At 35.5% G+C, this 144,179-nt stretch overlaps 2 protein-coding genes across 8 annotated transcripts in view; one reads left to right on the top strand and one right to left on the bottom strand.

Moving 5' to 3' along the window:
• Positions 1-10,671, bottom strand: part of LOC145675879 (uncharacterized) — a 143,822-nt gene extending 133,151 nt beyond the window's left edge. For 2 of the 7 annotated variants that reach the window (XR_014129236.1, XM_081746672.1), the window contains exons 1-2: positions 10,294-10,530; positions 1,599-1,725 (exon numbers count right to left, since the gene is read on the bottom strand). Coding sequence is in view for 6 of the 7 variants with exons in the window: in XM_081746672.1 (XP_081602798.1) it covers positions 1,599-1,712 (114 nt within the window). In the remaining variant the exon portion in view is untranslated. The other 5 variants (XM_081746669.1, XM_081746670.1, XM_081746673.1 and 2 more) reach the window with 5 other exon arrangements.
• A 47,681-nt stretch (positions 10,672-58,352) lies between these two features.
• Positions 58,353-139,122, top strand: LOC145675083 (sodium-coupled monocarboxylate transporter 2-like). The gene is made up of 12 exons (XM_081745452.1): positions 58,353-58,367; positions 59,793-59,844; positions 61,131-61,198; positions 66,101-66,255; positions 71,682-71,822; positions 100,608-100,716; positions 102,321-102,430; positions 110,027-110,210; positions 124,030-124,116; positions 128,028-128,191; positions 136,131-136,350; positions 138,488-139,122. Exons 1-12 carry the CDS (start codon positions 58,353-58,355, stop codon positions 138,602-138,604), a joined length of 1,422 nt encoding a protein of 473 aa, XP_081601578.1. The 3' UTR covers positions 138,605-139,122.
• The last annotated feature ends 5,057 nt before the right edge of the window (positions 139,123-144,179 follow it).

The following is a 144,179-nucleotide window of genomic DNA, read 5'->3' as shown; positions in this document are numbered from 1 at the left end:
GAGAACCAAGTTTGATAAAGCTGGGTAACGACTCACGCAACATTTTATGTTTTTGTAAGTAAATGATGTTGGCTTATTTTAAAATTGAGCATGATTAGGGATGCGCACGAGACAAGATTTGTGGTTGTCTCGTCTCGAAAATTTGCTGTAAAAGTGATGTCTCGACTCGAAAAATGTATATTTCTCTATTGGAAGAGCCGTGTCTCGACTCGTCTCGTGCGCATCCCTAAGCATGATTTAGTAGTAAATTTATTTTGCATTATACAAATTTGTTTAAATTATGTAATACCTGTAAAAACCTTATTGACCAGGCTCGCAATCAGCCACTGAAGTTTGGGGGGCATTAATATGCTAGGGGGCAATCGTAACAATTCTGGGTCTCCGTATCAATGTCATACGGATGCATTGTGGTTTGAGGGGCTAAAAAATTTAGGAAGGGAGCAGGCCCCCTAACCCCCGCCGTAGTTGCACAACTATGTAAGTATATTCCTCAGTACTTTATTTCACAAAATAAACATCACTACTTTATTTCGCAAAAAAAAATTCTTCACTACGTTATATAAAAATTGGATAACTGGACGGGTCAGTGTGCGAATTGAATATTTTTCCCAGGGCGGATGAATTTCACTCATACGCACCCAGCTATCACACACGTAAGATTGGGGAAAAGTTTTTCCTGTCTGGAATGAAAATTTTCTCTTGCAGGAGGATAAAGATTTCTCCGAGGAGAAATCCTTGGCATCCCCTCGTCAATTAGCACACTAGGACGGGCCTCTCTCAAGTTATAAGGAAATCGACGCAAAAGGCTGTAAGATGACATTTTTCATACCTTTTCTTTTCACATGACATATTTTCGACTCCAGACGACACAGGGACGGATCCAGGATGGATTCCTGAGGGATGGGGTAGCGGTGAGTTGTAACACTGCTACTTAGGGTTACTTTAGTTTTGTTATGTACAGACTTGAACTTTTGCAGCACTGGTGCTTGTGCCATTGGAGGTGGCGAACGACCCTTCCCTCAGGATCCGCCTACAAGTCTCTATACCATCCCTACAGGATAAAATAAGATAGGCAAGAATGCTTTCCACCTATGTTTGAAGGCATACGCGTAGCCAGAAATATTCTGCTTCTTTGGTCTATTTTAATTTTATCTTATGCCTCTGATTTATTTAAATCTTTTAATCCGACATAGGGTTAAGAACTGCTAGTTTTCCGCGTCAGTTTTTTTTCATAGAACAAGAAAAAATAGACAGACGCATTGTAGGTCACAAGTGGTTTAAAAGTGAGTTCTCTATGTTTTTAAACACCATCTATAATATGTTCGAAATGCCTCACGAGTGCCATGTTGGGATTACTACTCTCGTGTACCATTTTTGCACCAGAACTGAAAGATTTCACTAGGTGTTCTTAACTGTATTTCTAGTAGTATATATATCATCCATCTTTAAAGGAGAGAGAGAAAAAATAGTATTTCTATTACACACACATAGGATTCACGAGTACATTTGACGATTATCTAATTTTGTGTACATTTTCCCATTACAAAATATTTGTGAAGGTGAAGAGGAACTTAATAGATATAAATCAAAACACATACCTGATCTTTCCACATTTTTGTAAGATCATCTACATGTCGTGTGTAGAAAACATATAAAGAGCGATTTAATTTATGTTCATACAAAGAATCATCATTTAACGAAACAAGCCTCATTCTGAGCAGTATCCTAAAAAGAAGAAAAAAAAATGAATAATTATTATTTACTTTGGTAACAGCAAATTGCTTTGTATTATACTCAATATACATGCACATGCATTCAAACCAAACTGCACTTTGGTGTAGGAAATATCAAAGATATTATACATGCGTAGCTATACTTAGTAACATATAGCTGATCAGTTTAATAATTTAAAATACTATTTATATGACTAGTAGTTAGTAGTAGATCATAATAGTTATAAAGGTTCCATATTATATGTCATTTCCACTTAAGTTTCAAAATGGCGGCTTAGTTTCCATTCGTATGGAACTGCACAAAGAGCGGTGGACACATTAACAAGAAACGACTCTATTGGTTTGTGGTGTTAAGTCATATATTGATGTATTTACACAGTAACTACCAGAGTACTGTGAAAGTTTGTGAAATAGTTCTCTCTTTTATGGGACATCTAAATTGATTGAAGAGCTACATCATTGACAAAATAAAATGCGCCAGTTAATAACTACCGTCATTTTATCTTGAAATCTCTTACCATTTTGAATTGGTTTAATGGTTTGTGGCAAGTGATGAAACAGTTTGTAGATGGCCAGGAAAGAAAAATGTAGAAAACCAAATTCATATTATGTGAATGGGGGAGGAATAAGGCCCACAATTTCTAATGTACTGAACTCGTATAAAAAATGTACACTCGTAGAAAATTACTGCTCGCGTTTTATAAATGTAATTGCTTCATTCATTTTACACTATAGAATCAGTTGTTCCAAAACCCTATAGCTCATTCATAATTTTGGACTAGCGGTTACCACGAAAATTCTGGGAGGGTAGGAAGTTCCTAAACAGAAATTATTTCTAACGTATAAATGAAGGATACCTCAAGAAATTAAGGGGTAGGCAGGGAGATTAAATCAATGACGCGACCAATTGAATACCTACAATCCACACTACAATCATTAGAAGAAAGTACTTAAATATAAATTCCATAAATACGAATCTGAATTGGAGGCAATGGAGTACCTTGTAATACCTTTGGTAAGTATTACAGCCTTGAGTAATTAACGCACCTTATAATCCTGTGCGGAATGAAATAAGTTCAATTTTCTTTGTTTCCTGTTTCACTGTAGACCTATGTCTCATATCATTTGTCACTGGAAACAAACAAATTAGCTTAGATGTGAAAGACTTCATGCATTTCGTTTTATGCATTACTAAATCTCACTCAAGCTTCAATTTAAGAACTATGTTATTTAACAAGCTGTCCTTTAGGACTATGCATACTTTAGTTATCATCTACCTTCGCTCACTGATTCACTCTTATGATCAGCAGGGTTGGCTGGTTTAAGCCAGCTGGGTCCTCCCCCCCCCCCCCAAAAAAAAAAGGGTTTAAAACGAAAAAAAATGCTTTAAATCGTGTGAACTTCATGGTTACGTTTCCACATATCAAACCATCTGCATTAGTTACATCTCCTTTTCCCCTTTTAATAAAGACGTTTAATGTTCAATTCTCGGTCGAACGACAACCCTTCTTTCAAATGTAAACCAAGTAGCGGTTCGGATGTTACTTTAAGCGAAAGTCTTCTCCTTAATAACCTCGGTATTACATAAGGATGTTAAGCCTAAACATACGAAACGACACCAACTTGTATATTTCTGCTTGCCTGAATGCCTGTTGTTTTATAAAGAAGGCAAGGTTGCTTAAATATATTGACAGAAATTGGCAAACTTTATCGACTGCCTATGTAGCTTCCAATATTAGCTTGGATTGGATTTTGTTCTTATTTTATTCAATGATATTTACATACTAAATTTGTAATTTAATACCTCAGTTTTAGCGTACTGATTATGATACGTTGACCTCAATATTTTACATGCAAAGTAATAACGACATTTTCCCGTTATTACTTTGCATTTAAAATAATAACAGGATTTTCCCGATGCTAAGGCGGGAGTTTCCCGATTTATATGTATAATGGTTTTACTTGTACAACTGTTTATCTTTTTCTCCTTCTGAAATGACTCTTGACGATTATATTACAAGTATGTAAAGATCAGAACAACATATTTTTTATCAGGAGTGCTTCGTGAGTGAGTCGGCAAACTCATCGTATTTGTGGCCAATTAGTCCTGGTTTTATATCCGAATGGAGGACAATTTCTCTTGGATGTAAGCCGAGAAGCGGTTTGGATTCCGCTTTAAGCTTATGTGACCCCTTCCAGCATAACCCTGTTGTTGCATAATGACACCAAGGCGAAACAGACTTATTTCTGTCCATATGTAATATAAGTATACAGAAGAAATTATTTAAACCATAAAAACCTGGTTTAACTCCCCCCACCCCATTGTTTTTACGAAGAAAGAAAGAAGAAAAAAAAAAAAAAAACATTATTGCCAGCCTTGATGATGAGTTCGTCTAAAATGTCATGAATGTAAAGTGGTAAGGCATAGAATACGAAATACAACGAAGTTTGAACTATGGAATTGCATTAAATTGACAGAACATTCCATAATGAAATACTAACCTTGGACTTCACATTTATTGATTTAATCGTCTATGTTCCCATTACTCCTCCTCATAATCGAAATGTGACTATTAAAGAATTCTACGCTGGCTTAAATTACATTTAAAAAAAAAAAAAAAAAAAAAAAAAAAACCAACGGAAAAGCATTATTATACTTTAAGGTACCTAGCAAGATAACAAACTGTAAACGTATTAATCTAATAACACTGGAAGGACTTCCGCGTCAATTCGTGATCTCTTGCTCACGACTTTGATAAAATAATTGATGGATGAAAAATCACAATTTAAACAAATAACTCAAACTCTAAGAATATACATTTTCGTAGCCAAGTGAAAACGGGCATGCTTTCTGTGCACATGTTTTTGCGTTTGATTTCAGGTAGGGTTGATTGTCTCCTAGTATCGGCTCGAATTTCACTCTTAAGCAGTCACTTTTACCTCATATAGTCTCCGAAAGCCAATCCAACCAAGCAAGTGTGCTCGTAAGAATGATCAAAATGCATATTAAAAAGTATTTTCGAGAAATTCTGGTGAGCGGCATCTATGAGTCTGTGAAATGCCTATAGTGAAATTTAGAGCTGAGGCATAAGGTTGCAACGAGACTCGAAGTGCCTATTGTTGCCAGAGTGGGGAAAAAATCACGACTTTTTTCATTAAAAATAATAATTTTTGTTAAGTTTTTTTTATTTTTATTTAAATGGGTTTAATTTTAATTAAGTCATCTGCTCCCTCATTCATAATACGAACTGTAAACTGATATAAAATAACTAATCAACATAAATGATCCTCTTTAAGGGGTGAACTTTCAAATTGAGATTGAATATCTTTCATCTTTGTTCGACTTAAATTTTAATTAGTTATTTATGGGTATTTATTTATGTATTCGTGACTTCTACCATCTCGTTCAAGTCAGAATGGAAGTAAAAGGACTTATTTGAAGATACTATCTTGTATTCTTAGTACTTAGCCAGTGAGAATAAATAAATAAATAAATAAAAACTTTCGTTAGAACGGCCGGCCGCGGAAATCGAATCCATGGTTATTCAATTTTGAAGCCAATGCTCTACCAATCAGAAATCTACCAACGCCACTAATCAGGGTCCCTAAGTAGTGCTGTAAAAACGGCTAAGAGATCTAAAAATGCAGTTAAATAGTGCCGAAATACGGCTAAATAAAGGCCAAATACCGCTAAAGGTTAATTCGATGCTTAACGGGTAAATTATAAACCCGATAATAATAATAATAATAATAATAATAATAATAATAATAATAATAATAATAATAATAATAATAATAATAATAATAATAATAATAATAATAATAATGTGCTTGCGCGTAATTCTGTAATAAGAGAGTTTGTAGCTTTGTTGCTGAAAAGGAAAACTAAACATCCAATAAATTTTCGAAGCATTTTACATAGCGATTTCATAATACAGTCAGAAACGCCTGCAGGGATTTTTCGAGGAGGTCAAAGACTGACACATACGTTAAGTCATGAATATATATACTTTGATAAATATAATACTTCACCTAAAAGATTTATTATTGATGGACATTGCATAACTTTATTACCTACAGTAAATATCTTAAGTACTGTAGAGGAAAAAATGAAATGAAATCTTTGAGCTTTACGTCCCGCGGTTATGCCGGTTAGGCTAAAGGAGACGGTGATGATGAGTAATGAATGAAATGGTTGAATGATAAAAGTGGGAGGAAACGGGAGAACTCCAGAAAACCCACGCACACGGTGTTTGTCCACCACAAAGTTCACTTTGCGGGGGCTGGCATCGAACCCGGGGCCCCAAGCACCAGAGGTGAACGCTCTACCACTGAGCCACCGCGGCCCCTAAAGTACTGTAGAGGGTGAGTAAGGAAATCTAATATGTTTTGGCATGTACTTCGAATAAATGAACCCCTTTTCGAAAATCCAGAAGCAACTGCCCCTGCCACGGGCGCCTATGAATACAGTGTAATGTAAACTTACGCACACTGAAAAGAAAAATACCCTAATCACCTCACATTACTTATCACTCTCGTAAAATACACAAGAGAGAGAGAGTTGCCAAATAAAAATCATTCTTCAAAGGCACGTTTTAACATTATATAGAGCGAGCTCGGAACCTGATTTGAAATAAATACTAAGAAGAAAGTAGTGGGTGTTTCTGGCACTTCCAAATCTAGCTTAAAATAAACTAGATTAGCAACCCAGTAATAAAGATTCCGGAAGGTATTTTAAGGAGTTTTACACAGCAAGTGTTTGACCCGTCATATCACGCACAGCTACGCTTCTACAGGTTGGTGCCAAAAATATGGATCTAACACAGGGATACTGTTCAAGGATATCAGGAACGCTGGGATATCTGGCTACTTACATGGAAGCAGGTTCTACAAAAGTATTTACTTTCAACGCGGGGGAAAAGATGCTGAAAAGAAACTATAGGAAATTTTATGTTAAGAAAATACCTAAACTTAGTACATACAAAATTCTCAGGAGTAGACCCTGTCTCCCCTCAAGCTTCGACATTGCTTGCAATGAAACATGAGAAAAAAAAAAGTACTAACCTATTCTACTTTACAATCCGTAACGATAAAGTTGTCCGACATATAAGGCATCTACTGACACCAGAAAAAACAGTATGCTTTCCTATCCTTTATTAGTGCAATCTCACCGTTGCTGACGCCCCTGTTCCCTATGGAAACACCCCGTGAACGTCCACCAGTTTAGCTCTGTCCTAATTCGATTAGATAGAATTCGTGTTTATCAACAATCGTGAAAGAATTCTAATTTATCAACAAATTTCTAATGCTCCCCTTGAATTTTAGGTATCGATTAAGAATAATATACCATAAAAATGGTAATTGTATGGAATGTGGACTTTCATTATTCTGTGCAGATTAATTTTAGAATGGCTTCAGTATATGTACACGATAAGAAATATTTTGCAATTAATACACAAACTACCTTGTAATAGGTGACCACTAAAAAGCATGAATACTATCGAACCGAGGCAGTGCTGGAGTGTAGTAGTTCAACCGTAGCTCGTCAGCGACGACGGATATACACACAAACGATGGTAGACAAAACACTATATATGGCATGAAAACACTTGCCTTTCAATGTTGGATTACACATTTGTAGGATATTAGGAACTCTATAGGTAATACTCAATTGCTTTTATTGCTCGCACATTTATGTTCCAAAAATATATAAACACATTACAGGTTCAATTTCGAATCTGATCGTCCGTTTCTAGAAATCTTGAAAATTTACCTGGAAAAAATGGACAATTTGAACGTCTGTGTGTTTGATAATATGTATGGAGAGCAAAACTTATGTTAATTCATTTCTAAGGTGTTATGGACATGGAACTGCTTAGCGCAAATTTACTGTATAGTAAATACTCAATGAAAGTCGAACCTATTATGCATGGATTCGCCAAAAAGTTACTACGAACTACAGTATACTAGAGTATCTGAAGGCAATGTGCTAAACGCCATGACACACGCCAATTATAGAAATGTCTGAAAGTTAAGGGACCACATAATTACGAAATTTACGTTTGTAATGTGTTGTGTTACTTAGAAATTCTTTAGTAACGTACAAATAAATTCAACACGCAAGGTAAGTATTTTTATGCTGTACACAATGTTTTGCTCTATCCTCATTTATGTGTATACTCGTCTTCGCTGACGCGCCTGCTCCTTACTGACGCCCCCTCGCTAAAACTAGAGGCTCTCTGCTAACCTGACTCGGTTAAAAATTATTCTTTTTTGTAGCCACCTAGCACAAGTTGGTTAGTGTCCTTTGCAAAATACTTCTTATCGTGTACATACACTGAAGTTTCCCTAATGTGAATTTGTACATTACATAGCATAATACTATGCGAAATTGCAACATGTTGTCGAAAGAAAACGGACTTTTGGTTGAAAACCAGACGGATAACCAACTCCGGAATAAATGTCCACATTACTAACGTACATTTCAAAAGTATTCGGACTACTTAATTCTAACACAGTTCAATGCTTAGCATCATGGACACTCTGACTTGGAACTGTGATTAATGGGTACATTATTGGCGAATCATTCCTCCTTAACAGGTTAGAACAATAATACATTGCTACCTAGATAAGTATCAAGCCTCTCACAGGTAAGAACGCAACACAAATCTTTTTTTTTTTTTTTTTCATTAAACCTGCACCTCAAAAAATATTATCAGAAAATTATCCTGCAAATTTTAAAAACATGTGGTTCCGTACAGTACATCCCCACGACAGGGTATAGGAGAAAAATACGATAAAGTAGAGTTGGATTAGCTTAGTGGGTGCAGGTGTAGTTTTGGCACATCACATTTTGGAAGATATATAGGTAAAATTCAATACTATAGCCCACATGAAAAAACATGTTTAAAAGGAACAAATTTCTGCAGGCGACATAATTAAATACAACGTAATACAGCTAAATTTTAGGTTTAAAAATGTAGGTTTACTAGTGTAAAGTCATCACATTTGCTTTAGGACGGATAAAATAAAGGCATTTTCCGAAGTTGGTTGTCCGCCTAGTTTTTGGCTAAAAGCGTAATACTTGGTTACTTTGTGTAAGAAAGTTTAATATTTAATTCAAATAGTATTGCCGAGCTAGCATTAGCGAGTGAAGGCAGGTTACAGCCCCGCAGGGCACATTGCTTTCTGTTTATTACAGCTTCGCGCCATGTTGGTTATGTTATCGTTACAATGACAATAATAACTTTCTCCACGTTTTGTTATACAGTTATTTGCTTACCGCATTTTCTACAATTTAGGTTTAGATTTATTAGGCTATTACTGTAACTTACTTTTAATACGTTCTCCTGATTATCAGCAGCCATGCTTACAAAACAAATGCTCATTACATTCCCATAATCCTACCATGAAGTAACCTTGCGCCAAGTAGTTCCCTCTGTTTGTCAAGTTGTTTCATGGTTATAACCGTTTATATAAAAAAAATAAATACAACTTTCGCTCTCCTTATACATTATCAAGCACACAAACAAGCAAATTATTCATTTCTTCCCTGTCAATTTTCAATATTTTGCTAGAAACCGAACACCAACTTTGGAATTCAAATAAATGAGTACATATGAAAGATGGCTCTATTAGGTGTTATTTTCCATGGGCGGCATACTTATGCAGTGTACAGAATCTGTATTTCATATTTACAAGTGGAACGTTATAGTATGAAACCATGACAAGGGCCATTGAAACTCGTATTATTGCCAAAACCTATTTATTTCCACTACCATCGAATCGGTGCACACTCACCATCGCTGACGCGCCTACTTACTTCGGACGCAGCTCCGTGCTAATTCGCAGGATGAACAACTTTGCCCTACCCTGACTCAGTTAGAATGAATGCATTTTAGTGTTCACCTAGCACAAGTTGGTGTTTTGTGCACAAATTTTTATGGTATACATTCGAAAGCCGTATGTATACGCAAATCGTAATAGAATTGTAATTTTTTAAAGAATCACGTCTGGTGGCTAATTTGAATTTTGTTTATGCTAAGTGAGATATTCTCATGTGGAAACCTTTCAGGGGACCATGAGAAGGAAATCAGTGAAAGGATTACAATTTTCAACAATTCTTGGAGTATGTTTAGTACAAGGGGTCCAGAAGCACGTAAAAAACACAAAATTTACAGAAGAAATGAATGATGCAAGTACTTAGACGTAACATAACGTAACCAAATCTAACCTAAACTAAACTAATATTAGTAGATATAAGCGAAATTCTATCACCTTTTGCAAAATTATGCGGGGCCCCTACACTAATATAACATAACCTAACCTAAACTAACCGAATGTGAACAGAAATTACCAAAATTGTAACATTTTTTTTATAGAAAAGAGCTGGACCCCTTCCGCTAAACATAGGCAAAATTCTTTCTAGTGGTGCACCAAACGGAAACCTGTACGGCACGCCAGCTGGAGCGGGTATTGTACAGTTTACCCATAATTTTCAACGGCTGTTTCGAATGGTGTTCTTAAACTTAACGTTCATGATAAATCCCACTGCCCGTACTCTTAGCTTGCACCAAATTGTGATACAGCATCCACTGGTGTTCACACAGTATGTGTATATCCATTAGTACTACGCTGCCACATTTTTTTTTTTTTTTTTTTTTTTTTTTTTTTTTTTTTTTTTTTTTTTTTACACGTGGGCTGTCATGCAATAGAAATAAGTTGCACTACTTTAATACTGAGTTTAAAAGTGTACTCATATAGGAACATTTTCAAAACTACTATTACTTGTTAAACTGTATTTACAATACCTTCACCTTTTGACAGGAGAAAGTCGGTTATATAAAGAAAATTGACACCCTTCACTGTCCGTAAATTCGTAAAATTCCCGTCAATGGTGCTACCTTACAAAAGGATTATAATTCTACTTTCGATTAAGGAACTCAGAGACCGGATAATTCGGTGCGAGAAATAAAACTCAATTCATTTAATTAATTAAATGCTAATATCCAAATATCAATCAATCAATCAATAGCCACTAAAGTTTAACGATGAACAAGCTTTTTATTTTACTTATTGATCTAATTATTTATTTATTTTAAGAAGTCGAGAATAGGGTGGATCGAAAAAAAAAAAAACCTATTTTTTGAAATCGATAACGGCTCACACGGGAAAAATTGCCCACTCATAACAGTAGTTCACTGTTTTGTTTTCTTTCTTGACATTTTTCGGACTATCTTCTGGTGCCGCAATTGGTCTAAACATTTGGAAAAGTCAACATTACACAGTATGTAGACAGTCTGTTTTATCTTCCAATACGGTTCGGAAGTAGTATATTTCTCTATGTGATCGTTTTTCAACTTTATGTGCTGCACTGATATCACCAATATATGCAATTCTTTCCTTATTTTAACTATAAAATGACTTAACCCAGAGCTCACTACGAGAAAGTGACTGCATATCGAGCTCCGCCCACCCTGTAGATAATAGACATGTTGTTAAGGCCTAAGGTTTAGATGACGAAGTCTTTTTTTCGACTCAAAAGTTTGGATATTTTTCCTGGACAGCAGTCTTGCTCGAATGAAGCCGTCTCTTTCTCCATTTCTTCTCGGACGCTGCAGTAACTTGTCGTAGGCTACTATGCTTTCTACGGCCTGGGTATGACGTGGAAATTCCGTTACCTTATCGACTTAGGTGCGACTCCTGCACTTTTGATGTTTTCTTCTACTTCTTGCGATGTAAGTGCTTCAGTCAAGAGCGGTTCGGTGACCAGCTTATCATATCATAATAGCTTTTAGTTTCAAAGTTAATGTCAGGTACGACGACAAAGTGTTGGATGGATTTCTTGGGTGTCATCTCGCGGGCCTTTTTTATTCGTCTCCATCCAAGAGTCCGAATAACTGGAGAAGAGACGGTGATCATCGCCAGCAATTTATTTTCATGATGTGCGAAAAAGCCATTTGTTTGGAGCAACGGAAATACTATTTCCTTTAGGTTATTCGGTAAAATTGCTGACGAAAGCTGGCCCATCTTTCACAGGTGTCGCACCCCGTCACTGCAAGAAGGATGCCGCCGAATCGCGAACCACATCGGTGCGTAGACCTTCAGAATGAATTTGAAAAGCCAAACTAAAGAAGGATTAGGCGACTCTTCGCTTCCGTGAAGGTGCAGGATGCAGCATGCCGTCGTCAGTGGTCAGTCACCGGGAATGATTCAGGGGGTCGGGCTTCAGGTCACGTACACTTGGTGAGCTAATTCCCATCGACACAGCTCTGCACAGTTTCATCAAGTAATTTTGATCAGTGCTAAGATCATCTTTTACTTTGTCATAATCGTCCTGCCAATCAAGCGGCACTGCCTGGTAAGATCTTATTGGCTTGCTCTCGCACGAATTGAGTTTCTGCCCTATTGGACCTGAGTATGCCCTTGGATCAGTGGTGTCTCCATCCAAATGTTGAAATAAGTGACGCAGTGGAAGCTCGTTACAATGGAGAAGACATACTAGCCACTCAAATTTTCTTCGAAATTGTTTTCCGATACTGACAAGACTACCAATGTGTTTAATGGTTTTGCTTGCAGTTTCATCGCAGCCCGCTGCAACTGTTGTTGAAATGTCCACTTGTTTCATATGCAGAAAGTTGATTATAGCTGTCGCGGTGTCAAGTCCGGTACCTGATGGTGGTGTGACAAACAGAATACTAACTGCGCACACGCGAATCACAAACTTTTAACATTAAAGAACGTCAGCTCCGTCAACACTCGACAGTCAACACGTTAATCGTATCGCAGGCGACACTGCACTAGTGTTGCCAACACCCAACGAGAAAAAGTGGCTAAAACCAATAGGTAAAAATGTCTAGGAAAAATGCAAGTGTTCATGATGAGACAAGAATAAACAAACTCGAATTCTATAATAACATAAAACTACAGCAAAACTCCCCTCACAGAGATAAATATAATCATCGTCTTCAGGCTGAGGCGAATTTTCTTTTATCTCGGTTGTTTGTACTGGGCTGATTTTGTTTCAACTAGTTGCAAAATTGTGGATGAAATTTCGTATAGAAAATAACACTATCCAACGGCACAACCGAAATCTTACCATTAAAACGGAAGAAAGTGTTTTTGTTTTCAACTTGTTCCTAAGACTGTTTTTGACTTTATTCACTTGATTGAATACACACTTCATTTCCTGTGGTCCCGCATAGCCTAGTCGCTATCGCTCTCGCCTTCGGTGCGGGTGGTCCCAGGTTCGATTCCTCGTGGGGGCATTTCTGCAGGCTGGTCATCCTACATGAGGTTTTCCTGGATTTCCTCATTCACACCAGTCAAATGCTGGGATGATACCTAACTTATAGGTCCCAGGCCGGTTCCTTCCTTCCCGTTCCCCGGATAGTGCTCGCCGAGGGACGTCATTTCTCAAACGTGACGAGCTAATGGCCATAGATGCCGAAAGCCCAGAAATCTAAATCTCAAAACCTAAAAGCTTCACTTCCGCGTTCGAATGTGGAAGCATTAGTACTTTCAAAAAAAAAAGAAAGAAAGAAAAAAGAAACTAAATCTGAAAATAGATTCTCTCCTCCGGTATCTGTGTAGTGATTTACTTCTTGCAAAAGTTCTTCAATTGAAGATTTATATTCGCCAGATTTTCAATTTTGTCGATATTTTCAAATTTCAGAGTGAAAGCTGAAGCTAAGTCAGTAAAAGATGTTCCTACGGTTTCAAGTCTTTATTGTCACTGAAAAGCGAAATTTTCTGAAGGATGTCTATATTATCAAGAAATATATTCTAAATTTCTTTAAAGAGTTTTTACTAAAACTTACACGTCTTCCCCGAAGATTTTATTCAACGTCTACTGGCAAGGGCGCCGATCCCGAGGGGGACTATTGTATTTATGAATACGCATACAATATTTGGCATAATTTAAGTTCAATTTGTCTTAAAATCCTCATATATATACCTTCTGCATCTGAATGCCCCCCCCTCAAATTTACAGAGAAATCGGCGCCCTTGTCTACTGGTAAGTTACAGGTTTTGAGTTCATTCTCTGCTGGGTAACCACAATATAACCATCAATGCTACATTTTATGGGGACAATTCTAGCAGTAGAGCTTAGAATGTTACAACTTAGAAAACGCATCAAACTTCAGAAAATAGCAAAATGACATACAGAATATATCAAAAAGTAGCTAAACTCAGAAAATGGCTAAAAGTGAAAAGCATTTGACTAGAAAAGCCACTAAAGGCTTTTTGAAAAACTTGTGGCTAGCCAGGTTCTCAAAGTGGCCAGATCTAGCCACAAAGTGGCTAAATTGGCAACCTTACACTGCACTAAAGCAAAACACATCCCCTCCCAGAAACCCAGCCCCCTTCGGCCATGTCATTCATTTAAGATGAACTCGCCCACTACCAATGGCGGCGATACTGATGCCCCCCCCCTGCAAACAAAAGGCCATGTGTTACTCGAACTTCATTTACAATTTCTATATGCGTACTATTGTACCATTTTACATTGATAACAGTATTACCACTATGATTACAACTACTACGAATAATAATAATAATAATAATAATAATAATAATAATAATAATAATAATAATAATAATAATAATAATAATAATAATAATAATACAGTATAACCAAGGTTAACCGAACTAAAGTACGGGGCTTATTTCGGATATATTTATTTATTTGTTTGTTAAGTCATGGACATCTATTACCGGGCCTGTACTACAGTATTTTTTTTATTTATCTGAAATGTTTTGAAGATCAAATAACTTGAAAACTCTCTTTGTAGGCTACACTTAAGTTGTTTACTAAATTTAAGGAGCTGCATAGTCTAGTGGTTAGAGCGTTGAATTCATATCCACGTAACCCCGGGTTCAATCCTCCACTGGAGTACTCCAAATTTTTGGCATCTGCCCAGTACCGTGAGGAAAACTGGGGAGTGATACGCCTGTTAGGAAAGGGTGACGTAATGGGCTGACCACCTGTTAGTCACTCAGGTGATCGTAGGTCCATCAGTCGTTAACATATGGTTATGAGGCCGGCTCAGGTCGTAAGGTCTGTTACGCCAGTGGTTTCAATTTTTAGTTTTTGTAAATTAAATGAACATTTTTGGGACTACAGTACATCTATATGTAGTTAGTACTGTAATAGTTTATCTTTATAGCATATGGATTAGGCATAGCCTAGCGCGCCTCCGTCCTCTAGATTATTCTCGTGCAGTACAGTACATGTTTTCTGGATTTACGGTTTTGGATAATTCGAGTTTCGGTTATCCGGGATTATATTGTAACTACATTCCACACAGAGGAAAAATTAATGTAGAATATTTTTGTGTACTAGCGTAAAATATAGTACTTTCATTGCCTACAATAAAACGGAATGGAAACTCTTCTTGTATCGTCACACCGGAACACGCTACACACAAACACACATAATAAAACTAAGGAGAGGTATTGTAAGCATCATTATCACTATATTTGACTTGACTTGGAATCGAATAGAATACTACATTTTTAAGAACTGTTTACACGATAACCTTCGGTTCTTCAGGAGCAAGAATTTGTCTTTTTTTTTTTTTTTTTTCATGTTCGATTCTGAAAATGGCAATCTACCTTCTGTTACGGTGCTCCGTAAATAATTCTTGATAATGTTTAATTTTGAAAAACTTCTGTCTGCTGCAGCAGTTGTGACAGGAAGTGTGAGGTACAGCTGTAAGTCAGTAGTAAAGTCCGGCAAACTACTCAAGAAGAAACTGTCTTCTTCAATTAACAAGTTGTAATGTCTCGAATTGTTTTCTTGGTAGATATTTCCAGCGACCACAATAATTTATTGAAATACGCGATAATTTATTGTAATAGACGGTAATTGTAGTCTAAGATACACGAAAACGAAAATATGGCATAATAATCATCATCATAGGTATTCTATCCTTACTGGCAGGTCACTTCCAGCAGCTGAGAAGCTTCCATGCTCCACGGTCCTCCGCTAACCCCTTCGTCTTCACGTATGATCTTTCTGTTTTTATATCATACATTAATTGTAGTCTCCTTCGCCATCTGCCTCTCTTTCCCGCCACCACACCCTCTATGGCGTCCCTCACGATACAATTTCTTCTTAGGCAATGTCCCAACCAGTTTCTCTTCCTCTTCTTAACAATATCTAAAAGTGTTCTTTTCTCCCCCACTATTTCTAACACCCACCCATTCGTTTTTCGCTCGACCCAACTAATTCTTTCCATCCTTCTCCACACTCACATTTCGAATGGTTCCAATCATTTTTCATCACTTTTACGTAATGTCCACATTTCCGCCCCATACAATACAACACTCCACACGAAGCATAACCTAGCAAGTGTTCTGAATGCTGCCATGAGCTGAAGGGGCACCCGCAAAACACCAATCTCCTTCATCTGGTCAATTAGGAGAAAACACACTATTAATTACTCTCTGAAAACTAAATACATTATGCTTAGAAATTTTATAATAAAATTGGTGAAATGGAAAAGACACACCCGGACCGCTATTTGTCTCTACCTACAAAACATTTCAATACACAAATGTTACACTGGAAAATAAAATCTTTGGAAAATCGCAAAGATCAACCTGACATTCATGTTCACACTCATACCTTATTATTTAATTTTAATGATTACTTCATTATTTAATTTATGAAACTGTTAGAATTAGTTATAGGCTGTGGAGAAACACTTTCAAAATGCATTAAAATTATAGGCTAAATGACGTGTAAAAGGTGCCTTGGTGAGCGTACTCTCTAGGCCCCCCCCCCCGCGCCGCGGGGTCTGCGGGGCCCTTATCGCCGCCACTGCCTACTACCAGGAACAAACACTAGCTTATCGCTTTGCACTGATGAGCGCCACAATAGAATTGGGCTTCCACTCATCGTTTCTATTCTTTTCGCAGGTTTGACGTTAATAAATGCAATTTTATTGTAAAATAAGTAAAAGAATTTCAAGTATTGGTGATATCAGTACAGCACATAAAGTTGAAGAACGATCACGTAGAGAAATATGCTACTTCCGAACCGTATTGGAAGATAAAACAAGTCTACATACTGTGTAATGCGTGTTGCCTATGTTGACTTTTCCAAAACTTTAGGCCGATTGCGGCACCGGAAGACATCGTCCGAAAAATATGAAAAAAATTCAGTGAACTACTGTTATGGGTGAGCAATTTTTCTAGTGTGAGCCGTTATCGATTTCGAAAAAAAGTTTGTTCCATCCACCCTAGTCGAGAAGGTTGTATGATTCAATCAGCCACAAAAGTATCTCCCCCTGACTGGTATAACTCCATTATATCCGGTCCAGTACTTTTGCTGTTATCGGAAACGCCCGGACAGAACGAAGCCAATTTATACGTAACATTTCTACCACCAGACGACAATTGATAAGCCTATAGAGCACTGAAACAAACTTCTACTGTGGATTTGATGCACAATGAAATTTCTCCATTTTGAGATGAATCTCTATTGTTTGGAGCCTTATATCCAATAATTGTCTTACATCAATGATATTATAATTCGTTTTGTGTATAATGTATTATTTCACTAGGCTATAGGCCTATTCTATATGTGAGAAGAGAGGAAATACATGGCATACATGAGTTAGACAATAGTTGAAATTAACTGAAAATATCAAATCTGGAACGATTGAAGAAAATTGAAACTTTTGAACCTGTGGAAATTCGACTATGGGTCGCCTAAGTAGAAAACTGGTATAAATATGATCTCAGGGGGGCATCGTTCTTCTTTCTTTTCATACCTGACAAGCAACATTATTATAATACGTTCTGATTTAAAGAGGACATCAACACATGAAATTCAGTAAGATCATAATATGAATTTTTTAAAAGATATATTGAAAAGTAAACGCATTAAAAAAAAAAAAAAAAAACTTTTCGCCGCTTTCGTTCACATTTTACTCAGGCTTAGGACTGACAATGTAGTAATTATTTCTACATTGGCATGTTTCAAAGCTGTGGAGTACTTTTGAGTTTCTTTGTCATATGACTTTATATGTACAGTACATAGAAAAGTTGCGGACAGTTAAGTCTCATTCTCAAAGTCTTTTTCCAGATATTTTCCATCTCATAATTTACGCCGTCTAGCTATGGCTATAATCGATTTATTGAGGGCAGAAATTCGAAGAAAGTCTTCAAAAATTCTTAGTTTGTACGTACTCACATAGGAGAGATTCTGTTCTAATTATGCTTATTCTCCTAATTCGCCGTCGCGTGTTTCGCTTTACTCGAACCCAATATCTTTCTGTATTTTGGGTATGTGTTGCCCTGTCATTAGGGTTTACAAAATAGTAAACTATAGTTAGCTAACAGTACCGTGCTGGTATTCTAAACGCGCTCCCTAAAATCTTATTTTTCCATATTCAGTAGTCTGTCCATTACTCGAAAAGACGAGAAATAAAAACTCGTTTCAATGGCATGACTATTATTATTATTATTATTATTATTATTATTATTATTATTATTATTATTATTATTATTATTATTATTATTATTATTATTATTATTAAAGTCATGCAATTGAAACAAATTCTTATTTCTCGTTTCTTCAAGTAATGAAGAACACACTACTGAATATTAATAGTTATGGAAGACACCACGCATGAATATAGAATGACTTTGCAGACAGGTAAGGACAATTTTCTTCAAACAAATCCTTCATTAAGCCGCTATATACGACCTTACAACGTTTCAATTTCTGTTCACAACATTTGGGAGATGATTTCTTTTAACGAAAACAATCAAAACTATCTACGTGAGTGAAAATCAAAATCAGCAACGATTTTGAGTTATGAGGAGATTAGTACTATATGGGAAATTCTACTTTGGGACTACATACATAGCATAAACGTTATTGGCTTTTGCAGAAAGCAGTACAAATAATTTGAGAGAAAGTCATATTTAAATTAATGAATAGTATCTAATTCAAAGTACTAAGAATGCTGCTCAACCATTGTTTTTAACGTCCAAAGTATACTATACATCATGCACGCCGACTATGTGGGTGCTCCGGGGCTTAGCACCCACAAGATTTTTACTTTGATAGAAACGATGGAAGTTAAAATTTCTAACCTTTAAAACAATTGTTTGTTTCAAATGTGTTTGCGCAAAGGAAACCAAGCAACACACTCCCCTTCAGCTCTTAAGGCTGTGTCCAACACTCGGAATGCGATGGGATTTCCCTATATAATAACATGGCATATTTCTTTCCAAAATATTGTGAAAACTATTTATTTTATACATTTCAAAATTCGTCCAAATGTTTGTTAGTATTAATATTGCATGTTCACTTTTACTTTTTCTTGCTAGGGTAATATCCAAGCGCGCTAATTAAAAAATAATTTTCTTCCATTTAAAAGCTGTTTAATTTATGGTCTTTATGTTGCAACAACGTAGAACAGCAGATAGGAGGCTAAGCAGGTAGTTTCTTTCATTCTCTGCCCCTCGCTAGATCACGTGCGTGAATTTTGGGTTGTCCCCGCAGACGAAGATACCAATGGAATGCAGGTTGACAACAGATAAGAGCAAAGTCAGTTTTCTCCTCTTCATAGATCATAAAGATTTCATTGATTCTGCATAAACATCTCGGCGAATCGTTACCTGTAGAGGCATATTGGAACTAACGATGTACGAAAGTTTCAGAAAAGCTCTCTGTGTTGCTTTCAAGTGAGGGAAGTGTTCATCTTATAAAAATAGTTTTGAACTGTATAGTGAACTGAATAGCAAACTCGCTTCAACTCGCCAGGAATTCAACTCGGGTCTTCCGCAACAAGACGCATACCCTATCCACATAGCCCCGAGGGGCTCTATGGAGCTTGAAACCGGAAGAGTGAAATTGTTTTACCATTTCCTGTTTCAGTAGAGAGATACAGGTGAAGATGGTACTTTTCTTCAGATGCTCAATCGATTTTCGAAAACTGTCGTTATCTACTACCAATTTAGTTTTATGGCGATCAATATTAAAAACGAAAACGGTCGATTTCTTCCACTTCTGGTTTGAATGCAAGGTTAAAGGAAGAAAGATAACCTATTCGTGAGGCGCTGTATGAATTCCCGAAAATTACTCGATATCTCTGACAGCTCACCTCTGGTGTGTGGGGTGACCGGTTGGATCCCAGCTCGCGCCAATTGGGCTTTGTAGTGGACAAACACCATGTGTATGGATTTTCTCGGAGATTTTCTGTTTGCTCAAACTTTCTTCATTCCACCATTTCATTCATTCTGATCATTACCGTGTCCTTTAGCCTAGCCGACATAACTGTGGGACGTAAAACTCAAAGATTTCATTTCATTTCTAAATAATAACCTAATGCATTCTACAGTGCTCTATTCTCCAACAATAGCGTAAAGATTGATTATATGCTTGCAGATTGATATGCCATAACATTGATTATTCATGCAAAGAAATGTACCAACATCTGCCAGGTAGTAGCTACAAGAAAGAGTGATAGGCCTATATATATTTCGTTCAAATAGTGTTCTCTATGAAACGAGACGAGAAATAAGGTTTTCTCGCCTCGTCTACTAAATTTAATAGGTCTTGTCTTGTCTCGATCCTCGAAGGCTTCTTTCGCTCTTGTCTCGAAATTTTACTCTTCCGTTTTGTTAATTTATATATTCTTAAAAAAAAATCATGCACTAATTGTTTTTCTTAATTTCAACTGGAAGTTATCACAACCGTTCTGCGTCACGATTGGTCCATGAATAGTGTGATATAACATTTAAACCATAGGGTCTACTTATTATTGGAGTAAATTGTGTAATGACTTGTATATTTTAAACGTAGACAAATGCTCTTCATCGTTTTCGTACCATCATTTTATCAATTTGTAGTTTTTTTTTTTTACATATGAATCATGGGACACTAAAATAGTGTTTGAGATCCAAGACTTGGTGAATTAGTGTTGCCCGCAGGACTCGAGGAATTTCTCGTCTCGAAAACGAGACGATAATTGTTCTGTTTCTTGCCTCGTCTCGAATTTAAAAAGGTAAAAAGATAAAATATCCAGTTTTTGTTTTCTTGCGCCACAGTGAAATATTTTCCAGTATAAACTGCCAATGAACTTGTAGAGATGTTAGTTTGAAATGCAAATTAACAAGTATCTATGACATTTTCATCCAAGAGGTCAACCCTTTGAAACTTCGTTCAACAATACGACTACAGTTATTAAGATCTTACGTGTTCTTATTTCTGTGATAATTCAGGTTTGAATCCTATATAGTATTACTGCTTATAATACCGATTCAAATATTATCAAAACCGGTGGCAATTTTAGGATCTTGTTTCGGGGGGGGGGGGGGCTTGAGAATCAGTAAGATGCATTTGTGTTGTGCTGTAATGCGAAAAATAATAATGACATTATTTCGGGATCTTCGAGTTCGATAGCCTCCCTAAATATGCTACTGAGCAGAATATATTTGTTATAATTATTAGTGCATAAATGTAAATTAACCTTCATAATATTACTAAATACTTATGTTCATTGCATTGTTCACATAGAACAATATCATGGTGATGGGGCAAACATTTTAGCGCTGTATCTCAGTTACATGAGTTACACATTATTCGCCTACATAAACAACTTCTTCGTTTCTGAATTAACAGATTTTACACGAAAATTTTCCAAAAAAAAAAAAAAAAAAAAGTGGCACTCCATTCTTGTTCTGCACTTTTATCTAATTAAATTATATGATGAGCGAACTGTGAAGATCTCTCTTCGACGCAAGTGTTATATTAATAAGCCGGGAACTAATTGCTTAAATTTCTTTCCTCTTTCAAAAATTAATAAAATATCTTATGTTCTGCCTTGTCATTTATTTATTATAAATATTATTATTTCCCAAGTGTATAGTGAACATTTTATGGGCTAACTGGGAAAGGATATGACAAAGTTTGTCCTCTAAAAGTTGCATGACATTTAATGTTCTTTCGAACGATTCCAACAGTTATACCACTTTCCATTTCAAATTTTGGAGGTCTTCACGAGACGCCATTGGTCTCGCTACTATTTTTATTGCATTCTACACATACGATTTGGTAATGAAATTTTTTTGTTTGAAGGCTCTACGCGCAGTATTAGCTGCGATATAGGCCTGGTACGTTCTTATTGAATCACACTGTATATATATCAAGTGATAAAATATTTCACTTGATTATCCTTGCAATGCCAATATCGGGTCCAAATGATCTAGATCCTCAGAAATATTGTAATATTTATTTATTTATTTATTTATTTATTGTTTTGTGTATTACTATTAGGCACACGCCTGAAATTCCATGATTTGTTCTTTCATCTTCCCAGATATTTCTTTTAAAGTTTAAGTTTTATTTTTTAAAGTTACATTCCTTATTTTGGAAAGCAAAATATTGATAATAATGCTTGTAGTTTTGCGTTTCCTCTGTTGTGTCTCATCTTTTTCACCCCGCAAAAATCAAGACTTAGGCTTAAAAATGATCGAAAAATGAAAATAGAGAAAGTGCATCCTGTTTGACAGGGCTTGTTATAAAATACAAGTAAAAAGATGTGTAGGCAGATAAGGTTGTCTCATTTCTGACAGCAGCCAATCTTGCCTTCCGCAACCGTTTCTTCTTCCGACCATATGATCAGATTGTCAACTAACATAACTTCGAAGATATACACTCTCCACATTATTAGATGAACAATCTTTTCTCATTTCATAACTTGTTATCTTCCCCTACCAACTTTTTGAAGATCAGTGAGGAACAATAGTGTGAATGAATCAGAGGAGATTGTATCTGCAACTTCACAAGCAGGAAAAGAAACCCTGGTGATTCTCCAACACCTGAATTTGTGTTAATTTTTATATTATTTCCAGCGTTGTCACAATTATTTTTAAAATGTAATATTAATGAATTATAAGAGCTAGTTTAGAAATAAAAAAGTGAACATGTAGTATTGGAGTACGTTAACATATGGAGAAATTTTGAACTGCGTAAGACAAATAGTTTTCGTAATACTTTGGAAAGAAGTTCACCCTGTTATTATATAGGGATTGATGATCTCAGCTGAAAATGTTAGACACAGCCTTAATAACAGTGTTCATAAAAGATTTTAACTGAAAGGAAATCAATCAAAAAATATAGAATTTTTATAACATAAAAAATATATAACACGACCCGCCATTATATGCACCCACAGAAATTTTGAGAACTCGGCGCCGTTGCTATACCTTATTTGAAGACATATAGAACAGCTGTGTTCGTCCGTTCTTCTGTCGACAAGTACCGAGCATAAACGCCCAGATTTTTCTTAATATATGAATTCAGTGTCCCGAGAATGGTTGCATCTTCTTTCTTAGGTTTCAATGTTGATTACCATAGAATGAAACGCTCATAGATAAGATGTGGATTTATGTAATTGGTTTAGCGTCCCAAGAAATAAATTTCAGTTTCTCCGTTGTCTCGGAAACCGGAAGTGATAGAATATTAATCTTCATAGAGCAGAACAGTAAGAAATAGCAGAAATGCTTTTGAAGGGCAAGAAGGGGGATTCAGCGCTCAAAGAATATATCTCATCCTCAATCTTATCGTTTTTCAAACCGGAAGTGGAAGGAATCCACTATTTCCGGTTCCAACATTGATTCAGTATCGCAAGAATAGGTCCTATCTTTCAAAGCTGTAGCTGAGACCTGAAGCTGTAGGAATCTCGTACAACTTCCGGTTTAAATCTGATTCCCTTAAAACAAGAACAATAATAAGTCTCGAGAAGTTGTATTTTCATATAGATTCATTGTTTTAAGATTAAGTTCCATCTTCGACCTTATCCGGACCTCCCTCTTGCAACCGGAAGTGAAATATCTACTACTACCGGTTTCAATATTAATCCCCTACAGTTTGGGGATCTACTGTAGTTACACAATGTGGAACGCAACTCCTTTGTCTTTTATGTTGATATGTCTCTGCTGAAGAGATCATTCGACATTTTCCATTTCCTATGGCGAAAATCCTACCTTAATGATACCAAGATCGTAATCAGGGGCGGCTTTAAGATTTTAATTTTGGGTAGGCCCGCTCCCTCGCTTATGGATACATGTACACATTTGGTTGGTTAATAACAGTAGGAAATTACTTTACAGCAGTGATTGATGCTATTTGTTAAATAACTATCTACCATTAATATAAATAGTGGAAAATATATTTACTCTTTATTGTATCTTTTAGCGTTTAGACCTATATATTTTTCAAAATTTTTGAGTATTCCCGTGCCTACCCGCTAAAGCTGGCACTGGTTGTAATTTGGATACTTTTGATTAGTTGTATATACAATGATTTCCTTTAGAACATGTGCACTCACTTCTTGTAAAACGAGTAGTATTTTGCACTGTAATGAAGTTCATTTTCCCATATGTTGCGATGCTCGCGAGTAGAATCACCTTAGCAGAAGATATAACAAGAATTACGGAACGCCTTATTTGTAAAACTACAGGGTGATTCTTATAGAACCGGCTCCAGCCCGGGCCTCCAGGTGGACATCTCCACTCTTATCAAAATCTCAACTGTCTGTCTAAAAAGAATTATACAAAATAAATCATGATAAGATAAAATATCACAAAAACTGTTAAACATATTCACATAACTTTCCTACTGTACTTTCACAGAAATTAGGGATGCGCACGAGACAAGATTTGAGACTGTCTCGTCTCGAAAATGTGCTGTAAAAGTGATGTCTCCACTCGAAAAATGTATATTTTTCTATTGGAAGAGCTGTGTCTCGACTCGAATTTTGTCAGAAAAATTCTGTCTCGACTCGTCTCGTTCGCATCCCTAACAGAAATACATTAGGCGAAGTGAGCAGCGGCTACATTTTTTCTTCTAGACCTGGTCCTCCAGATGGGTTGATCCAGCTCTTACCGGCCCTATAAATGCACTTACATTTCTTTCCGTAATTTCTGTTTAAAGTTGCTTACGTGTTAATTCTTGTCCTTGAGTAATCAATACTGTTGAATCTAGTCGGCAGGTGGCAGCACTTATACAGTCAAGATTATGGATCGATTGGCTCTACATTCCCGAAGCATAGTGCACACCTGACAGCAGTAGATTACGCCGTGGAACAGCGAGTTTTTGTTGTTCATACATACTGGGTTGTGATATGATCAATTGCCACCATGCAACTGAAAGAAGTTCTGAATCCGAAAGAGTTCTGCAAAATTGACAATTCAGACGTTGGTGAATAAATTGGAAACGACGGATCAAATGTTGAATGGTTGAGGAAAGAATTGCCCGCCGTTGAAAGAAGAGACTACTGCAGATGTATGGGACAGCTTCTTCCTAAATTCCAGTTACGTGGTTGTAATCGATCGTCTCATACAACATGTGTGCTTTAAAAAAAAGAAAAAAAAACTCACTATTTCACGGTGTACTTTGTGTTTCTTACGTACGTACTATTGCTTCGGGAATGCACGAGTAATTGACAGATACATGGCCTTGACAGCTTAAGTGCTGCCATCTGGCAATTGAACTGAACACTAATAGAGTCCGCAAGGCCAGGGATTAATAGGTCATAATTATTGACAACTTCAAGCAGAGCCTATCATAAATTATGATTCATAATATTAACAAATTCATGGGGTCGTTTCTGTAAGAGTCACTCTGTATAATTGTGAAAATTCCTATGATATAACACCAAATAAAGTATACCTGAAATTCTTCCGCTAATCGCTTTAACTAAATGGGGAAGGAAGGAGGCAGAAGACAAAGAAAAGAGTTGAGTTTAGTTTAGCGTCCCTTTCAGCAGCGAGGCTATATGAGACGTGGACCTACTGATTAACGTGGAATCCGAACCACGTGAGCTCCCGCCGGGAATCGAACCCGGGTCTCCCACGCCAAAGGCGCGTGCGCTAATCGCTTAGCCACGGAGGAGCTCTGACAAAGAAAAGAGTATAAATTGAAAAACGACCAGTTAAACGCAATATTGATGCCCAAAGCCACGCGATGCCAAGAGAAAAAATAAAATGAAGAGTGATTTAAAGATTTTTAAAAAAGTTTCGTAGAGAAAAATAACGGAAAGGTTTGGTAAACGTACGTGTGGAAGAGGAATATGAAATAATAATAATAAATAAAAGTAATGGTAAAGCAGAAATAATACAAAATAAACATTATGTAGAGACAACGAATATGTTAAAGATGAAAACACGTAGGGCCTATAGGATAAACGGTGTAGTGATCAATATGTCGTTCCAGCAAACAAGGCAAGGGAGATACAATAGCAAATACAATGAAAATGTGTCTTCCTGTTTCTTTAGGATGTAAATACTTCTGTAGTATTGGGGGAATGATGTTTGAGATTATGTGATCTGAAATAAGTAGATTGAGAGCACTGTAGGACAGTGATAGTTCATTGTTGGTTGCAAGAAATATACAAGTTCCTCCGATATAGAAGACTGGACAGTGAGTGCACATCAGAATGTAAATTGTACTCGAAATAAAGTTTATATGAATATTCCGACAAGTTGTTGGATACTTGAGTATGGTTTTGTATTCTGTATTAAATAATAAACAATTCTTAGTTACCAGTGGATGACGGGTTCAACTGTTACTAAAGCGTTGATGCAAGGTTTATTTTGAATGCTGTTTTGCATTACAATTATACGTGTTGAAGTGTAGGCACATTTAGATCATTATAGCTGAATAAATCTATTGTATGGTTCTTGTTAATAGCAGAGGCATACTTGTTTTAATATAGGTGAAGTTTAAGGAGTCACCACTTAGGTCTAGTTTGTGTTAACTTTATTTGGAAATACGGTATACTTACTTTCCAAACCAAATCAAACTCAATCATTATCTTTCATGATAAGATAAAATATGATTGAAGAATCACAACTAACGGAATGATGGAATGTGTATGTATAATCTTTGTGGTGGAATATCAGACTGGTATTGAACATAAAACAAATTTCATGTGTTATTTTCTGTCATTTCTTCGGTTAAGGTCCGGAGTTTTTCCTGGTTCATTTCTTGTAAGTTGGCCTTTTGAAACACTCCGCGTTTTCATCGAAGAAAGCCAGACACAGATGTAAAACTTGTCCTATATTTTCAACACTAGTTTGATTCCAACGTCTCACGTTAAAATTAACACATTCTGTCAATCTGGTAATTCCAACTGCACCAATCTCATGCAGCTAGTTCCTTAAATATACCCACCGTCCAGTCCAATGTGTCGACGAAACTTCAGCACTTCTTTCGAACCGCATCAACCATCTTCGATACATCTCTCTCAAGCAAATTTCCTATCTACTGTACTAGTGTCAGAACTTATAATTGATCATAGCACTACGTTTTTCCACGAATATCCTCAAAATTCTTCACCCAGACCAGTGGCGGCCGGTGGATTGTGGTTCCGAGTGTTGCAGTACCAACGATAAGAGACAGAAGATATAAAGTTGACTCATTGACTAATCAGCATAACTTTAGATGCAAATGCTATGTGACATGCTAAATTAAATAAAATTCTGTTTTAAAAAAATGAAAAATGCAGAACATTGTATTCGATTAATCACCTTAATTAATCGAGAAAGTTCATTCTCCTCTCTTTGATTGGAGCAAATCTGTCTAATACATGCTGGTTGAACTCTGGTATTCTTATTGTCAGGTCTTTTTCGATTGAAAGCATAACCAATGGTGATAACCTTTCTTGGGACATTCAATTCCTTGAAAGTATCAATTCTTTCTCATGTGGAAAAAAACTTTTCGTCTTTTGCTGACGCCATAGGTAGAGTTAATATTAATTTCAGAAGCTTTGTAGATTCACTAAATATTTCTTCTAGATTATTGCGAACGATTCATTCTAGCAAACTCAGTCCCTGACAGTGATCCGAATTCCTCTTCAGCGTTGACTGAAGACAGTTCGTAGCAGAGATTAATGTTATAAAAAATGTACATTAAACACACTTTATTCACAGTTTATCCGGGAAAATTTAAGATAAATTGTTGAGGAAGTGTATCTGGTGTTGGAGTTGTGTGTCAAATGCCGATAGTTGAAATGATACACAACCTGTGTGATACATTAACACAAGTGTAGAATCTTCGGTGTTGTTTTCCGCGTGATTGCCAAATATGTTGGGCATCTAATTATAAAGGCTTATGTACTTAAGCTACAGACAAACACAGTAGAAAGAAATAGTTAAAGAAATCCAGGTATTCACAAAATTTCAAGATTCAAACCGCGTGATGTGTTCTCAATTGTTTTACATAATGACTCTGAAGAAATATGTCAACAGCGAAAAACAACACAGTATTATTGTGTCATTTCTACACTGCACTAGAGCTTACCAGCCAACTGGGGACTATGTTTAAAACATAGCGAAACAAGAAGAAGCACGATTAAGAGGCAAACATACTGAAAGGATATTTCTACCTAGGTATAGGTGAGAGTTTCCTATCATTCTTAAACAAGGTGTTGGTGAAGGTTGTGTTTCGTACTATCAAGAAATACTTCACAATAAATGTTGAGGAGGACAACAAACAGTTTGAAGATTTTCTAAATGAAGTGTTTTGTAGTTAATCTTATTTTAAAATTAGAATCTTCGGTAATCGTAAGCACGCACACCACTAGCTTTTCCAACACAAAAAATGGTTATATCATCACAGAACACGGAGTTATTTCAACACTGAAATGGATGTCATAGTAACACAGAAGTGGAGTCGAACTAACACCAAAGGCGGTGTTAGTGCTATGGTCTGACCTTGAATTGTAACATAGAGTAGTACTGGTCCCACTTGATCGCGTTTTGGACTTTGACCCCGACATTTATGACGTCATAGGTCAAAGGTCAATGACCTTGGCCCGGGGTCAATGACCTAGGGGTACCTAGCACTACCCCCTCTAAAATTTGGCAGGAGTACCATGGCCCAACCCCTAAATTTTGGCAGGTGTACATAGGACCATCCCACTTAAATTTTGGAAATTGGCAAATCTAAAAATTCGGTATGGTAGCCTAGGACCATAGTATGTACCTCTATCAGTATTGGGGGTCTATGTCGTTCCTTTTCGTGGGTAAAAAATTGCCAAAAATTCAAATTTCGGGGTTTTTGACCTAATTTCTCCCCTTTTATGAGGTGTTATTATCCAATATGGTTATATGGGCGTATACATGGGTCCATTACCTTTCATAAGACATGGGTATATTAATGCACCCCTTGAAAAATTTGGGAGGGGTACCTTGGCCCACCCCTTTAGGTTTGGAAATTACCCAATTTAAACATTTGGTATTATAGTATAGGACCCTAATATGTATTATGATAAATTTGGATGATCCACCTTGTTCAGTTTTAGGGGTACCAAATTGCCAAAATATAAACGTAAGCAACACGTAGTACCACGTGTTTTGGTTTTTGACCTAAGTTATCCCCTTGGATGAGGTCCTCTTACCTTATATGTTTATATGAGCGTATACAGGAGTCTATTACCTTTCATACGACAGGGGTATATTGGTGCATCCCTTTAAAAATTTGGGAGGGGTACCTTGGCACACCCCTTCAATTTTAGAAATTGCCCAATTTAAACATTTGGTATAATAGTATAGAACCCTAGTATGTATCACTATAAATTTGGGTGGTCCACCTCGTTCCCTTTCATGGGTAGAAAATTGCCAAATTTTAGTACAACCACGTGTTTGTCTTTTTGGCCCAATTTATCCTCTTGGATGAGGTCCTATTACCTTATATGGTTATATGGTTATGTATAGGGGTCTATTCCCTATCATAAGACATTGGTGCAACCCTTTAAAAATTTGGGAGGAGTATCTTGGCCCACCCCTTAAATTTTAGAAATTGCCCATTTTATACATTGGTATAATAGTATAGAACCCTAATATATATTACTATAACCTCGTTCCCTATTATGGGTACAAAAATGGCCAAAATATAAACGTAAGCAATACGGTGTACCACGTGTTTCGTTTTTACCTAATTTATTCCCTTGGATGAGGTCCCATTACCTTATATGGTTATATGGTCACGTATGAGGATTCATTTTCTATCATAAGACATAGGTACATTTGTGCACCCGTTAAAATTTTTGGAAGGGGTAACTTGGCCCATCCCTTTAATTTTGGAAATTGCCCATTTTATATATTTGGTATTATAGTATAGGACCCTAATATAGATTACTATAACTTTTGGTAGTTAAGCTCGTTTTTTTTCATGGGTACGAAATTGCTAGAATTTTAGTACAACCACGTGTTTGGTTTTGGCTGCATTTATCCCCTTGGATAAGGTCCTATTACCTTATATGGTTATATGATCATGTATAGGGTTCCATTCCATATCATAAACCATAGGTACATTGATGCACCCCTTTAAATTTTTGGGAGGGGTACCATGGCCAACCCTTAAATTTTGGAAATTTTCCAATTTAAGCATTAGCTATCATAGTATCTGACCTCGACATGTACCATGATAAATTTGGATGGTCCACCTTGTTCCCTTTCATAGGTAAAAGATTGCCAAAATATAAACATAAGCAATACGTTGTACCACGTGTTTGGTTTTTGGCCCAATTTATTCCCTTTGACGCGGTCTTATTACCGTATATGGTTATATGGTCATGTATATAGGTTCATTTCCTATCATAAGACGTGGGTACATCGATGCACCCTTTAAAAATTGGGAGGGGTATCTTGGCTCATCTACTCAGTTTAGAAATTGTTTAATATAAGCATTTGGTATCATAGTACAGGTCTTCAATATATACCACTATAAATTTGGATGGTCCACATCGTTCCCTTTGATGGGTAAAGAACTACCAAAAATCAAATTTCGGAGGTTATTGACCCCTTTGATAAGTATATAGCACGTTATATGGATATGTACAAAGGTTTATTACCTTTATATATTCCCTTTTAAATTTGGGAATTATCAAATAACCAAATTCGGTAAACGTTTTCTATGACCCATTGCAGATGTTGGTGTTTCCCTTATGGCCAAATATTCAAAATTTAAAGGTCATTGACCTACTTTATTTTTTGATATGGCTATATAATTGAATTATTACAGGATTTATTACTTTTCCATAAGACACAGATGTATTTGTGTACCAATCTTAAATTTTGGGAGGGGTACATTTCTTTTCTGAAATGTTTGAAATTTGTTGTTTGAATTTTTTTCGAATTTTTTGACAGTTTTGTTTGAAAATTTTTTTGAAACTTTGGTTTGAAATTTTTTGTTTGAAATTTTTAGTTTGAAAATTTTTGTTTCGAAATTTTTGTTTGAAAAATTTGTTTGAAATTTTTGTTTCAAATTTTTTTATTTTTTGTTTGAAAATCGTTTGTTTGAAATTTTTTGTTAGTAATATATTTGTTTTGAAATTTTTGTTTCAAAGTTTTGAAATTTTTTCGTTTGAAATTTTTAATTTTTTTTCGTTTCAAAACTGAAAACTTCTTTTTGTTTGAAATTTTAGTTTTAAAATTTGTTCGATTTTTTGTTTGAATATTTTTCTTTGGAATTTTTGTTTGGAAAAATTTTGGTTTCAAATTTTTAAGTTTGTGAACTCATTAGAGAAGGAGCGGAACTGCTTAGAAGAAAATTTGGTTTGAAATTTCATTTGAATTTTTTTGTTTGGAATTTTTGTTTCAAAGTTTGGTTTGACATTTTTAAAAGTATGTGCACTCATTAGTAAAAAAACCGGAACTGTTTAGAAGAAAAACCTCTGGCAACATTTTTATCACGTTGCACTAGTACACGTCAGAACATGATAATGCAACGTCATCAGTTTTGCATCATCGTTTGAGTTAGTATTCATGATAAAATCATCATTGCTACTTGTCTGCAGTTTCTAAACACACGTGATGTGATGAAGTCATTTACCAAGATTATTTATTTACAACAGAATGTACCTTATAGAATCTTAGCTAGCCAAAAGCTCCCTACAAAATTTGGATTAAGAATCGTAGTGAAGCTTGAAAATGATAAGAATATAATTTTAGCAGCAAGATATTTACGCATGGAAGCATCAAAACAATAAGAACTGCTGCGTTTCTTAAATACTGGATCTGTATCTTTATGTTACAAAGGATTCTTGGGTTGAAATCATCAATTTGAATTTAGTACACAGCCGGATCAGTGAATTTGGTTTCGTAAGCAATTGTGATGAAATTATGAATTCAAACGTCAGCACATTCCTTTGACGTCAGACGTAGTTGTATGCTGAATGCGATCTATGAATTTGGTTGGTCAACATGACGTCAGCAACTATGATGAAATCATGAATTCAAACGTCAGCACATTTCTTTCCAATGACGTCAGCCGTAGTTCTATGAAATCAGCAAATATCGTGTCATCCCATGAAATCATTTGAGCAAGTGCGCTTCAGGAGGAAAGATTTGTACTTCTAACGATAAAGAATTCATCTTCGCAAACTATTATCCAATAAATATATTTCAAACAAAACATGTGATGATTGGTATCAGTGCTACAACATTTGAACCATTGATTCGATTGGGCAAAGCAGAACAATTTGGTGTACAACTGAACTTTGAAGAATGGCAAATATTATGTTCACGAATCGACCAAATGAATAATTATTTTTATGATGAGCTAAATGTGATCATAGTCAAATCATTAGGCTCAAATCATGAAGTTGTGCTGCGTACAGTCCTCCAAGAGAAAATGGTGCTGTTACGTAAAAAGAGTACATTGCATGTCCCTCGCAATATGGTGTATCTAACGCAAACGGAATGGAACAAATTCATCAAATTATTCCAGTGTGTTAAACATGCAGTGGAAGTGTGCAACCAAACAAGTATATTCCTGAAAAAGTACTATTTTGAGAAATGTGTCATGCATATTGTACAACATGTATCTAGATGTTGTGATGGTTGTCAACATCGTTCCTGGGTGTATACCTGTATTGATAAACAGTTAATTTCTGATCAAATGGACATTGAGTTTCCACCAATTGATGTTGCAATAGACCTTAAAAGACTTCAACTGGAATTAAAATTATACGCTAAAGACAAACTAGAGCAAGAAGTTCAAAATACATTGTATCGACAATATTCAGATCCTATATCTGGTATGGATGTATGTGATTAACCAGTACAGCGTAATAAAATGATCCATTTCAATAATTTGCGTTTTTTCAAGTACAACCCCATGTTCCCAGGTGTACTATTGCACCATGATAAACAATGTTGCCAAAGGTTTTTGTTCTAAACAGTTCCGGTTCTTTACTAATGAGTGCACAAACTTTTAAAAATGTCAAACCAAACTTTGAAACAAAGATTTCAAACAAAAATTTTCAAACAAAAAAATTCAAATGAAAAATTTCAAACCAAATTTTCTTCTAAGCAGTTCCGTTCCTTCTCTAATGGGTTCACAAACTTAAAAATTTGAAACCAAAATTTTTCCAAACAAAAATTCCAAAACAAAAATATTCAAACAAAAAATCGAACAATTTTTAAAACTAAAATTGCAAACAAAAAGTTTTCAGTTTTGAAACGAAAAAAATTAAATATTTCAAACGAAAAAATTTCAAAACTTTGAAACAAAAATTTCAAAACAAATATATTACTAACAAAAAATTTCAAACAAAAAATAAAAAAATTTGAAACAAAAATTTCAAACAAATTTTTCAAACAAAAATTTCGAAACAAAAATTTTCAAACTAAAAATTAAAAAAAAATTCAAACCAAAGTTTCAAAAAAATTTTCAAACAAAAATGTCAAAAAAAATTCGAAAAAAATTTCAAACAAAAAAGTTTCAAACAAAAATTTCAAAAACTTTTTAAATGTTAAACAAAACTGAAAACTGAATGCAGCAAAGATTTGAAAATCATCAACCAATCAGATTGCACGAAAGATAGTGATCAGCCAATCAGATTGCACGAAAGATAGTGATCAACCAATCAAATTTCATCAACAATAACTTTGGTAGTGTCAGATTACGTCACTTGTGATTAAATTTCAAAGTGTTGTAGCATGTATTGCCTTTCGTCTGAGTCATAAGATTCAATAAGGTTAGCTATCAGATTTCTAAAGCTCAAGGTCAAATCAATCACCACCAATGATCTTAGACTATGAGCTGTGATTAAAGTTCAATGTATTGTTTCAAATTTTGCGCCTTATGTTAAAATTCTGTTTATCACAATTCCCAAATTTAAAGAATACTTCTCTTGATATACCTAAGTTTTAGAATTAATCACATCATTATACGTTCAATAAGGTCAATAATGTCCGCCAATTGTTTACCTGAGTAGAATCAACTGTTTTCTACAAGTGTGTACTCAAACTTAAGAAGTACCACAACAAATGAAATGAATCCCTGTACACTACCTCATCAAGGTCAATCACGTAATACATCGTATTTCTTACGTTTATATTTAGTGCATAGGCTGGAATAACCAAAACTAATGACTCAATTTCATTTGGCAATTCTCAAATTATCCTACAAAGTTTAAATGTACCAATGTCCTGGACTCCTAATAAATCATAGGCCAATAACTGATCACGTGATCATACTAATATTTCACAATGATTTACCCAATGAATCAGATACTATCCAATTTTAAGAACAATTACCAATTATTGATATGACAATAAGAAATGTACCCCTCCCAAAATTTAATATTGGTACACAAATACATCTGTGTCTTATGGAAAAGTAATAAATTCTGTACTAATTCATTATATAGCCATATCAAAAAATAAAGTAGGTCAATAATCTTTAAATTTTGAATATTTGGCCATAAGGGAAACACCAACATCTGCAACGGGTCATAGAAAACGTTTACCGAATTTGGTTATTTGATAATTCCCAAATTTAAAAGGGAATATATAAAGGTAATAAACCTTTGTACATATCCATATAACGTGCTATATACTTATCAAAGGGGTCAATAACCTCCGAAATTTGATTTTTGGTAGTTCTTTACCCATCAAAGGGAACGATGTGGACCATCCAAATTTATAGTGGTATATATTGAAGACCTGTACTATGATACCAAATGCTTATATTAAACAATTTCTAAACTGAGTAGATGAGCCAAGATACCCCTCCCAATTTTTAAAGGGTGCATCGATGTACCCACGTCTTATGATAGGAAATGAACCTATATACATGACCATATAACCATATACGGTAATAAGACCGCGTCAAAGGGAATAAATTGGGCCAAAAACCAAACACGTGGTACAACGTATTGCTTATGTTTATATTTTGGCAATCTTTTAACTATGAAAGGGAACAAGGTGGACCATCCAAATTTATCATGGTACATGTCGAGGTCAGGTACTATGATAGCTAATGCTTAAATTGGAAAATTTCCAAAATTTAAGGGTTGGCCATGGTACCCCTCCCAAAAATTTAAAGGGGTGCATCAATGTACCTATGGTTTATGATATGGAATGGAACCCTATACATGATCATATAACCATATAAGGTAATAGGACCTCATCCAAGGGGATAAATTGGGCCAAAACCAAACACGTGGTTTTACTAAAATTTTTCAGTTTTGTACCCATGAAAGGAAACGAGGTGGACCACCCAAATTTATAGTAATCTATATTAGGGTTCTATACTATAATACCAAATGTTTAAATTGGGCAATTTCCAAAATTAAAGGGATGGGCCAAAGTACCCCTCCCAAAAATTTAAAGGGTTGCACCAGTGTACCCATGTCTTATAATAAGGAATGGACCAATATATACATGACCATATAACCATATAAGGTAATAGGACCTTATCCAAGGGGATAAATTCAGCCAAAACCAAACACGTGGTTGTACTAAAATTTTAGCAAGTTCGTACCCATGAAAAGAAACGAGCTTAACTACCAAAATTTATAGTAATTTATATTAGGGTCCTATACTATAATACCAAATATATAAAAGGGGCAACTTCCAAAATTAAAGGGGTGGGCCAAAGTACCCCTCCCAAAAATTTAAACGGGTACACAAATGTACCTATGTCTTATGATAGAAAATGGATCCCCATACGTGACCATATAACCATATAAGGTAATAGGACCTCATCCAAGGGAATAAATTAGGTAAAAAACGAAACACGTGGTGCAACGTATTGCTTACGTTTATATTTTGGCAATTTGGTACCCCTAAAAGGGAACAAGTTGGATCATCCAAAGTTATCATAATACATATTAGGGTCCTATACTATAATACCAAATATATAAAAGGGGCAACTTCCAAAATTAAAGGGGTGGCCCAAACTACCGCTCCCAAATTTTTAAAGGGTGTGCACCAATATACCTCTGTCATATGAAAGGTAATAGACTCCTGTATTCGCTCATATAAACATATAAGGTAATAGGACCTCATCCAAGGGGATAACTTAGGTCAAAAACCAAAACACGTGGTAGTACGTATTGCTTACGTTTATATTTTGGCAATTTGGTACCCCTACAACTGAACAAGGTGGGTCATCCAAATTTATCATAATACATATTAGGGTCCTATACTATAATACCAAATGTTTAAATTGGGTAATTTCCAAAATTAAAGGGGTGGGACAGGTACCCCTCCCAATTTTTTTCAAGGGATGCATTAACATACCCATGTCTTATGAAAGGTAATGGACCCATGTATACACCCATATAACCATATTGGATAATAACACCTCATAAAATTTAGGGGGTGGGCCATGGTACCCTGCCAAATTTTAGAGGGGGTGGTGCTAGGTACCCCTAGGTCATTGACCCCAGGCCAAGGTCATTGACCTTTGACCTATGACGTCATAAATGTCGGGGTCAAAGTCCAAAACGCGATCAAGTGGGGCCAGTACTACTCATTAATTAACAGCAAAACGGTGTTACTTATATGGCTTTGTCCTTGAACTATGACACAGGTGTTGAAATAACATAGGGACTGTGTTATATTGATACATGACATAGTGCAATATTAACACAAAATAATTAACACATTATACACTGTGTTACTTTTTTCGTGTTTGTGCAACATCGCCACAAAGTAACACTCGACACTTTTCCCCACACTACTGACCCTTACATGATGTCGAATCAACACCGAAAATACTAACGCAAATCCGAATTTAACACCGCTCAACACTGGTTGTATGTTAAAAATGTTACGCACACCCTGCGTTGAACGCCAACACCGCGGGGTCTGTGTTGAATTAACACCGCATAGCGGTAGTCACGCTGGAACCACTGCCCTGTGTTAAAATTGAGTTGAATTAATACAACCATATGTTTACTGTGTATTAATCAAATTTAATTCTTTCCACTGGTTTTATTCAGATTATTACAGGAGAAAAGTCAGCAGAGTAACCGCTCATGATTACAGTAAAACAGAAAATTTGTGTAATATAAAAAACATTAAACTTCTAGAAAACTATAACTTCAAAACTTTATCTATTATACAAGAAATATGACACGTGGTTTACCAGCAGTTTAATTTAATTCAATTTTAAAATATCATAAATCTCTGGTTTTGACTTGTCTGTTACTGCATTGTAATAATTAATGCATGAGCTTTGAATGTTTGTAGAAATCCTAAAATTAACCCTCAACTGGTGTAGTGAATTTTTAGTGCATAATTACATAGTAAAAAATGGTTGTTTTAATTCAGCTCAAATTTAACACAGGGTAATGTTCCAGCGTGACTACCACTATGCGGTGTTAATTCAACACAGACCACGCGGTGTTGCCTACTAACACAAGGTGTGTGTTACAGTTTTAACACAATCGGTGCTGAGCGGTGTTAAATTCGGATCTGTGTTAGTATTTTCGGTGTTGGCTCGACACCATGTCAGGGTCGGTAGTGTGGGGAAAAGTGTTGAGTGTTACTTGTGGCGGTGTTGCACCAACACAAAGAAAGTAACACAATGTGTAGTGTCTCAATATTACACCATACCAATATCAATATAACACAGTCCCTGTGTTATTTCAACATCATTTTCGTATTATGTCAACACACAATCTGTATCATAATTCAAGGTCAAAGCCATATAAGTAACACCGCTTTGGCGTTAATTCAACACTCTCTATGTTAAAATTCAAGGTCGGACCACCAGATTAACACCATTTTTGGTGTTAGTTTGACTCCACTTCTGTGTTATATGACTGCTATTTCGGTGTTGAAATAACTCCGTGTGCGGTGTTGATGTAACCATTTTTTTGTGGGGGCCGCGGTGGCTCAGTGGTAGAGCGTTCACCTCTGGTGCTTGGGGTCCCGGGTTCGCTCCCAGCCCCCGCCAAGTGAACTTTGTGGTGGACAAACACCGTGTGCGTGGGTTTTCTCGGGGTTCTCCCGTTTCCTCCCACTTTCTTCATTCCACCGTTTCATTCATTATTCATCGGGAAAAGCTTCTGGTGTGCATGCTTATGATTAGTGAAGATTCAAATTTTAAAATAAGAATAGTAAACTACAGAACACTTTATTTAGAAAACTTTCATAAACTTTTCTGTCTTCCTCCTCAACATTTATTGTGAAGTATTTTTTAATGGTGCGAAACTCAACCTTCACCAATATCTTGTTCAAGAATGATAGAAACTCTTACCTATATCCTTATACTATGGTTGCCTCTCAATCGTGTTTCCACTTGTTTTCCGACATTTTTGAAATACAGTCCCCGCTGTTGGCTAGTGAACTGTAGTGTAGTGTGGAAGTGACACAGTAATACGCTGTTGTTTCTCGCTGTTGACGTATTTCTTTAGAAACATTATGTAAAACAATTGAAAACACGTCGCTCCCTTTGCACGTTGAAATTTTGCGTATACCTGGATTTGTTTAAGTATTTCTTTCTACTGTGTTTGTCTGTAGCTTCAGTACATAATCCTTTATAATTTGATGTTCAACATATTTGGTAATCACATAGAAAACAACACCGAAGATTCTACACTTGTGTTAATGTAACACACAGGCTGTGTGTCATTTCAACTATCGGAATTTGACACATAACTCCAAATGGAGAGTCAGTTGTTCTAACCACCTGTTTGTGTTATATTTTAACACAATCGTGTTAACACATAGGCATGTCGTTGAAATAACACAACGATTTTTTTACAGTGTATCATCAAATATAGCTAATTATTATTAAGCATTTTTTTAATCAGAAACGATCAGCACGAATTAGATCAAGGATATTATGAAATAGAGTTTGTGCCCGTATTTCAAATTCATGAAGCCATACATCACATCTTCACCACGCGATCTTTGTTGGCTCAACTTACACTCAATGCCTCATAAGTTAAGGTTAGAAACTGCAATATTTTAGGAGGTATTTCTTGAAAATTAAGCAAACAATCGGAAGCGAGCCCTATTGCGAAACCAATTAAGGTTAGTGAGCTCGAGTCCAAGTGACCGTGAGTCTCACAGAAAGTAATGAGTCCGAATTCCACTAAAGGTAATGATTCCAGATCCGAATGAAATTATTATGCACAAGCCCAAATGAGAGCAAGTCTAACTGAGGATAGTGAGCCCGACCTCAGTTAAGGGAAATGACCCAAAGCGCGAGCCTAATTGAGACTGTGGAGCCGGAAACTTATTTGCGCGACAATAAATGTAATTAGTGAACACGAGTGAACCCGCCACTTAAAACAATGAACCTTAGTTCCATTGAGGTAATGACTGGAAATTCGAGCGAAATTCAGCGTGAGCCCAAGTGAGTGCAAACTCCTCTGAGGGCAGTGAGCTCGAACACGAATGCAATTGAGATTAATTAGGGCAAGCCCCACTGAGGGATAGTAAGCCCGAGTCCAAATGAGCGTGTGCCCGAACGAAGTTAGTGACTGCGAGAGCCAGGAGGCTAGTGATTGGAATCCTCATTAAAGGATGTGAGCCCAAGCAGGAGTAAACGTGAGCCTTACCGAGAATAATGAACGCGAGCCCCACTGGTAATGAACCCGAGCCGAAATGAGTGCAAGCCATACTCAATACTCACGCCAATGAACTCAAGTTCGATTGATGTTTGTAAGCTCGAGCTTAGTTGAGAGCAGTGAGATCGATCGCGAGTGAGCGGGTTCAATTGAGATTAATGAGCCCGAGCTCCACTGAACGTAGAGAGTCTGAGCACAAGTAGGCTCGCGGTCGGAAGAGTTTCCTGAGCGTGATCTCCAAGAGGTTAGTGAGTGCGAGTCTCATTGAAGAGTGTGAGCCTAGGCCAGCAGGCGCGAGCCTCAACCAGAAAAGAGAGTGTGAGCCCCACCAAATTCGAAGAACCCAAATTCACATGAGTTAAAGTCCTACTGATGTCATTTAGCTCGAGCCTCATTGATGGATGTAAGTTCAAGCACAAGTAAGCGCGTATCTCAATCAAAATAGAAAATGAAATATTTCAGTTTAACACCCCACGATTATGGCTTTCTGGCTAAGGGAGACGGATGAAGGCACGTGAATGATAATGCAAGAATTGTTTGAATGAGATTGTAGGGGAAAACTGGAGTACCCCGATAAAATCCATGGACACGATGATGTCTACCACAAGCTTACTTATCCGGTGATAAAACCAGGGACCCTACGCATCAAAACTAAACGTTCTATCACTGAACTACCATGACCCTCTCAACGAGAATTACGAGCACGAGCTCCACTATAGGTAATGAACCCACACCTATTAATGCAAGCTCCACTGAGGTCAGTATGTTCGAGATCCATTGACGGTAGTAAGCTCGAGCCTAGTTGAAGGAAGTGAGCCAGCGCGAGTGAGCACCAGTATAATTGAGATTAGTGAGCCCCAGTCCAAGTAGGCTCATGTTCGAAGAAGAAGGGAGCAGGAGCTCCAAGTAGTCTAGTGAGTGCGATCGTCATTGAAGGATGTTAAACCGAGACCAAGTAAGCACGAGCCTCAACGAGAATATTGAGCGCAAGCTCCACTAAAGGAACCCGAACGTACATTAATGCACGCTCCACTGCTGTCAGAAAGTTCGAGTCCCACCTTAGTGATAGTGAGCTCGAGCTCAGCTGACGAAAGTGAGCTTACGCAAGTGAACACGAGCCTAATTAATATTAGTGAGTCCGAGTCTAAGTAATCACGTGCCCGAAAAAGATTTAGGAGCGCGGGAAGCTAGTGAGTGCAATCCTCATTGGAGGATGTGAGCACGACCCTCAACGGGAATAGGAATGTGAGCTCCATTTAAGGTAATGAACAGGAGCTGCACCCCTGGGTCTTGTAGAAAGAATTTCATTTAAAGAGATGGTCCCCATATTGTGACTGCATTCTGAACCTACTTGACGGATTGTCGAACCGCACCAAGAACACTTTTTACTTTATTACATAATACCTTAAAAATTCTCGATAATTATTCCTATATTTTCCTTAATGGTACCTTAAAAAGAAATAATGATTGCACAGCGACTGCATTTAAATATTTTTTTTTATCAATGTTTGTAGCCATATGCTCGAAAATTGCTTTTCACTTGATCTGTGATATTTCTGTTATCTGCGACTCACCGTATGTAACTACCCATGAGCAGATATCCAACCAAGATTATTACATAATACCTCCAGTTTACAACTAATTTTTTTTGTATATACGGAGAATATAATTGCTGCTTAGCTTTTTATGATATATTCTTGCAGACAACTTAAAGTGAGGTGCAAAATTTCTTAACGACTAGTGCCTGATAAGCTATTTTTTAGTAAATAAGTATGTGACAAATAGAAACAAAACAATAATCGTCATTTACGTCAAAGGAAACGAAAATGAAACTAAGTCAAGTTGATTTGTTCGTTTGCAGTTTTGTACATTAGGCAGTTCCAGAATTCTCGTTGTTTAGTATTTAGTTTGGAAAACAGCTAGAAGGTAAATTAGTTTGTTAAACTAATTGTGTTATTTTACTGCTTTCAAATCCATTGTTTTAAATAATTTCGTTTATCTGTAACTGTGCCTATAAATATTTTGAAAAATAGCTTGAATAACTATGACTCATAATCTACACATAGTTCGTGTTGCAACTAGTGTTCATAGGCAGTGGCGAAACGTAATCCCACAACTAGGGTACGCCCGATAAACTAATATTCTCATTTAGCTCACTTCAAATATTTTGAAGTGCTGTTCATATTTTCTTCTGTCTGGGAATTGCAGGGGAGGTGAGGGGAATTTCCTCCTCACTTGCTGTTTTCATTTCCTGCATGTTGGAAAATGGAGGGAGAGGAAAAGAAAGTACATTCTTATTGTTAACTGTCAAATTTCTTGGATAAATCTTTGTTACTTTAATCCAAGGGCGCCGATCCGGCGGGGAGGGGGTGGGCGAGGGAGCCCAAGCCCCCACCAAAGCTCATGTGGGCCCCCTCACATTGTATTTATGAATATACAATATTTGGTATAGTTTGAATGCAATGTGTCTTAAAATTCTCATATATCCCTTTTGCATCTGGATGGGCCGTCCAAATTTACAGGGAAATCGGCGCCCTTGCTTGCATCTGCCACTTTAAAGTAAATAGATCTATAATACTGCATTTAAGTAATGCATCACTTGATAATGACCACTAGAAATGTTAATGCTAAGAGGGAACTTCATTTTAGTGCTGTCGAAATCCGTTTTTGAAAAAAACTGAACACCTGTTTTTGTAAAAGTGAAATTTCATACAAACGAAATGTTGGTTTTGAAAACCGCTTTTGCGGTTTTCGGTTTTCAGAATATCGGTTTTCTCAAAAACAAAAAACCGCAAATGTCACAAAAATTCGACAGCACTAATATCAAGTAACGACGAGAAAACAGCAAAGAATCCTTCCCCACTTCGGCTCACAGTTGCCAGATGGAGGGAAATTTCCCTCGCGTAGGGGGGAAAAAATGCTCAAAATTTGCAGAGGAGAAAGAAGGTATTTTTTCTTAAAATGTCTTAAAGTGTAGGGAAATTCTTGTTGAGTATACTTTTACAATTGACAGAATAAAAAAAAAAAAAAGATACAATTTCTCACAAAGAGGCACGCCTATCGTTACTGGGAAGTAAAAAAAAAATACAGAATAAAACATGATCGGTGTTTCCTTCACATATAAACTATTGGAGGTACCTGGACCTTGCGATAAGAAACCAGTCAACACATGCAAAACCACAACATTCACATTTATTGGAGTGGCAATAAATCAACAATAAAATTGTTTTGAGATCTAGAGTTTCTTTCTTTTCTTTTCTTTTCTTTTTTTTTTAAGAAAGAGAGGTGGTGCTTTTTTGTTAACAAAAGAAAGAGTGGCAGTACTATTTTTTAAAACAAGGGGAAAGAGTAATAATAATATAAAAGATCTTAGTCTAAGTGGATGAGATTTCAAATTGAATATCATGAGTTGCATGTGTAGTGATCTTAAATAGGGATATACCTTATTTTCTATTTAGCCTTAGTGTTGCCGTATTACCCGATTTTAGCGGGTACCGCCCAATTTTCAGGTTCTATATTCGTCCCCCGCTTAAACATATCTTAATCACGAAAAACCACCCGCTTTTTGGGATTGGAGAAAAATCTAAGACGACTCTGTTGATAAAGTGTTGTTATATTCAACGTAAACCGGTACATTTCTGTGTCAATTTCAATTGCGATTGAGTTATATTTGAACTCGCGCTCAGGCTCAGGCACTGGACTATCTGAACAGTGCGCGTGTGCAGGGCCATTTGCTAATAAGAGATCTGCTCTAATGCAGTGGTGCCCACCCCCCCTTACATCCATGACGCACCCCCCCCAATTGTCTATCCGTAGGTGTTCTTCCATGAAAAAATCTTCTTTTCGATTAATTTTACCCCCCCCAATCAAACATATTTATATAGATTTTTAACCCCCCCCAAATATTTCAATGACGCAGTTTGCGTCATAGCCCCCCCTTGTGGGCACCCCTGTCTAATGCGCAATGGTTTTCTTTGTGTAGTTCATGTGCTTTTAATGTAATGTATTGGAGGTTCTATAGGAATGAATATTTGTTTTGTGACAAACATACCTGAATTATTCATGTCTTCATAAGCTACAAGAATGCCGAACGACAATTTCAAGTAGAAGCGAATTTACGTTTGTTAGCCAGGGCAGAACTCAGTTTGAAGCAAAATGTACACTCTGGAAAACAGTCTCGTTTGAAAAGTAAGTTGCAGAGAAGCAAACTGGACCCCACCTGATTTTTGACATTCCGACTTCCGGAACTCGAGATATTAAAACTTAAAGTTTAATATAGACGCTATGTATCTATATAAGAAAACACAATATTCTCTATACGAAATATGTTATGTCGTGTGAGATATATAAAGGTAATCAAGAAAGTTCTGTCGCTTTTTCTGGAGGTCACTGTTCAATTGGCCCTCACACCATGAGTTGAATGCGAATGGAGATAAGGCGAAGGTCACTTGTTGGTGTGGGTATATCCAACATTCTACCTGATTGTGGCAGTTCAGTTACAACGTGAACTTGTGTAAGGACAGAGTGAATATGGAACCTCCACAGAGCGTCATAAGGGCGTGTATGCTGTACGAGTTCAAACTTGGGTCAAACGTCACTCAGCGGGGCGTAAGATATCTCAGGTCTTTCGTGAGGGTGTCGTGATTACGCAGACAGTGCAAAGGTGGTTTAGCAAGTTTAAGGACGGTGACGAAACACTCACGAAAGACGCACCGCGTGCCGGAAGATCAACACATGTACAAAATGAAGATATTCAGGTAGCAATTGAAGCGAACAGTGGACAGACATGTGAGAAACTGGGGCTAACATTCAATGTGAGTGGCGAAACCATTCGGCAGCACCTCCATCAACTTGGGAAGCACTACAAGTTGGGTCTATGGGTCCCACATGATTTGACTCCAAGCTAGAAGGACACGCGAGCAGACACCTGTGTTTCTTTGCTGTCTCGTCTGAGGAAGGAGCCATTTCTGAACAGGATGTTGACATATGATGAGAAGTGGGTCCTGTACGAAGCTCCACGGCGTCGTCATCATTGGTTAAAATCCCATAACCGGTTCCAAAACAGCTGAAACCAGCAATGCAGCAGAAAGTCCTCCTGTGTGTTTGGTGGACTGCTCGCGACATCGTGCATCGGGAACTGCTACCGGCTGGTCAGAGAAGAACATCAATGCAACTGTCTAGTGTCAGCAGTTGAGCCATGTTCAAGAAAAACTCAAAACCCTGGAGCCAGCACTTCTCAATCGCTAAGGGGTTCAACTGTTACGGGACAACGCTAAGACCCACATGGCTAGAATGACCCGGTACATCATCCTACGCCTTGGATGGGAAATACTATTGCATCCGCCAAACTCCCCGGACATTGCACCGTCCGATTATCACCTGTTTCATTTCTTGGACACTCACCTTAGAGGACTCCAGTTCAATTCCGTAATAGAGGTCAAAATGCACTTGATACCTTCTTCGCTTCATGGCAAACCAAGTTCTATCGCGAAGGAATCCATGCCCATCCCGAACGTTGGCAGAAGGTCGTTGATACTGGTGGGTACTATTTTTGATCTTCCAGGTACGTCTTCGGTGACATATCGATGCTCTAAGGTGATAGGTCAAAAAGCGACAGAACTTTCTTCGTTACTTTTATACATACTATATAAAACTACTGTATAAGTTCAACTCGAGTTCGGGAAGTCGGAATGTCAAAATTCCTTCAGATTATTGCTCATTTTGGTCTAGTTTACAAGATATATAAAAATCAAATGGGGACCTTTTTGCTTCCGAGGTCACTTTATGTTCGAATTTCTCGAGTTCCGAAATTCGGAATGTCAAAATTCCTTCAGATTCGAGTTCCGAAATTCAGAATGTCAAAATTCCTTCAGATTCGTGTTCCTCGTGGTTTAGTTTACAAAATATATAAAAATCAGTTGGGGTTCAGTTTGCTTCCGTGGTCACTTTATGTTGGAATATCTCGAGTTCCGAAATTCGGAATATCAAAATTCCTTCAGATTCACGTTCCTCGTGGTCTACTTAACAAAATATATAACTATCAGGTAGGGTCCAGTTTGTTTCCATGGTCACTTTATGCTCGAACATCTCAAGTTCCGATATTCGAAATGTCAAAATTCCTTCAGATACATGTTCCATTTGCTTCCCTGCAGCAGAAAAGTACATTGGAAGTGTCATCAAAGAAATAACTTTAAATAAAAGTGCGAAGGATCTCAGGTCATTATTTGTAACACACAAATTCACATCAGTACTTACGGTTTAGAACACCTCACTTTTCTGATTTTAGAATATGGCAACCCTAATTTAGCTGTGACTTGCACAACCATCGAACTATCTCTTTCGCAGTGCTGCAGATATTACCATAATAGTCTTGTAGCAACTAATAATAAAAAAAAGTTAAAACACACATTTAAATCAATACAATTGTCTCGATTGATAGATTCTTTCACAATTGTTAAAAGGTGTAATTAAAAACAGCAAACATTGTTTCTGGTTTGAAAAGGACAAACATGGTTTTGCTTATAAAACCGCAAACACGATTTCGGGCGCCTTTCGCTTTCGAAAAGAACTTTGCGGTTTCCGTTTGGGAATCTACTTTTGTGGTTTCGGTTTTCAGAAACCTGGTTTTCTCAAAAACCGAAAACCGCAAATATCACAAAAATTCGACAGCACTACTTCATTTGAATCAACGCAAGATATTTATTGTATTCTATGCAGTGGCTCATTTTAGGAGGTGGCTTCAGGGCTTCAGCACTCACCGAAATTTTATCTCAATTTTTATTTTACATATATTGCAGAACTTTTAGATTTCCAGGAGTAAAGTTAGCAAAAACAAAATCGTCGAAACAAAATCGTAAATACCCCCACTGATTCTATGAACTGGAAAACTCAACTAAAAATACACACGAATATTACTTTATTCTGTACGGTAGCGTTTGGTAAATTTATACATATATTTAATGTATGAGATCTATATTTTACAAGCTATTGTGAACCAGACTCCATGTAGATTAAAAAAAAAAAAAAACAGCTACTCTGAATAACTCCTGAGAGTATGTACCTAAATTAATCAAGTTATCACTAATAGAAATACATAATTCTCCACAGAAACTTCTTACTCAGTTACTCTATGTTAAGGAAGTCATTTAATAACATATTAGCATTGAAAGATGCCTTCAACGCTAAAACTAAATTCCCAAAGGCGAGCCTTCACATCTTCCCAAGAATGTGTGCAAATCCCAGTAATAATACCTTCGCTCCCTGAGTAACATAGCCATAAGCCTGTCTAGCGAGCTGGTGAGGCTGAGACGAAAGGGTCTCCAAAATGTTTCCAACCTATTATTTTTTTTTACCGAAAAACCCGAAATGTTGAAGTATTGACTTTATTTTACAAGAAATCAAAGTTAAAAAAATAAAAATACGGAAGAAAATGGGTAGGCTCGGCCTCAGAGCATCATAGTATGCTTCGCCACTGTTCGTATGTTTCCTTCAGAAAATTTCCCTTGACACACAAAATTTTCCCTTTTCTTATCAAATTTTCAAGAGTTTTCTGAGTGTCTAATCCTATGACAGAAGTTATGTGATAAGATGAATTTAGCTATATTAAAAGAAGAGTCAACCATATTTGTTTCATTCATTTGCTTTTTGGTTCTATTGTTTTTACTTCCTCTTTTTTTTTTTTTTTTTTTTTTTTTGCAAAAACTTCACACAAATACACCCAGCCAACAATAAGTGCACATTATACTACTTTGAACACACACAAACTAATGCTATTGCACTGGTTTATTTCTAAATGTAAAGAAAAATTTAGGCATTTTATATTGGTCAATCAGCCAGTGCGAGAATTTCCCTGCATTTATCGAAAAATTTCTTTTTTGCTAAATTTGCCTACGAAATTTCCCTAGTTAAGGGAAATTTCCCTCAAACTAACAACACTGATTATAACGTGATAATGTAAAGAAAAAAAGTATTAGCCGACTTCAAGAAAACCCAGGAATAAACTCACCCAGAATGGCTGGAGTGAAAATGATTTTATATCTTTTAGACCAAGTATCTCCACCGGGAATCAAATCCTTGATTGTTCGTATCAAAGGCAAAAGTGTTAGTGACTACGCTACTGTCTGCGCAAAGCCAAATAAATTATCATCCAAATTGATTTTATATTAGGGATTAATTTACTTGAATCTGTTTGACGACTTGGCCGAGACTTCAAAATATTTTCTTACAGGTAATAGTAATGCTTTTTTTCTGCTTTTAAGTGTTTATTATTATTATTATTATTATTATTATTATTATTATTATTATTATTATTATTATTATTATTATTATTATTATTATTATTATTATTATTTTCTGCGTTTTACCGCTTTTATTATTTATTGCTTTTAGCGCTTTTGTTGAAATCCATATATTTGTTTTTCTAAGATACTTTTATTTTCTGCTTGTTAGTGCATTTTTTCAAGTTGGTTATTTTTCTTTAAAATTTATTAATTTTTTTTGCGTTTTCGTTACCCCTAGTAGTTCAGTGACGTATCTGAACTAGAGACATGACACTAACTTCCTATAAAATGGATCGTCCTACAAAACATGCGTGAACAGACGTATTTTTTAAAACAGGCATACATGTTACGGAATTATACGTGAACATACACCAGGGTTGCCAACCGTCCCGATTCTGTCGGGACTGTACCGACTTTTGACTTACTTGTCCCGCGTCCCGACCGGACACTCGTCGGAACGCATATTGTTCCGATTTATCGATTATCAAAGTTAATTAACATTTTACTGGACCATTGTTACAAAGGAATAACTTATTTTTTTACACGCACAGTTTTATGTATAAAACCAATTTAACAAATTTGTATTTTAATTTGATTCATGAAAAAAATAGCAGCTCGTCTTTAACTTACAATTATTTCTTAATTGTTTTGAGTTTATAATCCAGCTGATTATGATGATAGTATGTTCCATGCAGCGCTAACAATATTGTTTTTGCAACCTTTACAAAAAGCGACTGCCACCGCAGTGGCTCAGCGGGTGGCCAGAACGCTAACTACACCGGATACCGGCCATCTGCTGGACCTGTCACCAGTATCGATATCTTCTGCTTAACTTTTGATTTGGCGCGCAATCATATTGTTTACATTAACCTGTGCTGTACAGTATTATTCTGTGCTTCGACGTTGAGTTATAAAGTTATTTTTTCTACATACAATGATGGATGATAATGAAGACTAGGCCTACATCAATAATGAACCATCCATATCGAAATCCCATGGGGAGGGATGACGAAGGCTTCAACACCGATTGTCCCGTTCCGATTTTTCTTAAGAAAAGTTGGCAACCCTGTCATACATACCATAACATGGGAATAGAGAAGGCTAGGAAAAAGCTAAGAAGAGGAAAAGCAACAATAACAGATGAGGTGTCAAATGAGATGTTAATAAACTTAGATAATAAATATTTGGAAAGTTTAAAGAATATTATGAATAATATACTTGAGTCAAGAACCATTCCTCCAAGTTGGAAGCAAACGAAGATTAAGCTAATATATAAAGGAAAAGGTAGAGATAAACATGACATAAAAAATTATAGACCAATAGCTATTACCAGCTGCGTATATAAGTTTTTTGCAATTATTCTAAGATACAGATTAATGAACTGGCTAGAGAAAAACAAAATATTAAGTGAGTTACAAAATGTATTCAGAACAGATAGAAGAACAACAGATAACATCTACATTATAACACAACTGATAGAAATATGCAGAGAAAGAAAATATTTCATAGTAGCATTTTTAGATATTGAAAAGGCATATGATACAGTCAAGAGAAAGATATTATGGGAAGTAATGGAAAACATAGGAATATTAAAGAAATTTATTATGCTTCTTAAGGAAGTATATAAGAACAACAAATACAGATATGAAATGGGAAACGTAAAATCAAAATGGATAGACAGTAATAAAGGTTCGAAACAAGGATGCCCTCTATCACCAGTTCTATTCCTGATATACATACATGAAGTGGAAGAAGCATTGATCAAAACAAACAGAGGGTTAGAATTAAGATTGCAAGGAAAAGAAAAAGTAACAAAAATCCCTGGCACTCTATTTGCAGACGATGTGGCTCTGATGAGTACTAATATTGAAGATATTAAGGTAATGTTAGAAACAGTAGTTAGGAAAGGAGAAGAAATTGGTCTAAAAATAAATGAAGAAAAAAGCAAGTTCATGGTTTTTAGTGGAGACATAGAGGATAAAAATATACAAGCAGGAAACATAGTGATAAGCAGGACTGAAAAAAATAGAATTTTTAGGAATCACACTTGAAGAAGGAGAACAATACTTAGTTGAACATGAGAAAAAACTGAAAATAAACTACAAAAATATACAGCAATTATAAAAAATAAAGCAATGTGGACATACAATAGATATGAGGTGTCAAGAATACTATGGAAACAAGTGGCAGTACCGGCGCTAACATATGCAAATGAAGTAATAACTTTAACGGAAAAAAACAGGAGTATTTTACAACAAGCACAAAATCAAATAGGAAGGTTCGCCCTAGGAGCAAATAAATTAAGTGCAAATGTAACAATAACAGGAGAGATGGGATGGAGTGATTTTGAAAAAAGAGAAGGTGTGAGTAAAGTAAAATATCTTGGAAGATTAAAATTTATGGAAGAAACAAGATTAGTAAAAGTGGTGCATGAGGCCACTAAACATATGAGAAAAGGGGAGAATACGAAATGGTTTAGGAGAGTTAGGAAATTAGAAAGAAAGTATGATCAAACCACCCGCTGGCATAGAGAAGAAAATTATAAAAATTGGGAAAAAATCACAGAAAAAGCATTTAAAGAGAAAGCGCAGGAAAAGTGGTATGAAGAAGTTGTTAAGAAGAGCAGTTTGAAAGGAATATACACACATAAAAAGAGTTATGAGAAAATAAATTATATGAACAATGATTTACGAAGCATTTTACTTTTCAAAGCCAGGTCAGGGAGCCTTGAAACAGGGGTAAGATTGAAAAAATTTAAAGAAGTGAACGAAAAATGTCAATTATGTTTTAAAGAAGATGAAACATTAGAACACTTATTGTTAAAATGTGAAGAAACCCAAAAAATCAGAGAAAAATGGAAATGGATCGATGAAATGAAAGAGGAAGGAAATTTGGTTAAATTAGCTTGGAGGCTAGGCTTTAATGTAAATGGAAGGGAACTAAGTGAGAAAGAAATAGAAAAAACCAAAGAACTTCTTGAATATTGGTGGAAAAAGAAAATGGAAAACGTTAAATGAAAAAAATAGAGCAGTACTTACTTTTATTTTTTTTTTTCTTTTTTCAGGATCCAAACTTCCGAAGAGAAGGAAGGAAAATACCTTGAAACTGAACCTGAACCTGAACAACACTGTTATGGGGCGTTTACACTTAGTCGATTTAGTCGCACGACTAAATCGACTCGCTGCATTTGCCAATAAATCGAAGCAACGAGGCCGAATCAGATTGATGGATGTGTTCAATTATTTCAACTACTGAAAATAGAACGTCTTTTAAGTCAGTTGCCAGTCGATTAGTCGCCTTCGATCAACAAGCGATTAAGTTGAAGTCCCGTTTACACGGTCGATTAAGTTGAAAGTGACCTCAATTCAACTGGATCGAAAGCAAATCGACTAAGTGTAAACGCCCCATTATCTGTTATTTCATGGTCTAGTTCCAAAGATTATTGTTAGATCTCATGACATTGTTAGATTCTCATGACATGACATGGAAAATTCAGGAAAGAGTATTCTTTCAATCAAAAGCAGAATCATCAAAATCAGTGAACCTGCCTTGAATTTATCATTGTTGAACATCATACATTGAAGCCGGTTAATTACGGTGAGGTATTTTATGGTCTAGCACCGGAAACTCTTATTACATCCTAATAAAAGTTATATGAGACCACCGGGAAAGTATAGGCCTACTTTTTCAAAAAAGTATAATCAAAATCAATGCATGTGTTAATATATCACAATCCCCCGCCCCGATATATATCGAGTATTATAGAATGCAACCGATAAGCTTGGAGAGATGAATTCTCTCATAGGAATTATTATTATTATTTTTTTTAATCAGTAAACATGTGTTCTACAACAGAGATATAAGCTGCCAAAAGTGTGAGAAAATTATCTTCAGAAGCGTATACTTCAGAAATTGTGCAACGTAGAGAGTACGGCCTAAAAACCCATTCGAAGTCATCCACGTACGTGACAATATTACAACGACAGAGTGTGTGTTATTTAATTATTATTCATTTATTATTATTATTATTATTATTATTATTATTATTATTATTATTATTATTATTATTATTATTATTATTTGCAGACCGATGTGAAAAATTGTCTTCGCCTATGCTTTGTAGCTCATAACTGCAGGAAAAAAATCACAAGTAGGTCAATTTCTACCTTCATACCAAGTATGTTACAGATCGGGTAAATTCTATAGGTCGTGTATGATATATAACCTACGACTCTCCTCGTTTTTTAAAAAAAAAGAAAGAAAGAAAAGAAAAAGAAAGAAAAGAAAAAATACTAAGAATGTGGGTCCTAACCATACCTCGTAAACCAAAGGTCTGCTTACTAATAAGGTCAGTTTCTACCTTAAGAAAGAAAGAAGAAGAAGAAAAAACAGTTTTTGCTGTAACATTAACATTTGAAACAATTTGAATTATGGATCTCGTGTTTGGTGGAAATGGTTTATGTGTATAAAGTCATGGTCAAGGGAACCTACTATAGGAACTCTTTTACATCAACAGCTTTGCCAGAATTGCTTTGCTTGTCACGTTTAAAAGTAGTAATGAGCAGAAATTGTCACGATTGAGTTTATTGTCTGAAGCACATGAAAATTCCAGAGGGACATTATCTCGGAACCGGTTACGCACATTGTGCACAGACATTTATTTTGCCGTCTTACGCAAAAAGCGAGTGATTACATAAGGTAGAATTTAAAACGAACGATAAGACAACTATTAAGCAAGACACCCAAGTACATATAATCGTTTGAAAAGATCTAGCTTACTCTAAAATTTAATCCTGACCGTGTAAAGCCAACTTGAAACGAACCAGTGACTCTGCTGGATCGCTAAACTTGAGAAGTCACTAATTACTTACACCTTTGTTCGTAGCTAACGTTAGGAGAAAGGAAAGAAAAAGAAAAAAAATATTGGGTCGCCGATATAATTCCTTTCTTAAGCTACAATTATAGACCAGTGAGCACAACGCTATGTAACTCCAGACTCTTGCACACTAATGGCATCGTCGGTACCATGAGAAGGAGAGGAAAAAAAATCATTCCAGAACAACACCACATACCTTGCAAATAGTGTTGTCAAAAAAACGTTTTTTTTTCTGTGAAGTTTTTTTCAATAAAAACATCGTTCTTTTTCATGTTTTTTTTTCAAATGTCTGTTTTTTTTTCTGGCAACTATTATTTATTGATTTACGTTGCAGATTATTGAAATAATCAACAGAACTTGAGTCAAAGCCCTCGTAACTTACAAATCTTTTGTTTCTTTGTACCTATACAGTAGCAAAATTGTGTGATTATTCCTTTCGGCCGCAGGTCATTTTTGGCGTTTTCCTACATTTCCAGTTAGTGACTTATTGCTCAAAAACCATTCATTTGATTGATATGGTTAAGGCCTTGTTTTTTAGAAAATGGGTGTGGCTATTTTTTGGTGTAACTTGCATTGCAGTGTTGCCAGTGGGTGGAAAACTGAGGGAAATGTAGGGGTGAAAATTTACAAAAAATTCCCTAACCGAATTTCAATTTTTTTTTGTATCTAGTACCACTGCTGCTATATGGGTTCAAGTCACCTAAAAAAATCTTTGGTGTGTTGACAAGGTACAGTGAAATCCTGACGTCGCTGGTTTCCATTCGAAGAGGGAAAGAAAAAATTATGTCATACACATGAAATTTTGACACTTTTTACGTCTCACAAGCAAAAATCAAATATGCCGGGGCTACAGCTTCTCTAATTATCCTATTGAAACTTTTTTATGGTGCGTTCTGTAGGCCAAAGACGAAGCTTTTAGGTAGTGGTACGTTTGTTTCAATGTAGCTTTCAATGTAGCAAAACGCTTTCAAAGTCTTGACTGGAAGACCAATCGGAAAACGACCATTAGGAAGACCTAGGCGCAGATGGGAGGACAATATTAAGATGGATCTCGCAGAGATTGAAATACAAAGTAGAAATTGGATGCAGTTAGCTAAGGATAGAAGTCAGTGGAGAGCTTTTGTGAACGCGGCATTGAACCTCCGGGTTCCATAGGCCATAGAGTTAGTTAGTTAGTTAATTAATTAAATAGAACATTTATACATGTTCACGTAAACTACTCTGACAAAATTGAAAATAATGTATACTCTGTACTTCTTTGGACTCTGGTAATCGAAATCGTATATTGATATTATGGGTAAGAACATTTCCATCGAAATTTATGAAGTTTGTATTGAATTATATAATGTTTAATCATTTTCAAGTCACACTAATAAGCATTTCTGTTCATTTTTTTAAGTTCTGTGTTTTTCCTGCACGACTTTAATTTTTCTTTACCAACAACTCAATTTCTAGGAAAGCAGGTTTCAATGGTTTCTAAATGTAAGTTCTCTAAATATAAAATGACTTGAACAAATTTCACGCACACTATACATCGGAACTCTGATAAAAATATGTAATCCTCGCTTACGCGTCTACTTTGTATCTAGTACACTAGGTTTCGAGTTGGATACTCGTGGGAGATAATCGAAATCCTTACAAGGGTCCAGAGCAAACTTTGAACAGTAGTTTTGGTGCTATACAGTCTTACTGTTGACAAAACAAAATAAAAACGAATTAATCAAATTTGAAAATAACAACACTAAATTCTTTGTATACATGTTACCATAATCGTTAACTTTACAGGTAATAATTACTGGATAACATTTTACCAAGATGACATCAAATGAAACTGGGAAATTCACTTGGATCGACTATCTGATCTTTGTGGCGATGTTAATGTGCTCAGTTCTTATTGGCGTTTTTCATGGATTCTTTCGCAAGCACGAAAATACAGCAAATGAACTGTTGTTAGCTAATAGAAGAATGAAGGTCTTTCCGATGGCAATGTCCCTAGTAATGAGGTAATGTATAAAGATATATTTTTTTTACTTATTTTGGAGGAGTCAGAGTGACTTAGATCTATTATATAAGTCTTAGTAAAATACGAGTTGTGCTCTTCACACATTCCCAAAACCGTTGAGCATATTATTTTAAACCTATCTGGAGTTACACAGTTCATCGCTGGATTAAGAGATTCTTAATGGCAACTATTTCATGTTGGAAGTTCTTTGGTTCTGTCTTAGAAGACTCAATCACCTTGAGCCCATAGAAGTCACTACAAAAAGAATGTATACTTATTCCTGCGACTAATTTGATAAAAAAAATGTTACATAAATTCGTTAGCTTCTTCTGAATAATTAGGATCTAAATTATTTCTCCTGATGTTCACGCACAAGAGAGTAGTACTCTATCACTGAGCCACCGCTGGTTCTACGCAGGAATTGACTATATAATATATAACAACATACTGGTACTTTTCGTTTATTGTGCGCAGTGTAATTTAATAATGATCCTGTGTAATGAATTAAATTACAGGGAAAAATACTTCAGCTTTCGAACGTCAAGTTTTTACTGTACACAGCTAGATAAAAATCAATTTTGTTTTCGTGTTTCGGAGTTGGGCCTTTAATGCTCCTTAACAAAACAAACCAGCTTGTTATAATTGTAAATAATTAATTTGCAATAATGTAATCTTTATGATAGTGTAAGTATTATTTGTTTTGAGGACTATGATGTAAAATTTGTTTTTATTTGAAAATTGAATTATAAGGCAAGTAGAATTAAGTCTGATAAAAGGTAAGAAGTCTTCAGTTTAATTCTAAATTTTCAATTTTGTGGTGATATTTGAAGTATTCTGGATTAGACCCATAATAGTTTCATCTTTTATACTTTGAGTAATCTTCATTTCATTATGAACAAAACACGAGCTCGTATGTGTAATAATATAATGATCAGTTTGTTCAGTTATTTGTTGAAGCAAAAATGGTATTAGTGTAGTATCTCTTACTTTTAGTGTGTTCTCATCCGTCAGTCTCCTGGGCGTACCATCAGAAGTATATTTGTATGGGACACAATTTGTTGTCACATTTATAAGTCTCATACTCTGCGTACCAGTAATCAATTATGGTTTCCTACCTGTATTCTTCAATCTCAAATTAACATCTGTCTATGAGGTAAGATCAGTATATCTTTTGCAAACAGATTTCCCAAAGGGTATTTACTAACTGATATGAAATAGGGACTACTAAAGTCGTTAAAATAGGAATATCCATAAAGTGCCGTATATTTGAATTGAGTATAGACAGATAATGGTTTCATCTTCTTTTTTTATTTCTGACATTTTCATGAACAAGTCAAGAACTCAGATGCTATTTTATTCCACGGACAGAGATCAAAATATTGTTTTAAAAATCTAATCAATTTCATATCATTCCTTAATTTATTAGACCCACTTTGATTCTGAAATACATTTTTGGATCAAAAGATCCAATATATTTCAATCAAAAATTTTTTTGCTACTCCTCATATCTGGAGAACTACATACAGTGTAGACAAACCCAAAATATAACTTAACTTATTATGATGTGTTTATGCAGTAGAAAAGACGAAAACTCGATTTAGGGACCGTTCAAAAATTTTGTGGCCCTTGATCCAAAAACTAACAATATGTTTCAATCAATATTTTTCTTGTACGCCTTATGTCTGGAGAACTACATACAGTGTAGCCAAACCCAAAATATCACTTAACTTAATATGATGTGCTTATTCCGTAGAAAATACGAAAACTTGATTTAGGGGCCGTTTAAAAATTTTGTAGCTCCTGATTCAAAAACTGATTATTGGCAAAGATCGCAATCTTTTGATGCATTTTTTTGGATCATTCCTAAAATTCTTGTTTACTTGCATCTACCAACTGCTGCTTCTTTAAATTCTGCATACCTGCTTATCTCCAAGGAAAAGATAAGACTTCCTAAATTCAAATAGCAATACAGATGTTAGTAACATCGTTTTTCTTTTGAGAACTGAACTTGTTGATGAATGATAGGAACGTAAATACAGGTACTACTTGTCCCTAACAAAGATAATAGTTTAATATTTATATCATTAATATTTATTAATATATTAATAGCATAATATTGTACAGCACTCATGCGACAATAAACTAAACTCTTAATGTTGGGAATGGTTTGAGGATTTCGCTACTAACCTTATAAAAGAAATACATATTATGATTTTACGATGTTATTTAAGAAATTTACGTAGAAGTAAATAATATTTTTATGTTAAAGAATCCTGAAACCCTTGATCATCATATATACAAATTATTTTATTTTAAATGTGAAAATGTTAAATGAATAGTCCACGACCTTATGAAAACTAATTTTAGCTTTGAAGTTTTGAGTATGAACTTGTCACTAATGTAAATACAAATTTCGTTCGTAATAATTATCTCCAGGAATACATAAGGACACTTACAATTTCAAGTTAGATTTTAAATTATTTTCTTTTAAGAATGACTGTGTAACACAATAGGATGTAATGACAATTTTTTAAAAATTGGTTTACGAATTAACGCTGACGTCTGAAATAATATTTTGAAATACGATATTTATGTTTTCAGATACTTTTACAATCTGTGTTCTTTTAAAGTATGACCATAATAAGGTGAAGTGAATAATTCACAGGCCTTAATTTATATTTTTCTAGGTCTTGTAATACGATATTTAACTTTATACTAAATTAATATTACTTAAGGTATACAGGGGATTCGGATCGGCTAGGAAACAGCTCATGCCCCGTAGGGGCGAGTTTTGGCCAACGATGCTCTGACTTGTAGAGCAGTCCACACAGTGAGGAGTCCGCTCTACAGGAAAGGCCTAGAAGTGTCTGTGGTACCAGTGATAACAGCGAACAGTAGAGTATCGGCATTTCTAACCGGTGAAGGCAACGGGAAACTATCACCGTATTCCTCCCAAGAACATGTACCATAAGAATAGTGATTTTAAAACTAAATTTCTCCATATGAGTACAGCAAGAAACTCAGAATCCCATATTGCAAAAAGAAAACTCTCCTCTCCGGATATAGGAGGGAGCAATAAGTCGCTCAGTTATGAATAAGCAATACATAAAACCATTGGGGTCGCTTAATCAAAATCAGGAGTCTAAACATAGCTAGGTATACAAGATGACTAACCAATATATCGTAAATCAATATTCAAGGAATAGTATATTACATTTTATTTGGAACCTAATAATTTCAAATTGTGGTTTCTTATTTTTGACAAGTTAATTTTATTTATCCTTTGCAGTACCTTAACTTGCGTTTCAATAATTCAGTTCGACAACTTGCTTATGGTCTATTCGTTTTGCAAGCAGTAAGTAAGTTGTTTGTTTTGTTATTTTTCTCATTCTTTAGAACCAATTACGTCATCTAAACATATAAATCAACAACGATTCCATTGGAAATTTCGTTTATTTGTTAACTGTTACAACCTAAAGATCATTCTATACTAGAAAATTAACATGGAATGAGTAGTGTGTTAACGGACCTCGTCTGGAATATATGAAGAAAATATTAACATATTATTTAACGGATTAGTATTAAAATATACGGAGATATTAAAATATTAAAGAAATGTCTACAACAGAAGTTAGTTACTCTCTTGCGTACAGTCAGATTTTAATATTTCTGTTCTGTAAATTGGAAATGCCACTGTTGAATATAAAATACTTAATTTAGTTATGGATATAGAGGAATGACAAGTAAACCATTATAGATCCATAAGTTCTGGTATTTACCTTATTACTTCATGATGTTACCATCATCTTCGAAGTAGTATCCTCCAGATTAAACACATTTCTTTATTTACTGCTGGCACTGTTGGTGACGATACTAAAAGTCGTTTTCTTTGAGTATATGTATGAGGTCTACCGTTTCCAACTTGCTTTTTAAAGTGAAATAAAACGTGTTCCCTTGAGTCTTGGGTAGAGGAAAAGGACACATTACGACAGATCTGACTAATAGGAAGTTGTTCCATGATAGCAATGATTTTAGGAGAGAAAAAATTTAGAGACAGAATTCTATGTTTTCGAAATCTCCTTGAAACATCAAAGTAGTGCTGATTGAATGCTCTCTCAATAGGAACGCATTCAAAGAGTATACTCTTTATAAATGTCAAAGAACACAAGCATCATTGCCTTAAATTTTAAGCGTAACGTGCGTGCTTTTCTCGATCTTAAAGTACCGAAGCACTTTCACTGCAGTCATTGCGGGTTATGTTCCGGGTAGTAGGTAAAAATCCATGTTTCGTGGAGTGTGATTACAGGCTCCAACTTGCCTGATTCGTTTTTTGTGTTGTAACATTTCCACATACAATTCTTGACGGAACTCTTTCTGTTCCCGTGAAAGATTTCTCTGCTGAACCACGATAAAGATTTTTCTCATGTTTAATTTTTCTGTGGTAATTAAATGAGCAGATTCCCTGCCCGAAGTCAATAGTTCAGTCACTACATGCACACTCTATCTTCGGTCACTGTTGATCCTTTCGTGTACTCTGCTGAACTTTGTTAGTAACCGAAGACAGCCACCTGTCTACATTATCATTGTCTTCAACACTTATTCTCCATGTTGATACTATTTATGCCACTGAAAGACTTGCGAATTCGGACACACAACTAGCACTGTAGGATACGGAGCTCGGGCTCGGGACTCGAAATGATTCAGTTGATAGCTGTTAGAATTTCACAAGAAACTTGATGTTAATCCTTTCATTTTTAAACTAACAATTTTCGGACACAACATGGTTACACGTGTTCACGGAATGACGTCTCCTGTAGAACTGTCGAAGTCTGGCGTGGCAAAATCTTCAATACACCACCAACCAATTTACTGCAACTGCTTTAGTTTATGAAATATGAATTTAGTATTTTATAATATCTCATTTCCTATATTTAAATTTTAATAAAATTCGCTCTTCGTTACTTTACAAGCGGCCGACAAGTGTCCCCATTACATATACTGTGATAATATTTGTTTCTGAAATGCATTCATCTAAATAAAGATTTTTTTTTACAGGTCCTGAATTTGGCCATTGTAGTCTACGGTCCATCAATCGCATTGGAGCAAGGTATGATAATCATTAGTTGAATATAGAATCAACCATTAATTCAATGTAGAATCAACAATTCTGGATACAGAATGTAGCAGAGATGTCCATTTTTCAATCAGGGGCCACTCGAGCTCGCCCTTGCTACCTTCAATAAAACTCAAAATAGCTCGATCTTCGCTCAAAGAAGAGCTGTGCTTGCTATTCTTTATTGGGCACGCACTCGCTCGTAAATACATCGTGACATGTCAGTGGTATAATAGTGAAGTAAAAGCTTTAATAGAGGTTTCGAGGAGGGAAAAAATTGATATTGCAAGCAGGGTTGGGTTCAGAATTTTCTGACGGGGGGTGTACCAATAACTACCAGTACGTCTGAATTAAATTTGATTTTTAATGCCTTTAGGCATCTGTGTTGTGAATGAGGAATTACCTTGAAAATGCTCAGTGTCTGGTCTTGGGGAATCGAATCCACGACTTTCTGAATGCAAAGCCAACGCTTTACCAACTGAGCCACGGACACTTTGTGCCAATATACTTTTATGTATACAGTTAGCTTGCTGCTTTAGATTAGGACTTTCTTTAATCATGGACACTTGGAATATGACGGATATTTGTATCGTACAGAATCCTTATGAAAATGTTGCTATTTCCGCTTTTAGCTTCTCATTTAGATAGTGTATATTTACAACGAAGGAAGGGTGTGCACATGCACCCCCTAAATCCGGCCTTATTGCAAGTACAATTAAAATTTACATGTGGTAAACATGATTAGTTAGGTTTCAGAAATACCTTTAATTTAACTATGTAAATGTATGTTCTATGCAGTATTGTATAAAATTATAATTATGCATTATTTCACACTATCTATGCCGAACAAAGACAGATGTTGTCTGCAGACGCACCTATGATATGGATCGATAAAATTGCGTTCTTTCGCGAAAAATTAAGACGGTATTTTTCTCTGTAATATCTCAACATATTGAAAAGTGTTTGAAGAAATATTTTATAATAATGTTTTACTTTTATTTTTAATTTAAATATTAGATCCAGTCTTTAGGATAAGAATAAATGAATTGAGTAGTTAGATTTTGTTACAACGATATTTATTTTTTGTCAATTAGTATTTCTCCAATATGGGGCAATTTGAATCCTTATATCATCAAGAAGACTTTTTTTTAAGTCAGTCAGTCTACTTTCAATATTAAATTATTTGAAATTTTGTTGTACACATTATCAACATAGTCTTTGTGTTTCAACAGATTTAGATATCTAAGTAGATCATACATGTTAATCTTCATTTTTTACAGTTACAGGAATTGATTCCAATATTATCGTGCCTGTTGTGTTAGTAGTCTGCATATTTTATACTGCTGTGGTAAGTATAATCATCATGTACTGTGTATTGTGAGTACAGAACTATATTTAAGGGTAATTTATACTTACAGCTTTTCAGTAAAAACAAATAGTAATAATAATTCGTTCGGTTCATTTATTAGAAGAAGAGGTAGGTTTTTTACTATTACTAGAATCCTGGAGTTTTGAATAGAAAATAAATATAAATTAATATGTAATACCGTTTTTCTATTTTATAAAATTCAGACGAATACTTGGAACCTAGAGGAATTGGAATGTTAATGGGAAATGACGGAAACCTTATAACAAGAAATTGTATAATTTATACCGTTTGCGAAACACTGTTAGGGTCGTTAAGTCTAGGAAGCTCAAATGTAGCCAGAATTGGAGAAAGTAGGAACGTTTTCAAAGTTTTAACTAGAGTTCGAACAGGGAAACGACCATTAGGAAGACCTAGGCGCAGATGGGAGGGCAATATTAAGGTGTATCTCTCAGAAATAGGAATATAAAGTAGAAACTGGATCCAGTTAGCTCAGAACGGAAGTCAATGAAGAGCATTTGTGAACGCAGCATTGAACTTTCGGGTTTCATAGGCCATGGAGTTTGTTTAGTTATTTATGTATTGATGAATACCTTGTGTAATAATATTGGCGGTATCCAAGTTGTAATAATTAAGTGTTACAATGTTCAACAATTTATTTGTTGTATCTCTATAAATAAAGGAAGAAGTTCTGACTGACTGACTGATCAACACCAAGGCCAAACTGCTGCCACTAGGAACCTGAAATTTGGACAGTACGTAGGAATTGTAACATAAGGCACCACTAAAGAAAGACTTTTTAAAATTCAAAATGGAAGAGAACAAATGGAAGTTGTAATTATTATAATACGATATCAACACTTCAAAAACCCTTGAGGTTAAAGATATGAAATTTACTATTTATATTTTTATTTAAAATAATTGAGCATGTATTTAGCATTTTAAAAAAGTCGTTCTAGAGAGGAAGAAATGAGATGAAAAAGGAGTTGCAATTATTATAATAAGATGTCCGTATCTCGAAATCTCTTAAGGTTAGAGACATGAAATCTGGTATTTAGACTTTTCATTTAAACTTCGAATGAATACACGAATTTCTGAATGTTTAGATCTTTGAAGTATGGAAGAACAAGAGTATGGGTAATTCAATAAAATTCCCATACGAGGCGTTCGAATTTTGTGCAAGATTTGGAGTTCAGAATTCTATTTGAAAGCAAAATATTGCTCACAGTTACATATGGGATCAATTTCTAGCATTCCCGATGCATCTGAATTGTACAATAACGCTGAAATTTTGAGTCTCAGGGTTCTTCTGTGAAGTACGAAGCAAGTGAACTGTGACTAGCAAAGGTGTTATTGTGAATGCGAATTCATTTTTGTGCCTTCTGCACTATAACCTCGAGAAGAAACAGCATGAGCATATAACATTAAAATTCCAATGTAGTTAAAGCATTAAAGTTTCATTTAATGTATTCTATCTCTCTTGATATGTGAATCAGAAACATTAATACACACAAGTAATACATTCGCTGTTTGTAGACTATATAACGAAATGTGGAGATAAGTTTTCTAGGAATTATCCATAGAAAAAGGTGGAATAATAACAGTAAGATGACAGGAATGACCGATATGATCATGAGAATGAAGACACTGAGTAGTTAGTGGTCCTATTACAAATAGAAGAAACAATTATCGGATGAGTAATTTTTAATCCTCGACTGAAAATCAAATGATCTTACGAAATCTTCTCACAAAATATTAAATTGTGATATGAAGGAACAGTAATGAGTAACAAGGAAAAATCTTTTGTAAGTTAGATGTTTGCGCTGAAGATTTGAAGAGGCCCTGAGTCAGCAATGAATTGACAATAATTTATTATAATACACTCGCTAAAGACCAAGAAATCTATACCTAAACAGAATGTGTCAAATCTGAAGATTATTGAAAACAAACTAGCCGATGGTGATATCCGAGGAGCAGTCCGTTTACTAATGTCAGAAGATACAGTAGCAGCCCCTGACACTTCAGTGTTTGAGACGTTGTTGGAGAAACACCCAGCCCACCCTGGTACATTTACTTCACCGAATCTTCCAGAAGATCAAAACAGGTTCAAGGAGTTTTAGTAAACGAAGTTAAAAATGCTATAAATTCTTTTGCATCTGGTAGCTCGGGGGGGGGGGAGGGTATAGATGGTCTTTGCTGTTCGATTCTCAAAGATCTTTTATCTTGCCAAATACTTGAATCGAAGGAAAAGCTTTTAAAATCATTTTGTGATCTCTTCAATCTAATTATTTCGGGAAAAATACCCTTAGAAGTTCGCCCGTTGTTTTACGGAGCCAGACTTGTCACTCTTAAAAAGAAATGTGGTGGATGGAATCAGACCTACCGTCATAAGGAATATTTGGCGCAGAATATCAGCCAAAATTATATGCTTCAGAATACGAGAACCTGTTAAGAACTTTTTGTCCCCTTGGAGTTTGTATTCCCAATGGAGTCGAAACAGCCGTTCATGCAACCAGGGTATATTTTTTCTCCACATACAACGCTCCAAAGGCTATCGTAAAGCTGGATTTTCGCAACGCTTTTAATGAACTTCGCCGGGGCGCTATGCTTACTGCAGTGTTGAACTATTTTCCCGCAATATACCCATATACTCACCAGTGTTACGCTCAACCCAGTAATCTATTCTTAGGCTAAGACACTATTTCATCCCAGAGAGGAGTACAACAAGGTGATCCCTTGGGCCTAGCAATTTTTGCCATAACAATACATTCTTTAGTACATTCAATTAATACTGAACTAAACATCTGGTGTTTGGATGATGGGACTATTGCTGACAAACCTGAGGCAGTCCTTTCAACGTTAATACATATAAATGAGAAAGCATCGACTCTTGGCTTACATTTGAATTTCGCAAAATGCGAAGTAGGTTTTCTTGGATCATATGAAGTCACATCCGACCAATTATTCAGAAGATTTGAAGAAGTTGCCCCAGGAATACGTCTCCTAACTAAACAGGATGCTTGTCTTCTAGGTACTGCTCTCACAAAGGAAACATTTACAACTGTGCTATCAAACAAAATATCCAAATTAAAATATTTTCTGTCTCGTCTTGACTCGATTTCAGCACAAGCAGCTTTTTTCTTCTACGTGCTTCATTGTCAATCCTTCGCCTAAACTACTTACTACGGTGCTTTCCATCTTGGAATGAGACTCCACTACTGAAGAAATATGACCATATCCTCAAAATGGGTCTGGAGAAATTTTGAGTTGCTCCTTGAGTGACTACTCTTGGATGCAAGGATCCTTACCTGTTGGATTAGGAGGCCTTGGTATTCGACGAACCGTTGATATGGCGATTCCTACCTTTTTAGCGTCCTAGCACGGATCTCTTCGTTTAATCGAGACTCTCCTTTCTCAAGGTACCACCTGGACCCAGATGTGATAGTTCAAGAAGGCTCTAGCAAATGGATAAATATAACAGATACGGACCTTCCAGAAATCAGAAAAAGAGATTGTCAGGCATCTTGGTACACACCAATAGCAGCACATTTCCATGAACTTTCTACAATCCGTTGCTGTTCCAGAGGATAAAGCAAGACTTCTTGCTGCGTCATTCCTCCATGCTGGGGCATGGTTAAACGCGTTACCTTCCCCCCAATTAGGTCTTCACATGTCTAATGAAACCTTTCGAATCGCAGTAGCTCTAAGACTAGGTTCAGCTGTTTGTGAGCCACATCGCTGTCCAGCTTGCGGGGATCAAGTTACCCAACGCGGCCTGCATGGCCTCTCATGCATGAAGAGCATTTTCAGAAACGCCAGATATTTATTTGTTAATGACATCATTTTGCGAGCCCTCACGATGGTAGGAATTCCTTCGATTCGTGAACCATCAGGCTGTTGTCGTTCCGATGGTAAACGACCTGACGGCATGACATTAATACCTTGGATGAGAGGCAAATCAATAGTATGGGATTTTACATGTTCGGACACATTTGCCCATTCAAGCCTCCCATTGACTGTTGTGAATGCTGAAGAATTTGCTAGACATAGAGAGGCAGGAAAGGAAAGGAAAGGAAATACAATAATCTCCTTTATTATTTAAATTTATTTTTGCTCCAATAGCCATCGAGACAAGTGGAGCATGGGATTCTAGAAGCCTTGATTTTATCAGGGAAGTAGGCAGACGCATATCTATCGTTTCTGAAGATGTTAGTTCAGCCTCCTTCTTAATCCAACGTATATCCATTGCGGTCCAACGTGGCAACGTTTCGTCAGTTGTTGGTACGTTGCCGCCTGGAAGGGAACTGTAGGAAATGATTCTTCTCTAGTACAACAGAAACAAGCGAACAATAGAATAACTACAAGTATTAAGTACACTTTTAATGTAAAAGTGATTTCAGAAAATTCTTGAAACATAATTCAAAACAAATATGCTCAATTTTATTTATATCTTTAGACATTTCATTATGTTATTTCTATTTCTATAGTCTATTTATTGTGCATCTACTACTAGAAAGAGAAAATTGAATGTTATTGTATGTTTCTGTTAAATCAGCATGGCTATATCTGTTAGTCGAATTATAAAATATATCGCAATTCCTAATCCTATATATATATATATATATATATATATATATATATATATATATATATATATATACTCTTATAATCACTGTTTATATTTTCAGGAAGATAAAAATATTTATTTGTTTTATCATAGAAATAATTGAATTAAGTAAAGTGTATTACGTATTTAATTGATAAACAAAGAAATATTAACGGCTAAGTCTATTTGTTGTTTCTGTGCATAATGCTTTCTGTACAAAGTAAGGATTTCCAATATTAATAGAAGTTCATAACACACAATTATTTTTCTAATTTTAGGGAGGAATAAGAGCTGTTATATGGACTGATACCTTTCAGGCGTTTGTAATATTAATTGTGTTTGCTACTGTATTAATAAAAGGAAGTGTCGATGTTGGAGATTTCTCCACTGTCTGGAATCGAAGTGTTGAATCAGGAAGAATAGAAATCTTCAAGTAAGCATACAGTTGTTATACAGGGTGCGGCACGTAAAACCGGACCGTAAAGTGAACACATAAAATGAAATGTAATGTATTGAATATGATTAACTACAACACATAAATGAAATGTAATGTATTGAATATGACTACTCACCTTCACAGCAGGTGCTGAAAGTGTCCTCCGCCCACTTCAACACACATGTGAGCACGATTGAGGAGATCCATATACACCCTTGTCAGTTCTTGTGTTATAATGCTATTGGTGACATCCTGGATCCTGGTCTTGAGTTCTTCAATTGTGTGTGGATTTGTTTCGTATACTCTTCCCTTTAACAGTCCCCATAAGTAAAAGTCACACGTGGACAAGTCTGGTGACCGAGGAGGTCACAAGCCTTTGCTGATTGTCCTCTCTGGTGTAAACATCTCATGCACAAGGGACAATGATGCAGCTGATATGTGGCATGTTGCACCGTCCTGCTGAAAGTAACATAACTGACGCTCCTCTTCGGTCAAGTGTGTATAAAACTCCTCCAGGATTCCCATATACACGTCACTGTTCACTGTCGTCTCAAAGAATATGGGCCCAATAACGCGTGTGGCGGAAATGGCACACCAAACACCAATCTTCTCATCATGCAAGGGTACCTGGTGCATTGCGTGTGGATTTTCTGTCGACCAATACCGGTTGTTTTGGGAATTTACGTACCCAGACAGGTGGAACCACGCCTCGTCACTCATGATGAGCATTAGTGGATCCAAGAAACCACTGGCAACATTGCTCAACAGCCATGAACAGAAATGCACCCTCTTCTGCAGGTCAGGCTCCTTCAGTTCTTGCACAACACTTATCCGGTACGGTTTTAACTTCAGTCCCCTTAAAACACGTCTGCAACTTCCCTCACTCGCATGAACCTGTTGACTCAATCTCCTGGTTGACTTTCGAGGACTTCTTGTCATTATCTCCTCCACCTGCATCTTTAATTCAGGTGTGCAGACAGATGGTCGTCTGTTCCTGGGAGCATTTTGAACCGATCCCTGTACGCCGCCATTTTTCAATCAATTCCTGAATGGTGCTTTTTGCTGGCACAGAACATCCTGGAAATTTCTCCCGAAACAAATTCTTTGTTTTCACAAAAGATCCAGTGAGAATGAACCCTTCAACAATGGCAACACGCTCGGGTATCGAATACGGCATTATCACACACTGACACTCACCCGGCTTAACACAACGAGGCCTTTTCTCAACTGGTTTCGACAAGTTTCACTGGCTGCGGCTGCACGTGACTGCTGCAGGTCACGTAAGTCGACCCGACCTCGACACGCCATCTCTTGGTAGGAAGGTAGATTATTTAAGTGTTGCCAAAAACACAATATACCATAATATTACGACGGGCCGGTTTTACGTGCCGCACCCTGTATATATACAGAATATTTTCTGAGAAAAGATTTATAACATCCAAACTAAAACATATACATGTACGTTCTGAAGTTGTATGCCGTATCTTTGTTTTAAGATTAGTATCGAGATGATTTAGATATTTATCTCATGTAGGGGCTCTATTAGTATTGGTATATCTTGTTTGTAAAAGTGTTGCCAACTATATTGCAGATAACAGATTGGACACCATCAGTTGAATCTAAGTTGGTCGCCATGACCATTGGAAACAAAAGGAACAAATGTCCGAAGAAACCAGCGCCAACTGTATGATAGGTACTGGAACATTTTCCGTACAAATTGAACAATTTTGACACGACCATGTTAAACCTTGGCGCCCCTGTTTTGAGTGAACTGACACTGGGAGGTTGGCAAGATGGCGTAGAATGTTCTACACAATGGAGCGTCATGCTCTTCAATTATCTCAATTTAATTTTTAACAACAATTTCAATTTTGGACATAATTTAGTGTACTACAATTTTGATAGTGTTTTACATAATTTTTTGTATGTTCTACGCTTCTGCCTTCCTCTTTAATTCACATTGAAACAGGCCAATTCGTCCATTTTGGAACGGGCCATCTTCTACAATTATAATAGCAACAAAAAGATTTAAAACAATTCTAGTGAAGCAGTCAACTTGGCCTTAGTGCTGTGACTTTTTAATTATAAAATTTCCCGCGAGGGAGATGAATAGAATAGAATAGAACTGACACTGCAATATGTCGTCATTTGTGCTCCGATGTCTTATTTCGAGTGGTTTGTTTTCTTCCCTTCATAGCTCTTTATTTCCAGAACAACTGGCAAGGATGTTTGCACTAGTTCGCACTTGGAACAATTTATAATCGAGCGAGCGTCAGCGAGTGAAGGCGGGTTAGACCACCAGGGCACGTTGTTTTCTGTCTTTCCTCCTTGGGATCTGTAACTATAATTGCGGGAACCGGTTCAGATTCATTGATTATAGTCACTGCCTTGCCTAAAGTAAAGACTTGCCATTTAGGCCAAATTTGATTAAGCTTCATCAGATTAATTTAAGTTGAGTTTGATCAGATTAGCTCACATTAGGTTAAGTTGAATTAAGTAAGTTTCAGCTCACACAAATGGAAAACAAATTTATACTTTGAATTTGTTATATTTCTAATTTATCTCGAATTATAAATCTAGCAATACAATAAGCATGAACAAAGGCTTGATTACGAAAGAAATAATCAACAAACATAAAAGTAATTGTTAGCTTGTATTCGTGATTCCGCTTAACGCATTACATATAATTGTTCTTTCTACGTGTTATATGTACAAAATATTTTATGAGGGCCGTAGTAGATGTTTGAACAAGAACTTTCCATATAGTGTTAGGCTTACTAAATAGGCCTCACTACATATAAGCATTCTCATATATAAATTATAAATCAATTCTGCAAATCAAAATGTACCACTGGACTTTTACTTTAATACCAAATATGATTTTCACTCAAAATGCAATCAATATGGACGTCCATCGATCACGAACGCCACCGCCACAGAGAGGAAAATCAAAGTTCTGAATCTGGAAGATCGACGTATAACTATGCATAACATAATGCAGCAAAGTGGAATTAGTAATAGTACGGTAGTGTATGGAAAATAATATATGACGAATTGCACATGCCTATTATGTCAGCACACTTTGGGATTCTGCGTTTAATGGCTCTTCTTCATAGAAAAATACGTCGTAGCATGTCAAGAAACTTGTTGAATATTATGGAGCATGATGAAGAGGAGTTTCTGCGGAGGAGTCTCTTTTGTGGGATATGATGTATATTCACTGACTTCTCTGGTATGCATTCTTACTATTTAAGATTCTCATTATGTTACAGCTTACAGGTGGATATAAAATACTGTATATGTTACACACACTTTTTTTATGGTTCAGTACTCTATCATAAATTTAAAAAATACTCATGACCTACTCTATTTAGAAAAGTCTTACAAACAGGAAACACCAGTAGTTTATGATTCTAAGTTACTTTGAAAGTTGTCTGGTAGCATAATAGCTATCTGATACTGTAATTTCCATAAACAAACGACGAGTGTGAACTTAGCAGGACCACTTTCGAAAATTATAAATATTTCCACACCATACGTTTGTACTGCGTTTGTACCGGTTTGTACCGTAAAAAATTTCGTTTGTACCGGTCTCAAATTCGAAAAATCGAAAAATAAAGTGGTCCTGCTAAGTTCACATGAACTTAGTAGCACAACTGATAAATTTCTGCAAATCTTAAGATTTTTCTGTTTCAATCGTTTGTTCTACGTTTGTACCGGATTGTGCCGTAAAAAGTTTCGTTTGTACCGGTCCCAAATTCGAAAAAATCGAAAAATAAAGTGGTTTTGCTAAGTTCACGTGAACTTAGCAGGACCACTGATAAATTTCTACAAATTTGATGATACTGTAATTTCTATCTGATACTGTAATTTCCATAAACAAACGAAGAGTGTGAACTTAGCAGGACCACTTTCGAAAATTATAAATATTTCCACACCATACGTTTGTACTACGTTTGTACCGGTTTGTACCGTAAAAATTTCGTTTGTACCGGTCTCAAATTCGAAAAATAAAGTGGTCCTGCTAAGTTCACGTGAACTTAGCAGGACCACTGATAAATTTCTACAAATTTGATGATTTTTCTGTACGAATCGTTTATACTGCGTTTGTACCGGATTGTACCGGTCTCAAATTCGAAAAAAATCGAAAAATAAAGGGGTCCTGCTAAGTTCACGTGAACATACCAGGATCAGAATACAAATTTCTGCAAATCTTATAATTTTTCTGTGCGAATCGTTTGTTCTACGTTTGTACCGAACTGTACCGTAAAAAATTTCGTTTGTACCGGTCCCATATTCAAAAACTCGAAAAATAAAGTAGTTTTGCTAAGTTCACGTGAACTTAGCAGGACCACTGATAAATTTCTACAACTTTGATGATTTTTCTGTACGAATCGTTTGTACTGCGTTTGTACCGGGTTGTACCGTAAAAATTTTTGTTTGTACCTGTCTCAAGTTCGAAAAAATCGAAAAATAACCTGGTCCTGCTAAGTTTACGTGAACATAGCAGGACCAGAATACAAATTTCTTCTGCGAAAATCTTCAGATTTCTAGAAATTTGTATTCTGGTCCTGATAAGTTCACGTGAACTTAGCAGGACCACTTTATTTTTCGATTTTTTCGAATTTGAGACCGGTACAAACGAATTTTTTTACGGTACAAACTAGTACAAATGCAGTACAAACGTATGGTGTGCAAATATTTATAATTTTCAAAAGTGGTCCTGCTAAGTTCACACTCGTAAACAAACGCCATGATTTGTATTTACTTTATAATATGAGCTAGTTTATTGATTTCGGTTCATATTCCCAAACGAGTTCCAATATTAAATTTATACCAAGGAAAGAGTATACTCAATAGTGGATCTTTTTTGTAAGAGTCAAAACTATTTTCTTTTAACATCTTAAAAAGTCACGTAATTATGCTGTAAAAGAAAACCTATATTTTAACAAAAAGTTTCTCCATGTTTTGAGCAGGGCCATATTGAAGATTTTGCGTCAATTAGGAGCAAAATTATCTACGTAATATGTAAATCGCTTTTAAATGCATCAATAATCATCTTAGTTGTATATAATGCATCATTATAAACAGGAGTGAAAGTGAATCTGAAAAGGTAAGGGGACGCATGTCGTCACGCCGTCACCCGTGCCTATCTGTGCCCATTGTAATTTTTTAGAAAGTAGGGGACGCCATATATATACTTTGGAAGTAGAGTAACGGCATCCCACCGCGTTCCCTCTCACTTTTATCCCCTGATTATATAATCTTTTGTATATGTGCCTATATTAACTGATATTTTTCATGATTATCTAAAATGGATATGTTGGGAGCTCGCTGTTATTTCCTGTCTCCACAGAATTTTAAATAATTCCAATGATATTCAGCTAAACTAATCCTAATATTACATATTGTTTATTTTACAGCATGAGCGTTGATCCGACAGCCAGAATGACATTCTGGACAATGCTCATTGGAGGATTTTTCTTAGGAATGTATATATTTGCAGCTAATCAAAGTCAAGTGCAAAGATATTTTACAGTACCCACTCGTAATAACGCAATGCGGTAAGTACCTTTCGATGTATGAGATAAATTTAGAAAGTATTGGAGATAGTATTAAAATACAGTATACTAAAATTGTAGAATACTAATAAACAACACATTTTAAAGGATCACAGGCATGACAAACCAGTTTTAGGTAGTTCATATATAGTGCAGTCAAAATAAGGTTTGAGGTAGATATTTAGAATAAAAAGATGGGACCCTCTGGAATTTGTTCGTGATCTCTTCCTCATTAACCTCCAGAAAATAAAAAAAAATCCAGTCGCGGGTTTTCCGCCATTTTGAATAAATAGTCTGCCAACTAGGATTTCTCACATGCACTTACTTTATGCCACATAACTTCGAAACTAATTAACGTACAAGGATCATTTTTTCTTTATTATACTCTAGTATTATAAGCAATGTAACAAGTTGTTATCAATTTTCTCCGAGGAACCATTTTTGCACGGCTTTAAAATAAAGTGAAAGATAGGGATCTGTATTAGAGGAAATATTCTTTTCATTGCCTCATACAGCTTAACAGAGTAGAAATATGAAAAAGGTGCTCGAATAGAAGTTGTTGGAAATATCATAAGATTTAAAATGATGTTTATATTGTCACTATATACAATGTCAGAGATGCGCAATGAAGCTTCAAACTTCATCGGACTGCGCACAATTTCTGTAAAAACATATGAATGAATCATTTAACATGAAGAAAAAGATATTTAGTGATTTGAGATGGCTTTGCATTGCAATTTCCGGTATCAACAAGTTTGAGAGTCCGGCTAATTTAATAAATAGTTCGGAAACAGTGTCGTCGGCAGGGGGTGCGCAAGAACTCTGAAAGAAGACTTTCGCACTAGGTTTCTCTATATAGGGCTACGTGTCATTTCTGGTTTCGAAGGGGGAGTCTGGACCTCCCCTTTGGCTACGTGCCTGTGCGTTACCAAAAGTTCAGTGTACCTTACAGTTTTATCTATTATGCTTGAACATATAAATGTAGGAAAAATAAATATGGTGATTTAAACAAGGGATTAATTATTTAAAATGAAGGAAAATATACTTACTGGAATTATTTGAGATGAATTTTGTATCCGATTTACAGCAAATACTATTATGTCCTGTTTCATGATTTTTCACTATTTTACTATACGTACTAGCTTTTATAATTGTGCTTAGATTCTTCTGCGCACCTATTAAACTGCTACATTTAAAAGTATTGTAGCTACAAAAAGAAAGACAATATACACTGATCGCCAGTTGAATTATAGACACCTACCTAATAGCGTGTAACACCACCTTTCACTTTGCTAACGTCTGCTACCCGCCGCGGCATGGACTCCACGAGGTGCCTGAAGTGTTGTGGAATCTCAATCCATATCTGCTGCAAAGTCTCCCACCTGTGTTGCCAGATCAGAGGAGTGCTCATCACACCAGTTTGCTGCCATCCTAGAGCGGTGGTCCGGCGCATGGTTCTGCTGCAAGATGAGATCAACACCTGGATGTAGCAGCCGAGCAAATGGCATGACATGGTCATCCAGAATATCACGGTAGCGTTTACCTGTGAGGAACTGTGTTACACGTGTTAGGGGATCCATTTCAGTCCACGTAAACATGTCCAGATGAGAATACCACCACCACCGGCCTACATAGTTCTCTGCTGTCACGATGAATCCATTTCCTCTTACGACTTCATTGGTATGTACCAATGTGAAACTGTCTAGGCAACCTTCTTCCATATTTCCAAGGTCCAGACGCAGTGTTCCTTTGTACACGCTAGACGTTGTTACCTGTGTTGTGATGTTAGAAGGGATACTCGCGTGGATCGATGGCTTCTGTACCCCGTGGAAAGCAGGAGGTTGTGAATTGTGTGGCTGCTGACACGGCGTTATTGTCTTGCATTGAGTCTTCCCGCAATTTGACGCATTGTAGCCCATCTATCGGCTGTTACGATGCGGGTCACTCGGCGTCTACCCCTGTCGTCGACACCCCCTAACCGCGGCAGTTTGCCCATGTGAGTGAGGTTTTACCGGAAGCCAGATACTCACGATATATCCTTGACGCAGTTGCCTTTGAATATCCGAATGCCGCAGTCACTTCCGAAATCGAGCCACCCAGTCGTCTGGCCTCTAAGACTTGACCACGGTCAAATGCATTCAGGTCCTTTGTCTTGCCCATCACACACTGCACTAACACGGATACCGACAGAGGAAGTACACGGCAGCAGTACTCTCGCGATGCATTTTATTCACATGCACTGGTGGAGTCCCTGCAGGGCGGTTTCTGCAACTGTTCTTCTGTCTCTAATTCAACTGGTGATCAGTGTATATGGCACCGTAAAAAGCCTTGGGATGATAAATGAATTTAAACAAAATTTCTAAATATACCAGTGTACTTTGAGATTTACTTTTCTCGATGGGGTTTTGAATTTGAATGTCCACAGTTTTCGTTAACTTCTTTTTCAAAGAAGTTAGTTTTGGAGACAGCTTCATCATCACTTCCTTCATCTGCATTTTCAATTAAGGTAGTGCTATTGCCACATCCGTGTCAACTACTCTGCCCACAAAATGATGTACAATCTAGCTCTCTTCTTTTGTACCCACAATTGTTTCCGCAGTTCGCCTTGCAGTTGCATGCTATAAACTTTAACAAATCTTCTGGAGCAAGTTGTTCAAATGTTGTTACAGGAACAAGGAAATCACCACAAATTCTCCAGCCCCATTCAGTTGGAGTCATCTCTTGATTTTTTTCACTGCTGAACTTGATAGAACACATGGAGATGATGCTGATTTGCAGCAGCTGTGGTTGGAGGTAGTACTGCTAAGTTGAAAGTGTCACTAATGCGTTGTTTGGATACAATCTTTATCTACATGTAGAATCTTACACAATCCAGATTTTCTTTCTCTGTACATCTATATAACGCTAAGAACATTTTTCTTCAGCAGTTGCCACATCACCAGCAGATGATGTTGGGTTGTTGAAAACATCCATTTCTCGACGCAGTTCTTAATTTTTCCCAGTATTTTGTACGCAACTTTCTTCCCTTTACTGTGTGGAGTAGAAGTTGTATCACAACCAGTGAAGGCATGCAGAAATAAAATGCTGTTCACCATATCTCCCAATGCTCTCTGAAGTTTGGTACTGCTGTATATCTTATGTGGTGGCTTCGAGCCAGGAATAAACATGTAAGTCTTAGCTTTTGCGAGTGCTACTATCAGAACCAAAATATCTGAATCTTCTCCCACTATCACTAACGAGTCAGATTTTGCAAAACTTGTTGCGATTAACACAACTAATGTGTCTGCATCTCCAGATGATTGATGTACGGTACAACCAGATTTCTCGAGATATTTTGTTAGCAGTGATATCAATTAGGATTTGTCCTTCGTGTTAGAAAGAAATTCCTGTTGAGATAAACGAACAACGTGTACGTTATCCTCAGAAATTAGGCGTATTCATGGTTTCTTTGTCCAGCGTTCTATATCTTTTACGCTAGGTCCACCATTATAACCATCAAACACAATACATTATTTAGCATAGTGTCTTGTGATAAATCTCACATATTGCTCATATGATTGTCCGTAAAAGTTATGGAAAACCAACAACTAGAGTTTTGGGACTGTTTTAGTATAATATCATATAACATATTCTAACAGGTTTAATCTTAAAAAAAAAAAAAAAAAAACTTTAAGTTTGATCAATTTTTGTCGTAATTGCATTGAACTAGAGCAATTTATTCAAAAAGACGGAAAACTCCCAACTGGATATTTTTGCAGGCTAACAACATCAGTACAACATATTTCAATAGATTTCATCTTCTCTTTTAAAACGTTTATCTCAAACACTAATTTCAATGGACACATAGCCTACACATAGAAAGATAGTGCGAAAGTCTACTTTCAGAGTTCTTGCGCACTCCTGCAGACACCACTGTTTCCGAACTATTTATTAAACCTGCCGGACTCTCAAACTTGTTGATACTTACCAGAAATTGCAATGAAAAACCGTCTCAAATCACTAAATATCCTTTTATTCATGTTAAATGATTCATTCATATGTTTTTACAGAAATTGTGTGCAATCCGATGACGTTTGAAGCTTCATTGCGGATCTCTGACATTGTATTATAGTAACAATATATACATTATTTTAAAGCTTATGATATTTCCAACAACTTTTATTCGAGCACTTTTTTCATATTTCCATTCTGTTAAGCTGTATGAGGCAATGAAAAGAATATGTCCCCTAATACAGATCCTAATTTTTCACTTTATCCTAAAGTCATGTAAAAATGGTTACTCGAAGAAAAGTAATAATAACTTGTTACATTGCCTATAGTATTAGAAGTATAATAAAGAAATAATCATCCTTCTACGTTAATTAGTTTCGAAGTTATGTGGCGTAAAGTAAGTGCATGTGAGAAATCCTAGTTGGCAGACTATTTATTCATAATGGCGGAAAACCCAGAACTGGATTTTTTTTTTTTTTTTGATTTTCTGGAGATTAATGAGGAAGATATCACGAACAAATTCCAAAAGGTCCCATCTTTTTAATGTAAATATCTAGGTTTGGCCTGTTTTTGATGTAATTTGACTGGGCTAACACTTCTTATTTTTTCAAAGTTCATATGGTTGTTACAAACATTTATTAAAGGAAATTATCTTAAATTAGTACGGCGCACTTGTGCCTCTCTTAAATTCGCGCCCCCTCGGAGGAATAAGACACTGTTATATTTGTCTCATTTTACAGGAGCGCAATTTTATCATGCCGATTGTTGCTTTTATTTATTTTTGCTACTGTTTGTTGAACGTAAAGAACGTAGAGGTAACGTTTTGTTATAGTTCAACAAACAGCAGCAGAAAATAAATATAAGCAACAATTAGCATAGGGTTGCCATATTACCCGATTTTAGCGGGTACCAGCCGATTTTCAGGTCCTATATTCCGTCCCACTTAATTATCTCTTAATCACGTAAAACCACCCGCTTTTTTGGATTGGAGAAAAATCTAAGACGACTTGGTTGATAAAGTGTTATATTCAACGTAAACCGCTACATCTCTGTGTCAATCTCAATCGCGATTGAGTTAAATTTGGAGTAGCGCTCATTCCCAGGCTGTGAGCTATTTGCACAGTGCGCGTGGGAGATGTTTTGAAACCGTGATAATTTTGTATGTTAGTACGATTTCAAGTAGCAATCTTTAAAAATGATTAGAATTCTGTAAGAGTTGGACCAAGACCCCTGAATATGTCTGACCTATTTTTATGATAAAAATTTAGAAATGATTTTGTTTCTTTGAGAGAAAAGAGAGAAAACCATATAAACAATATCTGCCATATATATATATATATATATATATATATATATATATATATATATATATATATATATATATATATATATATATATATATATATATATATATATATATATATATATATATATTTGAAAACGCCTTATAGATATCCTTACAATTAAAGTTATCTTACTGTAATACTTAATACTTACTTTACAATTCGGAACACATTTGTTGAACTTAATAAAACATTAAAGGGAAAACTAAATTTGCTTTACTTTAGTTTCGTTAGAAAAGTACATGGGAAGAATCACTCAACAAAGAAATAATAATAAAAATAAATGGTCCGAAGGATCTCAGGTCAGTATTTGTAATACACAAGTTCACATCAATACCTACGGTTTAGAATCCCCCGCTTTTCTATTTTTAAAATATGGCAACCCTAAATTAGCATAATAATATTGCTCTCTTGTTAACTTAGACGAATGTGATATAGTGTCTTATACCGCTAAGGGGAAGATACAAGCACATTCAATGTTAATATTTCTGGTAAAAATATCGTAGAAAAGAAAGAGATTTTTGATTTCCACTTCTCAGTTATAGACCTTGTTAAAGGCAGTGTTTGTAGTTTGAAGGAAATTTCCCTAATCTAAGGAAGTTTCATGTGTAAATTCAGCAAAAATAGAAAAGGGAAGTTTTCGATAAAACATGAAAAAACTACACACAAAAATTCTCTCACTGATTGATTGACCAATATAAATGCTTAAAATTCTCTTCGGCCTTCAGAAATAAACCAATACAATAACAATACTTTGTGTATATAATTATGTGTGTGTGTTTGTGTCTATTCAAAGTAGACGCTAATTGTTGCTTGGGTATATTTTTGTGTAGTTTTTGTTTTAAAAAATAAGGAAATATTTAAAAAAAATAGCAGCAAAAAGCAAATGAATAAAACAAATGTGGTTGGAACTTCCTTTAATAAAACTAAATTAATCTTATCACATAACTTCTGTCAGGGAAAATTTTGAGCCAGTCGAGGGAAATTTTGTCACCGGAACCTACGAAGACTGGTTAAACCAAGGATGTTATAAAATAGAGGATCTGCCCATACAACAAAATCGTGAAGCCATACGTCACAGCTTCGCCACACCTACTCTGCCCACTCCGCGCCACTAAGATCGCAATCTTTCGAGCCAACAATCATGGTGGAAACGAGAGTAGCCAATCAGACGTGCCAGCTCAGACGATGCTCGATTGTTTTTCGGCTTCATTGAATTCATATGATGAAGATACGTATGGGCAGATCCTCTAGTTCAGCGTTTCCCAACCTTTTTCAACTTGCGGCACACTATGGGTGTATCTTGAATCCTCGCGGCACACTCATTATTATTATTATTATTATTATTATTATTATTATTATTATTATTATTATTATTATTATTATTATTATTATTATTATTATTATTATTATTATTTGCTAAAATAAAATGGTAATTTTTTATCTGTGATTACTGATCATCTTCTCACAGAGATGAAAGCTCGATCACTGGTTTTCCCCTATGATAATTCATTATGCTTATTTTTTATTATAATTTTAAACTAGAAAACAATTGCAATGAAATATAGGACTCAAATTTTTAAAAATACGTTCTTTTTTTTCGAAATCTGTACTCAACCTTTCGCTAAGAACGAAGATCACTAAATAACGAACGAACAAACAAATGTCTTGTACTTTTAACTTTGCTGTTTTAGCCAAAACCGGTGCATATTATTGCAATCACACAGCTTGCGATGCGTCGAAGTCAAAACACACCTGTTGAACAAAGTGTTGTTCTCTCATTCACGTGCGAATGAGTGTTCTATGGACGTTCACTTGACGCGTACCGTACAAGTACTTCCATTTTTCGGTGTTAGTATGACTCTCAATTGAAGCGTAACATAGCAGCTAACCGTGGAAATGTGTACGAGCAGAAATACTGTCTGCTACACAGTAATAGATGTAGAATAATATATTACAATTACAGTAATTTTTTCCATGGTAGAAATTCATAGTAATGTGAAATACAAAAAATATAAATTTTTCCCTATGTCTTGCAATTTGGTTGCTATAAAATTAATAATTTTGATTCGATTTCCTCAGGGCACACCAGCGGTCCATTCGCGGCACACCAGTGTGCCGCGGCACACCGGTTGGGAAACGCTGCTCTAGTTTATAACATCCTTGGGTTAAAGGGGCTACCCTGTTGCAATGATGTGAACAGACTTTGGGGCAGATGGCTGAAATTCAGCTCAAATGTAGAAGGGATTATGTAGATTCTATATCAGAAAACCAAATTGTCCTAAAATGGATGGAACATAGTTTTAAAAAAGCGCGAAATATTTACATTAATGTCAATAGAAACTCAATGAAGAAAAACCAATTGTTCCACTTATCTCAAAAACCAAAGATGGTTGAAATTCAGCTCAAGTGTGTAATAGACTACGTAGATTCTATATTTCAAAAGCAAATTGTCCTAAAATAAATGGAACATAGTCAAAAAAAGCAAAAAATTATTAACATTAATGTCAATGGAAGATCAATTAACAAAAATGAATTCGTCCACATATCTCAAAAACTATAATAAGAAGATGGCTAACTCAAAGCTCATTGCACAGACAAAATAGAGCATAAAAATTATGAATAATACTTAAGGTAAATAAGAATGAAACATTGTCAAAAATCAATTTGTTTGAGTAAAATAAATAATAATGATAAAGTATTCCTATATGCACCTTCTTCGAATTACCCAGGGCGCCCCACGCGGAGGTTACGTGCTTGATATATCTCATATCTGGATTTTGAATATCCAGACTCGATTTGGAAAGTAACTTGACATTTGACCTGATCACGTGACAGTCTGTTCCTTATGGCAAACCGGGTAGGCCCTTATCACAATGAAGCATTACTTTATTGTATGTACTTACGCAGGAGTTGTAATCACGTTAATTCTTACAGAAAGAGAAGATTAATCTTTATGACTGAGATTCCTTCACGCTATATAGTAACGGAACATAGTGAACTCCTGTAAACTCGACCACGAGCTACAGAAAATGTCGAATTTTACGGTATAAAAGGTGGGCAGTGGCGTATTTACAATTTTGTTTCGGGGGGAGCTTTGCCTGGAAATCAGAGTTGGCGTGGATCAATGAAAACTTGACCCACGACCCACTGACTCACCACCTAACGTGACCCACGACCCACTGACCCACCACCCACAATGGCCCACGACCCACCTTGACCCACCACCCAAAGTGACCCACTCTGACCCACGACCCACCATAACCCACCACCCACCGTGACAGTCACCAAAATTCATCATAATCAACTCTGAACACGATCCACGGCCTCTTCTGTACTGACTAATGAGTTTACACTTGTAATAAAACAAGACTGAAATTGTCTCTAATCGGAATTTGAATTTCTAGTCAATCGCTCAAGCACAACTCTGTTACAATAACGGTGGATCTGACCTTTACGATATAATATGGTAAAGTGTTTGTCAGTGACGAAATTGAAACAGTCCGAGGTGGGGGAAAATAGTGTGTGCGTAAAATATACTTGTACTAAGAGAGTATTCTTGCAAGTGTTAATTTCTCAACGCATTCCAAAAGAAACTTCTATTCGCAGGCGTCGAAGAGAACAGACGTGTTTTGGATTAGCTCTGAGTGATCAGTGTTTCCATCCCAATGGGCACTACAATTCAGCAGTGGCGTGCTGGTATATAGTCCAGTAAAGATAGCCCATTTTTCTGCCAAGAAAGGAACAAATTAGTAACAAGCTGAAAATTGGTATGGAAGTAGGGGGATGTGTCAGGAATAACATACTAAAAGTCCCCTAAAATCCCACTGTAGCTTTTCCCGCAATTTTGAAAAATGTCCGCCATCTTTAGATGACGAAAAGGAATTTATAGAAATCGTCACCCTTTATGTTTATTCTTCTAGCCACCGTTCTAATTATCACAAAACCATGAATCATATATGGTTGGAAAGCTTGAAAGACAGAGAATCCAAGTAAATAACATATATGCCCATCGTGCTAAATTTCTAGAAGAAGGGGGAAGAAGAAAACAGCTTTTTTTATTATTTAAAAAAGATATTTTCAGTAATCATGAGAAGTTTGCAACACTGACAGTTATTGCACACCAACAACAGATACTCTTGATATTTATCTCAATTATAGCCAACAATGACACAAATCGGTGCAATACAAGCCGAGAAAAAAATATAACTTATGTTACTTTCTGACCTCTTTGTACAAAAGTGCATAAGGTGACATACAATTTCACGGTTCTAGTCAGCTTCTTTTATCACATAGGACCAAGAGTTATATATCATTGGAAATCTTAAGAAACATAAATTCGAACGAGGTAACACTTATACTAATCAAGCCCAATTTGTGGCAAAAGCGCAAAACCCAAAATTTCGGGACAAAACGTGATTTTCGCATAAATCCTTCAAACCTTGCAACTCTGACAATTATCGTATGTTAACAAAACTCAGCCACCGTTTTCACTATCATCATTATTAATTTACTTTTAAAATGGCCAACGTTTTTCCCAATGGAGTAAGCTTTTATGATACATAATTTTATATCACTTAAATATAGCACAAAAATCATTTATTGACAGCATTAGAAAGTAGCAGAAATTGATAGTCTCCTATTCATAGGAAAATCGTAATTCACACACTTAAAATCACTCTCAACTACAGTAGTTATTTGAGTGTATTTTTTTTAAATGTATTGTTCATAACTAGAATGCAATTTTCCCCCTAGTATCCTTCAAATCAACTTAGTATTTACATTAGACGTTAGAATGCACTTTAAGAACATTTTTGTAGGTAGTCCATTCGGACTTATTTTATTAGAAATCAATGAGGTTATCATTATCTCGTTCATCTCTATGGTTTTCAACATTTGATTTTGCATTCACACATCCAATTCTTCTAGAATGACATAAATTAGAACACACAATTCCTGCTTTCCGAAAACCGTACATACTTTCACAGCTCTTTGTACAGTTACAGGATATTACACGGAGCGGCTTCCTTTGTCATTCTTGCTGGTGCGAGAATACCTCCTAATGTTGTCCATCCATATTCAGTCGCTCGCATATCATTTCCACAGTACTATTGAGCCTGATGATATTGTGTTTTGCAGCATCACTGGTGGGTGGCAGTTTAGCCAATTGTATTTCTCTTTGAATTGGGAGCGACTTACTGCAAGGATGTATGAATGATACTGGAATTCATCCAATAAAGTTACTATTGCTGGAGAATCGTAGTGTGTTAGTAGAAATGATGTGTCAGCTTCATAGATTGTACACTAGCATTATCATTGTACAAAACTTCAAGTGATCGGCATAAATCTTCCCGTTTTTGAAGTAATCGCAATGGCTTTTTTTTTCTCTGTCGATACAAACCACATGATGTGTCGCATCCAGTTAAAGCATGGTAACTGAGCAAAGCAGTATATTTGTCTGTGTATCTTACAACTTCTTAGTACTGAATTCTTTACTCACGTCTTGTACACGTCCAATGTCGTACTGATTGTTTCGAAATGTGATGTCGTACTGATTATTACCTTGTTCAAGCAAAATGATTAAAATGTCAACATCCTCGCCAATTACTACGACGTGCCTACATGGATTAAAGACTTGGCTACAGCAGTTTTAGCTATAAGTGCGTCAGCATCACTCCTTGCTCGCTGCGTTTGAATTCCAGCTTGTGTCAAATGAACCATCAACTCACGGGCGAAACAATCCTTATTTTTGAAATTACCTAAGAATTTACCTTTTTTTGTTAATAATATGGTTTCATTTGTGAATAACACCAAAGCTGATTGAACCTTTGACTCACGTTGCTCCCGCTCAGCGGCTTTTGTACAGTTTTCAGTGCAATACCCATAAAAAAATAATTGTTGCTTTCGTTCCTGAGTTTGTGAGTACATAGGACACATACGAGTTGTGCACGTCAAGGTATGTTCCATGTTGTGGCCAAACAACATGATGTAGAAGCAAGCCTCCATCTATAACGTACACAGTGTTTTTAATTTGAGTTTTAAAATTTGTCCGATATTCAAACATGTCATACAAAGCGGAGTTTTTCGTTTTTCTCATAGACATTTCTGTGAAGAGAGAAAGTGAATAGGGTGCAAGCTTGTAAGCAAAACACTGCTGGAGTTCTTTTTCGGACTTCTACTCATATGATTCAGTTGAAGTATAGTGTTTACAGCCAGTAGCTCATCACGGATACGCACTACATTGTGCATTACGGATAGTGGGATGACTTTATCTTTTTGTTTAAGTTTCACATTTCCCAAAGTCTGTCCAAACATTCCTTCCATAGCAGTCAATCCGATTTCCTTAGATTTATCAGTTGACCATTTCATTACCTACCATGCCAGTGCTTAGGGGTGAGAGCTCCGGATATGAAGGGAATGGAGAATGCTGGCAAAACCAACGCAAGACCTTCTGTAGATGTAATATTTAACGCGATTGACTGCTTTGGTACAGGTCCACATGCCGACCAGTGTGAAGTTCATGCCTATCTTTGTTTAGTAATTTTTCAAGACATTCTCGTAAGTGGCACGCTGCTGGCACACTTGACACACACCTAGATATTATCTTTTCAGTCATGCCTCTCCCATGGGTCAGTCCACCACTGCTCTTCATTGCTCTCGCTAAAACCTGCTCAATCGTCATATCAGACCATGTACTACTCCAAAATATATCTTTTCTACGAATAGTGAAGTAACCGTCTCCTGCAAACCGTTGGAACTGATGAAGATCCATTTCATCCTCCAACCGCAACATTTCTTGTAAGTACAGATGTGCGTACTTGGCATACAAAAGATGCTCAGCTGCATAGAAGTATGGTAACATTTCTTACATGCAGTGAAGATGATGATTCAAGTCTCCAGTTCTTTCGAATTAAAAGACGCATAATTTCTACAAGCTGAAAGTACAGAGCGAATAACTTACAGATACGGCTTGTTTCTGCAGCAGCGTCAATGAATAGCTTAAGGTCATTTGCAATCTTGATTGACTATGAATGTTGAACAACTACATCAGTATCGATATATTCTTCAGTCATCAAAGGAATACAAACATCTCGCAATTGATGCACAAACTCCTCAGTGCCGTCTGATTCATTAATTAAACAGTATACATTGCAATTGCTAAGGGTCGTGTTGTGTTAAAAAAAAAAATGAGCTCGCAAAGCACGAGCAATAAGAATGGCCTGGCTTTATCTGTAGCATGGAGTTACTAGCATACACACAAGACCAAAGTTCTTCAATGCTACTACCTTTCATTATATATGCAACTGTTTCCATAAATGACATTATAGAGTGAAAAAACCCGAAGTCTAACAACCACTGACGGTAATTCACCAGAATTTCTACATGCTGCTACAATGTCACATGTTTTAGAGTACAAAGATTGATCCAACGTGACTAAGCACGCTTTTTTGCTTATTTCCTGCACATTCTTTGCTGGCAAACATAAGCACCGAGTATACAGCATCCATGCTTATTGGCTGAAGATCCATTCCAATTCGGGCAAGTTAGTGTCTTCAACCACTTGAGAATCATCCATGTTACACCGTACAGAAGGTGGATTTCAGTTTGGATATTCAGAAAAAGAAGGTATCTTATATCTTCAATGATTAAATCCGAAAGGCCATTACCTTTGCGTGTGTACGTTAAAAGTGGTATATTCCATTCATTCTTTGACAGTATACGTTTTTTGAACCTAGGTATTGCTCAATGGTATGCGAGCGACTGAATATGAATGGACAACATTAGGAGGTATCCTCGTACCAGCAAGAATGACAAAGGAACCTGCTCCGTGTAATATCCTGTAACTGTACAAAGGGCTGTGAAAGTATGTACGGTTGTCGTAAAGCAGGAATTGTGTGTTCTAATTTATGTCATTCTAAAGGAATTGGATGTGTGAATGCAAAATCAAATGTTGAAAACCATAGAGATGAACGAGATAATGATAACCTCATTGATTTCTAATAAAATAAGTCCGAATGGACTACTTACAAAAATGTTCTTAAAGTGCATTCTAACGTCTAATGTAAATACTAAGTTGATTTGAAGGATACTAGGAGGAAAATTGCATTCTAGTTATGAACAATACATTTAAAAAAAATACACTCAAATAACTACTGTAGTTGAGAGTGATTTTAAGTGTGTGAATTACGATTTTCCTATGAATAGGAGACTATCAATTTCTGCTACTTTCTAATGCTGTCAATAAATGATTTTTGTGCTATATTTAAGTGATATAAAACTATGTATCATAAAAGCTTACTCCATTGGGAAAAACGTTGGCCATTTTAAAAGTAAATTAATAATGATGATAGTGAAAACGGTGGCTGAGTTTTGTTAACATACGATAATTGTCAGTGTTGCAAGGTTTGAAGAATTTATGCGAAAATCACGTTTTGTCCCGAAATTTTGGGTTTTGCGCTTTTGCCACAAATTGGGCTTGATTAGTATAAGTGTTACCTCGTTCGAATTTACGTTTCTTAAGATTTCCAATGATATATAACTCTTGGTCCGATGTGATAAAAGAAGCTGACTAGAACCGTGAAATTGTATGTTACCTTATGCACTTTTGTACAAAGAGGTCAGAAAATAACATAATTTATATTTTTTTCTCGGCTTGTATTGCACCAATTTGTGTCATTGTTGGCTATAATTGAGATAAATATCAAGAGTATCTGTTGTTGGTATTTTGTTGGTGTGCAATAACTGTCAGTGTTGCAAACTTCTCATGATTACTGAAAATATCTTTTTTAAATAAAAAAAGCTGTTTTCTTCTTCCCCCTTCTTCTAGAAATTTAGCACGATGGGCATATATGTTATTTACTTAGATTCTCTGTCTTTCAAGCTTTCCAACCATATATGATTCATGGTTTTGTGATAATTAGAACGGTGGCTAGAAGAATAAACATAAAGGGTGACGATTTCTATAAATTCCTTTTCGTCATCTAAAGATGGCGGACATTTTTCAATTGCGGGAAAAGCTACAGTGGTATTTTAGGGGACTTTTAGTATGTTATTCCTGACACATCCCCCTACTTCCATACCAATTTTCAGCTTGTTACTAATTTGTTTCTTTCTCAATCCTATCTTTACTGGACTAATAGGCAGGTTCAGTGCAGCATTCGAAATGAAAGTTCCGAAGGAAGAACTTGTAACAACGGAGAAATATAGAAGTGGGAAGGCAATCTGCCTAGCAATTGTGCTGATAGCGCTGTTGATAGGTAACATTGAAACAAATCCAGGGCCAGTGAACAAAGCTCTTGAACAAAAAATAGAAGACATCCTTCAAAAGTTAAACAGCGTGGAACCGAACGTGAACAAGATTGGATTAATTGATGCAAAAATAGACAAATTACAGTCGAAGTTTGAAGACCTTTCAAAGGAAGTGAAAGATATGGAAGCAAAAGTGGCTCACTTGCAGGACGAGAACAGTGATTTGCGACAGGAAATTGATGAACTTGAAATGAAGTGTGACTATAACGAAAATCAGAGCAAGAGAAACAATCTTATCTTCCGAAATGTGCAGGTCAAAAGTGAAGGCTTGCGACCATCATGGAAAGACTGATTCGGCTGTGAAAGATATTATAGAAAAAAAGTTAAGGATTAACATTGAACAAGATGACATAGGACGTGCACATCTCTTAGGTAGGGGGCGTAACCAGTCGGATATATTTGTAAAATTTCTGCGGCACAAAAAGAAAGCAGAAATTTTGGAGGCGAAATACAAGTTGCAAGGATCCCATGTGTATATTCATGAGTAGTTTTCAGAAAAACTGCTTGCTGAAAGACGATTATTGTCTGAAAAACTACAAGAGGCAAGGAAGGAATGAAGGTACGCAGTGTTAGTGTTTAATAAACTGAAGATTGAAGGGGATATCTATCGTGCTGACACAACAAGTAACAAAGTGTTTTAAATTTTCCGCGAAAGTCGTAGCAGTAATGAAAATAACAAGAGAAGTGAATTTAGTTTTAGTGCTAGTGCTTGTAATAATTCTATGGTGTGTACCAGTAACGAAGATAAAGGCGAGAGTGTGGATAGAGAAAAAGTGCGTGTGGTTAGCAACACTGAAAACAGCTGTCAAGAGAAATCCAAAGGCGGAAAACACGGAAGGTGGATGACCCCTCGGGTACAAAAGGAAGGCAGTGTAAGGCGGGGTAGGGAAACAACAGGACCCTCGCACTAGGGGTGCAACTCAAGCGCCAAAATAAATGGCCGGGAAAACTGCCATCAGAGACAACAGAAGCCAACATTTCCAGTAAGTAACTATTCTTTTGGTAGAATCAGTGACCCATCAAAATCAAGACATCAAAACCAATCATTTTCTTTGTGCTTTCAAAATGTCAATGGTCTGCGTACTAAAGCCAGTTGTTTTCATAATGCTGTTTTATCTAACTCTTATGACTTTATTAGCTTGGCAGAAACTTCTTTAACGACAAATTATTCTGACTCAGAATTCTTTGATGATAGGTATGTGGTCTGGAGGCAGGATAGAAATATTGAACTAAAAAAAAAAAGCTAGGGATGGGGGAGTATTGTTTGCTGCGCTTAAAAATATAATATTCAAAAAGTAAATAGCTGGGAAACTAACTTTGAAAGTGTAATTGTCAAACTGGTTTTGAACTCAATTACCATGTATATTTGTACTGTTTACATAGAGCCTGATTCACCACTTCATATATATGAACAGTTTTTTGAATTTGTAGAATCAAATTGTCCTGTGGGTTGCACAATTCTTTGTATAGGGGATCTGAATCTACGACAAATAACTAGTTCAAATTTCGATTTAAAGACGTTATCAGCCAAATGTAAAAGTCTTGACAATTTTATGTCTCTCTTTAATTTGATTTCAATTAATAATATTCCTAATAGCAATGGCCAAACCTTAGATCTTGTTCTCACAAATCTCTCAAAAGTAACAGTTCAAAGAGAATGCGATCCACTGGTAATAGAAGATAAACATCATCCTCCCCTTCTTATTCAGTTTACAGCATTGTATTCAACCAAACTTAAAACAATGCCTAACACAGTAGGTTATAATTTTAGGAAAACAGATTTTGAAAAACTTTACCGAAACCTATTAGCTGTGGATTGGGGGATGCTGCAGAATATTAAGGATGTCAATCAAGCTGTGGATTTATTTTATGAAGTATTGTATCAAATATTTGATGATTGCATTTCCCGTAAAAGAGTAACTAATAAAATCTACCCTACATGGTTTACCCCGAATATTATTAATAAAATTAAACGTAAAACGTATCATCGTAAAAAAAAAAGTCGTCTCAGTGTAGGCAACACTAGGTACCATGAAGAGCAATTCCGTCAACTGTGTAGGGAAATTAAAGCAGAAATAACTGCTGCTTAAAAAGAGTTTTTAAACCGCACAGAAGATAAATTAAAGAATGATCCGAAATTATTATGGTCCTTCATTAAAAATAAATCGCGTCACTTGTCTTCTGATCGCATACGGTACAATGAGCACGACCTTACTGATGATAGGAACATAGCTAAAGCATTATAGTTCAGTCTATGACTCCTTAAGAGCGGACTATGACGTATCGACCATGTCTCTAAATGATCGTTCCAGTGCTCTTCTTGATATATTTTCACTACCTCTCATATCCGAAAAAGAAATAAAAGAAGCAGTAAGGAAGTTGAAATCGAAAACAGCAAGTGGCCCAGATATGATCCCAACGTACATTGTGAAAGGCTGTTCAGATATATTCTTACAACCTCTGAATATTATATTTAATTTATCTATAAAAACATGTACCTTTCCTGAAAAATGGAAGGAGTCAGTTGTGTGCCCAATACCCAAAACGGACTCACCTAGTAACATTGAACAGTTCCGACCAATGTCTATCTTATCTGCGTTTGCCAAGGTGTATGACTATATACTGCATAAGCGAATAATGGATCATGTTAAACCTGCATTATCTGTCAGTCAACATGGATTTCTGAAGGGCAGATCTACTCTATCAAATCTAGCACTATTAGCAGACTACATTTCGAAGGAACTTGACAAGCAAGGACATGTAGATGTTATATATACTGATTTTTCTAAAGCATTTGACGTCATTGATCATGACATTCTCTTAAACAAACTGGCATCCTTTAACTTCTCGAAATCAACTCTGCAATATTTTGCTTCCTACCTTCAAAATCGTAAACAAACTGTACTGTATCGTAATCATAAATCTCAAATCTTTCATGCAACATCTGGAGTCCCTCAAGGCTCGAATCTGGGACATCTACTTTTCATTTTGGCGGTAAATAATCTCCCTGAGTGCTTTCAATTTTCTAAAAATCTATTCTTTGCTGATGACCTTAAAATATTCAACAGAATTAAAACAATTCAGGGCTGTTTAGAACTTCAAAGTGACTTACAAAATCTTGAAATTTGGTATAAAAACAATAAATTTAAGTTAAATGTTCGTAAATGCAGTTATTTAACATTCACTAGAAAAGAAAAATATATTCAATATAATTATTCAATATTAGGGGGAAAACTGAAGAAGCTTGATTTTATAAGGGATTTGGGAGTTACTTTTGATTCAAAATTATCCTTCATTCAACATATTGAAACTATTTGCAAAGAAGCCTACAAAAATTTTGGATATATTTATCAAGTCAGTAAAGATTTTTAAAATGACCAAACTTTAGTTGTGCTGTATTATGCATACGTCAGGTCGAAATTAGAATATTGTAGTAATGTATGGAACCCTAATATACAGAAATACTCATTTTTGATTGAGCGTACTCAAAATAAGTTTTTAAGGCTTCTTACCTTTAAGAAAACAAAATTCTATCCAAAATTTGAAAGCTACATTAACCTTGTAGAAATTTTTAATTTTGAAACATTAGAACTCAGGAGAAGAAATATTGATTTATTATTTTTACACAAATTCTTTCATGGCAAAATAGACTGTCCTGATCTTAACGAACAAATATGTATCCAAGTACTATCCACTAAATTGCGCACTGCTTCGAAAAATACATTTTTTGTATGAGAGCGAAACAAACGTCTTAAGCAGATCTCCTATATGGAGAGTTAGTGCAACCTACAACAGGTTAGTTAAAGAAAATTTCAACCTGGATGTACTGGCAATGGATGTAAGTAGTTTTAAGAAGCCTATTAATTCTGTAAGACAAATGTAATTATGACCAATAGCTTTATTAATATAATCTGTATAACGTATATACTATGTAACACTGTAATTAGGCCTGTGCCTGTTGTGTTATATGTCAATAAATTAAATCAAATAAAAAAAATAGCACCGTCACTAATTTCACATTGTACTCTTTTCGAGCATAAATACAAAACTCACAAACTCACAAATTAACAAATTAACAAATACCCCTGTCCAATATGGAACAGGTTATGGTTTCTCAGTTCACAGTGTTTTTCTCACAAAAGACTTGAAAAGTCAGCTTTTCATAGTGTATAAATTTGCTCGGGTACCCTATGTGAGAGCATCTCCATAAAGTATGCTCATAATTGTAATTTGTGTAATCACTAAAACACCACGTTAAACTTAAGTTACAAATATGCATAATTGCGATTATTATGAATATTTATTCAAAGTAATTTACCTAAAGCAAAGAGACTTACTAAAAATTTGGTGCAAAGTTGAATAACACAAATAAGCCATAAGTAATACAAGTAGACACTTTCTATAACTCGTAATTTTCCACCTTAAAACAAATCTGAAGTCGGATTTATTTCCTGTTGGTAATTTTTTCGGGATAAATCATCTGCAGCGGAATAATGTCCATCCTTCAGCCAAGAAATAACTAACTCGTCTACTTTGAGCTTGTCTAGCGGTGGGCTATTAATATTGATGAGCAACAAGTTAGACAATGTTTGAGCACTTAGTCTATTTCTAATATTAGTCATCTGTAAATTCATAAGGGGAAATCCCCGTTCGCACTCTGTCGTGGAAATTGATAATACTTCTACCCGATTTCTGCAACTTCTCATCGACAATCTGCTTGTTAGACTTAAGTCTGATAACGATTTTTCTTGGTCTGTTTTGAAATACTCAGCAAGAAGTATCATCTCTCTATCACCATACTACATCTTTTCCTTTCCATCTTTAATAGGGGATGATAGGAGAACAATAGAAAGAAATGCAGAGATCTTATTAAACGCTTGCAGGGACATGCGTTTAGAAGTAAACGCAGAGAAAACTAAATACATGGAAGTGCGTCGGGACCGGAATACAGCAAATTATGGATGCGTTAAAATATTAAATAATACTTTTGATAAAGTGGATAGTTTCAAATATCTAGGATCAATATTAACAGAGGAAAATAATGTTTACGAAGAAATTAAATGTCGACTAAAAGCAGGGAATTCGTGTTACTATTCGGTTCAAAACCTCTTGTCGTCACGAATTCTGTCGAGGAATTTGAAGCTTAAACTATACAAAACGGTAATCATGCCTGTTGTTTTGTATGGCTGCGAAACATGGTCACTTACTCTGAGGGAAGAACATAGACTGAAAGTATTTGAGAACAAGATCGTGAGACGAATATTCGGACCCAAGAGGAACGGGAATGGCGGAAACTTCATAACGAGGAACTACATAGTTTATATAGTTTACCCAACATTGTTAGGGTCGTGAAGTCTAGGAGGCTTAGGTGGGTGGGTCATGTAGCTAGAATGGAAGAAAGTAGAAACGCTTTCAAAGTCTTGACTGGAAGACTAATCGGAAAACGACCATTAGAAAGACCTAGGCGCAGATGGGAGGACAATATTAAGATGGATCTCGCAGAGATTGGAATACAAAGTAGAAACTGGATGCAGTTAGCTAAGGATAGAAGTCAGTAGAGAGCTTTTGTGAACGCGGCATTGAACCTCCGGGTTCCATAGGCCATAGAGTTAGTTAGTTAGAAAGCAATGGATATAGATATGAAGCCAAGCACTGTATTTTTTGTTTCTGATTTGTTCTTATCGTTAAATAACATCGATCGTTTTCGATCATTTTTACAAACCAACTCGCTACTAATTTTCCATTTATAGAAAGTGCCCACCCCCCCATAAAGGAGAATTTTAAAAAATGTTAGGACACATTCTGTTTATTTTCAATATAGAGTTAATACACCGAATTTCAGCTCCGTAAGTTTAACGACTATTATTTTTACTATTTTTTTTCGCAAAAATTCGGATCCTCACTACCTCCTTAGGATATTATGCATTATAATGAAAGCAATATAACATCCCAGTTTGGATTAAGGCCTAACTATATACCAAAAGTAATTTCATTTGACTTTGCAATTTGACCGTGATGATCAGGCACACATAGTTACTTTGAATTTTTTTATATAATAATTTATGTATTACAGTGATTCAAAAATGTATTTTTTCCAGTAGTTAGCTCCTCTAAAAACACAGATCTCGAAAGCCAAGTAGTGGTATAAGTCCTATTGATATTATTACAATTAAAAATATCAATATCCAAAAGTGCCTGAAGTTCTTTTTTTCACTTTGTTAGATATACTCACCTCAGATAAGTAGACAGAAACAAATGGAAAAGGAAGGGAAATGAAGGTCTTGAAGGTAAAACGAAGACAAATTTACCAGTCTTCAGAAGATACTGTCTACAAAGCAGTGAGCAGAGTGGGTCGGTAGATCATACTGTGTCGGTGTGTCGCAGTGGGTCATGATGGGTGGTGTGTCGCAGTGGGTCATGGTGGGTGGTCGGTCGCAGTGGGTCACGGTGGGTGGTGGGTCAGATGCTGTTGACTCATGACCCACTCAGAAAACCTTACCCACTTGACCCACTCCATCTCTGCTGGAAATGTGAAAATTCTGCAAGATATTTCATTTACTTTACTATAATAAGTAAGATCTCGGGGGGCTTAAGCCCGGAAGCCCCCTTTATATACGCCACTGGAGATGGGTATTCACAACTCGTTTTATTTTATTACATATTACTCTAAATGTGCAAGTTAACTTTACAATTGAGTATAGCCATAAACCTTCAACCAAATCTCTGATGTTTATCAAGAGTAGAAAGGAATGGGAATCATGATTGTCATCGTCGCTTTTCAGCAGCCACTTCATTGTTGAGAGGGCGAATGGAGTCGGTTGGAATTTCCATGAAATGAACAAAACCTATAACCAAATTAGTTCGAGTCCCAATAATTTATTCTGCGGATTATTATAAAAATCTTTCAGATTTACGTCCCGTGGCTACGCCGGGTAGGCTAAAGGAGACGGTGATGATGAACAATGAATACAATGATGAAATGAATAAAGTGGGAGGAAACGGTAGAGAACCGGGAGAACCCATGCACACGGTGTTTGTCCACCACAAAGTCCACTTGACGCGAGCTGGAATCAAACCAGGGACCCCACGCACCAGAGGTGAAGCTCTAGCACTGATTATAATGTGTCCCAATCAAAAATTGAGTACCGTAACAAACACTTGAACAGAACAGGAAAACATGTGAACATTTGTACTTATAATATGTATTGTGATTACAATAATACAGTAATTAAAATGTACTTATTGTGTTTACACTGTATAGGCGATGCTAGAAAGTATTGTGGTCCAGTTGTTAACAGTACACCACACTAGTTCAAAGATGGTGTCCTCTTAACAAGCAGAAATCATTTAGCGATTTAGACAATTCTGAAAATTATTACAGTCTAGTACTAATAGACTACCACCACATTATTTTAAAGGTGTTCTGCTTTACCAATAGAAATCATTTGGAGTTTTTTTTTTTTTTTTTTTTAAGAAGAAAGAATGGTTGCATGAAATGTCAAGATATCGGGATTCAAGATTGCGAAACTTTACTGTATTTATATTCTTTCTTAACTTCCATAAATAAACGATATGATATTTATTTATGTTAGGATATGCGTACTTTCTTAATTTATTATTCGTATGTCCAATTGTACGCACAAAGGACAATTATACAAAGAGAATAATATACTTAACCATGGATTTTTCTTCTAAAAATCAAAAGTTGTCTCTTTAAAAATATCAAAAAGCACACAATTTTGGGGTATACTTTAGCACAACATTCTTTTTACCTTTTGAACAATAGCAGTGTGAAAACTAGCTATAAATAAGAATCAAAAGCCATCTCACCTAATGCATTGTTGACTCCCTACTTTCTTGGCCTTTAAGTATCAGGGTCGATATGGGTATGTAAAGAACCGGTAGGCTTTGTGGTCACGAATCCGTTGATTTTGATGTCACAAAGAGAGGTGTTCGAACAGGGGTCGAAAGACCGATCGACGGTCCCGACAATATTGTAGTTACTTCTCGGGGTCACCGAGCGCTACTGGAGAAGCTTCTGGGGGCGATCGTTGGGTTGATAGTCATCTTCCGACTCTGCTGCAAAATTCTATGCTGCACATTACCCATGAAACCACAGCTAGCATGGCCTCACAAGAAATTACTAGAACCGACCAAGAAGAACGGATTGTTTGTTTGTGGGGGCCGCAGATCTCCGGTCACCGACCGGTCCTTCGGGAATTGTGGGTATAGGGAGAACAAGAATACATGCAAGTTTCCGAATATGCAAAACCCCATATCACATTTGAAGTTGTTTCAGCGTCAGAGCTCAAAACAGCCAGACACTGTTGATTGCTCTCAGCTATTTCGACACATACGTTAGCTGAGCTTGGTTTGATTCCAGTTGCGACCCATTCTTGCACTTAGGTGTAATATCTAACAGGCCCGTAGCTAGGACTGTGTTATGGGGGAAATACAGTTCAATTTGTTCCCTAACACACACACATATAAACCAAGCTCAGCTGACGCATGGGTCGAAATAGCCGAGAGCGATCAGCAATGTCTGGCTGTTTTTGTCCCTGGTACTGTAACAACTTCAAATACGACATCGGGGTTTTTGCATATTGGAAGCTATCGTGTCTGCACGTTCTCCCCGTACGCACATTGATAGAGGGGCTCGTCGGCGACCGGAGATACGCGCCCCCACAAGTAAACAAACCGTGCTTTTGGGTTACTTCTTGTCACTTCTTGTGAGGATCCTGCTGGATCTCTAAGGTTGTAACGCTAATTACAAGTCTAAATAAGTAACGACCAGCTTCTTGAGTCCACTTCTCAACTCCTGGCTCAGGGTCCTGGCAACCCTGAGAGAAGCCAAGAAGAGACGATTTGCGCAACGGAAATAATTTAGAAAACCAGGATCTTGCTCCAGGAGAATGCAGCAGGACAAAAGAGCAAATACAGCAATTACAGCAAATCTTTGATACTTATTTGTTTAGTTTAAATTACCCTATAACATATCGGACGTAATATTCCAAATGATTCTCTCAATTCCTCAGAAATATACATTTATTAACAAAGAAGTAGCTTAGTATCGTAGTCTCAGAACGACAAATTAAATGTTGTTTAACACATGAGTAATATCTTAATAGTTCCACAACTTACATCAGGCAAAAGAAAAAAATCAAATTTCAATAGCATATAGGTCGGCTTACATTTGTTCTTGTTAACATCTTTAAGTTTACAATAATTCCCTCACGGCAGACTGTAGGTTACAACTGAAGGATTCTCAAATAAACGTAAGATAACTTTGAATAAGAATTTAATACATATTCTTTCACTGTCCCTCCTTATATCATAGAATCGAAACTTTCAATCTTCCTGATAACAATAGGTCATTAATAATTTCTCAAAGCGTCAAGGTTTAAATAGACAAATACTGGTACACTTTCGACCTTGCAACAGTCATTACACCTCAAACAGGATGAATCTGGCTCTCGCCTAAGCGAGCGTCTGTCGGCAGAAGCGCAACCCATTCCTAATTTAACTCAGGTGCCACAACACCACGCAAGTGAAAAGAAAAAAAAGGGACAGAGGAATTATTATTTTCTCATCTCCGTCCGGCAGCTTCAATATATGAGCGCACTTTAACATCACTTTAATGTAAAATTAGAGGCACACCTGAATTCTTAAAAGTAACTTCTGCAGGGTAGTCATGCATACCAACTTCGGAAGAAGACTCCGAGACCAAAACTCCAGTGACGTAGTAAACCGTTAAAGCACTCGACGAGACGACGACAGCCACAGTCTATTAAGTTAGTAATCATTAACGACAATCCCTTACGGGCGGACAGGACAAAGTAGACAAACGACGTGAACGCGTAGATACATATATTTATATATGTGGAATAACCCAGTAAACGTCAATTGATTTGAATGACTGCTCAATGAGTGGTATTAATTATTAATGCTGACAATATTTGACAGAGTTGACTAAACTTGAACCGATACTTGTAATGATATTATATATATATATATATATATATATATATATATATATATATATATATATATATATATATATATATATATATAGATAGATAGATAGATAGATAGATAGATATGAGATAATAACGTCGACCTCAGTCAGTACTACCATCGACGAGACAAGAGTGGATAATCTTATCAACCTAAACGTATCATGACCATAGCGATACTTCGACTAATTTAACAGGAGTGAATAATGCTATACGACTGCCTGCTATTTCAGTGCGTATGCGACATACTATATACATAACTTACTCATTATTATAAGAGACTAGTGAATACAAAACTTTATCTACAAACGAGTACGGGAATAACTAAGATACGAAGTCATATAATACTTGATTGTAAACATCCGTTGAAACGCAGAGACAGAAAGAGAGAGATTTTATTTAATTCTATATGACCTACATAATGAGATAATGGAACTGGACAATTACGGGGCCTGGCACTAGCCACGCATCCAAGGAAAAGGTTCTCCCATCGGAATAAATTTTACTCTGACATATTGTAGTACTTAAGGTACAACGCAAAATTTAACATTCTCAAAAACATCATTTTCTGCAAACGGTTTAAATGTTCAAGATCTTACTGTTATTACGTGTGATAATATGCAACCATACGTCGTGAACTATGATTTCCAATTCCGAATCCAAATTATTGACTAATGATGCAATCACTCTTCACGAACATGTGCTTAAAGTTCACTCAATCCTGATTCAGATAATCCATAATATTCAAATGACACTATCGTTTTCACACAGTTCTATCCACCTTTCAGGAGTTCCTGGATTTTGATCTGAAATATACTATATAATTTTACCTTCAAGCAGCTACAAACTAGCCTCTCCATTCGTAGTTAATCTCAAACAAAGCAGCAATGAACCTTTTATGTCCGCTTACACCCTATTTTCTTCCGTCATCTGAAGAATAACAATTGATATTTCTTTCTGCTGGTAGTTACTCCCTTTCCACGGCACTCTAATTAATTCCATGGTTAATGAAATTTGACGGAATACTGTAAGATGCTCATGAAGTACGATGGATTTTACGCCATCCTGGTAGAATTACAGCTTCGTCCTACATATTTTTGTTGCACAGTGCACAGTATAATCACGCATCTAAACACTGCGTAGTAAACTTTTACCGCCCCTCTCTTTCTTTCCCCGTTCCACGGAAAATTCGGTGTATACCAAATAGACATGTTAATAATAATAAAATAACATGAATATAGATATATATAGGAAATATAGACGTTAAAAAGTTAAATATAATAAGAAAAGAGTAATATAATGGATGATAATCGCTAATCTAACCAGCTTTATTCCATATTTTCTCTAGCTACTGCGTATTCTTGGACTATGACTTTTCTCAACTCGTAGAAGAAAAGGGAAAGACGTTCAAGAAACGGCAGCAGCCTCATTCCTGAACTTACACTTTGATCTGAGAGAAGATCTACTAAGGAATGTTATCCCTTAAATTTTAGTGTACACAAGAATTACAATGGATAAAAGCGATATATTGTGTTTACTTCTTGATGAGATAATAATAAAATAGCAGGTTCACACCAAATAAAAGAAGCAAGGGCGAGCCAACTTATGTAACTCTACGCAAATAATGCGATTAACTAGTGATTAGCATTGAACTTGTAAAGACACTAAATAGGAGTATACTTCAAATATTAATTACAAGAAATAGCAATAAATCAACTTGTTACAAGCCTATAATATAATTATCTGTTACGGACAAGGTACGTTACAAGGTTTCGTGGGTAGTGTGCGGCATAGAATTAGGAGTTAGGAGATGAGGATACACTCTAAGATCTCCACCGGAAACATCTCCAGAGATCCAAGAAGTGACTACAACGTTGTCGGGACCGTCGATTGGTTTTTCGACTCCTGTTCAAACCTCAATTTGCGACCTCGAGACCAACGTATTCGTGATCTACAGAGCCTACTGGTTCTTTACATACTCATATCAACCCTGGTACCGGTCAAGAAAGTAAGTAGTCACTGGAGATGCCTTTTATTCCCACGATTCTCGAAATGGCCAGTGTGGAAATCGTTTTTATATTTAGTGCACTAGTAACTCACTCAATATATGAGCTAAATAGAATGCATCACTATGAGCTAAAATGTTAAATATATGTTGTATATTTATTACTTTGTGTGTTGGTGTGAATATATATATGGATATATTATGTTATGTGGATATTCCCTGGTTTGCGATAGTTTTGAAATTCATTGTGGACAATGTTGGTTGCAAGATTTTGCCCCTATTAAATTCAGCATTCCACGATTATGCTCTTTAGGGTAAATGAAAGTATAGGAGGAAACGGAAGAACACAGAAATATCCCATGGACGCGATGTTATCCTTTTCAAACTAGGCTAGAATCGAAGCGGGGATATCTCGCATCAAAGGTGATCACATACTACTAAACCACCGTGCCCATAAAAGGTTTTGCTTAGGTATGCAAACTCGTATAACCAAGTACAGGCACAAAGATATTTTACACTATCCACTATTCATACTATGATACAATGTGTTGAGTAACTTAAGGCACAATGAAAGATGGCTGCTGATGGCAGTAGTAGAAAGAAACTACTAAAATCACTTTGAAATCATATTCCCAGTGCTTGGAGAATGCAATTAATTAGTATTGTAAACAAACGCCAAATGCTTAAAGTAGTAAATAACAGACTTAGTGTGGGTTTAATTGGAAACGAACCAGTCATCATGAGACTTAGCATGTGTTTTGTAAAGGCCAACGTGACGTAGTTGATCGCTACCGCCTAACATCTTAAACAAAGGATAACGAATGCATAATTTACAAGAGGAGTTCTATACAACAAAAGGAAGCACATGACAGAGAGCAATCTGTCTTGTTGTGTTTCTAATAGGAAATCATGCGGCGTCTGGCACCATGTTTTCCTTTCTCTTGTAGGGAAGCGTAGATTTGCCTGAAATCAAGAATATAGGTACCTGTCTTCTTCGCTGAGATGGAAACCAACAAGTGTCCTGGCTATTCAAGTCGTCCTCTCTTACGTTGATGTTGCAACCGGCAAGACTTACTACTGTAGAAAGGCCTTCTTCTGTTCTGAGAGACGACCAACACGGTTCTTGGCTCCAGAATACGAATATTATTCACGATAACTCCCATTCACGATAACATCCTTCAACCTACAACCACATAACGTAATTTCTTTCTTACCCGCTGATTGGATCACCGATGGACCGTTTGTAAGTTATCCAATAAAGAGACGTATGCTACAGAACTGTCCTTTACATCCCGCACAATATTTTTGCTTTCCACAAAATTGAAACGTAGTAGATACCCCATCAAATCAAGGTGTAAAAAGAGGCAACGCTATGGAATTGAAAACATCATGTCCAAGAAAGTATTCATGATAACTTCTTTAGAGTTAGTGACACTGTGGGAAAAACCTAGCCCCACTCATATGAACCAATCTTGAAGCAGTAATTCAATGAGGGGAAGCAACCTGGATCTATTCATCCAAAGACAGTGAGCCCTGTCAAACTGGTGTTGTGTATGTGATATTCGTAGTAGCATATGACATCCACAGGGTAATTCTATCCCATTATCTTGCACATGCACATGTATATATCAGGCATACGATAAATGCAGCCGGTTACTGTAAGTAATTGTTTTATCACTTCGACCTGCAATTAGGAAAAAAAAAGCAACGGGACTTACTGATAGCGACAGAAGTCATTTCACGACAATATCATCTGTCGTACTGTCTACTAGCCTACTGCCTACTAGCGATGGAAAAAGACTATTCTAGTAGTGTTAGAGTACAATATTTCAATTAAATAGTGTATGTTTTGGAGATACGTAGCACATGTTGAACACGACGTTATACTACCAAAGTGTATCATAAGCTGAGATTGAGTTTGTGAGTATTTTATTCCACGCTGATTAACGTAAAAACACAAATAATGCAAAACTATGTTTTAATAGTGAACATGAATCTAATTAAATTAGTTTAATGGTTCAATGATTTATTTCCTTCTCAAAATGAATTATTTAATGACTGCTTCTAGTGAACAATGCAATTAACCTTTCATTAACTTATTACTTTTTCTTATGTATTTGACTCACAGAGCCGTATGGATCAACATTATCTATTTTATTATCATCCACTTAATTCTGTTCTATATTGGTCTTCTAATTTACGCAAATTACTTTGACTGTGACCCAATAATACAAAAGGTATGTAAATATTTAACATTTATGGCTTTGGTATTACTAGTTTTTTAAACGCTGCAAAATTAAATTTTTCTTATGTATATTTCGTTAACAATTCAAAATGAGTTATAATGGACTAAGTAATTAACTTGAATCTTACTTATATTGTTACCTAATTATATTGTGTACAGAAACTTGAACCAATTCTGCTTACATAACTGGAAATAACGTCCATATGTCAAATAATAATCTCACGTCTTATGGCTTATCTTTCTTATAGTTTTACGGACAAAACGATACCTAAACTTTGATTTTCTTAGTTACTTAAATTACCTATCATTGTTCTTCGGTGAAAAAAGATTCCGAATACTATTCACTTGAGCACTGGTGTTCTCTATGCTAAGTTAGTAACCCTTTCGTTACGACTGGAAAATATGTGTTCCACCAAATATCTAGTACAACCGTGGTAACTTACCGCACGTTATTGCTACGTATCGTTATTTTACTAGTTCACTAGGCAAACAGTTTGCTAAATTGAGATAACTTAAGATGGCATTTGTAGATGTCTCTATCTGTAGATGTGGATGTCTTCTACATAATTCTCTGCTTTCTAGAATTCACACTGTTCAATACAGTAGTTTTTTTCACGAATTGCCTTTGATAGGGAGACAACAAAATAGCGTAGATAAATGTTTTTCAAAGTCCTGATGACGTCAGTGACAAATCCTTGGATCATAAGGAATTTCAATACTTACGACATGAAAATATACGATTTATTGGCATTCTTAATGCAGGGCATAAGCATAGAATTGCATTGGAAAAGTGAATAAGGCGATCGTCAAAAGAAAAGAGATTCCTGGATGACTAAGATCTACTTACAAAGCTGTGCCAAATGTAGGAATGCATTTACCAACTAAAGGTGAGACAAGAAGGTGTGCAGAATATGTTAAGATGGGGACTAGAACAAAGACCATATCTACTATGTGGCAGATGGCTTTCTGCAAATATTCTTTCATACTTTATCACTGAAAGGAAATGGATGCCAATCGATGTTACAAATATTTTATATGGAACTGCTTATGAATCCACTAAAAGCCAATCATTTGTAATCACATTGCTTATGGTTTTCTGCCAATACATATAAAATGTAAATGTAAGATGATCGTTAATTTCACTACCACTGGGTCCCACAGAAAAGTACCAAAAGTACACGATGTTCCACTCCTTCTACCGTTAAAACCGAAAAGGCAGAAAGCTTTCTTACTGAATACTATTACTTTCGACTAGGTCCTTATTCAAAATAACCACTCACTAATGTTCATTCCAAGAAAAAAAAATGGTAATAAAAGGGATGGAATAGTCCCTGTTTAATACATCAGTATCCAACGAAAGTATTCGTACTAATTTTTTTGTATTTGCTGTCAACTTTGCAAGGGTTCAAATTTAAAAAAAAATCAAATATTGTAGTACTCATTTGAATTAACAATAAAATTCTTTAGTTCAAATTGAATAAAAATGTCTTCGTTAGTATAACTCACATAAAAAGGCAAGAAAATACTCTTTTGTTGTTGTTATTGCTGATGATTGTAAAATAAGTTTTTTTAAAAATTACTATTTCTTCTCTTCAGAGAGTAACAGCTCCCGACCAAATATTTCCCCTTTTCATAATGGAAACGATGAAAGATTACCCTGGATGCGCTGGACTATTCGTGGCAGGAGTTTTCAGTGCTGCGTTGAGGTAAAATATTCTAACGACAGTTTACTTGAAATGATGATAAATAACAAACAAGTAAAACGTAGGCAAAGGAAAGTTCCAGTAATTACTGTTAATAATACTAATTACGGTTAGAATATAATATATTCTTAGAATTATTTTACTAATTTTGTTGGTTTTCATACGTGGAAATATCCTTATACATATCTAAAGTCTTACAACAATTCGCAAAAGCATTAACATTACCGAACGGTTTTTGGCAAACCAATGACAACTGCTTACCATTTACCGTTTCTTTGTCAAATATCGTTCCGGTGACACAGAACTGAATCCTGTGGACACAACTTGCATTATGTTCGGATGACCTCCTCAGGAACACCGTGGAAGCGAAACCTCTGAGAAATGTTAGTGCCTTTGTAGACGAGTTAGGCATACACCTTACCATTGTTGTTCGGCGGCTTCATGTGTTCGGTAAGGTACAAAAAGTGGACTCGTGTGCGTTACATGAGTTGACACCGGCCGGCCAACAAGAATTTGCCATCTGGAGGTGTCCACGTCCCTGAGCGTAAGGAATAAAAAATCGTCAAAGTTTCCTATATGAGATTGTCAATTTTGATTAAAAATGGATGTCCTATGACGACCGTAGCCAGTTAGAATAGTCGTAGGATTCTCACTAACCTTTAGGGCGGTTTTTAAGTTCCCAAGAAGATATTTTTTGCTATATAATGATAAAAAGTTGGATCGACATATAACGTTTTTCTCCATCGAGGCCAAAAACCATAACTCTGGATCATTACAGAAACGAACTTTATAAAAATGTCACTCAACTTTGCCCATAACCAGTGCTGGATTTAGGTTTGGTGGGGCCCTAAGCTATTGAAGGCAATGGGGCTTTTTATGTGTCCAGATGAACGCAAGCACCCTATATACAAAAAAAAAAGAAACTAGTGATATTTTAAAAATTAGGTTAGTAGAAGGGGGCCCATTACTTACATTATAGGACTTACACAACAGGAAGCATTGTTGCTATATGTAGATTTTATCTTATTTACTTTAGTCTTATATTTTGGAACTGTAAATGCTTTATTTTTTGGGGGCCCCCAAGATAGTGGGACCCTAAGGTATAGCTTGTTTAGCTTATACGTAAACCCGGCACTGCCCATAACCATTCAGAAACGTTCGAAAACATTGTGTCTTCAAATATCGTTCCATTAAGACAGATACCGGCTCTTTAAGTGATTATAAAGATATGATGTGGAAAGATGGATTGAGAATAACATTGACTAAAGTTAATAGTTTTAATGATGGGTTATACACAGAGAAAAATCCGTTCTCCGGACAGCGGTATATTGTACAAATATACGGTATCCTCTTGCTTACTATAGAAATCAGTACGGAGCATACGTTATCCGTATGATACATAGGCACTGCCCTTAGATGTTACATCATGCCGTTGCTGGATGTTTTACATCTATCAGTTTTCCGTACATCACATGCATATACTTATGTTACCTTCGTCAGCTATATGTTATATACGTCCATTTGTATGTGAGATCCTGACCACCTACATTGTTTCATACGGAAAGTACGTATAGATGGAACACTTATACAGAAAGTATTATAAAACATGCGTTTTCAGTTATACGTCTGCTGTACGTTAAGTCTAAAAACTACAGGAATTACGCATGTAACCTATCTTTTTAAGTATGCCATCTACATTTTTTGTCAGTGTATAAATGGACTAGAACAAGAGGCAACGCAACTGCACCTCATAATGAAAAAATAACAATAAATAATATGGAAATAACAATACTAATGGTCGAATTGTTGAACAATACTAATTATGAGAGTAAGTTAGAAATATTAAAAGAACCGAAAACCATGTATTCGTTTAAATTGTATCAACGCATTCAAAAGGATGAAACAGACTCGTTCTTTTCGTTTGATGTAACTACAATTCGATATGCGTGATTTTGTAATTGTGACTTTCCAAACTGTTTAAGTCGACTAGACTATACGTGCTAATAAATTTGATCATTGTAAAGTGAAAAACATACATTTTAAAAATGCTCGGAATCAGGTGTTTCCTAAAGAAAATAGAAATTTAGATATTGCTAAAAATGAGTATTGTAAGATGTATTAACATTATATTGCATTTAAGAGAATAACAAGTAGAAACACAGAAATGTATTATGATCGAAATGAATTCATCAAAAATAGACCGATGCATGTAATTGATTGTAGTGGAAAAGTGAATCTGTAAATGAAAGAACACATATAAAAATTGTTGTATACTTGGTAGATGCTGTAGCTAATAATACAATTTGTTATGCGATTTTAATAAATCAGAAAGCTTATGCAATGAGTGAGAAAGTGAATGAAGAATTTTAAATAGGTTATGTTATAATGTGTTTTGTATTGATTTTTATGGATATGTTCAATAAAATAAGTTTTATAAAAATATACTTTGGCTAGCTGGGGGCTCCGACCCTAGACCCCCAGTTTTTCATCAACAGTGAATTTCGTGCATTTACTTTTAAGATTTCCTGAATTTAGCAGAGCTGTGAACTTCGCCCCTGACCCCCGTGTTTACTTGGCCTACAGCCTCGCACCTCTTAAACCCAAAATTCTACCAAACTTCAAGTTTCTTTTCGTATTTCAACTACATAAAAGATAATATTTTGTATCCAAAGAAAACGTCCATTTGAATAACATGGACATTTCTTCATATTCTCTTCAGAGCTAAAAAAATCACTTTTGGCAATTTTCCTGTGGGTTAGTACCGGAAGGCTAGAACCATGCCAAATTTCATTATTCTAATTCTGCCGGAAGTGCCTAAACATTTTGAGGTGTAGATGTCCCATATAAATAACATGGGAACGGTTTTTCAGTTTCCCATAAAACCACTCTAAACTTGGAAGATTTAATTTTGGCTGATTTACTTGGATAACGCTAACATAAACGTTACAGGCATACCGAATTTCAAGCTTTTATTCCAATTTAAAGTACCTAAAATATGAGATTAGATTAAAAGCATGTCCATTTAAATAACGTGGGGAATTTCTTCATTGCTCCTTTAGACCTCTAAAAATGAAAAATATTTATTTCTGGCAAATTTTCTGTGCGTTAGTCTCGGAAAGCTACAATCATGCCATATTTCAACTCATCATCATGCCATGTTCCCACGTCAACCGGAAGTACCCTTTTGTCAGTTCATGTAGTTTTATATAGAGTTAGGATTAGGATGTAATAAATTTACTATGTAGTAAACAATGATGTAACAATTCAACAAGAAAAACTATACTAAAGTCTTAAGAATTGTTAATTTACAAGGTCTAAAGAAAGGCAAACCATATGAGATAACCTTATGGAAATTGATTCAATTGAAATATACTGTTGAAAGAGTATTAGCCCGTTTATATGGAAGGTATAAAATACTATTACCGCAGAGATACAATGAAAATACAGAACAAGTGCTACAAGACATAAAGAGAAAGAAATTGTTTATGCGTTATGACTGCTTAAAGGACCACTCTAATCGGTATGTAAGCACCAACTTTTCTTTAAAAATGAACATATAAGATGAATTTTAAGACGCTTCAAGGAAAAAAGCGAATTGTTAGTAGGGAACCTCAAAGCAAATTTATTCTTACTAACTTTTTCAATGTTATTTTGAAAGATGTTCAAAACAACACACAACTAATATTTAAAATTAATGGACATTTGTACAGATTAAATTATCTCCAGTGATCTGACTTTTAAAATCATTATTTCCAATTGCAAACAACGTTAGTAGAATATTCCACTACCAATATATTCACTTATAATTATTATATAATTATTTAAAAGTAGGGATGTTCTTTACAGTTAAAAGCCATAAAAACTAAAATATTTGAGTAGAAATTAGTGTATTTTTAGATACATGTATAACTTCTTAATAATGAGTATGTGTAGTGTAGTTTGACATAATTTTTTTATAATTAAATGTAATTATATGTAGTGTAATTTTACGTATAAGTTCTTTATGAGAATGTAATTATGTGTTCTATAATTTTAAATGTAATCGGATTATATGTCCAAAAAAATCTATGCGCTGTTTAGCATTAAAACTAACGTCCTTAAATGACAAAATTGAGAATTTTTGTATACAAAATATTTAATCAGAAATCTTATAATCATTCATAATTTAATCTAATTTAGCAATACACAATATAGCGCAGTATCTTTTGTAAAAGGGGAAAAAGAGGCAAAATAATTGTGTTAAAAAATTTGTATATAAAATTGGACTGTAATGGGTTGGAAAACTTTGTCCTCGTGCCCCTACGTTTGATATCTCAACGACTGTGTAAGGAAGAATTACTAAAACGTTAAAAACTAAGGTTTTTCGTTTTCTCCCAAACTTTGCGATATTTCCCTGGTCTTGGGATAGGAAGGTAAAAATCCATTTTTTTTTAAATTTCTGGTCCTTTTACGATCCTTTGTAACACTAATCGTGCTACTACACTAATGGTATAAATAACACTGTGCAACAAATGTTCAACTTTTTTCTCTTTCCTGAAAAAGAATGATTGCTATAGAACTTTTTACGTTGATTAGAGTGATATAATTGGAATTTCTGTATCAGTCTCTAATTCTGAGAAATAGCCGATTAAAGTTTTAACATATATGATTAATATGTGAGCTTAAACATTACAGAGCTCGTAAAGACTGCCTAAATTTTCAAGGAACAGTATAAAATTTAGAGGACACTTTGCATATTCAAATTCCCACTAATGCCTGACCGTGAGTGCCTCAAGGGAACATTTGCCCCCTCGCTTGTCATTTAGAAAAACTGGTTTTATGCAATTGCGTCTACAGTTTGAACGATTTTGTGACAAAATTTTGTATTTTTCAGGGGTTTGTTCCCTTTGGAAAGATCTTATGGGCATCCATGCGCCTGAGATTTTTTTGACTATTGGGGAGAGTAGATTCATCCATGCACATCATAGTTACATCATAATGGGTCAAAGACCTAAACGTAAATATAAACATTAACTTAAAATGTACATAAAATATATATTGAAACACAACATACAGAAGTGAAATAAAATAAGAATACTGTACTGCCTCACAAAATGTTCTTAACGGCATTACCTTTTGTACGTACTTTCATGTTCTCTGTTACTAAAACAAAATAAGAAAGCTGTCTTGTATCACAAACTGATAAACGTTCTTATCGGCGTTTCTTTTTTACGTACCCTCATGTGCTCTTTGCACAATCCAACAATAGTCAGCTAGCATAGAGAGCTCCACACATTTCCCCGAGTACTTTTCTTCCAACATACGAATTCTTTTATGAAATCTTTTACCGTGTTGATCTGATACTGCACCTAAGTTCTGAGGAAAGAAGTCCAAGTGGCTCTGGAGGAAATGAAGTTTCAAAGACAGATTGCAACTCATTTTTTTTTGTAAACTCAGTATCAGTTTTTCAACAATTTGGGCATATTGTTCAGATTTTCTGTTTCGCAGAAAATAATTTACTACATTCGTCAGCGCAACCCACGCTCTTTTCTGGTTTTTGTTCAGGGTTTCGTCGAATTGTGGATCTTTCATCACTTTTCTTATTTCTAGTCCAACGAATCTCCCTTCCTTAAGTATTGCATCTGTGATGTGGAGAAATAGTGCGTTCAGGTAACGGAAGCCACCATCCTCTTTATTTAGAGGGTTGACGAAAATCTGTATTAATCCTAACTCTGTAATGGAGGGAAGTACACATTCTGCGGTTTGACAAGAGGTTCATAACTAAAACTTTTGTCTGGTAGTCAAAAACTTCCTTGAAGGTCATTATTTTACGTTGCAGTATTGATTGCCCTGCTGTCCTGTTTGTACAAAAAAAAAAAAAAAAAAAAACAATATTTCGTATACCCCGATTCCATCCTTAAAAGCAGGCCAAGAACTTTAAAATCCTTACAATTGTGCCATAGATGTTCCGAGCACCGGTACTCAAGATTTTCAAGTAAGCTTCATATTTCCGTGTTTCTTTCATTCCTACAGCATAATCAACCGGAATAGCAAGGTGGCTATTTCCATTGTGTAATAACACGGCTTTTACACTGAATTTGGAAGAATCAATAGATAACCGCCAGTTATTCATATAATAATCAACATTCAATTCAGACATGAGTCCGCAAACATCTGCATAGAACACCAAACCTTCGTGGGAATCGAAAAACTTCATTAGTTCACATTCGCGAAAGTGATACGTAGTTACTTTTGTGTTCTCCTCTAAAAGGTTCCACTCTTGTAGTCTCTAAGCTAGTAGTTCAGCCTGGCACTTGTACAAGTGCAAATCCCTAACAAGATCATTTAATTTACTTTCAGATATTAACTGCGGCTCCGACAATTTTTCAGTATAGATAGGATCTTTCTCTTCAATTTCAGAATCACGATCTACGGAAGTTGCATATTCATCAGAATCACCCAACGACCACTTTCTCGGTGGAACATGCATTGATAACGATTGACTTATTGGTATTTTGAGGTTATTCCAGTTACGTTTGTTAAACAAAAATAACTGTTTCACGTGTGGTCTTTCGACTCATGCCACTCCACTGTCACGGCAAATGGCATTGCTTTGTGTTCCATTTAACCACCCCCGAAGATTTACTGCACAAGATTTACAACTCACATGTGGAGCCCATGTTTATCCTGATCCCCGAATTTGCACTCAAATTGCAATTCATAAGCTTTTTTCACAATCTTCTTTTATCTGTGTAATATAGGATTTAACTGTCACTCTTCCACATATGTAACAGAATCTGTTAGGGTTATTCAAGCAATTTCCCGACAAGACTCACTGCACACAATACTCACACAAGTACTTTGTAGAATTTAAAAAATCTAAGTGTAATATCCAGCAACACACCTTTATCTTTGTCCAAGAAGTTCAACTGTCAACAATAAGAGCTGTAAATTTCCAGTGCATAACCTCTCAACCCTTCCACCTGCATGAAAATCACATATAAGGAAGTCAAAGCCGTGAACCATAGTTCTATTGATAAAGACTTTTATACAGTGTTGCAACTATACAGCAGAAAGTGTTGTCAGCTCGAGAAGAGAAAATTTATTATTAAAAATTCTCCCTTTCCCCAATTTTGGGAAAATGGAGGCTGATACAGATGAAAGACTTGTGATTTTAAGATCCTGGCACGAAATACGACTACAATCAGTGAATAACTTGCAGGAAAGAAAACCACTGCAACACAGTGTAATTTTCATCGAACTAAATTAGAATGCTCTCGTATAAATAATACAGATTTAATGTAATGAGTTTCAACTACATTGTGTGTTCAAGATGTTAGCAAAAGTATTTATCTATTTGTCTAAATTTAAAACAAACGTTTACAATACAAAAATGAAATTAAATGCAAAACTCATTTTCATGGAGTCATTACTGGCTCTCAAACTAGGGCAATTGTCTCCATAATATATACCTATGCCGAGATAGTTGACATCTGATTGATTTGCTTAAGAAACCCTACCACTCATTTATGAACACCTTATATGTTATGCAATGGAATAATGAGTAAAAAGCTTCCATATTTTTGCTTTATCGTAATTCATTGTTCCAAATTTTTGCAGTACCGTATCAACTGGTTTGAATGCCTTGGCAACTGTAACAGCGAGAGATTTCATTTTGGGATGTTTGGGCAAGAAGCTCGAAGACAAAACGGAAGCGTCTTTAATAAAGGGAATTGCAGTTGTATATGGAATAATGATACTGGCTCTCGCATTCCTTATGCAGCATCTTGGAACTGTACTTCAGGTTAGAATAACTTTAGAATACTTTAAAGTATTGGTTTTTAACCAATGTGTTAAGTTCCAAGGCAAAGTGATAATGAAGGTAAGAAATGAAAGTAATAAAACTCAATATGAATTGGAACAAGAAAAATATTCTAAAAATGGTGTTTTGAGAGATTTTCAAGAAAGGATAATAGTTGTAAGATCTACAGCAATATTGCAAACACGGACATTAATGTACTGCGGGTACACTCAAAAACTAAGACTGTGTTCTGACAAAGTTTAAGAACCACTGCTTTAACCCTTTCACTGTGGAAGGCGACGGAAAAAAATTCCCTAACCTGCGAATGTCGATTCACTAGTTAACAAAGGTTTTGTTACATAAAAGGAAATACCTGTTCTTAAAGGAACTTTTTGCGCTGAATTCGAATATGCACTCGGTTTTTCTCCATCACGTACGATTTTCCCGTAACAGAGGGATTTTCGGGAAAATCCCTCAAAAATTTCCCTTTTCGTTTATTTTACACCCCAAGATCTTGTCCCCTTGCATATACTAACATAGAAATTATATCTAAGTATACTTTGATTCATATTTAACAAACCCTCCAAGTTTCGTAATAATCGCTTTATTCTTTCTAGAGAAATAAATATGTTTGTATGTATACTGTGTGTACTGTTTATTGCACCTTATAGTAATGCTTTCAGATCTCTTAAGTTGAGGTAAAACGTTTTGCTTTATTACCACAAACACATATATAAAATATAATATAATATAATTTACAAGTGTGACAATTTACAATAAACAATAATACAAATGTACCAAAAGGTCATGAAAAGACAATCAAAACTATCACAATATATGAAACTTCCATTGGGTTACAAAAACGTACACTACTTCCTTCTTTTGTAAGAAATGTTGCATTCTCTAACAAGACCCCAACAATAGTCCCCCATCATTGAAGGATCCCATCGTCCCTGGTACCTTTTCTCCATTGCCATTATATCTTGGTGGAATCTTTCCCCCTGTTCGTCGCTGAGAGCACCTAGGTTAGCATGAAAGAAGCTGAGGTGGGAGTGCAAAAAGTGGATTTTTAAAGACATCCTACAACCCAACTCTTTGTATTTCTGTATCATGTCCTGTACGATTTCTGTGTAACTCTCAGCTTTGTTATTGCCCAGAAAGTTGCGCACAACACACTTAAATGCTGTCCAGGCAGCTAGCTCAGCACTGTTTAATTTGCTGTCAAAGCTATCATCAAGCATTAATTTCCTAATTTGGGGATCAATAAACACTCCCGCTGAAATCTTAGCATCACTCAGGTTAGGGAATTTATCTCGCAAATACTTGAAACCTTCACCAGATGTGTCCATGGCTTTAACAAAGTTTTTCATAAGTCCTAACTTGATATGAAGTGGCGGTAGTAATATCTTATTAGGATCTACCAAAGGAGCGTATTTGACGTTGCATTCTCCAGGTACGTAATTCACTCTAGGTTCCCATTCCTTCACTTCATAATGTTTGTCATCAGCTCGGCTATCCCAGAAACATAAAAAACATTGGTACTTCGTGTAACCGCACTGCAGTCCTAATAAAATACCAACTAACTTGAGATCACAACATATTTGCTAACAATGGTCCCTGTAATTTATAAGATTTAGCAAAGTTGACATGGTGTCATAGGATTCCTTAATCTTCACTGAGTGCGCAAGTGGTATAGAAGGTTTTTTATTTCCATTATGTAAAAGGACAGCTTTAAGGCTGACCTTTGACGCGTCGATAAATAACCTCCATTCTTCTGGAACGTAAGGAATTCCTAGCTCCGCCATCAACCCATTTATATCCGTACATACGCACACATTATCTTGCATTGAGAAATAGCTTGAAAATTGAACATACCTTTTCCTGTACACTGATATGTTCGTTTCTGCATCCAATAAGTTCCACTGCTGGAGCCTTGATCCCAGAAGTTCCGCCTCTTGTTTTGTCAGGTGCAAATCACGGACTAGGTCATTAAGTTCACATTGCCGGATGAAATGTGGCTCGCGAACACAGTCAGGGATGAACGTTGGATCCTTGGATGTACATGTTGATGTCGATGGTTCATCAAGGTCATGATCATCATCAGAGTCTTTTGGCCATATCTCTTCCCAGTTGGTAGGGGGCTCGGGAAGTGGAAGTTCTTTTGCAGTCTGTTACATTTGATAACAAATATTGATAACCATTTCATGAACAAAACGAAAAAACTTGGAGAATTGAATATATATGTATTAAGATATACATATACTGTACGTTTAAAAAAATATACGTTGGAAGTACATTCTATTTTTATACACGTTTCTAATTTACAGAGAGCAATACAAGTGTGTTGTTGAGTAATGTAAATACTCATCTTTATGTCTGTGTTTGTAGTAATAAAGCAAATCGTTTTTACCCCAACTCAGGAGATCTGAAAGCATTACTATCAGGTGCAATAAATAGTGCACACAGTATACATACAAATATATTTATTTCTCTAGAAAGAACAAAGCGATTTTTACGAAACTTTTAGGGTTTATTAAATATAAATCAAGGTATACTTAGGTATAATTTCTATGTTACTATATGTAATGGGACAGGAGCTAGGGAAATAAAATATCTGAAAAAGGGAAATTTTTGAGGGAATTTCCAGAAAATCCCTCTGTTACGGAAAAACTGTACGTGATGGAGAGAAACCGAGTGCATATTCGAATTCAGCGCAAAAAGTTCCTTTAAGATCAGGTGATTTTTCTCATGTAACAAACAAAAAGTTTAAATTTGTTAACTAGTGTATAGTCGACGTGTTAAAATCTGTCTGTATCTTGGGTTTGGTCGATTGTAGTCGCCAAAGGTTTTCTGTGTAATTTCTGTTGTTTATCGAAAACAATAGAACACAAACAAAAATGAACGGGACAACTTTGGCGACTACTCTCGACAAAGCCAAGATACGGACAAACAAATTTTAACACGTCGACTCTAGTCGACATTCGCATGTTAAGGAAATTTGGTTCTGTCGACAAAAGTCGACTTCCTCTGTGAAAGGGTTAAAGACTTATTATAGAAACTAAATATAGGTAAAATTCAATTGAAGTGGGTCAATTCAGGTTAATCTACATTTTGAATGTATCATTTTTACTAGTTATTGCTTCTGTATATGGTTGGATGAAAATAATGAATCTACCTGGGTATATTTAAACTCGTTTCCTTCTTTGGGTAGTTATCGTCTTGAAGTGATGACTAGACGTATCTCTAAAACGTATTTTATCACATGGAAACTGAAATTTCTACATACAAGTGCTCTCTCAAATAACTAGGTAACCGTTGCAACCACATAACGTGGTCATCTATGTACGCTTGTTTTTAAAAAAGTCTGAAGAAATGTAATTATCTTACCTATCTATACAAGAACTCTGAAATGCAATTCAGTTAAAGAACTTTATTGCATCGAAATCGTTGACAGTTTTGTCTTGAAAATAGCCCTGATGCATATGTTCAAACCCTTAAGCTGAGCCTGACGTCTTTATTATTGATCCCTATGAACTGAAACTCGTCTGTGCCTCCTGTACTAATGTACAGTACTAGTGCAGATGTGATTCATGTTTCTTTGTCAGATAGATACATTTATCTATCGTAGGAATGCCCAATTACACCTAGACAATTAGTGTGCTTTCCAACTAATCTTAAATCTAACATTTTAGCAGATATCGCAAAAATAACAATAATTAAAAGATAAAAACTAAATTTCTACGACTATGATTAATGAATACTGTATCAATATTACTGCGTAATTTGAAAGAAAAGAAATGATACACAATGTATTTTATTTTACCAAACAGAACAACAGTGGAGCTTATTAAAAAAAGGCTGTACCATTAAGCCACCGCAACTTCTGTTGAATTTACTATATCTTTATAATATAGTATAGTATAGGTAATTTACACTATCAGATTGGACAATGTACTTGATTAAAAGTGCGTACTGTATTTTTCATGTTTTTTCGTAATGCAATTGTGAATATGAGCCATTGCAGGTTTAATGTTGAGAGTTACAGACAATCGGCAACATCATATCCCTTTTTAAGCGTTAAAATTGAGGAGAATACTTCAATAATTTTGAAAGTATGTACTCCCATGCGCAAAAAATATTGCGCGTATACTGTAACTCACAATTTTTCGCAATAATTCCATTTTCCATATGTTTATTGGTAAAATTCAGTTATTAGTACGTGGAGATAATAGAAAGCAATCCATCTAAGGAGATATTTCCAAAAAATATAATAAAATAATAAAAATATAAGCAAAAAACAAAATTATGTTCGGTTTTGTGTATACTGGCAACAATGTTTTCGAGGGAATTTTTGGAGTAGCACAGCACGATTGCAGAGGGAATAACAAGATTGGTAGGAGAAGAGCTGAATCAAGGAACTGGAAATTGGAGTAAAATATTGCATTTATTGGCTTAAATCTAGGGTGTAAATTGTCTGCCAAATATAAATTAGCTTCTGTAATCAAGATGTTATACGGAAATATATAAACAAAGAGAAAAACTGTTGTCTTAAGTTTGGAAGTGACATGCTCTATAGCCATGAGCATTTATTTCTTAAGAAAAAGATAGGCAACAAAAGAAAATCTGTGTGGTCAAGTGGGTAGAGTGACGGACTAGTAATTCTTATACTGTTTTGACACCAGATCGAATCCCATCCGGTCCTGTTCAATTTTTTTTCTTTACAAAACATTGTAGAAAGTGTATAATTTTTATGTTAATAAGAAACGAAATAATATAATAATGAAATAACTTTTTGTTTTTCTGATGACGTATTTATTCAGAATTAGCTTACTATTTATTACTAATAGCGAATGTTATTAGTTTATGGTATGGTATGCTTAACCGTTCCCTCTCCGTTTTTACACAGCTTCAACTCACTGCGAGTGTCTGTGAGTCAGGAACAGGAAAAAACAAAACAAGAGCAACCTGCAGCTTTACACACAGCGTGAGGAACACAGACACAGCGATAGCTCGTTGTCATGAAGAAAAAAAACTGTTCTAGTGTTTCTGTGTGTGTGTTTCTTTTTAAAGTATTGACTCTCTCTCTCTCTCTCCTTTTGTTTCATATCCACAAGTGCAACAAATGCAAGTCTGTGTGAAAAAAATCAAGAGTGTTTTCTTTAAACAAAACTAAATTTTACAGCTCTCTTTGTGAGGAACGCGAATGCTTCCAAAAGATGCCATGAATATTAACTATAATCGTACCGAATTATACAGTAGCATGAAAAACTGATAAAATGATGTAACATGCATAAGCTTTTTTTTTCTAGAGTAACCACACATTAAACATTACAAATTAAATTTTTGGGATTACAAATTATCACATTACGTGTCGGTGTAGGCCTATTCGTTTTCACATTCGAGCGACGAAAGAAGAAAGTGTGGTGATAGTTATAAAAACCGAATACCAGATTTCAATAAATTCAAGTTACATGGCTCCTACATATCGAAAAAAATGATTTTTCGATGTCTGTCCATCTATTTGTCTCTCGGTTCGTCACGCTTTTACACGCACTCAAATAGAGGCCATACTGTTCAACGTATCTGCACCGAATTCTAGACATAACGTTTTAATAACATAATATCTTTCGAATTTTATGTCCTTCGACACCTAAAAGCAAGAATAATTTACTGAAGGATTAAAATTTAAAATAATTCAATTTTCTCAAATAAAAAAAGCTGTGACGATTTTATTTACTTTTGATAAATATATATTTTATTAACAAATCTCCACCACATATGAATAATTTTTCTGAAAAAATATATATGGTGTAATTTACTGTATGGTATGCGTTCTTTTTGCACAATTTTCTCAACCACATTTCATAAATAAACTTATCATTAATTACCTAATAATATGACAACTCGTTCGAAGGAGTAGCTTAATCTTAGGGTGAGCTTTCCCCCGATGGTTTTCCCATTAACGCCTCAGGCAATTTTGTTCATATTTCGTAAAGAAATATTTCATTAATAAACTAACATAGAGCATAAATAGTTTATTCCGATAACATACAGAAGAAGTGGTTTTCTCAAGGGTTGATTTTTTGGGACAATTGTCTCAGTAATAACTGAGACAAATTTGTTCTAATTTCAGTAAAAATATTTTCTGTAATAATCTTACAATATGGTACAACTCGCTTGTTCCGAAAAGAAAAATCCAAAAGAGATAGTTTACTTTGACAGTGAAATTTTTCCCGTCGATTTGCTTAAAAATTACTCGATATACTGTCAAAATTACGATAGAAGAGTTTACCTTTGGGGGTAAGCTTTTCCCGATGACCTTCCTGAAAACAATTCAGGATACGTTTGTTGTTCATATTTTATAAATACGTGTTACATAAATAAGCTAGCTATATGGTATAATTCCCTCATCCGGAAAATCTAGAAATGGTATATTACTTTTGACAGTAAGTTTTACCCTGCGATTTTCTCAAGAACGACTCAGGCGATTGTGTTCGTATTTCATAAATAAATGTTTTATGAAAACACTAACAATATAGCATAGCTCGTTTGTACTGAAAAGATGCACAAGGGATAATTTATTCTTGGGGGTGACTTTTTGCATAATTTTCTCAGAAATTACTCAGACGCTTTTGCTTATAGTTCACATACAATTATATCCTTTATAATTCTAATATATGGATCAAGTTATTTCTAACGGAAATATGACCAATGGGTACTTTACTTTTGGGCCTGAAGTTTCTTCTAGCAAAGTTTTCCAAAACATTATTTTATTCGCAATTTCCCAAATAAATGTTTCAATAACAGTTGCAGCCTAACATAAGTCAGTGTAAAAAATTCGAGCGAGAAAGTACAGTGCGTTTACTCCGTACCCTTTCTTAAATATATTTTTAAATGTTACACCTAATCACAATTTTCCGAACAAAATCGAAACTTCTTTTTAAATGTGCTTGTTGTGGTCAAATGGTTCAAGTGCATTGGTTCTGGATTAGATTTCCAGTGAGAGCTAGTGTATCTTCATCCAAGAGATGTGACACGTCGGTGCAAAGAAGAAAGTGTTTAAATAAGCCTAACCAAGCTAATCAACAAAAGAAATAATACAATGTTACGAAATTATCGTAGAAACGTTGTTAATATTAGGTAGGTTCGACTGGAATGTCCAAACAATTGTCAATTCCAAAGGTCTTTGTTTTCGTCCGGCGGGAGCTCATGTGGTTCGGATTTCACGTTAATCAGTAGGTCCACGTCTCATATAGCCTCGCTGCTGAAAGGGACGATAAACTCAAAATCACATCACACATCTTTGTTTTCGCCTTTGTTTTAGCTCATAAATGTCTTTGTTCATAAGCTCCTTAGTGGTTAGCGTACGCGCCTTTGGCGTGGAAGACCCGGCTTCGATTCCCGGCGAGAGCTCACGTGGTTCGGAGTCCACGTTAATCAGTAGGCCGACGTCTCATATAGCTTCGTTGCTGAACAAGACGTTATACTCAAACTCAATGTCTTTGTTCATAAATGTCTTTGTGTATGGTTTTGCATATACGTGGCATGGACATTAAATTTTGATTTCTACGCCATATGTATCTAATTACATACACACCTATAAAACGAACACAACAAACTTGGAATATCTACATTGTTTGCGTATGGAAAATAATCACGCTCTACTATACAGGATAGCCGTGTGTATGGAATTCCATACACATGGCAATCAACGTATTAAAAAATGTATAATAATAAGAATTATTATTATTATTATTATTATTATTATTATTATTATTATTAATAATAATAAACAAAAAACGATAAGATCACTTACATAATTTATAAATATAAGTTAACATTTAATAAGCATATAACTGCAATGGAATTAAGTTGTTTCTCTCCCTGAACGCTACAGCCCTTATTGTTCTAAGGCGTAGAAAAGAACTTGTGGCACTCACGATTTGGGGCGGTGTGTGGTCACAACTTGGTATCCCTTTGTTGTTAGTCCTAGCTTTCTAGACGGATGCAGTTATTACCGGTAGAATATACAAGCAAATAGACTTTTGTATTACTATTAAAGTAAATAATTACACTCATTCCTTCAATGTGATACTTGTGGTTGCTTAACCCTATACAGACAGCTGATCCATGGAAAAAGCGTTAATAATAATAATAATAATAATAATAATAATAATAATAATAATAATAATAATAATAATAATAATAATAATAATAATAATAATAATAAATAACAGGAACTCGACAAATATTCTTGCAAATAATAGGAAAAAGTTTGCGTCACACTGTTCACTTTGCTGGACACACCAGTGTGGCGCGTTATACCGATTGTTGCACACTGGAATATAGGGTATGTTTTTTTTTATTTTTTTCCAACTATTCCAACTGCTTCAATTGAAATGGATATATAATAATAAGAGAATGAATTTAGTCTTCTTACCCTTCAATTTAGAAATAAGGTTCGCGAGAATTTCACAAAAGAATAATATACTCAGAATTGTATATAGTAGTTTGTTTTATTCGAAATTACATACTTCCTGCAACTGTTTTTTGATTGAAATGATTTGAAATGAAATTTTTAAGTTTTACGTCCCACGATTATGCCGGATAGGCTAAAGGAGACAGTGATGATAAGAAATGAATGAAATGGTGGAATGAAAAAGTGAGATAAAACGGGAGAACCTCGAGAAAACCCACGCACACAGTGTTTGTCCAGCACAAGGTTCACTTGGAGCGAGCATAGATCGAACCAAGGACTCCATGCACCAAAGGTGAACGCTCTACCACTGAAACACTTTGGTCTCTGAAATTACTTATGGAACTACCGAGAACTATGCTGTAATATTTGAATGTGCTCCAAGTTTACAATAATTAGTTTAGTTAAATTCATTATTAACAATTAAATAATTGCATTCATTATTAACAGGTAAATGCTGCTGATGCAAAGACTTAAATCTAGCGATACCGCGAGCGTAAGTATTAAACAGAGGGATTTTAAAGAGCCCCCTGAGCTGGGGACCCTGGGCTCCATTGGCTCCGCCCTTAATCCGCTAATGCCTATAGATTATAAATTAAAGGGGACGGGACGGGTCCGTTCTAAAAATTCCGGCCCATGCAGACCTCTAGCTCCTCTGTATATGCTATCTGAAAATATAGTAGAGTTTCGCTTATCCGACATAAAACACGCAGGCAGAACGCCGGATAATATGGATGTGTTAAGGAAAGGCCTATAAAAAGTCAAACTATGATATAATTTTACACATTACGCATCTAATTATCATCTTTGCAAGAAACAAATATTCAGTGCAATGCAAGAAACAAATGCATTGACTCAGTGACGTATCCAGCGTGAGGTCTTGGAAGCTGTCCCTTACCAAACCTCAAGCACTTTTTAATAAACCTACTTTTTCCCTTTTGACGTTTTTTTTATGTCAAATTACTTTGAGTCAGTGTCCAAACTATGGACAATGCGTTGTTGTTATAATTCTAACAAGTAACACTTCCCAAGTGTAACACTCCGATTTTGATAAAATTTGGCAGGTAGATACTATACATAAAATAAACAAATAAGTGCTTTTTTATTTATTTATTTATTTATTTTTGCTGAAAAACGGTTTTAGGGGGCAAAAGCCCTCACCCAAAATTTGAAAGTTGACGCTCGAAAGGCAAAAACAAGTGGACCAAAGTGAACGAAATTGTGAACAGATATTGCAGATATAAAATTAGGGAATACGTGTTTTGTATTTTCCTGGAAAAAACGGTTAGGTGGGGCACAGATCCCTCCAAACCTTTGATCATGAAATATCAAAAGTGCCAATAACAGTATGTCAGAAGTGCCTAAATTTACATGAAGAATTGGAACAAAACTTTGTGTTAGGACAATAAGCAAAAAATAAGCAAATTCGGCTTTTTTATTTCCTGCGAAAAAACGGTTTTAGAGGACAAAAGGTCCCCCCCATGAATTTTGAAATTTGACGCAAGAAAGGCAAGAAAAAATGTACCGAACTGAATGAAATTGTTCACAAATGTTGTAGAGGTAAGATGAGGAAATGCGTGCTTCGTATTTTCCTGAAAAGAGTGGACCGAGGCGTTGAGTGTCGGAAGGATTGGACCGAAGCGAATGAAATTGTCTGTAGATATTGGATATGAAAAATAAAGCCTCTCGTGTTTCACAAGTGTCTCCATCAGATTTCTTCAAATTTGGCAGATCAACAACAAGCACAAACAGTATAGCGTATTTTGTAGTATTTCACGAGGCAACTTTAACCCTTACAATGTTTTTCCGCATAAACAAAAACACGTGCCGATTAATTTCCTGTTTGCTGTTGATGTGACAAAATTGATAGGGACATCTTTAAAACACGAAAGTCCTTATTTTACATACAGTCTATACAATATCTACACACAATTTCATTTGCATCGGTCCACTCCTTCCTGCACTTTTACGGTAATATTAACTTTCTTTTGGAGGGGCTCTAGGCCCCAACACTGTTTTTTCATACAAATCAAAATGCATTTCATTTATTGTTTTGCAAATTGTCCCTATACGAAGTTTCATTGCAATTCTCCATACTCTTTAGGGACTTCTGACGTATACATACTTATTTGCAATTTTGATATTTCCTAATCAACAGCTTAGAAGGTCCGTGCCCCCCTCAATCGCTTTTTTCCAGGAAAATACGAAACATAATTACCTCAATTTACGTCTAGAATATCTGTGCACGATTTCAAAATTTTGGGTGGGGAATTCTGCCCCCTAAAACCAATTTTTCGCAGAAAATAAACCCGTATTTTTAAATTTTTTTATTTTTTATTTTTATTTTTTTTTATTTTTTATTTTTTTTATTTTTATTTTTTTTTTTTTTTTGCGTATTGTCCCTACACATGTGTCGTTCCAATTCTTCATGTCCTTTAAGCACTTCTGACATACTGTTATTAGCACTGTTGATATTTCACGATCAAAGTTTTGGAGGGGTCTGTGTCCCACCGAAACGTTTTTCTTTTTTTCAGCAAAATACGGAACCCATATTCCCTCATTTTTCGTCTACAATATCTGTGCACAATTTCATTCATTTCGGTTCACTTCTTCTTGCCTTTCGGGCGTCAACTTTCATCATTTTGGATGGGGGATTTTGTCCCCTAAAACAGGCATTCGTTTAGTTTTTGCGTATTGTCCATACACAAAGTGTCATAGGAATTCTTCGTCCTTTACACACATCAGACATATTGTTACTAGCACTTTTGATATTTCATGATCAAAGGTTTGGAGGGGTCTGCGTCCCACCTAACCGTTTTTTTTTTCAGGAAAATACAAAACACGTATTCATTCATTTTACGTCTGCCATATCTGTGCACAATTTCGTACACTTTGGTCCACTTGTTTTTGTCTTTCGGGCGTCAACTTTCAAAATTTTGGGTGAGTGCTTTTGCCCCCGTAAAACAGTTTTTCCGCAGAAAATAAAAAAAACATGTATTCGTTTATTTTATGTGTAGTATCTGTCTGTCAAATTTTATTAAAATCGGAGTGTTACACTTGGCAAGTGTTACTTGTAAGAATATACCGTAATGCCATTGATACCAGGTGGAATTAAAGAACACTTTTAAATGGGATTACAATTTCGTTTCCGCTCTGTTTATAACATTACTGTATTAGAACGATACACTCACTGCCATTTGCTATTTTTGTTATGTGATATACGTAGCAGACAGTTTTCCTTACATGTCTCTAGAAAATATTTTTTGATTTCGTGTGAGTTAGAATTAAGTTTGACCGGTTCATAAATGACAAGTAAGAAACGTTTAAGAGAAATACAGAACTGTTGCATTATTATTATTATTATTATTATTATTATTATTATTATTATTATTATTATTATTATTATTATTATTATTGATATTTTTGAAACATTAGAATTACGTGCTTACGAGGATTCGTGTCGGGCCCCCTCCGAAAAGAAAAGCTGGATATGTGCTTGCACTGAATGATAGACGTATGAGTCAAGGTAGACGAGCGTGCTAGGCGATCGAGTCCGGAGCATCAAAAACAGACTAAGACCACAACTTGCAGTTCTTCTTGCCGATTGATGCTGCTTTTTACCTGCTATGATATGTCGGATAATAATGTGAAATAAACGAAGGTCAAGACCATGGCGTATTGGTGTTTCATGCACCTAAACCTGTAAAATATTTATGCCGAAAACATCTTTCACTCACTAGCTAAATTTGAGGGTATGATCGCTCATCTTGCCTTATAAAGTATAGTCTTATAAAGAATATATATAGCATAATAAAAACCTTAAGACCAAATTCAATGATTTTCTATAGTTTTCTTTTTTAATAACGGGAAACTTGTTTATTTCATCACGATAAATCACGTTTGATACTAAGATGTCTGTTTCTGACTATATATTTAAATATATTTTTCATACTTTATTGGAGACATTTCTTTTTTCAAGAAAAGAGGATGATAAAGGAAGCTATACAACACCATAAACTGAAAGCAATCGGTATTACTAATAGTACACTAATTCTAAATAAATACGTCATCAGAGGAAACAAAAAGTTATTTCCTAATTGTATTGTTTCAGTTTTATTAACATAAAAATTATACACTTTCTACAATGTTTTGTAAAGAAAAAAAATTGAACAGGACCGGATGGGATTCGATCTGGTGTCAAAACAGTATAAGAATTACTGGTCCGTCACTCTACCCACTTGACCACACAGATTTTCTTTTGTTGCCTATCTTTTTCTTAAGAAATAAATGCTCATGGCTATAGAGCATGTCACTTCCAAACTTAAGACAACAGTTTTTCTCTTTGTTTATATATTTCCGTATAACATCTTGATTACAGAAGCTAATTTATATTTGGCAGACAATTTACACCCTAGATTTAAGCCAATAAATGCAATATTTTACTCCAATTTCCAGTTCCTTGATTCAGCTCTTCTCCTACCAATCTTGTTATTCCCTCTGCAATCGTGCTGTGCTACTCCAAAAATTCCCTCGAAAACATTGTTGCCAGTATACACAAAACTGAACATAATTTTGTTTTTTGCTTATATTTTTATTATTTTATTATATTTTTTGGAAATATATCCTTAGATGGATTGCTTTCTATTATCTCCACTTACTAATAACTAAATTTTACCAATAAAATATGGAAAATGAAATAATTGCGAAAAATCGTGAGTTACAGTATACGCGCAATTTTTTTTGCGCATGGGAGTACACCTTCCTTTAGCTTTCGGCAATTTACATTTTCTTTTTCTTCAAGGTTCGTTACATGATGGCTATCTCCGTATTCGTCTTTTTTTCTTCCAGCACGCGATGTATATCTCACTTCAAGATTTTCCTATAGTTATAAATTATATGCGGTATTAAGGAATTTTAAATAACATGGTACGACTGACAAAAATTGCCATTAGTCTTAGGGATGAGATGAAGGGCTTTATTACTGTATGATGCAACTTTATTTAACGCATTAATTGTGTTGGTGTTTAGTCTAAATCTTCAGATATCTAGGGACCATTGTTATAGTATAATGCAAAAAATTTGAAAGAATGTGATACCAAGCCAAGATATTCATATTTCAAATACACTAAACTTATGAAAATCTAATTGTAATATAATAATAAGAGAAATTGCAATACATAATCTAAGCTTTCATATTTATTTATTGCTGAAAATTATTATATAAAAATTTATTTTTTTTTCTAAAAAAAGCGAAACATCAAGTTTCTTTCCAAGTTTAAGTAAAGCTATAAGTTTTGATTAGGAATAGAATAAATGTTTAGGTAAACTTAACATTTACAATTACAGATTGCTCTGACCTTTACTGGGGCAGTTGGTGGATGTCTTCTTGGATTATTTGTCTCTGGCATGTTCTTTCCATGGATTAATTCATTAGTAAGTTAATCTTTAAACTATTAATTGAAACTTAACATCTTACTTGTTTAGCAAGACATACGACAAAATATGATATAATAAGAACTAGGGATGGCCACAAAGTTCCGGTTCCGGCGGAACCGGTTCTCGGAGATCCGGTTTTCAGAACCGGTTGTGGAACCGGTTCCGGACCTGGATCCGAAAACCCGGTTCCAGAGCCGGATCTTAGGAACCGGTTCCAGATCTGGATCTGAGAACCCGGTTCCAGAACCGGATCTTAGGAACCGGTTCCAGATCTGGATCTGAAAACCCAGTTCTTTCATCTAGCATACTGTTCACACCTTGCCAGCAGCTCGGGTTTAGCGTAGGGATGATCACATAGTTTCGGTTCCAGCGGAACCGGTTCCAGACCTGGATCCGAAGAACAGGTTCCAGACCTGGATCCGAAGAACCGGTTCTAGACCTGGATCCGAAGAACCGGTTCCAGACCTGGATCCGAAAAACCGGATCTTCTAGAACCGGATCCGTTCAGACCTGAAAACCGGTTCCACTAGGAACCGGTTCTGGCCATCTCTAATAAGAACTTATGTAGCGGCAACGTATGCTTTTAAGTTAAAATTGGAGTAAGAACATATTCCATTATTTATGCAAATATTCAAGCCTGGACATGTGATATGGTTCTATAATCCACTTCTTGTGGAAACGAGAAAGTGTTGTAGGATTAGGCTTGGTTCGAAGCTACAGAAATTATAGCCTAATTCCCCATAATAAGAGACACGATTTTATGGTGACACGCGAAAACGCGAAATGTGTAATTTTGTACGAAAACGTTGTGTACCTAAAATATACATCTTTTTACTATTTGTTAGGCCATATAACGCTCGCGATTAAACGCGAAATTCTGTCGAATTAGCGAAATTTGCAACCAAGTCTCGATATTCCACGAACTTTACACAAAAGTGACAATTTTTCAATGGTTTTACGATTAAGTCATTACCATTATTTCTTCCTTCTGCATAATTGACCTATGTAAATGCTACTAGTTCGTAATTTGTCTACCACAATGAAATATGGGACTGCTGGATCTAGCTGGTGAGATATTTAAGACATTGGCATCATTATTTCATCTTCCCTAGCTCAAACTTGCAAACACCTGATGGTAAGTTTTCTAGCAATGTGATGAAAAACCCCAGTTTTGAGAAAATTGATCACCATGATTTTTTTTGACATTTTACATTCAGTTACAAAATGAGCTCCAAACGGTATCTACTGGTGAAGTGGATAGTGTGGAAGGAGTGTTGCTGGCTATGTTAGATGAGCAATGAGAAATCGCTGGGAAGTGTCTCCAACTAATGCACATATCAGTTTCGAATGTCGATGTGAAGAGGGCTCTCTCTTCTTACAGTGACTTAGCGACAAAAAAAAAAAAAAAAAAAAAAAAAAAATTGAAACAATGCTTACGTGTTATTTGCATAAGTAAACTTGGAATAACAAAGTTAGTTTTGTCTATTAATGTTCTCTGTGTGCATGTTCTTTTTTCTTTAAATGATATTTTTATTCAATGAGGAATGTTACTTTTAGTGTTATATTTTAAAAACTCAAATATTGTTTTCCCGTCTCCTTTAGACTAACCGGCATAACCGTGGGACGTAAAACTCAAAGATTTCATTTCATTTTTCAAATATTGTTTAATATAGTTATGCATGAGCTTATGTCATGATGATTGATGAGTGGAAATTAAGGTGAAATTAAAGCTAACTAATTGTAACTACCAAGGAATATAATGTTCTTACATTGAATTTTTATTCATCGCTTTTGTCCCGCTTTATGCATATTTTTATAACGAAATTACGAATTCTTATTTACCACAAAATCGTGTCTCTACTCATAACTTCAGTTTTGATTAATGAAGTAAAGAAATCAATATTATTATATTATTTACTATTATGCATTATTATTTATTATATTATTTTGAATTTTACTTGTACGTATATTTTTTGATGAAGTATTTCTACCTTGCATTATACAAGGCTCATATATCAATCTCATTTTAAATTTAACGTTACAAAAATTAAGAATTTTAATGTTTAGTTCCTGAGTTTATGGCGAAATTTATAATAGCCGTTTGAAAAAATGTTCATCTCTGAACATAACGAAAGGATTATATAGGTAAAATTATGTGTAAAAAAAACCTACTAACGTTGCACGCATATCTGTTATCAAAATATATTCAATATCAAATGTGTATAATAATTACGTAGCTTGAGATTCTTGCTAGAAAAGAACCTAATCATATCAGTTTTGTAGTTTCTATTCGAGTTCTCGTTATATACACCTCAGATCAATTTATCTTCTTTCAAATCAAGCAGTTGAATTTATGTGAATATTGTAATAGCTTCATCTTTCCGATGTTACTTCTTTCCTGCCTAGCACGCTTAGGATGTGAAGCGTTATTACTATATACCGAATGTTGTTAATATTTAAAGATAACCTTTACTTCTACCAAATTTGGCTATAGGTGCTTAATTTTTACATCTTTGAAGGAACATCGATTTAAAATTTTAGTTTACAAATAAATGAGAGGTCTAGTATCAAAACTTACTATATCCAGTTTTTCACTTTTTGAGCAAATGAGAAAAACATGTAGCTCTGTTATAACTAGTGGTAGACACAAAAACCGGTTTTTCGGTTTCCGGTTTTTACGAAAACCGAAACCAGTTCCTGAACATTTACACAACCGGTTTCAGTTTTCTCCAAAACCGGTTCTGTTTTTTTTTACCAAATCCGGTTTCGGTTTTCTTCAAAACCGGTTTAAGTTTTTCCAAAACTGGTTTTATTTCTGACCAAAATAGTGTTTCGTTGTTCTTCGGAAGCCGATTCCGTTTCCACAGAAATAGTTTTATGTGTTTTCCCAAACAGTTTTGGGTTTTTAGTTTCGGTGAAAACCGAACCGGTTTTGGAGAAAACTGAAATCGGTTTCGGTATAAAAACGAACCGAAAACCGGCAGGAAACCGAAACAAGTTTCGGTTGGAAAAAACCTAACCGGTTTTCGGAGAAAACCGAAATGTAGGTTTTTGGATTTCGGTTTTTATAGAAAGCGGTTTCCAGCTTTTATAAAAAAAACGGTTTTGCCCATCCCTAGTTATAACAAGTGGCTTTAATTTTGTTCTTTCAACAATGAAATCTGATCATTGTTTTTCATAAAATGTTCGCACGCACAAAATCAAGATCTGAGCAATAATAATGCTTTTTTAAGGCAACATACGCAGTGAAAAGTGGATATGGTGGGTTTTGATACTAGACCTTTCAAATGACACCATATACATATTATGTCTTGACAAAAGACTGAAATTTCTGCTTTGTTGGACAAGAAGCTTTAAAATATCACTCAATCATTTTTGATATAATGTGAAAGTTACTACACACATTTATATTTTCCATTTTATTTAAAATAAACTAATTTATTCAAATAGCATGGAAAACTTTTTTTTTACATGACTTGAAAATCTTCGATCAATTTTAATAATAATTATACTACTATATACTAAACTGTATATACTAAAATAAATTACGGTATACTTTCCTGTGGTAGTCTAAAATAGAATTAAATCATTCACATTTAGCTTAGTAAAATTGAAGGATTAATCATACTGAAGTGCACCTAATTAAAATACAGATCATATATTTCTTTGAGGAAAATGACGCAATAATCTTAAAGGAAAAATTAAAGAAAGTACGAGATTTTCTCCTTACATTTCAGAAATAATCTAACAAAGTCGAATACAGCAGAACCTACTCTATTGTAAATTTTAAAAAATAATAAAAGAATACTGACTAGAATATTATTGCAAGTGTAATGGAAAAGCTTCTGAGCAATAGAATCGCATAGTACCCGAAGCCGTTTATCTAATTTCTTATTGAAAATTTTCAGGGTGCTTTATGTGGCACATTATGTAGCCTTTGCTTTGTAATGTGGATTGGAATTGGTAGCTATATTGCTATGGTTTCTGGGCAAATAAAATATCCCAAGAAACCCATTGACGTCTATGGATGTTCTGGAAACGTAACTATTCCAATAGTTACACACACAGAACAGTAAGTAGTTACTACTTCCATAATTTTATTATAACTACAAGCAGAATTAAACGAGGTTCCAGCATGCTAAATTGAAGTAAGATATTAAGAGGAAGCAATATATTGGAAAAATTTTAAGCTGAAAAAGGTTAATATTAACATATAATTCAACTACTTTCATTAAGGTGTATCCCTGTCAGTGCTGTGGCCCGAATTCTCGGTGTGGATCCACAATTTTTTCGTTCTACCATTGTTTTAATTCAGCCTCCTTAAAATAGATATGTGGGCAACCTGGAGGACGTAAAGGAGACGGTGACTACATTATCCCAATGACTGCTGAAGTCAAAAAAGAACTACCCTTCTACCTCTACACCCATGCCTTAAGTCTTTATACTATTTCAGAGTAATTTTGTTTTACAAATGCAACTACTTCTTACCGGATATGGCAACCGGGATAGATAATATACCAATCGAATTTATTAAAAATATGGGAGACAAGGGAAAGAAAGAATTGTTCCGACTATGCAATGAAATACATGAAACAGGAGAGTGGCCAAAAGACTTCCTGAAGACGGTCATGATACCGATGGCTAAGATATCGAACCCAAAGAGATGGAGGATTATAGAACTATTAGTCTCATATCTCATGCTGCTAAAAATTTTGATCCGAATACTGAACAGGAGGTTATATGGAAGAACAAATGAAAAAGTTGAGGAGGAGCAGTTCGGGTTCAGAAGAGGTACGATTGGTGAAAAATTTAAAGAAAAAGGGAAAGAGGCTTATGTTGTATTTATTGATCTAGAAAAGGCTTTTGACCGAGTGAATTGGGAATTGTTGGGAGTTCTAAAGAAGATAGGGTTGGAATGGAAAGATCGAAGACTCATAAGAAACTTATACATGAACCAACAAGTAAGTGTTAGGATAGGGGAGGAACTGATAGAGGAAAGTGCAATTGGAAGGGGAGTTCGACAAGGATGCTGCCTCTCGCCAACTCTATCTAATGTCTATCTAGAAGAGACAGTGAAAAAGAGTTTACATGATGATGACTGCATTTCAGTAGGAGGTAGAATGATTAGATGCATAAGATTTGCAGACGATATGGCGCTTGCTGCAGAATCTGAAAAGAAAATCAATAAAATGTTAGAAAACCTGAGGATGTGCTTTGAAGAATACACAGGTCTACAAAAAAAATTTTTTTTTGACAAGAACAAGTGTTACTAAGTCAAATTTTCTTGTCGTATTAAATTTAAAAATGAAATCAGAATTTCCCCATCAGACACGGTTTTCTTGTGACAGTCATTTGTTTTTTCACTTTTGCACGTGAAATGGACCATATTTTCTTAGTACATCCTTGTGTTTGTAGCTGCATTGCTCAGCTGTTTATTAACATAAGCTTATAATGTTGATGTCAGTGGAAGGAAAAAGGTCATATCATATATGGAGTTTGTTGTCATCGATTCCATACAAAGGGGGAAGGGTGTCATTAAATGGTGTAAAATGTGGAAATTGTACATTTCCATTGCTTATTTTAACAATAGATTGGCAAAGTAAAGAGAACATCTTATTTGGCCGTTTTCGTCCGTGTTGTACATTAAAGAAAACATAAATGCGACTACAGTATAAATATCACTTCTATTTACCTAAGAAGTTGTAGGCCTTGATGATTATTTTCGGCTGTATTTAGTTTCCGGGATGCCTCTCTTCAATGTCCAGCAGTAATCGGCTAGCATTTTGAAACTCCATTTGCCCTGATACCTCTTCTCCATTGTAGAAATTTGCTGGTGGAATCGCTCGCCATGTTCATCACTTACTAAAGCAAGATTTTGCGGTAAATATCTAAATGAGAGTCTAGGAAGCGAGTCCCTAAAGACATATTGCATCCCATAGCTTGGTACGAATTCACAAGATCATTCACTATTTCACAATAGTTTTGTGCTTTATGTTTTCCAAGGAAACTACGACAGATATATACGAAGGCTTTCCATTCTTTGTCTTCTAGGGGATTCAACAGTTCTGCAAACTTGTCGTCATCCAGTAATGATGTGATTTGTGGCCCAACAAATATTCCTTCTTTCAGTTTTGCGTCGCTGACTTTGGGAAATTTAGATTGCAAATGCATGAATGCAGGAGAATTTTTGTCAAGTGCTTTTACAAAATTCTTCATAAGGCCCAATTTGATATGCAGCGGTGGTAAGTACACTCGATCGGGATTCACCAATAGGGTGTGAGACACATTTTTGCTCCCAGGAGTAAGTGTCAAGTTTAGGCCCTTGATTCTTAATGTAGTACGACTTCCTATCTCTGCTGTCCCATTCACATAAGAAACAGCAAAATTTTGTGTATCCTAGTTGCAAGCCAAGAAGTAAAGCTATGACCTTTAAATCACCACAGATATTCCAGTTATATTTTGTGTACTGGAGTTTATGTAACAACAATTTTATATTCTGATATGTCTCTTTCATGTCAACTGCATGGGCCACAGGTATTAGATAACTCTTTTCATTATGCAGAAGCACCGCCTTCAAACTAATTTTCAAGGAATCTATGAACAATCGCCATTCATGTAGCTGGTGTTCATGTCCAAGAGCCTCCATAACTACACTAACATTATTAAAGAACACGATACCATCCTCTGTCGAAAAATATTATTTGAAATCACTACCGCGACTACGATACACGCATATCCTTGTTTCTTTGTGTAATACAAGTAGATTCCAACCTTTGAGCCTCGAAGCTAGAAGTTCGGCTTGTTGTTTCGACAACTGTAAATCCTGAATGAGATCTTTGAGGTCTGCTTGAGTTAGTAGGTGGGGTTCTGATTTAGAAGCCTCGAATGTAGGATCACTTCTACAATGAGTTTCTTCCTCAGTATGCACTGTCTCGGAGTCAGAGTCTTCACTTACGGTCACAAAATCTGGACACTTCGGCACAGGATACGCGTCACTATGTAATATAGGCCTCATGGCAGATGGCAAATTTGGATATGTAACGGTATGTTTAGTTTTTTTTTTTTTTTTTTTAGTAATTCCTTTTGTTTGTTAAACAAAAGTAGCATTCACTGGTATGGTCTTTTTGTTCCCTCCAGATCATGGGAATTACAAAAGGCATATGATGTGTGCCCTTTTTCCATCATGTGAGAAGCCGCACAGATGTCACACAACATATATTTGGAGCTCATGGTTTATCAAAATCACCCGCTTTGCAGCCAAAGTAAATCTCGTACCACTTTTTTACAAGTGGCGTAAAATTTCGCCTTTAAGATTTAAACGTTAGCTCACCACAAATGTAGCAGAAATTGTCCGGATGATTCAAACACTTTCTTGGCATTATGCAAGTTCTTTGTAACAACACAAGTAATGAAACAAAGAACACTCCACTTACACAGAAAGAAAATCTGAGAGGCTCACTACACTATCACGAATGTCTTTCTGCTAAAACAGGTCTGATCTTGATCGACATTCACAGTGTTATGAAGCCTACAAAAACTTTTGCTCCATTATTTTCCACTTTTCTATTGCACAACAAAGAAACTTTCGGAAACTCGAATACCCATATACCAAGTAGATCTCATAAGCTATGTAAGTTTATAACTTTATTGACCGTCGTTGAAGTGCGGCAAGAGGAATTGAGCAATTGAAAAAAAAAATACAATTTCCACAATATTTACCTAAATTAAATTACCTCCCACCCCCACCCCACCCCCATGACATTGATGACACAAATCTTGCACTAGATGAAAGTTTTATTCTTTCCCAGTAATGTGCCACTTAAATTATCCTTCTACATTAATTAACCACTGCGCAATGCCGATTCAAACATATGAATGTTTCATGAAAATATGTTTCATTTCGTATATAGGAGTGAAAAAAACAAGTGAATGTCATAACAAAACTGTGCCTAAGGGAAACATTTTGATTTCATTTTTGAATTCAGGAGAATAAACTGCTTCAGAATCAGCAATCACTTCTTTTGTGAAAAAAAAATCATGTTGACCAGTGGGATAAGATAAATGTTAGGAAGACAAAAGCCATTGTGATTGGAAGGAAGAGGTCTATGCCAAATATAAAAGTGGGAGGGGAAAAAATAGAACAAATGAGTAGTTCTCCATACCTGAGTAGTATTCTTAGTAATGACATGAAGTGCGAGCGTGAAATAAAAGCAAGGATAGGAATGGCGAAATAAGCTTTTAGGAGGAAGAAAAGTCTGTTTTGTGGGACCTTGAATAAAGAGTTGAAAAAAAGACAAATAAAATACTTCGTAAGGAGTGTTGTACTGTATGGGGCGGAAACGTGGACATTACGTAAAAGTAATGAAAAACGACTGGAAGCCTTCGAAATGTGGCTTATGCAGTGACATTTTGACGTGTGATAGTGACATACTGAAGAGTTCGATTAACATGTTTCCTGCAGTAGTTAGGCCTTTAGTATGACACTAATCATATGTCAGAGCGACTCTACATAAGGCGGTATAAGGCTTGGTAGTGAAGATAAAATGATATTTATCTACTTGATAAAAGGATGGTGTAAGTTTTTTTCTTATTTTGAAGATTGTATAACGTGGAAACTCAAGTCCAATAATAATAATAATAATAATAGAGGAACTGTACCAAACCCGGGCCCGGGTCCATAAAGCGGGCCCCCTCAATTGCTGCTCCGGGTATTGGCGTATAATGCTAGAAATAAGCTGAATTGTAGTTTACAGTTACTGTTGCATGCAGCGCTAGTTCCTGTGTTGATCAGTTAATCCTTTGTTCTGCAATCAACATCTGACGAGTTTTCATACAGTGGAAAGTTTTGAAGCTCCGACGAGCAAGCATTGTTTTCCATAGTTAGTAAATAGGTAAGTGAGCCAACTATTTATTAATTTAATCTTAATGGTAAGAGGTATGTTCGATGTAATTAGCTAGTAATTTAGACGTAGGAGTGACAAATTATATGCAGCGAAAGTAAAAACATGTATGGTCGTAAAGTGGGCCCCCTTGTCAATCCTAAAGCGAGCCCCTACTATGTTGTTCAAAAGTAAAAAATATGTTTCGTACCAAATTCTCATAATTCGTGCAATTTATTTACAATTTTCAAGAGGACCAAAATGGCCAAAATAAAGCCGAAACTAATAACACAATATCGTGGCGAGGGCATGGTAGTGTCAAGTCATTATCAAGATCCTATGATCCAGGAAAGTAAAAGACACAGCTGAAGGTGAAAGGAAAAGCCAAGGAAGATGATTCTGATTGTGGCTCAATCTCTGATATAAGGAAGCATCAACAATATTCTCAACTTTAAACGTTCCACCTGGGAAAACATCGTCCACGGATGACGATGCCACATGCATGTCCTGCACTGAAAATTTTTCGAGTAATACGAGAATTGAACTCTGGGTCCATTGTATCATGTGCTCTTAGTGGGCCCATGGAGACTGTGAGGAGACTGACAAAGTCAATTATATTTGTGACTTTTGCCAGCAGAAATCTTAACTTCATGAAACATTTCATTTATCACGTTTAATTTGGAAGTTTCGGTTCTGAAGTTTGAGGATTTTTTTTTAGATGCCGAATAAGGAGGTTGGAGAAAGAAAGAGGTTTAGATTTATTTCTACCAGTAGAATATTGGATATTTCAGTTTTGAAAGTTTCAGTCTTCAAGTTTAGTCTATATGAAAGATTGTTCTGGAGTTTAAAAAAGAAAAAAAAAGACATTTTGATTTGCTATTTCCGTCAGTAAAATGTGGAATATTTAAGTTTAGATATTTTCAGCTTATAAGTTTAATCTATTTGAAAGGTTGTGCTGGAGTTAAGAAAAAGACTTTCATATTGCATTTTGGCCACTAGAATGTGGAATATTTAAGTTTTAAGTTCAATTTTAATGTGTTCTTTACTTTTCGAAATTTGTTTCAATTTCTTCCAATAAAGTCTTTTAAACATTCATATTTCATTTTATTTCAATCCCCAGTGTTTACGATGTTGTTTTTATCTTAAATACGTAACTCATTTAAAGTAATACAGGTTTTCGCTTTGGGTAATTCATCTAAATTTAGAGGGGCCCGGTTTTGGAACAGTTTTTTCGAATGCCGAAAATGCAGTCCATATGAAAATCCATTTTTTCTCAACCCATTTTTTCCTTGATTGCGATGGGAAGAAACAAGCAAAGCAATTACATATCATATTATTCTCAGCCTGGATAGCATTTTTTTCTGATCGATATTTTCTTAGATATATGGAAAAAACAAAATGGGGCCCAGTTTTGGTACGGTTCCTCTAATAATAATAATAATAATAATAATAATAATATAATTACAGGTGTTATAAGGGTTAGTGGTAGCCCAAGCCAGTATGCGCCACTGCTGCAAGAGTACTCTCTTAATACAAGTATATTATATTAGGCCTACATTAACTTCCTACCCAACTCGAAGTGCTTCAATTTCCTCACTGCTCAGAGGTTAATGCAACATATACTAGAGTACATTAAAATTATGTACGTAAGATTGTATAAGATAGTATAAACCAAATGACCATCGTATTTTGTCTTTCTCTTTGCAAGATGACAGTCTTTTCTCGACATTTTCGAGATGTACTATTGACTCTTCATTTAGTTCATGACAATTCAAAGCCAGTTTTCCATCTTGTCAATAGTTTGTGATAAGACAAAGCAGATTTTAAAAAAGAGCTTCAGAGACAATAATCCAGTCATCAAACTGCTTGTAGTTTTAAAATACAAGATCGCTATCAGAAGTGATGTTTACGAACAGAAATACTTCACACAAAACTGGTATCTAAGCAATAATATACGTCTACGTGAAAAGTCGATATTTTACGTTTATATGTAAACAACGCATAAATTATGTAAACTAAGCAATCTATGTAGACAACACGTTGTCTATAAATATAATATGTCGCTTTACGTATGGGCAGCTTGAATGCCAAGTGACTTTAGTCTAAAAAAAATGGAAAAATGGACGAATACCTTTACATGAGTATCTAAAAAAAATGGAAAAATGGACGAATACCTTTACATCAGTATCTTTCTTAAACGATTTTTGTAAGCAATAATATATTAGATCATAAACTACATAATTGTGTTTTGGTTGCTAACGTAACAGAAATATGAATATTTCATTAAGTATTAAAATGTCTCTCTTGGAAAGTATCGAACTTGGACTTAGGCTGCTAGGTGTCCAACCAACCTATATATAAGCACTGTATACGTATACACACTTTTTATATGTAGTAATGCAAGACATTGTTCCATTTCCCTATGTTTATTCTCTCAAAGCATTGGGTTACAATACAAAACAAATCTGCTTGTTGAAATATATATTATAAAATGAAATAGTTTCTATAAGTAGAAGAGTAGATTTTGTGCAATAAACTATAATATGTATGTGTAAATTTGCTTAAGTCACGAACTAGATATAGAATGAATATTTATTATATAGTGGTTTTAATATGTTCTTTGATTAGTAAACCGAATAATCTATAGTTCATATTATCTACAAAGTCTACACACAAAAAGAAATTGTACGCTATGTACAGCTTCCAGTACAGAACATGCATAAAAGTAAAATTATAAGTAACCTAACATCACTGCTCGTCAGATGTCAAAATCATGTGACTTCCGGTATTCGGATTATTTTCCTTAGGACTAGAATTGTTTCGTAAGTTAATTGGTTTCCTTCACGCCTTTAGTTTGGAATCTTTAAACGAGAGTGGAAATACTAATTTCTAATTGAAGGCGTTGCAATTTCATAACTTTGTGTACATATTGATGCTCCTCTAAATTTCTAATTCTCTTTATGTCTTGACTTATGTCAATTAAAATAAATAATTATATTTAATTTTTTAATTGGTGAAGCTTGTAAATTGACATTTCATTATTTTCTTTGTGTTATTTCGAGATACTTAATGTACAGTGCTACATGCCTATTTATGGTATTTATTTCATTTTCTGCATCTTTTTCGTTTCAGGCATGAAATATTTCTTTTGTACAAAATATCTTTCGTGCTTTATGCACCGATTGGTTGTGTTCTTGTCTTGTTGTTTGGATTTATAATAAGTTTAATAACTGGTCTGCAAAATCCAAAAGCTTTGGATCAAAATCTTTTGTCACCAGTAGTTAAGTGGATTTTGAAGCATTTACCTGTAAGGATACAAAGGAGCTTAAAATGTGATTTCAATGAAACTAAGGTAAGGCTTCACATTATGCACACATGTATTACGTACGATAAAGTTATGTTCACTTGAGTAGTTCAAGTCATAGTAAACAATTTCTACTTTTACGAAAATTGACACAAGGTTCAACGAAACTGATATTATGCTTGAAAAAGTCTCCAAAAATCTATATACTCTTTAACAAACAAAAACACCTGTTAATACTAAATTCATTCATATATATCACACTATATACAAAAGTTACCCTTAACGCCTACAGTTAAGGGAGGTGTTCAAAAGTGGCTGACGTTATCAGCAGGACACATATTGCAACGTCGCAATGTCACTCAAAATAACATAAGGAGATTGATGCACATACTGTTTTAATTTCTTCTCAGAGGTTCTTCAGCTGATTCTTTGCGTTTTGTAACATTGTTTAGCGTTATGCATAGTTAAAAGTATAAATATATTGAATCAGTTGAACAATGTGCGAACTCAATTGCGCTATTTCGGCCTATTTTGGACCTTGCAAATTCTCACATAGGTAGGTCACTTTGATTCACTGATTTAACGTTGCGTGTTCATTTTAGTAATGTAAGTGGCTACATGTATTAAGAAGAAACTACACTGTACACGGGTACTACCATTCAATAGAAAGAAAAACAACATAGATATAATATGTTAAAGAAATTATTAACTTTCTTCCAACTCTCCAAAACCTATGTACTCGAATAAAAGACCTCATGTCAAGCTGGTATTCTGGTCCACTCTTCCACACTTAACATAAGAAGCGACATTTCAACTTAAACCTAAATAAACAAAAGGTAAAATATCAAACAAAATCTCAACAACTGTATTTCTAAACTTATAGTTTCATAAAAATTCATTCAAAAACAAAGAAGTTACAAAAATTTTAAATAGAATGACTTAAACACCCTTAGAACTCGTATATCATTCTACTCAAGAAAGTGATTTCCTATCAGAAGATAGCAATACTGGCAATACTGACCAAAATTGACATTAACGCAAACATCTCGAGCACAACAAGATTACCAATAACGATTTTCCAAACTTTCCACTCAGAATAACATAATACTTAAACGAAAGAAGAGATCGGAAAATTCATTTCCAAATGCATACAAAAGTGTTATTTACACAATTTGCTAAGCAAATGATTATGCTAGAAATAAATGCTTAGTTACTTCTCCATTTGCCTCCAATCTTAATTACTGTTGATATGATAGAGACACAACTACAAACCAATATTATATGAAGGCTGTCTTCAGCTAAATCATTTCATGTGATTGTAGTGGTGTGTTTCATGGTTGCTACTACATTAAAACCTTTGCATAAGATGCACCGTTGGAACAAGATTGTAGCCAAATGAAAATTATCCGATAGAGGCAGATTGTAGAAATTTAGATTACTTACAGTTTACTCGGCTATTCTATAGAGTAAATGCATGTTATAAATATAAATATAATAGACTAATATCAAAATGCTAAAGTCAGCGTTCGAATTACTGGGGATGATGGGATCTCACCTGTAATAAATCAAAATTATCACTGGGGATGTGTACGGGCACAAACTATACTCTAAGTGTAGTACGAATTATTCCTGTAAAATCCGTTAATTTGTATTCTGATTATACTAAAAGTATATTAATAAAATCATGCAACATCATTATTAGATACTAAAACGTAGATAGAACTAACCAATTGTAAAGGTTACGGAAGGGATTTTATGTTTATTGCACTGCATCGTAGATTTATTTTTATATTCCAGAGAATATTTTCTGTACTAAATATAAACTATATGATTAAATTTAATTCTGTCTGTTGTGAAATAATCATTAAAACATTGAGAGAAAGGGAATGCTGTCCATGACCATACCTGGGTGTCTGTAAGAGGGACGATTCTACTCTGTAATAATACATATATTTTTGACAAAAAAATTTGTTCGTATTATAGAGATGTCCGATATTGAGAATTACCCGTTACCGGAGTTTTTACCATACTATTATATTTTAGGGCAAAGTAAATTTATTAAAAGTGTCAATACTTCATTTGTCATAATATTCCATGAAACGAAAAACTGACTTAAATTTCTTAGTTCGGTTTAAGATTAAACTATTACCAAATAATTAAATAAATTTTCTACTTTTTAATACAGGTATTTACCAAACCTAATGATTCGACAGAAATGAAATTACTGGGATATGATTATGAACAGAAAGACTATCCAGAAAAATCTTTGAACGCCACACAGAAGGTTGAAGAGGTCGAATAAAAGAATCAAAAGTAATGGGTATTATGGTGTAACTTGTCAATAAATAGTTCATAATTGGTGCTTTTTGATTTTCTAAAAAAAAAACAACTTCCACTCATGCGAATAGTAAAGGTGTCTACGCTTGCATAAATTTCAACTTTGTCTTTTATATTAAGTTGATGGCACTACATCTAAGGATCTATTTTTAAACATATCCGTCAATGGGACCACAAGAAAAATGAATATATATTTAAAAATAGTTCAATCGGATTCCGCGCCCTTAAATTAGTTCAGAGAACACAATTAGAAATTCATGTAGGCGTGGACGCTTTTGAAAGTAGCATGCGTGGTACTTTGTTATACATAGACTTACTGATATTATTTGTGTTAAAACACTAAAGACTAAAAAATATAAAGATACTAAAACCTATGTGATTAAAATATTATGTTATAAACAAATGTAGTGCACACTTAGATTATGCTAAAATCGTAGGGTCTAGATTTTTTGTTGTTTAATGGCACTGCAAAACCACCTTTGTAAGCATACTAAAATAAATGTTGGGTGTTCTTAAGAAATCGCACTGGTATGATGTTTTTTTCTGTTGGACACCGAATGAGAATATCAACTCATATTAAATATGAAGAGATTCAAATCTGACTATAAAGTTAAATGTAAAAGTAAACAGACATGTTAGATGACCATAATATAAAGATGTGATCTGTGACAATTACCATGTGTGGAGGATACAAGTCCTCATAGTATATAGCTTTCTCACAGATTTGTCATTCAGGACAACACACTGAATAGATAACATCTTCTGTAGGTGGGAGAAGCAATTTCTCAGGGTTCTAAGGGACGGCAGGGAAGATTAGGGTAACAGAATGGAATGTTATAAATGTGATACGATAGAATTCTTAATGGCCTTGTCGGAACGACTTTCAATTTTGCTCCATTCGATTCCATTCCTAACTTATGTTCAATCTCCAGAATTGCCTTCTTGTGCCATGAGCATCAAGCACATGCAACATTCAGACCAGTTCTGAGCACTAATCGTAAAACAAAAATGAGCGTATCCACTCGAACAAAGGCCAGAATTTACAAAAACATATATGATATAAATCCCAATAATGCAGAAATCTGATCTGGTTTTGAACAAACGGAAATCATCCTACGGTTAGAGGCTCTAAAATGTCTAAAGTGCTAAATTTCAATTTATTTCGAGCTGCTTTTGGATTTTTTGTACACCAAACAACAGTGCATTATTCGCGATACATTGCCAATTGGGACGCGTTTCTAAATATCTTTAATTTGGAAGAAATAAGGAAAATAGGGAAATCGAATGTTCGATATAACTTTGGAATGGGTAAAATTTTATATTAGTTTTGAGTAGGCCATATACAGCTCTGTCGGTTTATACTTAGAACATTTCATTTCGTTGTTCTAATTCTCTCTTCCCTTACTGGTCAGCGTATCGGTTCGTTTCATTATAATTAGCGTGCCTTCAGGTGTGAGGTATGTGTACGTCAAAGAAGTAGAAAGAAGGAAAGAGCAGGAAATCAGATGAATAAGCAAAACGGTATTAAATTTAGTAGCCACAGAAGTGTGCGTGTTTTTCGCTCGACATGTGACTGTGAAGAAGAGCACTGCTTTGAAAAAACACTTAAAACAGAAAGATCTAACCAAGACAAATAATTATTACTACTTCTCTGAGTTTCAGTTTTGGCAATACATCAATGCCTCCATCAAACACGCTATAGTTTCGGCAGTATATTATTACTTTTATCTGACACATTATAGTTTTGGCAATATATCATTGCTTTCACCAGTCACGTTATGAAAGCACAATTTGAAGCTACAGCTTATACATTTTAGAAAATAAGAGATGGTTATTTCTAATATCCAATTTCTTATTTTCTGACATTTATATTCTGTACCCTTAGTTTAAACTTCCATAATATATCTAGTGAAGGCCATAATATATTGTCTAAACAGTAACATATTATTAATAAATATTTGCTTTTATAAATACTGTTATAAACAGATTATATATTTAAATTACTATAAGACGGGGTTATTTTGCACAAGATTTAAGCCATTTTAAAGAAAATCGCATGTAACTTACAAACGTAATGATTTAGAACACTATTTTAAATATATAATAGCTAGATATACAATGAAAACATTAATGCAAGTTCACTAGTAAACATTCAGTATGAGCATAGTTATTGGAATATAAACTTTGGTGCAAAGTAAACCCATAACTGGGGTTACTTTGCACAACATTCAAAAAAGTATGTTCAACATACCAACATAACGTTTCTGTGCAATGTTTTCCCTTCAGTCTTTATACATTTTACTTTCTACACAAAATTGCACGGACTATACAAATATTGATATTAGAATGATGGTACCGGTATCAGTACTTACATTAGTTTAAATTATCGATATTTGTAAAGAAAATTATGCATTTTCTGGTACCGGCACAGGAGAAGCATTCTAATAGTTTAGCGTATGTCCCACAAAAATGCCAACTCAAGAACAAAAGAAATACCCGGGAACTGATTTGCCTTCGTTATTCCTTATGTCCAAGAATATCATCCCAACTGTATTAAGGGGAAAACTTATGGGATTTGGGACTTTTAGGCTAAAACCCACCCAAATTGCATGATTTCTTTTTCGAAAAAAACTAATGTTAATCATTCCTTTGCGTATAAGCTGCAAGCCCCCTTCAAAACCGTTTAGTAATTTCTAAAGAGTAAAAAGTAAAGGAGATACACACCGCAGAGTAGAATTATAGGTTTTTGTATCCTTCAAAGTGCTTGCCGCCTTTGATAAAAGATATCAAATGTTTAACGATTGTTGATAAAATCGTGAAAGGTAGTGTGTGTCACAACCATATGATTCAGGTTAGGGTAGGATTTTTTCCTGGAGGAAGTTGAATGACCTTTGTATATGTCTACGTAGGCCTTGAAGAGTGACCCTGCTTATGTAATCCTTCGTAAAATTTATTCTTTCGTACTATTTATAATAATCCTTGTTTAAAAGCTCGTGGTTAAAAATATGGCCCCTGACTCCAGGACCCTTCCCTGCTTGTGACGCCCCTGGTTTACGAGGAACCACAACCTATATGGAGGAATCTATAATTCTGATATAATATCTCGTAATAATTACTCGATTAATTTAATTGGTACGTATCTTTTATTTTTGTCGTAATTACCCGATGAAGCATTGAACGCATGACCCTCCAGGGACACATTGGATGGCCCCTGCTTGTGACGCCCCAGGATCCCCCAGGGACCACCACCACCTATAGAATTGAATCTGAATAGTTGGTAAAGCATTGAACGCATAAGCCTCCAGGGACACATCGGATAGCCCCTGCTTGTGACGCCCAGGACCCTCCAGGGACCAACTATAGAAAAATGACCCACTGCATCGCCCATTGCATTAAAATGAAATTATACCTATGTGAAATAAGATAATACATACAACTCTAGCTATACAGGGGGATCTATGATTACTTGAACCAGGGCCATACGAACATTGTGTGAGCATGTGAAGATGGGGACATATCTAGTCATGCGGGACTTTTTCATTCTTTCGCTTCATTAGAAGCTCGTTGTATAAATAACAAACCATACTCATTGTTAAAAATAACGTAGAAAACACGTTGTAAAGATGCATGCGGGAACACTGTGCAGAGACATCCTTCCTTTACAGACTGTGAAACTGAAATGACTTCTGAGAGAGATAGGGAGGGTCACGGTGAACTGACGTCATATGAACTTTGTTTTCTACTGGCGTGGCCTATATCTGACTTAATAACAATGATGAAATTATCACGAAGCCTAGAAATCATGCACAAATATATGTCATATGAAGGCTTTGACCTTCCTCATGTAGATTTTTGAATGAGAACATGTAAACAATGTGATACGATATTTACAAAGAATACAGATAAATCGATGTTTCATCAAATACACGCTATGGCTAACGAAAGCACTTGTTTTTGCAACTTGTGATGAATCGCTTGCCTCTGCAACTATGTTCCGAGCTTGTAAACAAATTGGTACGATAGTCAGAGAAAATAAAATAAATCGACGTTTCATGGCTAACGAAAATACTTTTAGTCCTTTGAAACAAATAGGAAAGAGATGGACAAATACGTTACTCACAGATAAATCTGTTCCATTTGCTTTTGTAATACACACAGAGTTCAAAACTTAGGTTACAAATAAATCTCTCTCCCTTGGAAGAAGAAATTTTACAACAGTTTCAGAGATCATGAGAGAAAAACATTTTGCAAGTTTTTGATGAATCGCTTGCCCCATAAAACTATGTTTGGAAGCTGTAAATAAATCAAAGTATACTAATCATCTCTGGTTTACGTACAGAGATTAATGTCCTTAGAATACAAGGCTACACGTGAATCTAGTGTGTGCTCGCATTGAGTACTGAACGCAGTAAGATAATTTTAATCTTAACGTTATATAAAATAAAATTTAAATTTCTTAGCCAATTGCCACCAAATAATGAAACAAAGCTATATAAAAGCTCCATGAATTCCTACCCTATTATTATTATAGAGTGCCGCTTGTGTGTCTTCTAAACTTTCGAAGTTTTGGACTTTCGCTGTTTTAGCTGTTTTTTTGACGTCAACCACTTTCAGCTTTCATGGCGGACACACTGAAGTGTTCAAATCTTACGTCAATTGTACGGGTAATGAGCATATTGCATATGCCGATATTGCAAGTCTATATCCTTATACAGGTCACGTAAACCTATGCCTGTTAGATCGCTTAAGATACATACGGGGCCGGACTTTCCAGACGTGGAAAGTATTCATGGTGTACTAAAATGCACTATCTTGCCTCCGAAAGACTTGTATTTTCCGATTATTCTGTACGTTGCGGGAGGCCGATTACTTTTTGGTCTTTGCCGTACATGTATGGAGGAGGAAAACACTAACGATTGTACTCATAGTGAAGATGAGTGTGCTCTTCAGGAACATTTTGTACTCCAGAGTTACACCTGGCTCTTCAAAAAGGGTACAATATACTTCATATACATGAAATGGGTCCTGAAGATGGGAATTCAGGTGGTTGGTTTGTTCTGAACTTATGTGAATTCCTTCCTTCAGATGAAGCAAGAAGCCTCTGGTTTTCCTGCTTATTGTAAAACTGAGGAAAACGAACAAAAACATATCGAGAACTATTATGCCCATGAAGGCATAGAGTTAAATTATGATAACATCAGGACGAACCCGGGATTGAGTCAATGTGCAAAACTTTACCTCAACTCATTATATGGCAAATGGGGACAGCGTATTCATATGTCACATAGTGTAATCGTTAATGACGAGGTCACATTTGTTAGATATTTAACAACGGCACGGTATGATATTCAAAGTGTTGTCCCAATTAATGATCATTTAATTATTACATACAGAAACATTGAAACTGAAAACACACCTCTTGAGTATTCCAATGGTATACTAGCCGCGTTTATTACTTCGTGTGCTAGACTTGAACTGTACAAACTACTGACGACTGTAGGACCAGAGAGCTACCTACTGTGATATTGACAGTATTATGT

This window comes from Thermobia domestica, chromosome 18 (genome assembly GCF_964235325.1).
Source record: "Thermobia domestica chromosome 18, izTheDome1.hap1.1, whole genome shotgun sequence".
Lineage (NCBI taxonomy): Eukaryota > Metazoa > Arthropoda > Insecta > Zygentoma > Lepismatidae > Thermobia > Thermobia domestica.
The sequence above is the reverse complement of the archived record's forward strand: the minus strand, read 5'-3'. Positions and strand labels throughout refer to the sequence as shown.

What these genes read in the sequence shown, in the direction of transcription:
- LOC145675083 (XM_081745452.1), top strand. An exon ending in TTCCATGGATTAATTCATTA is followed by an intron (nt 124,117 to 128,027) that starts GTAAGTTAATCT and finishes GAAAATTTTCAG; the next exon opens with GGTGCTTTATGTGGCACATT. An exon ending in GTGATTTCAATGAAACTAAG is followed by an intron (nt 136,351 to 138,487) that starts GTAAGGCTTCAC and finishes TTTTTAATACAG; the next exon opens with GTATTTACCAAACCTAATGA.